The following is a 143,464-nucleotide window of genomic DNA, read 5'->3' as shown; positions in this document are numbered from 1 at the left end:
CTGTACATATATGTCCAACTTTCTTTTCCCGGAAGAGTAAGGGGAGAATTGTTCTGCTCCATAACATTTTTTTCTTGTTAGGCTTCAGAGTGTTTGAAAATTAGTGGTAAAAGTCAAATAGGAAACGCCATGTAAAACTGTAGAAGTGTCATCAGTAAATCACTTACTTGCTGCTAGGACAGAGGAAAATGGATGAGATAAAATATGGATAGATCTAAGAAAATAACATGGATAGGTGGAGGGAAGCACTTGCATGTGAAATGATCAGACTGAACATCTTTGGATCATCTCATTTTTAAGAAAAACATCTGTCACACAGTTTCACACTTATGACATTTTCTTCTATCTTTCAAACTGTTCTTAATTCCTCACTGCAAAAGGGAAGTTTCTTATTAGATGGAGTGAATTTAATTAATGCTTGTCTTTGATGAGAGCAGCCTGAGGTAGTGCAAAAACAGAGCAGACTCATTGGATTCAGCAGACCTACCGTGTGACCAGCTGCCAGAAGTTGGACTAGGGAGTCAAAGGGAAAGGCTTGTAATCAATTTAGAAAATCATATAGCTGGGCAGGGAGAGAGGTGTTTCATTTTTAATTTCTACATGGTGATTTGAAGGAGACAGAGATGATTCACGTGAAGGGAATTGATTTTTGTCCCCCCCCTTCTGAACGTAAGTGAGCTGAGTTTAAAACTGTTGAAGGATTTTCTGTGAGATGTTCACGCAGCTCTGGTGGTGACAGTATCTTGGCTTCAGTTCTGAATTTTGTTCTAAATTTAGGATTCCTCTTTGCCTCTCTCTTGGAAATGTAGTTGTTCCATTCCCTGCTTGGTATCAATAACAGTCTGCCTCCCTTTTAGCATAATTTCTGAACTCAATAGTTGCACAGCGTGTGAATCTCTTTATATCTTCTGTGACTATCACCATGTTGTGGACATACATTCTTTTTGCTTTCACAGAAGCAATTTACAATACATGAATCCTTGTTGACACTTCTGGGCAGGCAGAGAAAAGAATATCATAACAGTCTCAGCTCTGAATCAAAGAAATGTTGTCCTTACCACCTCCTACCACATTTTGGAAACTGTTTTGTTCGAGTTATCAATGTTTCTGATGTTTTCTTGGCCAAAAGTAAACAAAAATCAGGAAACCTGTCAGGAGGTCCTGTCTGAAGGACAGATAAAGAAATTAAAAAATAATAACAATTCATCAGGTCTCTTATTAACATGTTGCTACAGATTTATATGTAGCTGCATCAGCACCACCAGCATTCCTATTGTGTGAAATGGCTTGTCTGCCTTCAGAAATTATGAAGAGACAGCAGGCAGAAAGACAATAGATCAGCCAGAATGACTACAGATGTTTTTAATCTGACCCTGTTTTTTATACAGTGTCATAGGTATGCATGTTGTTTTATAGATATATAAAACCATGAGAGTTTCCTGTCCTGAGGGGCTTACAACATGCAAGATTGTAAATTAAATCCTGCAAGATTTCTGGTCATCCTGTTCACTGCCCAGTGTGTATAGCTTATAGCAAATGCAATATGGAACATCCCTACTTCTCTCTGGCTGCATGTGGAAGGGCAAGAAACACATGAGAGAACTGGTAATGGATCTTCAGGGCCTCTAACAGAGAATTCCAGTGTATGAACAGAGTTAGGATTTGCTTTTGTCCTGTTACTTGCTGTGGAGGAGCTCAAAAACATGCCCAATGTTTATTTCAGCTGTGTGTGTGTCTTCATGTGGAGCACTGCAGGGTGAATTTAAGAACTGTGGAGAGGAGAGACAGCTGAATAATTTCCTTACTAATGAAACGAGATGACCATTTCAGAAGCCTATTCATAAGTGGGTTTTAAGGTCACAAAGTTATAAACCAATTACATGCTTTTTACTAGCATTTTACAGCTACTGGTCTGGTAGAATCCATACTTTCAGAATATGTCTGATGGAGATTTGTGCACTTTGCACTTTAGTCTTCCTTCTTTGTGCCATGAAATGTTGACTGGAAAAATTGCCTGTGAAATTTATTCTTCCTTTAATGTAAGTTCTATGTTAGGAGTGCAATCTGAGAAGTGATTTTATGGTCTCTACTACTACATGGTTAGGAAAATCTTGACTCCTGATAGATAAGGATAATTTTTCTAGTCCTGAATTCTGACCCTAGGAAGGGTCAGTATTGACCTCATTACTTTGTTTCAGGCACAATTCCCATTTTTCCACACTACACTGGGTGTGATTTATGTTCTTCAGAATGTCTCCATAGGATAAAGACCTTGATTTTTATTTTCAGTTATTTTTTGATTTGTGGAGGTCATAAAAATAATTGCCTGATATCTTTGACTATATAAATACATCTCCTTCCTACCTTCAATTTTATTTTCCTTTTCCCATGATATTCCTCATTTTCAAGATTTGAAAACAACTGTAGGACAGAGGAAAATGGGAAAAAATCTGGAAGTTGGAAGCTCAGAAAAGAGTTAAGTGGGGGTTTTCCTTGCTATAAAATTATTGGGCAGAAGCCAGGTGCATGAGAGCTAGAGAAGAGGAATTGCACTGTTTTTCTGTGTGTTGTAGTCTGGAGGAGGAAAAATGAGTGGAGCTAAAACAGGGCATGACTCCAGGGAGGGAGTCTTTTATGACAGCTTTCTGGGAGAGTGGAAACTAGGAGAAAAGATGGCCAGAAGAATGTGCATGAAACATGTTTGTTTTACTTAGCTCAGACTGCTTCTTAAAAAATTTAAGCTAAGTTAATTAGCACTTGCAAAATGCTGCTTGAAGTTGCTGAACTGCTTCCTGTCTTTGGGCTAGTTCATTTAGAATTAGCCAGTTCCAGGCTGAGATTTCTAACCCTGACTGAAAAAAACCTCAACCTGAGTTAATGGGCTCGTACCCATCTAAAACACCTCTGTGCCTCCCCTCTGAAACTCAGAGCACTTCTGATATTCCCTTCCTCATTTCACACTGCAGCAGGCACAGGGGCAGGGATACTCAGAGATGGGGAATGGCTCCCACACAAATGCCAGCTGCTTAACATGGCCTCCTTAGGGCTGGGGAAAACAAGGCTGTGAAAAGAACAGGACAGAAGACTCTGAAATCCTGGGTGGCATGGAAAAGGTTGACCAAGGAGCAAATAACCACATTTTCTCATAGCCCAAGGACTGGAGGAGCATCAAGTGACAGCGAGGCACTAGCAGGCTGGAAACGTTCCAGGATGATGATCCTGGGATACTTGTTGCCATGTAGTAGTACAAATGCTTTTAGGTAGGCTTGGGCTCAGAAGTGATGAGGCAAATGGAATCTCATGAGGTTGTTTTGAAGGCAAAAATGTCCTTTCTGTTGCAGAAGGTGCCTGAAGAACTGAGAGATGTGTTGGCGTAGTATCACTTTGTGCTCGCCCTCTTCTTGTGCTCTTTATCCAGATATTTGCTGTTGGCTGTAGCCACAGAGAGTCTGGCTCAGTGTGGCCATTCACATAGAACAGCAGGTCATAGGCAGGAAATATAATATAAAATAATCACTTTGGGACAGTACAGATTTGCTTTTGGGTTCTCTTAACAGGGTGTAAATACTTGGGATGCTATTTGGATACAGTTGAATAGCAAAGTGGTTTTGCCTTTTAGAGCTTTCCTTCTTTTAAGCTGAAAGAGAGTAATTGCTAAAATCTAAGGCTATTCAGGCAAAATTTCATTGCTGAAAAGAAGGTTATGCATGCAAATCTGCATGGTACACATGTTTGGTTTGATGTCTAAGTAGGTTTCAAATGTGTATCCAAATGTTAAGATGCTGGCAGAGATTCAACCAGGCTAATATCAAACTTCAGCTGTTGCTTCAACACACTGGATATGTATTTTGCCTAATTTATGTTTAGTTCTAACAATGGCAAGCTGTGTTGCCCTAACTGTAGTTTCAGAGAAAGCTGTAGTGTTTTATTTTTTCTCTTTCTGTTTTGTTGTTCCAGAAAACAGTGAAGTTACTGTGAAGGTTCTGGTCTCTGTAGAAAGTTAAATTTATTTTAAAAATCTTTTTCTTTGGCTTTAGATTTATAACCTTTGAGCATAAAATAGGGCTATTGAGTATGTTCACCTCTGGATCTGATTTTTGTGTTGACATAGCCAGTCTACTATACATTGAAGTACTCGACAAGCAAAATATGTTCGTATTTTAAGATAGGGCCCAGACAAACATGACTTCTGCAAATGTAAATCATGATGGTCACACCACATACTTTAATCACTTCATTTCAGGGGTTGCCTTTTGCTTTAGGCTTATGGAGAGAAAGATTCCTGTAGGAATCCTGTGAACCATCTCTGAGAGAAGATCGAAATGGGTCTATCCTCTCAGATGTGTCTCCTCTTACTATGTGTATATAAGCACTTCTGTAGGAATATCACAAAACCTTCTTTCCTTTTAAAAATAAAATTCAAAGTCCCACTGAGTAGCAAACTAGGTAGTAATTGGAGGCTTTTAGTGAAAATCTTAGTACCATATAACTAAATTGTGCACCATTGTAGCAGATTGCAGTTCTGCACCATAGTTCAGCTAACATTTGCATGAAGTGCACAGAATTGGAAATATGTGTAAAGTAAGAGTTTCTTCTTTTTCTTAATGGGAAGCGAGGAGGAAGACATCCTAAAATTTTTCTTATCAAGTGCAGTAATCTTAAATTATCTGAATCTAAAATTAAAATCTGTCCTGGTTCTGTCCAGGGAGTACTAAATTGGAGAATACCACTCCTAAACCATGACAAAATCCTACAAGTCAGTGGGAAGGAAGAGAGATTATGAAATACACAGAACATAATCTGAAGCAGTAGGAAATCAGAATAGTGAAAATTGGATGTCTCTGTGGTGTATAAATCTTTGCAGATTTGTCTCAATTCCTGGAACTGCAGAGAATGCCTTGACTGAAGACAATGATTAAGAGAAATGTAGCTTCAGAAGGCATGTGGTTCACCACCTCCCTCAGGAAAGCTTGGTATCAGTAAAGAAAAAAAGCTATTTCAATTGTATTTTGGAATAGGACATTCTGTTCTGTGATACAGTGCTGTGAAATCATGGTATCATGATAATCTGGGCTGGTGTTTAGTCTGCACTCTGCTGAAGACTCCTTTCTGTGTGAGAGAGAATTCAAAACAAGTAGCTCTTATAATTTTGTGTGTTTAAAAAAAACAAGTGACACTTGTGTTGTGGTTCATGGCTGTAAAGTAAGGAAAAAGATAGAGAATGAATCCCTGGAAACCCAGGGTTATTAAAATGTCTTCCATGTTAAATATTCTTCTCTATGATCTTAATGCCCAGGCCATTAGCAGCCATGGGAATTTCAGGTAGATACTCCAGAGTAACATATGTTGTTTAGTTGTTGGTCTGCCTTTAAATGGCAAAATTGAAGAGCACGAAGGATTCCAAAGTCAGGAACACATAAATCTGTTACACAGGACAAGTTGTGGGTCAGATCCATGTGTGTTCTGAGGGTGACCACCAGTGATCTGAGGAATGGAGTTTAAAATCCAGTACATCTGTGAAAACTGGGTTTTCTGGGGGACAGGAGAGCGGGGAAAAAGTGAAGAAGCAATGAGAAGGAACCTCTGAGAAATGTGTGTCATTATATACATGTGTCACAGTATCAAGGTGCTGTGGGCACAGCTTCATTTTAATAGGATTTGATACAGGAATGGCAGCAGGGCTTGTGGCAGGTACACTTCCGTATGTTTTCCAGATGCTTTTTAGAGTCAGTAGAGATTGTAGGTGTTTCTTGCAATTCAATTAAATTTTTTTGTTTCTTCCTCATTGCATATAGTCAGGGTAATGCTGAGGTGCCTTCTACCTGCAGTTGCTTAGCCTGGCACAAAGGAAATGCAATAGTAGTATGCAGAAAAAAAAGAAGAAAAGATTTAATCAATTTACTGGGTAAATTCTGTCTTCCATTAGTTGAAACAAGTACTAGAGCAATTAAATGCCCACATCCATGGCCAGTGTAGAGTCTTGTCTGTCTTTCCAGTTCTTCCCTTTGGGATTCCCAAATTTGTGCTGGGTTTTGTCAATTAATATCTTTGTATTGAGCGTGACAATTGCTATTGTTATTTCAGGAGAGAATGTCTCATAGCTATGCATTGTTAATTCTCTTGTCCCACATGATCTCCCAAAGGGAACTTGAAGTTACAGGTGCACATCCATGACTGGAGAACAAACACTTTAGTATGTTAATAAAATGAAAGAAAGGCATGAGAAATCCAAATGACGTGGCATTCACATGACTTATTGAGGTAACTTTTTTTCCCTAAAGTCTTCACAAAACCTTTGATATTATTTAATATGTCTGCTAGCACAGACAGCCTTGCAAAATTAAGTGCTTGAAAGTTAAAAAGTGACCAGATGACCTTAACCTATCATCAGCATTTGTGTTCTTTTCACAGATTTTGATAAATTGTACTTCTGAACTTTGCCTACACGTGTTGTATGCTTCAGGTATACTATAGAGGAATGCTTCCTCCTTGTAAAATCTGCTAGGGTGGCTTTCATCCATGGCCTAATTCTAGGATAAACTTTCTCAAAGATCCACAGAAATAAATATAAGGAAAAAACACAAAGAGTGGACTTCTTCTATAGCTGTAATTAAGTAGTAAATCACAGGAAAATATTTGGTGTTTGATAAAAGAAGTTATATTTAGCAGACTGATTTTTACTGCTGTTTGCTAATAATACTATGTTCAATTTTTAGTTCAACAAAGCTGGATAAGAGACTGTGGTGCTAATTTGAGTTGAGTATTGAATCGTCAAAGCTGTTCTAAAACCAAATGAAGCTCAACAAATGGCTTAGTCTTGCTTGTATATGGAGCAGGGAGGAGTGAGAGAAAACTTACCCACCTAATTTTGAATTCCTTGTTGTCCTCTTGCACAACTGCACATCAGGATGGAAAGCTTTAATTCATTTGCTTAACTGTCCTCTCAGTTATGGGGGAAAGCAAGCTGCATGCAGTTCCCTAAAGCGGTATGTAGAATGAATTATTCACCCAAAGAATAACTCTGGTTCTGCATTCTGCACACTGACAAAACCAGTGCTGAGTATTGCTGCTTGTGGAATCATACTGCCTTTTGTGTGGCAACATGTGGGATTTTTCTCCAGCTCTACTCTTAAACTTAGTTATCAAACAAAACAATACCACAACCACATGAACAGACCAAGCAACTCTGTGCCCAGCAGGTCCATAGCTAATAAAACAAATATTTAGACCAAATTTGTTTCCAACCTGCTCTGGTTAGACCTGTTGCTATCTCAGCCCTTTGAGCCCTGCATTGGGCACCACATAAGGCTGTTGTGGTTTAGGAATGGTGTTCTCCAATTTAGTGCTCCCACTGAAACACTTCTAACCACATGCCCCTCACTCACTCCCTGTCTCTCTCCCCCTGAGGTGGAATGGAGAGGAGAATTGGAGGCAGGAAAAGCAAAGATCGCTGGTTGAGATAAGAAAAATGAACTGAAAACAGCAATTAAATAAGAAACAAACAATAACAGCAGCAATTTTAATAACAAAGTGTACAGTGGGTGAACAATTCACATGTGAGTCCTCACCACAGCTTCTCTGGTTGCCAAAACTAGAACACTTTGGTTCACAAGAAGATACTTTGGCTATTGCAGAATTTTATTTCCATTTTTAAAATATTTCACATTACTTTAGTTTTACCAACAATAGTATTGCAATAACAGACCAAGGGAGAAATGACTGTGATGTAATTGTAAGGGTTTTGCATACATCTTCCCACTCAGATCTCCTCAGATCTGAAATATCTGGTTGAAGATAACCTGAAGGTGACATAGATGTCACCTTATGCACTCTATCATAATTGTCATGTGCTTAAATTATGTGGTATTTTTTTTTTATAAACTTTTATGTTGTGGATGGTTTTGAGAATGTTTTCCATAGGAGGAGTTTGTTCATCTCAAGTTGTCTTGCAGATGTGATGAATGCTACCTGTGTCTTCAAAGAGGAATAAAAGGAAGTTAGGTTAACTATATAAGATCATTGGATCATCTACTCAGCTGTGTAAGTTAATTGCACTGCCTTTATAAAAACTGTAAAAGCAGTTCTCACTCCACTAGCAGCAGGACAAACAGACCCTTGTTTCTTACAGATATGCCTGAGAAGCCAGAGTTTTTGGTGTCTGGGAAGATGTGAGATCTAGCTGATGCTTTTTTGCAGATAAGATGACTTCAACCCTGCTGCTGTGTGGGCATTTTTGCCTGTCTAGTAAGGCAGGAACAAAAGTTACAGCCTTTCTCCCTGTTGAAGTGTTGAGACTCTCTCTTCTCAGTTTAACTATCTGATATCATAATGCTTGATGAAAATCACTGTCTTTGAGGAAATTAGTTTATTGATGCAGAAATTACTGGTGAGAGAGAGATAAGGATCATTTATTTGGGAAGACTTGATATAGTGATGATCTTGAAGACTTGATTTAGTGAAGATCAGAGATAACTATTTTTAGTGCAGGCTTACAAAATAATTCTGTTTTTCTTCATTCCTTTATAATATAGGGAAGTTCAAAATGTTTAAGCCTCTTTTGGGTATGTTTTTCATTTGGTGTTTTGATTTGGTTTCTTGTGTTTTTGGGTTTTTTTCTATGTTTTGGTTCTGGTCTCTTTTTAAATTGTAGATCACCTTTAAAATACATTGCTTTGCATACACTGGAAGCTATAACATCCATCAGGATATGCTTCTCATGTGAAAATTGTGTGCTTTCATTCTTTTCATAAGGTGAAGGAAAATGGCTTTTCTTTTTCTGAGTGCGACACAGGCATTTCTCCTTGCCTATTGCTTTGGAAAGCTTCTTCCTTACTTGTCTTGAGCATTTCCCACTTTTTTTAGTAAATACTCAAAGAATTTTAATTGAACTGTGCTACTGAGTCAGTCCCAAATCACAAAAAAACACCCCTCTTTAACTCTAAGCCCTTCTAAATGCTTCCCAAAGCATGTAGCTCTGAATTAAAATCAATGCAAGGAAATTGTACAATAGGGAGAGGGAGAGCCAGGGAAATAACACCTCTCAATTTGTGTAAAGTAAATTAATTAGTGTAATATGTAAGATAAGAGGGAAAGGCAAGTTCTTCCCTTTGACACTGGAACCTCAGGATAGAAACATCCTGAGGAGGAACTTGATCTCAATTCATGCTGATAATTAATGCTCACATTTTGCTCTTTCTTAGAAACTTATTTCCCCCTGTCTTGCATTAATCTTCCACTGAAATTTTGCTTCAATATGATTTTTAAGAATAAAGAGGGAATAGAAAACATTTCCTTTTCTTTTTTTTTAGTTACAGTGTATCTGAAATAGCAACAATTATGCTACAGAAAACCCAATCTCAGTAATATGAATAACTGAATGAAGGCATTCTTAACACTGCTGAACTTAATTGTCATGTAGGAGCATAATATTAGCCAATTCCAATTTCTTCATCCAGCAGAAAGGATATATGCAGCTTTGTGTGGGAAGAGAATATAGAAACAGCCTAATTTATCTTGCAGTAGGAAAACCTGACTAGAAGTTGATTATGTCAGTCAATGCTAATGATTCTGTTTCTGAAGATTAACTATGAGCAAAAAATGATAGTGCAGAACCTTATTTGAACTCCAGTTCCCCCTTCATTTGTAGAAAGAGATGCTGTGCTGTGGACCTGTGCTAAGTTTACTTCAACAGTTGGATGCAGTGAGTCACACTAGATGGAGAGTTAAGAGGCTCCAGGATATTTCATCCATTCATTATCCATAGGTTATATCCATTCTGGCTTCTTGATGGCATGTGACATAGGGAGCACTCCTGTGAAATCCTCTTTATAATTGTTGGAGAGTAGTATGAGCTGCTGCTTCCAGCCAATGCCATCTCTTGGCTGTCAGCTCTCCATTCCTTTCATCTCTAAACCCAAATGTTCCCAGCTTATCTTAAGTGGTGACTGCCTCCAAGAAACACTTTTTCTCAGTAAGAATTCCAGTGATAATTTTTAGTGACTTGTCTTGACTGAAGGAGTTGAGGGAAATAACAGTAGTACCATTTTCTTCACTATTTCAAATATTAGCAGGGGAATTTTAAGGATGGTGTGAACTGGACTAGTACTTTATGCAGACCTAAGCCACGTGCTGTTTGGTGCACATTAATATCATTACATAAGGTGTAACATGTTGCCATCACATAGATAATGGGACTATAAATGAGTAGGAGAATCAATAATCAATAAATGTGTAGGAGAATCAAAACCATAATTATATACACGAGGGTTTTCTTCAGGCCCAGTCAGAAACACAAGAGCCTGTACCAATTCAGCTCCTGCTGTGTGTCTATTCTGTGTCTGTGCTCTCCATTCCTTGGCCTCCAGATCTATCAGTTTATTTCTTTTGATAAAATAGACTCTGAATTTTTTGATAGACAGTTAGCAAATATGCAAGCCTGTGAAATTACACATTACGGATGAGTGCAGATGGCTTTTTAGGTTTCTTTTTATCCAAGATCCATATATTGAAACAAAGTTGATGTCCCTGCCATTGCTTATCATCATGAATAGTCTGCAAATGACGTTGTAAAATACTTTTACATCACAAAACCTTATGTGTCAGCTTTCATATTTTTTGCTTGGTATCAGAAAGTATTTCTTCTGTTGCCATGTTTTCTACATATTTTCCATCTTGGCATAATTCTATTAATCCCATGATACAGATGTGAGCATCTTGGATCAATATAAACTGTATTTTTTTTTCCCTTTTCTTCATATCAAGCTATGCAAAATGAAAATCAAGAGACTGAAAATAGAAGCAGTAGGAAGCTGTTGACAGACAAATAAAAGAAAGCATTTTTAGGTGATCCAGGTTATACCAAAAGAGGCCAAGACTTGGTGTGCAATTACAAGCAATCATCTGAATTTTTTCCCCACTAAAGAAAGAGCTTGCTTTAAAAGATTACAGACTCATGCCTCACAATTAAAAGAAAATAATTTACTTTCATCCTTAGATAATTTTGTCTCAGTTGCCAGTCATGTTTCTAATGTAATGGTAGACCCTTCAGTCTTGTCAGCTTTCAAAACCTTTTATTACTGTAGAAAAGCAGCTGACTGTTTCTGGAAGTAGGTAACTGAGTATTTGACCTATATTATCTTTACTGTACTCTTTGCATTAAAAAAAGCTGAACCTCATTTAGTTGCTGAGGAATTCCAGATGCAGAGCTTTGACATGGTGTATGTCTTTAAAGAAAGAATGTCTCTAAATTCAGAGTTTGGTTCTTTACTTCCACCTACCAAAAAGGACAAGTCTTTCTTGCATTGACTACTTCCAACAAGTAAGAAGAGCTGAGTAAATTCTTCATTGAAACTACTTTTTTGTAAAGGAATGAAAAATGGAGAATTTCTCTATAGGGAATTCAAAATATAGGTTTTCATTTTAAGCAAAACTCATAGTCTTGTGTATAATAATGGGAGGAAACGGGAAAATTTGTCGAACTCGCTTACCTGAAGCTGTGCATTGTGACAACTGTTTTTCCTCAGTCTGGGAATATGTGTAAAACAAACCAATGACATGGAATGTTGTTCAGCTTGTAGAGTTTGAAGCTGCCACAGGTGTATGCTTGAGTGTGACCTTAAGAACACAAAGAACAGCAGGGGATCTCCTTCTAGGCTTTTTATTTTTCCCACAACACCTGCTGCTAACACCAAGTTCATTCCAGAGCAAATTGTTGTGGAAGAAGCACTCTTTTGTCTGTTTTTAGCAGGATCCCAGGAGCTCAGGCTGTCTTGGCAACAAAAATAATCTGGATATGGGTGAGATGGCTCAAGAACAAGGTGGTTGGATATCTAGGAGCTATGCTGTGAGTTTGGAGGAGTTTGTAATACCAAATAGGAAGAAAATGAGGGTTGAAATCCTTATTTTAAAATGATGTGTGATTTTTAAACTTTCTTTCAAATATGTTTGAGTCTCATATTTCCCAACAGATATGGGGATCTTATGGCATATTTATATATAGACTTGCAGTTCTGGTTTTGTGTTACCACCAGAGACGAGGTTGCTGCAAACAGTGTTGGCAGAGAACCGGGATGTAAAACAGGGAAGGATCCTTTTCAGAAATTTAACCAAATTGAAGTAAAGCTGAGCAATTCTAATGAAGAGAACTTGTGAAAAGCCTTTTAAAAATTTTATATTTCTTGGAATGGTGCTAACAGGAAGGCTCTTAGATTGTTCTAGAGCTTTCTCTGGTGTCCTCTGTCTTCTGTGCGACTCATCGTTACTAAAGCTTTATTAAAGGTGCTGTTTGAAATTATTTCTGATTTAAGGAACAGACAAAGCTCATACCCTTTTAAAAATGTTTAATATTTGACAAGCCATGTTGAGTGTATACCTTATTTGTGGATTATGACTTGTAATTTATTTTTGAACATGGTATATACAAAGTTTTTATGAATTCATCACCAGTGAAGCTATGCATCATTGCACATTTAAGTCCAGTGGCTGGTGGTGCTGCTTTGTTTTAGAGATCCTGATGCTTACTCCACACTGGATATCAGCACTAGATATGTAAAAGTATCTTTGTTGGATTGTGGAAACTCAACATTTTTATAGCTTAGTTTATCTCTGTCTTTGGTTTGTAATGCTATGAAAGCCAGCATACCTAGTGGGGGGCACACATACATTTGTCTGTATGTATTCTTTTTTCAGGGGTTTATATTCAGGTATACAGTGCTGTTGTTGTTTCAATCACACCTTTGCTCCTTTTGGGCTTACTATGCAAATAATTGTAAGAATGGGGCTTACAGTTGATGTGAAGTGTATTCTTCCAGGTTATTGTTAAAAAGAATTCAGGATGAGCAGCACAAAATCCAGCATAATTCTGAATGAGAGTACCTATACGAGGATTTAGTGGTTTAAGTATTTTATTAGATTAATTTGGATTTCTGAGCGTACTTAGATAATTGAACTTTCTGGCATATGCTATGAAATAATTTCCTGCCAATTTCAGTACTGTGGAGCTTTGTAACTTGAAGATGTTTATATTTTTTATTTCTTTTGCCTCTTAACCACACTACCAAGTAAATTTTGATACTACTTGTTGCTTCTCAACTCACTCCCATGTGATAACTCTTAGCCACTGTATTTTAGGTGGCCGGAGATATTAATAAGCTCCAACAATTTTGGTCACCTCAAACTTGTCTTGATGCTGCAAATTTCTCTCAAGTTGTGTTACTTTATCAGAATGCCCTAAGTTTACCACTGCAACAACTCAGCTGGGGTGTAAATGCTTTGACTGCATCGAAAAGTTGCTTTTATAAAGTTTCTCTTCACATGCTGTTAGCTAATGGGTAGCAGCTAGGACTGTTGTTGAACTGATATGCTCACTGATCTGTGTGGTTGTTTTCAGTTGGTGTTGACACAGCACAAAGGCTGATGAGACATTAAAAATAAGGTCTTTCTTTGTGCTTTTGGATGACTGTGCCCAAGGTAATGATTGGTAGGTTTCTAGAGGTTCAGCCAATTGTTTGGCTGTGATTCAAGGACTTCAGTGATGTGTTTTGGAAACACATTTCTATAACAGGCACGTGCTAAAAACAATCTCTTTCCCAGTGCTGGTGCAGGGAAAGGAAACAAGCCACAATGATTCTACATGATCTCTTTACATGTAAGTTCTACTGTGCTGCTTCATATACAGTATTGTTCACAGAGGCAGCTTTTGGCTTCTTTTTTAAAAATCCCAAAGTTTTTGGTTTCCCAAAGAATAAGGCTGTTTTGTTTATTTGTGCTCTGTATAAGCTTATGAGGAAACCAATGTACACACTATTTCCTGACAGCCAGGGCAAGTTGTCCCCAAAGAGGCAAACAGCTGAGCTAAAGACTGTAGCTGACGTGGGAGAGTCTTTGATGTGACAGCACCGTGGCTGTTAATGACACGTTTGCTGCTATTCTTGCTGCCCTGAAGGATTTTTTGCTGAAGGTGGGAATACAGTGCAGGCAGTGAGAATTAGAGGGCTGCTGGTTCAGATTGCTGGCTCTGCTTGTAATACTGCTTGGCATAGCTTGTAAGGAGATCTTTTGTATAACCTGAAGTTTGTCTCTGTCAGCTCAGCTGCAACTCCCTTGTCTCTGGCTGCAGTTCTTTATTTGGTATATGAAGAGCAGAGATTTGAATTATGGGGAGAGGGGGGAGGGAGGGATGTGGGGTTTGTGGCAGGTGGAGAGAACTTCACTGTGCTGGCAACAAGGAATTATTATCCAGGGTTAATAATCTGAAACATTAGAGAAATGGTCACTGCATCAGGTTCCAGAGAAATGAAAAAAGGGTTGGCTTGAGACATTTTTGAGCCACCAGACTTATATTCAAAGTGCCTTTAAAACATTGACTCCAATGCTCATTTTCTCCAGGCTTTAAAATGGGGCTGTGGATGGGGGCGCTGGTTTGATTCGCAGAAGCAAAGGTTTATCTGTAAGCAGTGCTTTTTTTTGGTGAGCTATAATATTCAAAAACTAATCCTTTAGGGACTGCCAGTGGAGAATTTGTTCAAAAGCCTTGGAGCAAAAGCTTTAAATGAATTGCAAAAAGAAGGAAGCCTTTTGATGTTTAAAGAAGTTTGTCAACATGCTCTCAATGTGTCAGGATGTGTGTCTCTTCCCCTCACCCTGCCTCTTGTTGAATGTCCTGTTGCTTGATTTTGTGAAATAAAGCTGGGCTGTGCCTAGGACTGGGAATAAGGTTGGTTCTTCTGGAATAAAAGACATTTGTTTTTGTAAAAAGGTATATTCACATAAGAACAAAAAGTCCTATGATAGCAGCTTTTGTGAATGAAAAGTTAAAGGAATAACCAAGAACAAACTCTTTTTGTTGAGCCTGTTGAGAGGTGCCAAAAAAAAAAGCTAAAGATGAAAGGAGGAATATGAATAAAACTTATTTTATGTTACATTTCTGTCAAGTTAAACCTATGACACTGAATGCAACTTCTCATTTTGAACATTGTAACAGAGCAAACAGCAAAGCTGTGCTTGGAAAGACAATATTCTAAATGGCATTTGCAAGGACAGTCCCTTAAGCTCACAAGTTTTACACACATGCACACAGATATCCAAGCATGTCACTGTGGGCTGCTTGTTCATGAGCAACCAGGAAGTTGCTTTTCATGTTCTTTTTTTCCCTGTTCTGCTGGTGGGGCCACCTAAGAAAGCCTCTAGTCCTGAGTGGCCTCTTCTCTGGACAGCCTTTGGCCATGGCATGGTACAAGTGTTTCCATTAAACTGAACCAGACCCTTTGATCTCACACACAGGATCCAGGTCCTGCTGCTTTTGGTGGAGGCAGTCCCTACTCATATTAGTCCTTGGCCTCCTCTGAGCTGTGGCATCCAGGTTTGCCATACACTGGGGTTTATTCCCTAGTTCTTCTTCTTTTTCCCTATAAAACTGCAGGTTGTTTCATAACCTGAAGGAGACTGCAGGGACACTCACCTACACATTCTGCTTTGCACACAAGTCCTATTTTGTTGGTGCAGACTACTCCCTTAGCCCTCTTTATCATCACCTGCGACTTCTCAAAATGGCCATGAGCCATGTGTTCAAGGGTGTTATGGACTGAAAAACTGAAAAACTACAGTTACCAGAAAATTAATATTTTATAATAGAATTAAAGACAGTTGGATGCCCAAAACATTTGAATTTCAATTGGAAATATTCAGTCTTGTTAACTGAATGTAGTATTTTGCCAGATTTCTTTTAAATGACATAATGATAAAAAAACTCAACCTGTTTTCAAATGGCTGCATATTAATAGCTTCAAGCAGGTGCTCTGGAAATCATGGGAGTCTGTGAAATTTCAGAATGCCCCCTCTTCCCATTGAAAGCTTATTTCTAAAAAGTGCACATGTCTTTAGTCTGGTGTAGCAAATGTGTGAGACTATGATCTGTTTGTACTTCTGCTGTATTTGAGATTGGTATTTTTGTAAGGATTCATCTTGCATTTGTCTCAAGTGGAAATTCCACAAAAGCTTAGTCAAAGGACCTCTAAAACATAGCATTTTAGGGTCCCCAAAGAGCAAAAACAGCATAAAGCTTCCAGGAAGAAAAACACCAAATAACAAGAAAAAGCTCTAAACACTCTGAAATGTCTTTTGTCACCTGACCTGCAATTGCTCCAAAAAGCTGGCACAGAAAACTACAAAACTGCATTTCATCTGCAGTTACAAACTGATAGATATTCTTTGTGGCTGACAGTAGGCAGTGAGGCGTAATTTTTTTTTTTTTTTCCTATGGCTGTTTAGCACAGTAAGTAAATTTAGGTCAGACTCTCAGTCATTTGATCATATGCCTGGAGATGTAATACATTTTGTCTAATAGCCAGGGGAAACAGTCATTTAACCAAGTAACTGTTTCATTTCTTTAAGTGACTAATTTGATGGACAAGGCCCAGTTCACAGGAAAACAATAGATCCTACAATGGGATGTTCTTAGCCTGACCTTCCTGCCCAGCTGGATACCAGTGGGGTCTGTCAGCATGGAGATGTTTGCCAGCTTGAGAGAAGGGTTTCAGCATCATATCTGTGATAGTTACATCATGTAGTGCATTGCATCATGTGTCTACTACAAATAATTTGCCTCCCTCTTTTTCTGCCACAAGGTATCTGAAGTGGGGTACAAAGGAAGAACATTTAGTTAAAAGAAAAGCAAACAGTTTGCTTTATCTTTATTTTCAGAAGAGCAGGGGCTTGTGTATTTTTCACCCTTCTTGATGCTGAAGACTGAATTCAGCACTTTATTGCACAGCTAAAACAGCAGGTGGATTTAAAATGAAGGGACAGCTGTATGGATGAGCTGCTGTATAAGCAGATTATAAAATATTCAGTTTGTAGAGGTGGAACTTATCTACCCTCAGTAAGGAACTCTCTGCTGGTTGGTATTTGACAAGTTCAGCCATCATCTCTTGAAGATAAATGTTGGTATTGCTATTGTAGCTCTGATTAATTCCACATTGGCCTCTTTATCATCAGGGTTTTGTCTCTTTGGAAAGGTTTAGTTTATAATGGAAATATATTTTGCTGGTCTACTTTAATCATTATAAACCACCTATACTTGTAGTTTAGTGCTGTCAACTGAACATTTCTAATTATTCAGTACATCACTGTGGATTCATCATGTTCTTCTCCAGTGGCACAATTCCTTTCCATTTGATGATGACCCAGGAGAGAGAATCTTCATTTATATCGAAAGCAGAAACCACCAGAATTATTGCTAAATTGGATACTTTTATATTAAAATTTAACTGAAAAAAGACTTTTCACTGCAATTTTTAATTTAAATAAGGCTGCACAGCTAGCTTTGCAAACTGTCATAGATATTTTTTCAGGCAGAAAAAGTGTTCTTGCTGTTGTAGTACCACACCTTTTATACCAGGCTCTCGTTGATCTGCCACCTTGAGGGAAGGTCTTTACTGTACCTTGATCTGGGATGAAAGTTTCTGGCAATTATCTTTTATTCTCTTTTTTCTTTAGAGGATAGTATGTGCAGGATTTTGTCAAGTACATAGCAGCAAATAAGCATATTTAAAATGATTAGTCCCAAGGACTGGAAAAAAACGTATGTATACAATTCAGCTTCCAAAAATATTTGTTTTAAAACTCAAAATTTATTTCACTGTTAATCATATTCCTTTCTTTCACGGCACTTTCACTTCACACAGGTTCTTAATGCTGTTGCTTTAATTTTTTTTTTTTTTTTTTTCATGAAGGTGTCATGATCCTATGTATTAATTTGCCCATGGTTCCAAGTTGTGTTAGACTGCCTGTTTTATCTTCCCGCCTTTTTGGTCAAATCCAAAAAGCTGAGCAAATAGGATGTTCTGTACAAGTGACTGCTGGGCGAGTGTGATTTGTATGTGCTATGCACCTCTGAAAATAAGGGACTTTTTTTTTTTTTTTTAGGCACCAGAATGGATCTCTTTCTCTCTCGCTCTTTCTCTCTCTCTTTCTTTCTTGTCCAGCTCTGATAGAGTTTGGGAATAGTTTCTGATATACTTTGGGAATAATTTTGCACACAGGCTTCTCTGGAGAGTCTTCTCCCTCAGTTTGCCTATTAACATCCAAATCACTGCTCTTGGAAGTGAGAATGGAGCCAATTTTATGATCTCTCACCAGGGTCCTCTTAGTCTTCTCCCAGCTAGGGAGAACAAATGGGCCTTTTAGTGTGCCCTAAAAGTCAAAAAACTAGAACTAGTTTGTGGGGGGGGGGCAAGTCCCCAAACTTGGGGGAGGATGGGGTGTGACAGCAGAGAGGACACATCTGCCTCTTAGTGGCATTCCTGCCCTAGTGCTCAGCTGCTCACAGTTTGGTACAAATAAGTTGTTTGGTTTGGTTTTTGTAGATGCATGCTTTTCCCAAATATTTTTAAGGCAAATTTCTGAAATAGTTTACTAATTTAATTGGCAAAAATAAGTGCCTTAAATGCCATAGCCTGAAGAGGTTGAAAAAAAGATCAAAAATGTATTTGAAAATAAATGGGATGCTGATGGTACCTCACTTTGTAGGTGGTTTTTGAATTGGGCATATAGTTCACCTGCAAAGGAGAAATTGTAGCTGAGAGCTGCAGGATTGTAACCTCTGCCAACCTAATGGCAGAGAAAAACACTGATTAGGTTGTAGCTGTTACCATATTTCTGGTCTGGGGCAGAAATCCATTGGCTCCTTATTTTCTATCTTGTAGACACAAGTTTAAAATTCAATACAATGTCACAGTTTTTTTTCCCATTTTGTAATTTATTAGGTTTCTGTGTACAGAGTTGTGAGAGTTAAAGAGAAAAGGAAATGTGCAAAAATTTATTGCATGGATGTTACTGGAAGGAAAAAAGAAAAGGGAATTGTTCTGATTTTTGAGTGTGAAAGTAAAGCAATATTCCTCTATCCTTAAAGGAGGTGAAAGACAGAGAAAAGCAGTAAAGTAGCTTAACAATAAAGAACATGTCTAAAGCAAATGCGTTTACTCTTAGCAACTGAGATTGATTAGGCAAGAGTAAATTACTTTGTTCCTTTACAAGCGAATGATAAGAGCACACATCTGCTTCAGAATGGCATGATTACAGTTGTGGTGTGAGAGATTTCCTCTGAGCTCCAGGAGTTATCAGGTCAGGCCTTGAGGAGACTGCTGAGAGCACAAGAACACGGCAGTGCAGGACAGGACAGATGTCAGCTGGCTTTGTAAAACAAGGCTGCTCCATTTTGTGTCTGGCCAATGGTACCACAAGTATTCTGCCAAACTTCTGGGGTGAATAGTTTTGAGGTGAGGTGTGATTTGGGCTTTGTTTTTCTTTTGAAAGAAATTTCCTTCTATGCTTGGTTCCTAATAATGTCAGAAGTGATGAGTTTACAAGTTCTGGGGTTTAAGAACTCTTTAATTTCCTTTAAGTGTGAGTAACAGGGATGTTACACCTATTCCACATACGCAAAAGATATTTGCATCATATGTTAACATAAAGTTTTATATGTCTTTAAGAGTAAAGACAAAAAGCCTTGGTTGCATGACTCATTTTTATATCAAAGTACATCTACATTGAGATATCATTTTCCTTCTACATAGGGTCTATATTATATTTTCTCCAGAAAATTCTTTAGAAATTACAAGTTCTCAGGTACTGGGGTTTACATTTGCAGAACAAAAGGATTTCCATAGAGGAAAACCCATTTCTCCCAGCAGTAATAATGTGTTTTCAGGCACTGCCTACCTGTGATAGATGAACCACCTACTGTGAAATCCCAAGGGAGGCAGGCAGGCTGTTGCTGTGAGGCGTTTAAGGACAGGGTTCACTGTGCTAATTTGTTCATGACTGACTATCTGGTTTGTTTAGTGATAAGACTAAGACTCTCTGTAGACTACAAACTGTTTCTACTAGTGAATAAACAAAAGAAACCCATTTCTGGCAGTCAAGACAGAGCCATAATGTTCCAGATGGCTCACAGTATTTGAAATAACTCTAATATTAAATAGATACAGTGTTTCAAAAACTACAAGTGCCTTGTAGGGCTTTTTATTCCCTTATCTCTTCTTTTTATTAGTTTTAAAAAATTTTAGTTTCAGGATTATTTGACAGAGACCATTGCTAGGGAAAAAAATGGCAAAAATATGTGGCATTTGACACCCAAAGTTTAGGAGGCTGCAGAATAAACCAGACTTTGTGGTAGTTTTATCACTGGAAGAAATGACACAATTCTGATGTTTGTAAATGATACAGGCTTGTCTTTGTGTGAGTGTGCTTCTCTTACAGGCCTGTACCTTTTCCTGTGCGGTGTTCTAAATGTTTTTTCAGAAGGAGCTTAGTAGAAATGCAGCATCTTAAGACAAAAAACTGCATTTTGCCAGATAGAATCTTCCTAAGTATAAACTGCAAATCTGAATTTTCCCTTTTACAGTTATTCAGCAAGAAAGACAAACAATTAGGAACATGATGCAGATGACTGGGTGAGTTACAATAATAGCTGTAAAGTCCCAAGCAGTGCTGGAAGCAATGTATTTGCAAAGAAATGTACAGATTAAGAGTGGGTAAGCAAATGGGAGAGTGCAGGAGGGCCAAAAGGTTAATTTGACTGATTCTTTAATTTTCCTTCAGATTCCTGGGACTCACTTAGGTCAATGGAGAAGGTGTATTATTTAAAGGGGGCTGTTGGTCAATCTCTCCTTGGCTTGCAACAGAGCTTGGAAATACTGGTTTGAATGTAGAAGTAGATTCTATCAAAAATTAACTTACTGAATTTGAGTGAACATGAGTCTAAATTTTGGACAAAATAATTAGGCAAGCCTCCCTTAGCTTATATTTTGGCCTGTACTTTGCTGGTTATGTCAATTTCATTAGACCCCCATATGATGATGAGATGGGGATACAAGGCCACAGTGAGTTCTAGCTGATTGCATGAATCCCATGATTTATTGACATGAAAAGTAGGAATGACTACAGCTTAGTGAACAGCAGTTAAAAAATTCCCTGTGGGACCAACATCAGCTGGAACTGACCTCGGGCGCAGTTACAGTATCTCAAGGACACTGGAATTTATGTGAGCTTTTCAGCTTTATTAAGAGAATGATTTTTGTGTGTGTCTGTGTTCTTATTAGCTGCTGAATTGCAACTTGCTGTTTTCATTTTCCAGAGGCACCTAAATCCACAAAAAGATCAGCAGTGCTTTGCAATTAAAGGTTTTCTCAGGTGTGCTGTGCAGAAGAGCTATAGCAAATAATGTAGTTTTGGGAAGATTTATACTTGGCAGGTATGTTCTATGGGGATGGTCCTTCTTTGCTCTCTTTCCAGAACCCTGTGCCCTTGAAAATTTTGGAGCATTTCTCTATGCGTAAGTGGTGTGACTATGTAGGTCAAACATTGCACATGACTCTTCTTAGTTCAACCCCACCAAACTGAGAATATACCTTAGACTTTACAATCCAGAGGATTTACAGGGATTGATTTTAATTTTTTTATAAGGAAATGTCAAGATTTTTTCCCCCCCCACAGAAGGTGAAATAATCTTAATTTGTTTCTAAAATATGTATAGCACAGGCAATGATTTTACAGGTTTGCTTACAGTGCCTAATACATTCTCTTCAACCCTGACTCCAAGAACAAAGTGAAAACTAACTTGTTCCACCCCCCTCTCCCAAACAATTGCAGGCATTTTTTATTCTGAAAGTATGGGAACTCCAAGAAATAGGTATCCTATTTATCAAATGACCGGTTCAAAGGGAGTGGAATCCTTAATTTTAGGCTTTAGCTGTTTTCAACAGAAACCATGGTTTTAACATCAGATTCTGCATCTATTTAATCCTTAGACTGTGAGGTTAAATAAGCATTTAGACACCAGCGGTGATGGGGAGGAGGGAAGTTTCCTGGCTAGGCAATGGGTGTAGTTCATTTAGTGGTGGATAAAAACATTTGTAAATATCAAATACTGGGTTCTCCAGATCTAAGTACAAGAAAATAAACTGTTTGTAAGTAAAAACAGAAGAGAGAAAATACCTGGCCAAAGTTTAGAACAGTGATGGGAAAACTACAACTGTGTCTATATTAGCAGCTGGGTTTTAAATAAGAATGCTTTTTAAAGTGAAGCCCTTGATTGTTCCAATTTACTGCATATGTATTCAGTTCTCAAAGGAATCTAGAAACAACTAGATTCCTCTAGGAGGGATCTGACCAGGAGGTTCAGGTCCAAATATGCTCCAGTGCTGGAGTTTGTTAGACTCTATCCTTCAGTTTGGGGTTTGCCACCATGAGGTTATCTTGGAAGACTAAATATAGAAGGATCAAGATGAGGATTTCAAGTGCTGATGGCTCTCACATAATCCTGAAGAAACCTCCCTCATTCATCTGTATCTATTTGGAATTGAAATCCTTTCCTTCTGTGAAAGGATTCCATTTTTCTCTTTCTGTCTTCCCTTGCTGAATTCCTATTTCTCTTTTTTTCCACTTTGTATAATGCCTTCTCTACTTTGTTCACCACCTTCTGCCAAGTCTGTGGCTGCCTGTTTTACCTCATGAAATTCAGAAACCTGCAACTTTGGGGCCCCCAAAGATCTGACAGTCTTTGAACTGTGCAAGAATTGGGATTTTAGTGCCATCAAATGTATCTGCTGTCAACCTGGAAGTCCTTAATCTCATGATGGCTGTTAAAACAGGATATTGGCAAGTAATGAGGAATTCAACCAGCTAAAAAATGAAGGTAGAGACGTGAAAGGGCTCAAGAAGAACATCTGACAGAGGCATCATGTAGAAGTGTCCAGAGTGGTTATTCTGGAGTTTGCTCCAGGATCCCAGTTCCACATAGAAGGCTTCTGCAAGGACAGGTCAAGAAATACCTCCTTCCATGTTTCCAGGCAGTCCTGGAGTCAGTGACCCTTTGTGCCAGTGCCCTGGATCCCAGCCCCACAAAGTGAGCTGCTTTATGTTGCTCTAGGAACAGCAGGAAGTCGGTGCCTGACCTTTCTGGTAGGCTTACAGCTTTGGGCTCAGACCCACAAAGAAGCTGTGCACTGCTGGTCTGATACCTTTAAAACATCTCCTTCAGAGCTATCAGCTGTGGAAAAAATCCTACATGGAACAGCTATCTCAGAAATTCCTTCTCCAGTCCTTACTCTGAGTGAGGGGAGTGTTCCCGGTGTTGGGGAGTTGTGTTTAATGCATGCTGCATAAGCACAGCTCTCTGAGATTCCTGTACTGAGAGCTTCCAATGCAGCCCCTTTCTTGCACTCACTGCATGCTAACAGGGCAGTCACTTTGTGGAGCTTGTCCCTGACCCACAAACACGAGATTAAGTACCACTTTTCTGACATACAAAGCAGTTATTGGCTGAGGTGCTGGTGGATTGCCGTAACCCTTCCCTCCTCTGCATGTCTCAACATCAGTGTCACCCATCCTGTGTCAGCCCCTGAAGAGGAGCCACAAGGACGTGACCATCTGTAATTGTGACAGTCCTTCTGCAGAAATGCTGTGCAGGACAGAGTCATCCCCCTTGTTTCAGGAGGCTGGGAGCTGCATTGATTCCTGGTTTCAGCCAAGATCTCATAGACAGGATAAATTATAAGTCTCTTGGGGTGGGAAAGAGAGAAAGGGCTCTTGGCTGTTGTGTGCTATTAGGCCATTGCTCCAAACGAGGTTTTGGGTTCATGCAGTACCACAGCATTACCAGTTTGGGATGCAGATGTAGGCAGACTTGTGCATGAGAAGGAATGCCAGAGTGGGCAGCCCACATGGTTCTTTGGATCTCCTTAGTCTGCAGGGATTGAGCAGATTCCCACCAAGAGGCTGCTGCTGTGCTGAGATCACTTATCAATTATTCTTAGGAAATAGGGAAATGACTTATCAATTATTCTTGGGAAATAGGGAAATCACTTATCAATTATTCTTGGGAAACATTTTCTACCTCCTTCCTCTACAGCACAGGCTACACAAAGTCTGTGTGTGAGTATTTCTGTGTGTTAAACAGCACAGAAGTTCATGTCTCAATAAAAGTGGTAAAGAGAAGGGATTTTCTGCTGAGAGGTTATTATCCTTCCCACCCAAGATGGCTGCTGCTCCCTGTTACTGATTTTCCCTCTGCTGTGCTAAGGTTTCTGCTTAAACACCTCTTGTCAAGCTTTCCTTCACCTCTGCTTTCTTGTAGCTTGAGGATAAAAGGCTTTATGACTGTTGTGGGTTGACTTCAGCCAGAAGCTGAGCACTCACATAGCAGCTCACTTGGTTCCTCCCTCAGTAGGATGAGGGAGAGATTTGGAAGACCAAAAGAAAAAAAAAAAAATCATGGAACAAGCTACAGATAGTCTCATAAGTTAACTCCATCCCAGACAGACCCAGTATAAGAATCCATTGTCACAGGGGTCTGTAGCACATCCTGTGGTACCCATGGGCACCCAAATGCTGCAAATGATCCTCTCTTCCTTGTGTCTCACTGCATTTGTAAGTGAGGTTAATGTGGTGCTGAAGTATTTGTAAGAGGTGAGAAGACAGAGGATGCTTGGAGAGACCCTTAGTTTAGGTTGTGAAGGATAACTGCCCTACAGAAAATTTTGAGCAGTTTTGTGAAGATGCTTTGGCCTTAGGCCAGGCTGTGATCCCACATGACCCTCATAAACCAGGTGTGAAGGAAATATGATGTGTTTCAGCATCAACCTCACAGAGCTGCAGAACAGCTCACTTTAGGCTGAGAAATAACTTAAAAGCCAAGGTTCTGTTTTTTGAGCCATTTAATCTTCTTCCTCCAGCCTGTGTGGTTTTTTTTTTTTTCTTTTTTTTTTTTCTTTTTTTTTTTTTTTTTTCTGAAGAACATCACCCTGTTTCTGTATCTAAATACTCAGGAATGGATCTGTTATGACTTGTTAAAAATTACTCCAGTTCTAATTGAAAATCTCCATCCTGCATAATGACTGTTCTGTTAATGAAGCAGCTGCACAGATGTCGGGATCCCATTTATGCTGATAGACTTTACTGAGGGGTGGGGGCCACTCAGTTTCCATTCTCAGGTTTGGTGTGGCAAGTGTTACTGTAATGTGTTACATCCATCCTGAATTCCCTGATTCAGTACCAGCCATCAGCTGTGCTTCTCAAGGTTGTGATTCTGTCAATGTTTTTAAGGTAACAGGATTTGAGCAGAGTCACTATTTGCATGGAAAATACGCTTGGAAAAACCAAAAATGCTGAAGGGAGGTGGTCTGAATTGCTAGACAGTGGTTTCTCCTTGCCACTCTGTACTGCATCCATGGCGGAGTTGGGAGGAGATTTCCAGGCTCGTATCTTTTAAATGTCAGACTTTTTTAAACTAGATGTGGTAATGTAATACCATGGTGACATTTACTACCAGCAAGGAGTGTCAGTCTGGGCATCCTAGCCTTCTCCAGCAGGCAAGAGGTGAACTCTGAAAGCTTGCCTCTTCAGGAGGTGCCAGTGACAACACACATGCTGACACTCCCCTTGCAGCACTGATCTGTGCTAGGATAACATAAGCAAGCAGTAGCTTTTATAGCTTTTGTTTGTTCTGTAGTCACATAAGCAAATTTAAACCCCAAATCCAGAGCTGACAAAATATTGAAAGTTAGAAACAATGCCAGTAAATCCAACTGTCTTTCCATGTGGTACTGTAGCTTCTTAGACAGCTCTGTGGGAGTGTGTCTGTCTCGCCCTGCTGGGTTTCAAGGTGTGTGTGGGACAGAGGGAGGATGTTTGCAGCTGAAAGGAAATAAGGGATAGGGCTGGCTGTGTTCTCAGCCTTCAGAAATAAAACTGTGGGCATAGCAGAGGATCCAGAACTGTGCAGAGAAATCTAGATAGAACTAGTAACTCTCCAAAACCTGAAGGGAGGAAGTACATCTCCATGGGCTTAAACTGAACTATCTTGAGAGATGCTTAAGAGAAACTTAACTTGATGTAAAGGAACTGACTTCCAAGAAAACCAAATTAATTTGAGCCATCTGCAGGTACTCAGAATTCCTAGACATAATGAAATAGCAAGACTCTTCCATATTTCTCCTCTGTCAAGAATCTCCTCTATCAAGAATCAGTTATTAACAAATGACCCCTTCATCTCTGATTTTTGCACGCACTCGCTGAACCTTGAAATGCAAGATTTTGCACACCTAATATGCTTTTTCTTCAACATTTTGCTCCAGGAAGCACAGCAGAAGTGGACAAGCTCCATAACAAATAATACAACCTGTAACCTACATACCAGAGCTTCACATGGCTCTTTGGCCAGGATGTAAACATCCATAGGAACTGATGTCTCTTAATATACCCAGTTATTGATTGATATTGATGGGTATAAAAGTAAATTGGTGTCAGATTCATAGGTATTGATACTTATCAGTTGGTATTAATGCCATAACAAGAAGTATCTCTATCAAAAAGTATCATATTGATAGGTATTGATAGGTATCAATTCTTATCTAAATCACTGTATCAATACTTACCTATCAGTACGTATAAACAATTATAAATATTAACTACTCTTGCTTTTGAAAGGTATCAATATCAATAGGTATTGATGCCTACTGGTATCAAAATCATTAGGTATAGGTGACTATTGAAATGAGTAGCTCTTGAAATTGATAGATTTTCATGCCTAGCAATGTCTATTGATGCCTATTGATTTCAAAATCACCACAGAAAAGGATAGGTATTAATTCCTATCTTTTGATACCTATTGATATCAGTAAATATCGATGCCTAATGAAATAAAAATTAACATTGAAATTGATAGCTATGGGTGCCTACCAATATTGAGATTAGTTCTGACAGACATTGATATTAAGGGTATTAATTCCTTTAAATAGGCACCTTAATCTTTGAATGCCTATTGGTATCAAAATTCATATTGAAATAGTTTTTGATGCATTCTAATACTGAAATTTGGTTTCAAAATTAGGAGGTACTGATAACTTTACCTATCAATGCATCAAGATAGATATTGAAATTGGCATTAAAAACCAAAAATATTGGTGCCTGTTGATATCAAATGGTAATGGTGTGTACAAATATCAATGCCTGTCAATATCACAATTTTGAAATTAATAGGCATCAATGAGTAGTGATGCCAATGGATATTGACATCAAAAAGTAGCAATTCCTATTGGTATCAAAATAGTTATAAAAATTTATGCTATTAATATCTTTACTATGCCTAGGTCCATGGGCCTGGGTTCAGTTTAGAGAGACAACATGGCAGTGGCTCAGTATGTCAGAATTCCCGTTTTATTACACTGTTTCCTTATATCCCTTAAGTTTAGGGAAAAAAAATGTTGAATGGTCAGACTTACTGGGAGATGTAATGTAGTTAGTATTAATGATGAATGAATTACAACTTGGAGAACTCGATGCTTTAGTGATGGTGCTCTCCTGAAATGGAAAACAGAATCTGTTTCTCATTCTTCTTGAGACAACCTAGACCTGTACACAGATATGAAGTTCACTTAGTGCTCATCATCAGTATTTATTTCTGTATTTGAAAATATCTGTGTGCTACTGCTACAGACAACTTCTTTTCCTTCAAAGAAAAAAATGTCTGAGAAATGCAACATTTTATTCCAACTTTACTTTTTCTACCTCTGTCCCATTTAAATTTCCTTAAAGTGCTTTAATACTAAAAGCTTTTTTTAACTTTTAGCTTTTTTTAACTCTTCCTAAATGGTTACTCCACAGTTAGCAGGCTTTGTAATATTCCTGAAAAGCTACTAGGTTATTAAATCAAGGAGAGCTTTTAGGGATAGAATTCCCATGGAAAACATGCTGTTTCTCTATTCTTTTCTTCCCTAGTACTCTTCGATGGTTTTCTTAAATGGTTTTTCCCTCAAGTATTTCTGCTGATCATCACAGGGTGCATATGTGTTAATGTGCTAGTTCTGAGAGGGGATGCCCTGTGACAGGAATCTTTTTATCCACCTTCCCTGTCTTTTTTGGTTTGTGTTGTCAAACTGTCTTGGAGAGCACAAACTGAGCTCCTTTTAGATTAAATTAAAACAAAAGGCAGGTTACAGGACCATATATTTATAGTGCTTTAACTGCTAATGGTCATTCAGTGCAGGGCAGAGCCAATATAAAGCATTTCTCCTTCCCTCCAGTAACACCTGTAAGCATGGGATTTTAATTTACAGCTATACCTGTTTTGCTATTCAGACTTGCTCTGAGTGTGCTGCACAACTTGCTAATGAAACTATAGCCTCAATTATGCTGTATTCCCATCCACCTAAAAGAAAAATATTAAAAGTGTGGTGTGAGTCCTAAAAATAGGCTTAAATATCTGCATTTTGGTGCTGTTTTCAACAGAATAACACTTCCTACTGAAAAATGCAGGTCTTCAGTACAGCAGTTTGGTGTCTTAGTCTTTAAAGCATCTGTTTAATCCTGGTGTTTTCAGATGTATGTGACAGAACTTTAGTAGGAATTTCTGTTGATGGTTACCAGAGTGAAATAGAATTCAGTTCTTTCGCAGATATTCTTTGGCGAATTAAAAGAGCAGTAGATCTTATTTTCACCACTAAAATAACCTCAAGAGACTCTTATCTATATAGAAGGAATATATTTCTGAAGTGCAGGAGGACTGTCTCTTAATGCTGATGACTTTAATAGAACTGTATTTGCAGACCTGAATTTCACTCACTGGCATCATAGAACTCCAGAGAGTTTTTCCAGAGAAAATCCTTCTTGTTTATTTGAGCTGTTTGCTTATACATGGTGTTTTTTTTCTTCTAAACAGCAAGAATATGGATAGCATGACACTGACACAGCTCAAACCATGGCATGGATGCTTTAAAAAAATGTACCATTATAGTTTTCCTCTGAATGTTTGTTACTAACCAAAAAAACCCAAACTGATTCTTGCTGCTTTCTGTCTGTTTCAGCAGATGGCTTTTACAAGGATGTAGTCCCAAAGTATAAATAAACATCAGTATTTACCGATAAAATAACAAACTTGATTTACTTTGTGAATTCTCTTTAATTCTCACCAAGTGTGCAATAACTGAGAAAATGCACTCTGAGAAATGCCAGCTTTGGGATGCAAAGGATAAATTTGCTTCAGCATTACTTCTAAGAAGAGTTCCACAAGTCTAATGTGATTTATGGCAGAAGTAGTGGTCAAACCAAAACCCTAACCATTCTGCCAGGTAAACAGGTAATGGCTCAGCTGGCAGGTGAAGGAATTGAAAGGCTTTGATGAGTATTACCATAAAAAAAAAAAATCTGGACTTACAGGTCTTTTGTCAGTTGCATTTGGGATGGTGAAAAGGAGCACACTGAGAAGTGAGGAAAAGTTAATGCTTGTAGTGCCTCCTGTTTCACAAAGCAGCTTTCTGTAGGATAGGGATAATTGTGTACTCAGAGGACTTTAATCTTAGACTTTTAGACTCTTTAGAGAAACAGGTTGCGCACATGAATGTATTTTGGATTTAAGAGTCTTTTAAAAGCTAAATCTGCTAACTGCTTGTGGTTGCTAAAATGGACATTTACAAGTGATATGTTGCACACAGAGTTAAGGATCAGTTTGCTTCAGTAACCATGTGCTTCCTGAAAAAAATGAGCAGGAAATTGGAGTGTCCTGAGACACAGATGTAGAAAACAGCCCATTTTGGGGAAAGTTAGTGTTGGTTGATTTGGAACAGCAATTGGGCTACGGCAAATTGCATGAAAAAGTGACTGATAAGGGAGCTAGTGAGTGCTCTGGACATGTACCAAAGATGCCAAAGAGAGAGAGGATTCTTGAGCCTGTTCCATCCAAGCAAACCCAAGCTGCCTAGATCGTGATGCTTTTGAGTGGCCAACAGAATCCAAGTGCCAGGGCAGTTGCTGGGAGGAACAACTGCCAGAAATTGAAACAAGATAAAGGATATCCAAGAGGAACAGGAGAAGAGGAAATAAGTATCAGAATGGAAGAAAAGGCTCAAGACAGGTTCTCCTCAATTCATAGAAGAATTTTGAAGGGGAAACTTTGACTGCAGCAGAGTAAGCTTTAAGGGAATATAAAGGCTGTTCTGGCAGACAGAGCTAGCCTGTGATTTCTGGTGCAAAGATACTTTGAAAAGTGCCATCTACTTTGACCAGATTATAAATATTTTGGTGAAATTCTATTATGCTTTAATTATCTATTCCTAGGAAGGGATGGCTCATCAGATTTTGGGTTTAAGCTTGTACACTTTCCAGAAAATCTTTATGGTCGTCTTCTGCTTTGAAGTAAGAAAACAAATTGCAGATAGTTTTCTTAGATGGTTGGAGCTTGGTATATCTTACAAGCAATTTTCTCCTGAAAATGTTACTGCTATGGTCTGTATCAATGGAATTCTTTAGTTTACTGACTTTATCAGAGGACTTTCTGTTCAAGAAAGGCTTACTGTAATTATGGCATAGATTTGGACCTTGAAGTAAAACCACTATAAGGGTCTGGAGGATATGGAGTGAAACAGTTCTTTTAGTTGTGTAGGATTTGTTTTATTTATTTGACCTTTAATTCAAAGTACAAATGCTGGTATCAATAAGCGGAGAGGGGCTTTGACCTTGTGTCATGGAAATTTCACAGAGTGTTCCAAGAAGATTCTAAAAATTACGTCTCAAAATTGGCATTAAAAAAAAAAAAGATGGATAGAGGCATTTTGTCTGCTTTCTTTCAGAACTGCTACTGTATTGAACAGACGAGTTAGTAATTTCTAACTCTGGCACTTAAAACATCAAAGAATAAGTTTTCTTCTCCCTATCGAATGTGGCAGTCAGCAGTTCTTCTGCAGATTAAATAAAAATAATAAAAAAAAAAAGTCAGGAAATGAGGACATTCCAAACTCTGGATCACACATTCTGCACACTCACTAAGGGACATATTGTGGTTTATCATTTACCACCAAATAGCTGTGGAATTGCCCTTGTGTATGTTTTCTTCTGATTTGGGTATGTTTTGGGTTGGTTTGTTGAGGTTTTTTTCCTATATGTGAAGATAGAAGATATGTCCTGTGCTCTTGTAGTACAGGAAAAAAGAATGCCAACAACGTTTTTTTTTTTTTTAATCTGAGTAGAGCTCTACAAGTATTAGAAATTATTTTGATTTTGAATGATTTTGAATCACCATGAAAAATCAGTATCTTTTAAAATTAACAAAAATGTGTGTACATTTAAAATAAATGACTGTAGTGATATTTCACTCATTGCTTCTGTTGTCTGTGTGACACAAAATATGCATGTACACAATAGGCACAACATGGTTCAAGGAATGAACATGTGTTCATTCCTGCACATGTTTATAAAGTTCTTCTCTTTGAGTTATTTCACTAATTTCAATGCAATAGAAGCCTCTTGATTTCTGCTGTACTAGTGAGATTCCTGATTTCATCCTTTTATGATTGTCTTTGCCACTAAAAGAAAATTGTGTGTGAATGTAAAAGCAGCAAATTGCTGGTGACACAGTCATTGGTTGCCCTGGGAGTACTTGCTGCATCCTTCAGTTTAATTTGCTTAATATATGTAATTAATTAGGCAACTGCAAAATGATAGAAATGTATTTGTGGATTCAGCCTCTGTAAATTAGTGGTAAACAGTTTGATACTGCAGGACGTTAGGGCTTTCTCTGTGGGACTAATGATGTCTAATGCCTCAGCAATCATTTGTGGAGCTCATCATGTTTACCTATTAAAATGAAGTCATTACATTTTACTGTAGAAATCTTAGAATGCTTTTGGTACTACCTGCTGTGAATTTGGCTGAATCCAGGTAGGCAGGACCCTGTCCACTAAAATAAGTGTTTTCTACAAAGGCGAAAAGGGGTCTCCTGAAGGGTGGAGAGAATTTTAAATGCTTGGACTGAATAGCTGGAACGTGTCTACTTGTCTGCAGAAAGCTTTAGTGCAGCAGGTGCTGTGCCCACATTTTGCAGCTGGGCAGCTACACTTACAGCTCCTGAGCCTGCCTTCACAAATGATAAATCTTTCATACATGAAAAGCCATAGAAAAAAAAAAAATTGGAGGCTCAACTGAAAGAATTTTCAAAATTAAGCTCAAGTCTGAGCCTTCCTAATTTCCTGTACAGAACTCTTGTTGTTTTTCTTCCCTCAGACTATTTAGGGGAAAGAGATAATTTAGCTGGGGTCCAAGCACATGGTTATGAATGTCATCTGTACCCAAGAGATAAGTGACGTAACCTTAGTGCAAAGAAAAAAAAAAATAAAATTGCAACTTAACTTGTTTGCAAAAGTGTTTTTTTCTCTTGAGGAAATTCTTGTGGTTTTTTGGCACTGTCAAGCAGCATAAGAAACTTTAGGAACTTAATAATAGAATCAGTAGGGTTGGAAAAGACCTTTAAGATCATCGAGTCCAATCAGGATGGCAATTAGATGGGACTCTGCTGGGATGAGCCTTTTGGAGCTTAGTCTTGAGAGTCTCTGTCCCTTGTTTTAACTTGTTCCACCTACCAAATCTATTAGAAAATGGATTATTTGTTTATTTTTGCAAGCTGTGGCCTAAATATACAGGAGATTTTCCTGTATATGAAACAAATTGCTTTCTCAATAGAGAACTGTAAGATGAACATAGTGGAATTATTAATACAATACAAAAAAGTTAAGATATTTTAACTGGTGTCTTATGTATGCAATATGTGAACAAAAGTGTTATTTTTCACAGGTTTGAAAGTGCCTATTTTTCTGCTGTCAAGTGTGAAAAGGGTTAGGATCAGCAAACACCTTGTTAGGTAGGATTTCATTTGGTGCTTATGTTGGAAATGAGATACAGCTTTTAAACCCTTTGTCAACTAATTCCTCACTGGATTTTGAGGTTGAGATGGTGGTTTTCAGTCAGGGCACGATGTGTTGTGTGTAATACATCAGCTTGTTAAGAAGTATCATAGTGTTTGAATGGCAGTGGCTATATAGAATTCTCTGTAATTATAAAACATAGGCCTGGGAAAAAGCCTAACTCCACAAATGTTAGTGGCATAAACACCCATTCACAAAGAAAAGAGACTTTCAACTCATGCTTTTGGTTTCAATGGTTGCTTACAAACAAAGTATATGGAAATAATTTTTAAAGTAAAATAATATCAGTGTCTTCTTTCCTTAGCTGGGCTTGGAGACCTCCAGGCTTTGAGATAGTTGTAAAAACAAAACATGTGTGTACCGAGTAGCAAAGGATTTTGTGTGTATGTTGTAGCTTGATTTTCTGGACTGATAATTTTTTTCATGGAAAAAAATAGAGAATTTAGGATATTAGAGGATCTTTTGCAACTTTAAGAGGTTTAAGACATTTAAACAGGTGATGTTAATTGCATTCGGAAGGACATGCATCATGCATCATCTGAAGGACAACTAGCTTAGTTGGTCAATGAGGTTCTCTCACTGGGGCCAGTATTTTCTATACTTATCCATTTCCTTCACCTGAACTGCCAGGGCTCACACAAACAGTGATCTTGGGCTCTCTTTACTTTGTCCAAGGTGGGGGACTTTTTTGCTATCCCTGATTTCCTTCACTGAGGTCAAACTCCTGCCAACAAGTGATCTAGGATCTCTAAACCTTGTGTGAGGCACTGCTGACTGCACCATACTCACAACATTTTATTAAGGAAGGTGTGTAGGATGCTTAATTTCTTTAGAAAGAGAGACACCCCAAAGAACCCACAGGAGCAGTTCTTGCGGAAGATAAACATGTAAAGAAAAGACAAATTGAGGCTCTAGGCTCCACTGTCAACATGCTAAGAGAGCAAAAATCCCTTTGGGTTTTTGTGGGCCTGTCCACAGCCTGCCAGTCAATATGTGCTTTGTTACACACGTTAGCGATCCTAAGCACCACACAAGAGTGTCAGTACACTTCGTACTCTGGCATGGCATGGGACTGGCACTCTTTCAGGCTTTCCTGAACTTATCTTCTGTAAACTCTGTCTGCTGTGGCCTGAGACTCTACCTTAAGTAGCCCTTTCCCAGAAGAGATCTGAGGCACTGTGGCCTCACCTTTAGCAGAGATGCTGCTATGGCTGGATGAATACTTGAGGAGCTGAGTAGGCTGGGAGTGGGGTTTTGGCAGCTACATAAGGATTTGTGTGCCCACTATAGGATGTCCCTTTGGGGAACCAGATTAAAGGCAATTGGCACATTTACTTTGTCCCAGCTCTTACTCTTCCACGTGAAGAAAGTAACCTGCCTCAGATTGTCAGACACATGAATGTGCGATGGTTTAAAAGTGTGTCCTCGATGAAAGACAGAATCTTTTCTGACTTGTGCAATTTGAGGAGCAAACATGTGTGTTTACCCTGTGCCAAAATCTGCCCACATAAGCAGATCAGACTTTTTTTTTTTTTTTTTTTTTTAATGTTGTTCTGGAAGGTCAGAGACTATTTTTTGTGCTTTTTTTTTTTTTTTTTTTAGCTTAATAAAGCAAAGTTCACAGAAACTGGAGTGATGGTCTGATTTCCAATTTTTCTTCCCGGTATACTTAGTTAAAAATAACTGTGGCAGTCTCGCCTTTGAGCAAAGATACTGTAATTTCTAAATAAGCAATAAGCTCCTTTGTCCATTAAAAAATAAGTAACCTCAAAATTACTGGTATAAATGGTATGAAATCACTCGAGGCCTGTTTACATCCTGAGCCCTGAAAATTTACCATGCAACTGTTGGGGGTTCTTCCTCTGGGCATCCTCATGCTCAAAAACTGTGCCACTTCCTGTACCCTCACTACTCTCGTGGAGTCTGGAGCAGAAATTAGGGATTAGACACATTCAGTGTGCAAATGCAGCATTAAGGGTAGCTTCTCCCTCGTGCTGTGTGTGTTTCAAACAGCACTGAAGGATTAGTCTGCTGTAACATGTCAGGGCTGAATCATGAATTCAAGTCTCTTTGCTTTGCCAGAGGCAGTTTTTATTTGTATCTCTTTACAATTATGGCTCAGTATCCTATTTGCAAAAGAGATAATAATTCTCTCCCCGATAAGGGTACTGTGGCTTTTCTTATGTTGGGGGATTTTTTTATTGGGTGTGCATTTCTGATAAGCTCTTAGCAAAGTGGAAGTGTAGCAGTGAGAACCTGTGTTGGTTTGGGTATGTGTTAATTACGCGGTCCGCTCAGGCCAGTTTCTGAAAGGTTATGGGTTCTGCAGGGTTATTTCTGCCCATGGATATATGGCATAAACTGCCCTCTTTATCCCAATAGCTCTTCACCTCTTTCAGGAGGTGTGAGAGATGGAGAAGGGTTAGATAAGGCTCAGCTTTCCCCTATTCTGTAAACATTCTTTTGTGCTGAATATTCCAAACCTCTTGTTCCGAGTCTTGTCGGATACTGTCGAACCTCTGAACATAAACAGTAGTGAAATTTAAGTCCATGAGGTAGCTTTTATAACATTGATGATGATTAAAACATCCCAAACTGGTTTTTGTGCTTATTTACACAGTAGAGAAGCTCAGCAATCAGTATATTAGATATTTAGTTTCATTTCCTCAATATTTTTTTCCTACTTATTAAACAGTGAATAACTTAATTTCTAAAACATATAATTGGTAAAGTAAAATAGCTGAAATAAACAACACTTGTGTATTTGACTAGATTTCCTTTATCTAGTAGTGATCACTTCTTTACACCCTTTTATTTTGTCTACTACTGAGCTAAATTACTTAATAGTTAAAGTAGGTTTCAGGACAACTGCATCTGAAATAAGTGGACCTCTGACTATTTAAGGAGAAAATTTGCCATTTGTTGAAATCATTATTGCCACATCCCCTAAGAGGGATTTCAAGCATGGAAACTGAGGAGAGGGGCTTATTTAGACCTTTTGAGGACAAACAGAATACCTCCTATTTCATGGCTAATTGTCTTAGGTTTGCTTTTTGCCATGGAGGGTGTAGAATTTTTTGGCCCTTGTGGCAGACCTCAGTTTCATGGCCTGGAAACAGCTTTAAATTAAATGAACTGTGAGTCATTGCATTTGGAAGAAGTTGTCCCAGGAGATACCACAAATGGAAGTGGCTCTGTGGTGATTCCATCAAGTACCAAAGGGAACCCAAAAAGACCATGTGAGAACTTACTTCCAGGATTTCTGCTCTTTGTAGACATGTTATCTCAAACTGCTCATAGCAATTGGAACACCTGATCTTTCTTTTTTAATATTTATCTGATTCCTAAAGATCCAGAGTTGCAAATATTTTTCAAAGTAATTTTGGCACTAAATTGTTACTGAAAAAAAAATTGATTTTTTGTACTTGTGTGATAAATTGGTACTGCTGCTCCACTTCTAGCAACCAGTTATCAGGTTGCACTCTGCAATCAGAAAATCTGTAATCAGATTCTTTTGAACTCTTCCACAAGTCTTGTCGCAGCACCTTTCTTTCACTACGTGATTTCTGCCTGCACAAACACAATTTAATGTTGAAGTTCGTTTAGATTAGCTGTTGTAATGTTGCCTGATGAGCTGCCAGATAGGCACGTGTAGATACTTCAGCTGAGATTTCATCTGTTGCTGCTAAATTCTCACTTGCCTGAGGTTTTCATAATCCTTAGGGCATTACCTCGGCTGCTAATTACTTCTCTCATCATGTACAAAATTGTGTTATTTCCCTTAAAGGTGATGCATCATCTTCATCCAGCTTAAGTTGCAGACCTGCAAGTCTGTTTCCAGTGTCCCACTGTGCTTGTTCTACTGGTTTCCTGTCAGCTTCTACTTTTCAATTACAACGATTGGGAAACACGTGATTTCAGTACCTATACTTTTAGATTTTGGAATGTAGTTAATTTTACCTATTGGGCATACCTGTCCCTGCTTCCTTTTCAGATGAATGCACACTGTCAGCAGTTGCATATCCATGCAATGATTGTTTCTGACTTGCAGAAACTTTTTAAGATATCTATGTGCAAAATGTCATGGAGGTATACTTTGTACTGTGTTCTGTGCTGTGGACCAGGCCAAAGGGGAGGATGTGGTTTAATCATTAGAAACCTTGGACTGAGAGGCATTACTTCAGGTTTCTATTCTTGGTTTTAATGCTGACTTAACATGTGACTTGTGTGAGCGATATAACCTTTACAGGCCCCTGTCTGCCCACAGATAAAATTAGTGTTACAATCTCTCCTTCTCAAGTTTTTGTCATTAAAAAGAGTACACAGGTCTGTCTGTGCAAGCTCACTAAATAAAAAGTTCAGGTCTGAGGATTCATTTTCATCCCTTTCCATCCTAATCCTTCACTGGCACAGCTTCTCCTTCCTGAGGGTCTGGCCCATACACCGAGTTAGAGATCTCTCATGACTTTATCTCAATAAGCCAAAGGAACTATAAACCAGAAGAATGAGGGTTGTGAGCACAGGAGAAATCGCATCTTTGGTGTATGGCTTATGAATAAACTAATCACTCTCACAAGCAATCCTGGTAGCTGTAAGCCTCAGTTTCAGAGTCAAAGGCAATAATTTACTACCTGAGTTCAGCCTTTTTGACCTGCCTAATCCAGACACACCAAATTTTGGTAGTTGTAGATAATGAGAGGGACGAAAAAGCCAGACCACCAATTAGTGGCGGGTTCTGTGCATAATTTTATGAAGCAGTTAGGTGCCACCCTGGCATAAATAATGTATTTGGGTTGGACAAAACTGTGACAACTGTGTTCCTCTATGGCCCATACAGGAGCTGTGTTGAGTAAGTTTTATTTCTGCAGGAGTTAAAAATATTGCACTTATGCAATTTGTAAGTGGTATAGATTTACATATGCATGAGTCAAAATCTTTTTTTTTCCCCTTGCTTGTGTGATTAGATCAGCTAGAGACAAAATGGACCTTGAAATGAATTGGCCCAACTGTGCATCCATCTTATGGCTCTGCTCTATAAAATACCTGTCACAGGAGATATGAAAAATCTCTGGAAAATCCCACTCTTTAAGTACAATCTAGTGTTGACAGTGCTGATTTGGATGTGTACTGTCCTTCTCCTCAAGTTTCTAATTTTCAAAATAAAAAAGAGAAAATAGAAGTTCCTGAAAGCTGGAGCCAAAAGAGCAAAAGAACAGTTTTGAATTTTAAGTGATACTCTTGGACTAAATTTAACAGTGAGGAGAAACTCAGCTTTGTTAGCTGAGGACATTGTTAGTGTGAGGACTGTATTAATTAGCAGAAAAGATTTCAATTGTAAAATGAGAACTATCAAAATAAAAAAAATAAAAAAAAGGAGGAGGGAAGGAAGGAATGAAATCAATTTTATTAGCCACTGCTACAGCAACAGATTTCCACAAAAGGGTGCTGAAAAGCCACATAGTCTTTCCTTGGATTTGTGCATCTGCTAAAAAAGTACCAATCCAAGAGGGAAACATTAAGAAACTAATCAAACAATAAAAAATTAAAATAAAGTTTAATATATGAGTCAGTGTATCTAATGAAACAACTTGGAGAAGGGACCAGAAGTTCTGTGTGCTAGCACAAAGCCTAACTGTAAGCTGGATAAATATTCTTGGAGTGTTCCTGGAATAAATGATAATGCTGATAGAAAGATAACTGAGAGAGGCACGGAGCCTTATGACATTATTTATCATAACAAAGTCCCTGCTTTGCTGAGAGGGTAAATTCCTATTAGAGACAAAGGCTGATGTCAAAACTTCTACTGACTCTACTTACAGCAGAATTTTCCTCATCACCTTGACGTTTAGTCAGTGCAGGTAGCAGAAGACTACTCTCTCGTTTGACCATAGCTTTGCTGGTATACGACTTTATACCTGTAGTGCTGAAGCAGTAGCCTTTCGTCTTTGTTTTCCAATCACTTCCAAATTACTCTTCCAGCTCCTAGCCCTCTGACTTTTTTTAATATTTCCTTTTAAAACATAGAAGTGTATTATTCCAGAGGAGTCTCTGTGGATGCACTGTACTCAGAGACAAAATAGCATCTTTGTTCCAGTTGTGTTACCTTTTTGTAAAGACTGGGCTAGCTGCTTGTGGAGCACAGAGGACTCACATTTGGGGAGTTTTCTACAGTAATGGAGATAGTTGGTACTTTTTAAAAACACAGCCCATCATTCATGGTACCATGAAAACATTCATGTTATCTTAAATGTGAAAACAATCATGTTATCTTAAATGTTCAGCCTCACGTGGCTTGCAAGAGAAATGTTTCCTAAAATACAATGTGTAATATAAACTTGGCTACATATGCAAAGGAAAACTAATTACAGGGAAACAAAAATACTGCCTCAAATCCAAGGAGCTTGAGACAGGAAAGTTTCTGTCATTCCTCTTGAGAAATTAGAGCCCATTCACATTTAAGCTCTTCTCAGAAGCTTGTTCTGAACTTCTTGGAAAGAATTCAGGAAAGTGGAACAAATAGCATTTATTGTGATTCTTCAGTCTTTTACAATGGACACTATTATTTAAAAATATTTAGAAGAAACATCATCATAGTAATCCAGTAGAAGTGCATGCATCTATAATAATGCATGTATAATAATTGCCAATTGACAGTAGCTTTGCTAACCATGATTACTTTTTATGAACTTATGAAAGGCAGTCCCTGAGCTCCTGAGGGGCCTGCAGACCACTCAGGGGGAAAACTCTGCCCTATTCTGTTCTGGGATTTATACCATGGCACAGCAAGAGGTTTAGGAAATACAGAACAACTAAGTCTCCAGACAGTATCAAAAATTAACAGCCCTGGAAGTTCAGGGGTAAGGTGACAGGGGTGTGTCAGTAAGTTTATTATAATTATCAGGTACAATGATGGGGTGTGTTGCATGGATCATCATGGATGTTCCTAATTAAGTTGCTGATGTACAGAAAGCTATGCCAACAGGTATCTTTACAGGTCTGGATGCTAAGGCAAGTGCAGGAAAAAAGTAGGGAATGCATGCCTTTTTGTATTTTCATGTAGTAAAAACCAAGGGAATCAAAGTCTTAGACTCAAAAATCTGAAGGTGCTTCAGGGTGTTCTGTGAATAAAACCATGACTGTCTGATTTTCACAGCGAAAGAATATCTCCAGGGGGGAGGATGTTTTTGTAGTAAAGTACAACTTTTTAGGATGTGCAGATTCAATGTAAGTACTGTTTCATTATTGGGTGGGTGGGTGGCTGAGATGGCAGAAGAAATGACTCGGTTTGCATGGATGAGTAACGACCCAATTCTTCTGCTGAACTAAGGTGTGATTCTTTGGCAGACTGATGTTGCTGTGGAGGCTGCATTAATTTGTATTTTCATACTATGGGGATTACTTTACACAGATCGCCTTAATTCTGTGTCTGAGCTTATGTTGAATCTTCTCTGTGGTGTTTATTACCTCAGACTATATCTGCTCAGGAATTCTGCTCAAAAGGGGGAGTTCTTCACTCAGGGAGCACAGGTGTATGGCGTGAGGTAAAGCGATTTATGTGGAAAAATAAGGAAATCTGCATTCAAACATGCTTTTTAGGTAATGGGAAGTTTAGTATGTCATTTGGTGCCAATTTAAGATAATTTCCTCTCCTGCTAGAGAGATGTGAACTGAACCGCAGATTGTGTTGGCTCTTTCTAGTCTTTGAGAAGTATCAAAGTTAACGAGCCAGAGGGATAACGCTGGGGGCTGAGAATAGGGAGCGTGCAGTTTTATTCTTGCCCCGGCAATTATGCGCTACGCATGTGGCCACAGCGTTTAACTCTTGGTACCCTCAGTTTTTCTGCTTGACAAATAGTGACTCACGCGTTCTGCACGGGGAGCCAGTGCAGCGCTAGAATTTCTGCTTGCGAAATCGGCTTAAATCTTTTGGAGAGAAGCGTTAATGGTTGCAGGGTAAGGCCAGCAGTGCCGCGGGCGGGATGCGGGTGCAGACACGTATCATTTCCCAGCTGCCCAGCCGCACGGCGTTGCCTCCCATCTGCATTTTCCAGCCCGCTGGAACATGAGCGGGAGGCGGCGGGAGCCGGGCGGCCGCGCTCCCCCGGGGCTCCGGCGGCGAGGGGCGGCGGGAGCCCCGCGCGGTGTGGCCGGGCCCGCCAAGAGTTAACGGCGGCTCCCCCGGGGCCGCGCCGCCGCCTCCCCACCCCGGCGCTGCATTATTATTATTATTTCTCCCCCCTTCCCTCGCCTTCCAGTTTTGGCAGGGGATTAAAGCAGCTCCCCCCTGTGGCAGCAGTGACCCAGAAACGAGTTTGATTCACGGAGTCCTTCCTCCATAACAAGTACAAACGTCAGTCAGAGGGAATCTGTGTGTGTGAGAGAGAGTGTGCGTGTGTGTGTGTGTGTGTGGCGCAGCGAGCCGCTCTCCGTGCCCGCTGCCCGGCGTCGCGCCGAACTCATGCGGCGGCCCCGAGCCCTCCGCGCAGGGGGAGCCCGGCCGCGCCGCCCGCCCTCGCCGCCGCCGCGCCGCCGCCAGCAGGTAACCGTGCCCGCCGCAGCGCCAGCCGCGGAGCCGCCAGCACAGCCATATTTGATGGGGTTTTTTTGTCGCTCCGGAGGCGGCGGGAGAGCAGTTTCGTGCCGAAGGTCGCTGCCTAGTGGAAATAAGATAGTACGTCATTAACATGGCGCCAAGAGCCGCGCCGCTCGGTACGGGGCGAGGGGAGGCGGCCGAGTTGCGGCTCCGCTATCCCACAAGCAACTTGTGCGGGGCTGTGGCGGGCGGAGGCGGGAGGGGAGGCAGCGCTGCCGCCCGGAGCGACCGGCCGCTGCCGGCGCCCTTTTTGTTCCGCTGCGGGCGAGCGGGCAGCGCGCAGCTGCCCAGGTGCAGCGGCCAAGTGAGCCGCCGGTGTTCCGTGCCGTGCCGTGCCGTTCTGCGCCGTGCCGAGCCTCGCCGTGCCGCCGGCCCTGCGCCCCAGGCGTCGCTGCAGGCTGCGCCGCGGGGGCAGCGCCGGGTATCGCCCGCCGAGGAAAGTAGGAAGCGTTGAAGCAACTTGGTAGCCAGATGGCAATGGCAGAGCGCGAGTCTTGCTCGGATACTGATGTGTAGGAAGGGGGTGGGGGAGAGTCATGGCCACTGTGTGTCACCGTGTTACCCAGATGCCCACGAGACCCGTCGCCTCTCGCCGCGGGCGGGGAGCGATGTGCGTGGGAGAGGAGGTGTTCGGTGTGCAGGAGCAGCTTTGTTTCCCCCCACTTTACCCCCCAGTCGCACTTGGATTTGGCTTGTGGGGTGGAAAAAATGCTTGGAAAGCGTAAAAACTGCTCATCGGTGAAATTAAACAGAAGTTGCCTTTCGGAGCAGGAGAGCCGCAGCCGGTCTGGTCTGCCTCCCGCTTGATGGGCGCCGGTGGGCGCTCCGCTGGAGGCGCGGAGCGCTGGGCTGTCAGAGCTGGCCCTGTCCCCCTAGACGGGTGCGCGGTGTTTTCTGCTGGAGAACAACTTGCCCGAGCCCCGAAGTGCACGTGTTTGAGAGTGGGAAAAGGCGGGGAAATGCGTGCGGCGCTGCCCGGCCCCGCCGGGGCGCGGGGCGGCATCGGGGCAGCGGCCGGCAGGTGCACGGCGACCCCGCCGCGCCCGGCCCCCGCCCCGTCTGCGGGAGGTGGAGCGGCAGCGGGCCGGGGGGCGCGCAGCGAACTTGGGCAGGACGCGGGGGGGGCCCGGCCCCCTCCCGCCGCTGGTGCCCGGCGCAGGCCGAGGGGCGAATCCGCGTGGCCGGGCCCGAGTTTGTGGGCGAGAGAGCGGAAAGGCGGCCGGTGGTGTTGGGGCGCGAACGTAACATCACGGGGGGAGCGCCGGCGAACGCCTCAACTTGTTCGGGCGGCGGTCTGGGCAGCTCCGCGGTTTGGCTCTTGCCCCGGTGCCTGGCGAGCGGGACGGAGCGGGGCTGCGGCATTTCTGTGTAGCGGGCCGCTCTCCCTGAGGAGGTGAGTGCGGCTCCAGCCATCATTCCACTTGTTCCTCTTAGACAAAGCCACCCTGACCGGCCCTGGGCTCGCGTAGTCGCCTGCTCCCAGGAGAATTTTAGTGGTGTTTGGTGTTTTTTTTTTTTTTTTTCTTTTTTTGGGGGGGGATGTTTTGTTGTTTTGTTTTTATTTGTGGAAATTATTTTAATTTGCTTTTCCCTTCCCGTTCGCGCCCGCCTGTTCGTTCCCGATAGGATGATTTTGGGAAGGGTGGAGGCAAAGGGTGTTTGTTTGTTTGCACCGCCTGCTGGTTGGTTTCCTGTGACAAGAGGTGATAACACAGTTTCCAGAACTGTCTGGGAGTGGGAGGAGAGACGGACAGAGCAAATGAGCTCGTCTCCGAGCTGCCGCTCGATCCGCCGTCCCGTCCACCCCCTCCGTGGCAGCGTGGCCACGGGGGCGGGCGGGGAAGGTGCCGTGGCCGTTTTCGGCAGTGACAGCGCTTTGAGCGAGTGGCGGCGGAGCCGGGGGCACCAAGTTTGATTTGCAGCCGTGGCCGAGCGGATTGGTGCGGCCGGCGGCGGGGAGGAGCGGGAGCCAGGAGGGAGGAGAAGGAGGGGGCGAGCTGGGCTGCTTCTCATGGAAGCTGGCGGCCGTGCAGCTGGCCGGGAAGGTGCCACCCCCTCGCGGGAGGTGTAGCCCGGCGGCACCCGGCCAGGAGGCTGCTCCGTGACCTCAGCCGGCTGTGCCCTGGCGGCTCCGGGGTCGGCGCCGCTGCCGCGAACCCTGGGCGGGCGCGGTGCGGGGCCGGAGCCGAGATGGGATCGCTGCGGGAGGAGGAGGAGAGCCGCCCTGAGCGGCACCCGGCCGGGTTGGAGCCGACGGTCGGCATGAGTGCCGCTTTGGAAGTGACTCCCGAAGCCTCGGCTCCTCTCAGCCTGCGGGGAGGTAGCTCCGATCCCGCAGCCGTGGGCGCGGCGCGGCGGCCGGGGCTCAGCGCACCTGCGAGCAGCGCCTGCCGCCGGCCGACTTCTCCTGCCGGCTCTCTCCGGCTGGCTCCTCAGCTGATCGCCTTATTCTGAGAAAGTTTATTAGGTTCACCGGCAGGTGAGAGCAGGGGCATCCCGACATCTGTCAGCCCACATCCTCCCCGCCCCTTCCCAGTAAAACAGGCCGTGGAAGTATTAGAAATTCCAGTAGGATGTAGCAACACATCTTAGTTGACGTTTTAATGTCAAAGGCTGAAGATGCTTTTATACCAGCCCCATTTTTTAGAGAAAGATTTAGTTGTTATTCGGAATAATTTCCTTTTTAAGCAGGTGCTGTCTTTTAACTAAGTCAGAAGCTGCCCACACTTGCAAACCTAAAACCTTCATTAAAGTTATGCCAAAATATGGTTGTAATGATTCTATTTCTAGAGGTTTCTCACACTCAGTGGGATATTGTTGAAACAGCAAGGATTGTATGTTTTAGTGGCAGGATTTTCCCTCTGGCTTCAGATACCACTTGTTCCCTGCTTTTGAGCTATGTTTAATACATATGTTTAAAATAAAATAATAATAATAATAAACTCCCCTTTCCTCTCACAGCTGCAGTTTTCCCTTCCAGCTTCTCTGGTTTCATTCCCAATTCACAGAACCTAGTAAAAAAACCCCTCAAACTTCCAGTGTTTCCTCAAATGATTTCTCCATGTGTTTAGTACTGCTGCTTCATGCTCCCGTTTTCAGCTGGAGATGACCAAGCTGGTACCGTTTCCTAGGTGGAAGAGATGAACTGCAGTGGGTGCATGTTGGGTTGCATTAATTCTTGGAACCCAGTTTATGTATAGCTCGAGATTTTGGATGGTCAGTTTCACTCACTCCCACAGTTCGGGAATAATTTGCTGCCGCTGCTCAGGTAGTAAGTTAATATTATGAGCTGGCTTGCACAGGTGCATAAATGAGCACGTGGATTCCTGAGAAGTGTTGGGTTGATTGGCCAAATTGTGCTTTTCTCTTGTATTGATAAATTTTGAGTAGGTGTGCTGAATTTGGTAGAAATATTCCCTGTGGAGAACACTGTTGGCCTTGTTTGCCAAGTACTTCTTTGTTTCGTGAGACTTTGAGGATTTTTTCCCCGCAGATTTAAGGTCTGTGACTCTTTGCACTGTGGACGGTGCTCCATAATGGAATTTTAAAGTTTTAGGTGGATTTTAGTAATACAGCTTATTTCTGATGTGCTTCTTTTTTTTTTTTCTTTTTTTTTTTTTTTTTTTTTTTTTTTTTAATTTTTCTTTGTTTTTTTTTTTATTTTAGGTCTAGGGTAGAAGCAAAAAAGCTTCTCGTGATGTCAGGTGTCAGTGAAGAAGGGGTGCTGTTATAAATAAGCTATTTAAAAAAAAGGCCAAATGTCTCCATCTTCTATCCATTTTATTAAGCTGTGTCACACTTCACTTCCATTTGTACAATAGGTGTTCTGAAGCAATTTCTTGTGTACTAGAGATAATTAGGTCTTTGTTTCATTGCAGTTAGTGGGTTACTTTCAGGAAAAGCCAGTTTTTCAGTTTGTCTTCAGGGTGTACATCTGTCATAACTCTGCTTTCTTCCCATTCTGTCTCTGCAGCTGTTCAGTGCAGTTTGTTACAGTGACACCCGTTAACATGGTTACAGTTAATTGTCTGTCAGAGTTTGAATTATACACTCTTTTACCCAGGGGTTTATGCAGCCCTTGAAAATACTTCAGTAAGAATTGTGCTGTGGAAAACCTTTGACCTGAGGATGTAGATTTTCCCATGTATATTTTTTTTTTACAATCTGGTTCTGTTTAGCTATTTGCATAACAAGCACTGACACACTTTACATCTTTCTCTTTGATTGCCTCTCTACTTGAGGTCAAACTAAGTGAAGAACTATGTGGGGTTCTTAACTGTGTATGTGGTATGTGGCACATGGGTGTGTGTGTGTGCACGCTGTTGTCCCAGTTTCTTGGGATAGTGTCTGGATTTCTGCTCTTTGCATTTTTTACACTCTTATCAGTGCAACTCCTGGGACTCCAGTGTGGGAGAAAAAAGGAAAGGTCTTGACATTAATGTCTAGTGAGGTCTTTGGGTTTTATTGGTAATTTATCTTTTGGAGAGGTAAGGATGGAGTAGCATGGTAATGAACACTGCTAAAAATAGTGAATTTGCTGTGCTGTGTCAGGTTGCTGAGTCTAACCCATTGCACTGCATCTGTCATCCAATACTGGGAGGTGGACAACAAAGTCTGTATGCCTACCTGCATCTAGTCGTTTGTGTAGATTTAGATGTTTGTTGCTCAGTTCCACAAGGATATGTAAATTCAAATGCTGTTGTGTGGCCTGACATCGATTATATTGGATTATTGTCTAGTCATTTTATTTGCACAGCATTTACAAATGTTTTGGAAAAGGCTTCCCAAGCTCTGCAAAATACAGAAGTCAGTTTCAGGTGGTGTAATTTTGCCTTCAAAAACAATCTGAGCAAAGGCACCATCAAAGTCCAGAGTTGCATTATGTTTAAAGTTTCTATCTAATCATTGAGTAAAACCCAGAGCTTAACTTCCAGAGCAAACACGATTAAAAAGGATGGAAAAGTGACTGGTGACGTGTTTCTGTAAAACAGAGCAGCACCTTCAGCCTCTGGAGCAGCATAGTAGGGCATGTTTTAAGCTGTGCTTGGCCTCACCAGTGCTGCCCTGGTGTGGCCAGCTCATATGAGGGTGACTGAGGACTAAAAAGGCATGGTCTGTGTCCCACTGGTGCCATTTATCATGGTGGTGTGGCTCTTGGATACTTTGCTGCCCGTGGAATTGGAGTATCATTGCCAGCAGAATCGTGGCTGTTTCTTGAAAGCTGTGTTTGGCTGAAGGCTGGCATTAGCCTGAGCCCAGTTTGCTTCCTCCCAGATGAATTGGTAAATGTTATACTGGAATGTCAGGAGAAAACATGATCAGCATGGTGTGTGTTGGTCTGACTGATTTCTGAAAGGATGATTTTAACAAAAAGAAACAATTGTCTTTTGAGGAAATGAAACTGAAAGTTTATATATAAAAGTTGCTGAGTTACTAAGAATTCACAGGACTCACTGGAAACTGATAAAGAGTGTGGCTTGGTGATGCAGCCTTTGTCAGCTTAGGGTTGTTGGACTCTGCAGCAACTTTTTAAGTGCTGGACTTTCTCTTCAGGTGAAGTGTGTTGGGCAAACACCCTTTGGGGGCTGGTGTCAGAATTTGGGAAAAACAGGTGTAGAAATGTTTGATAGAAGATCCAGGGTTCACCCACAAGTGCTACTTGGTTGACTGTGTCCTTGCTTCACAGCACTGTTTGTTCTGCAAGGGGGTTCAGGAGCTCATTCTGTGGTGTGGGTGGGTGCAGTGGATTTTTGTGGGAACTTCTGGGCTGGACAGCAGTTACATGATTGCAGGCACTTAGGAATTGAGCTCAGTCATCTGGGTGACTCTTCCTGCCCTGCAAGTGTTGCAGGCTGGGGTGCATAGCTTTTACTCCTGGTATTAAAGCTGGTCTTGAATGTTTTACTGTTTTTGTGCTTACATGGGAATTCTCTTTTCTTACAGCCATAGTGATCATAGCGTATGCCTGCTGGAACAGGGCAAAAACTTGCAGTATCAGTCTGCATCTATACCTCACTATCCCTAACCCATGTTTGTTTTTAATGTGCACTTTTTAACATGTTTCTTGTGTGACTTTGAGTCACCCACCACCTGACAGAAACCAGTAGCATTTCAATCTGCATGATTCTAAGTCTCACTAGCTATTCCAGTGTTACCTCTAGAACATGTGTTCTGGTCTATGGATACAAACATCTGGTGGCAGCAGTTTAAAATTATTTTAGAGGCTGAAAAAAGCAGTTCTTCTAATGACTAAAGTTCCAGGAGGTTAATCTTATGAGGTTTGAGTCTTGCTCTAAGAAGCCATATGCTGTTTTTTCATCTGTGATTTAGCTCCCTGTAAACTCAGGTTAGGTTCAAAGATGGGAAAATGAGATCTCTGAGTTTTAATTTTTTTTTCCTCCACATGGATCTATAAAACAATCTCCCAGGAGCTTCATCACATGGGATATTTCTTTTAATGTTGCTATTGAGAACACAGGGTTTTCAGTGTGGCCAACTTCAGATGCCTGACTAGAGTGGACAAGGAAATTACTTAAAAACTATCTTATCTAATACTCTGTGCTCAGGAAAGTGGCTTCTGCTCTGGCTTATTTCCTGAAAAACTCTGGAGAGTGCTTAAACTGGGAGGTGTGATTACCACTCTTTCCTTTAAACAGCAACCAAAAAGGAGATGTTTGGTTTGTTTTTTAAAGACATGTGGTAGGAGCAAGAAGGTTCCATCTCTTTCCTTATTTTTTTGAATTTGCAGAAAGTATGTTAGGAGAAGATCAAGTCAAAATGCGCTTGTCCAGAAAGATGTGAAGGAGCAGAACTCCAAATTTTCTTGTTTGTTGCAAGTTCACAGGTGTATCTTAGTGTACATAAACTCTGTTGCTTTGCTTAACAGTGTATTGTGCTTTTCAGACTGTGTGGGAAAGAAAGCAAGAAGTGAACCAGAAATAAACAAATTACACTTCTGAGACAGGACAATTTTCCTGTATTTTCTTCCAAATTTTCTTTACTTTGTTTATGGGAGATTTTTGCTGAGTGAATATCTTCTTTTACATTGCTGTTATTAATAAGTGACCTAATAGAAAAAGTACCTTACAGATAGATAGTCATCCCCCTAGTTTTGGCCTTGTAAGAACTAATTGATTTTTCAGTTCTGTCTTAGCCTGTTTTGGATCTGAATATTGCCTTTCTGTCTTTCTAAGTGACTATATAGGAACTTGGCTCTGGATCTCTTAAATTTATACCAGGTCTGTATTCAGTGAGTTTTGATGGTCCTGGCTGGTATGGGTATTTATCCACTGGCAGCATTTCCATCTCCCATACACACAAAGTTCTGGCCTGCTTCAAAGCAATTTTTGGAGAGAATTCTTCTACCCCCGTAAGAGGCTCCCATTGATGATTCTTTATTCTCTGGCATCAGACACTGTATGTGAACTTTTACTCTATGAAATGGTGACAAAAGGTCTTGGTGAGGTGAATCATTCAGCTTCTCTTTAGTGAACAAAGTTTGCAGTTCAAAACTGTCACACGTTTCAATGGCAGGTGTATTAAATCCCACTCTGAAAAGTCACTCTGTGGGAGGGAGGCTTCCCCCAACTCTGTTTGCACGTGTAATATGAAAAAGGAGGCAGTCCTGCAATGCTCATGCTCTTAGAACGTTTTTTTAAGTTCTCTGCAAGTGTACAATAGAGTCTCAGGTTCAGGTGCCTGTTACTTGCTAGCGGTGACAAAATGAATTCCCTCAAAAATAAAATTCTTTTTATATGAACTGCTTCTGGAAGAGCAGATATTTTTGTGCTCTACTGTAAATAGTGTCAGGCTTTGTTAGGCTTTTTGGGTTTCCTTATTTTGGGAATCAGTCTTACAAAAGTTGAAGGCATTATTGAATTTCTTAAAATGAACTGTATTCTCAGTGAACAAAGTTGAAGCAGTTAATTCTTACACTGAAGGACCAATGGAAAGAGTTTTGTTGAGAGGGTTTGAGGAAGTCTGAACTCACATGGAAATAAGGTTAAATTTTCTGCACTTAGCTAGAAGCAAAGGAATAATTTGGTATCTGATATCCAAATCTGTGTGCAGAGGTAGGTATGAGGGATTTGCTGCCAGCAGAGTGCCCAGACCTTGTTGATACCACGACTGATCTGTGATAAGTGAAGACTCAGGGGTTTTGATGTGCATCTAGAGTCCTTGTCAGTTTAACTTATGGTGGATATGCCTTTCTGGACTTGTCTTGTCATGTTTTTGTCTGCTCTTCAACTTGCACTTTTAAATAGCTTTTTACATGTAAATACTGACTAGCTATTTACAGCTTCCTTGTTTTTAAAAAATTTGGCTTTTTTCCACAGGGAATACTCGTGAAAATGTCAGCGCCCTGAAAACAGCAGTTAAAAAGATTTGGAATTTTTGGCCTTTTTATCACAGAAAAAGGCCAAAATGATTCTTTTATCACATGGGCATGTGCCCATGAATTTGGTATTGGTAGAAATCCGGCAGTTTGGAGGAACCTCTTAATAATCATCTGAATAATCTTACTCCCAAAGAACAGTTAGTGTTAGGCATGGCTCTAGAAATGTGCCTGCAGGAGGAAGTAACTCTCTCATCTTAGAGGGTGGTGCTTTCCAGGGCATAGATGATGCATGTTTAGTTAATCTGGGAAAACTGGGCTTGCTACTGCTGATGTTTTGTTTTTTATGTGTAAGTGGATGACTTTAATCTCTGATTTCGTAAATCTGGCACTTAAAACAGGAATAAAATTGCTCCAAAAATATATTAGCCAAAGTAAATATTTACACAAGCAATAAAAACGTTATTGTATTGCGAATCTAGTGTCAGAATAGGCAGGGGAAGTTAAGCACATTGGCTGCGGATATTTAGTGATTTTAACACTGCTCAGGACAAAATACAGTTTTTTGGTGGGGGGAAAGCATTGGTGGGATTGTCATTGCCACTCTCCAGCGTTGTTCACCTGCTCATATGGTAACAGCCTAATTAAGCACCCTTGAGAGGTTCACTGCTCATCTTTGAGCTGCTGTTGGAGTTGTTTGTTTTCCTTTGTGTGCTGTAAATGCTTGCATGCCATCAGAAGCACGAGTTGATGAGTGTGTGTTATTACCTGGGGTTAAGTGCTGTCTCATTGCTTCCCAGGCTGCCTGCTGTTTCCCGGGGAGATCATGAAACGACATCGGCTTCCTAGCAGCAGTGAGGACTCTGACGACAATGGCAGTAAGTGCTCCTTTGGTGTAGAGTGCAGGAGGTTACAAGTGGGAAAACGTGTTCTAATGCAGTGCTGCATGTGCCAGAGGCATTCTGCACATTGGTTGAACTGGTAGCAATGCGTGTTGTAAGGATCTAGTTGTGAACTCAGGTATTCTGAGTACAGGTGGACAGTAGATCCAGGATCCCCCCTGTTGAACTGACATGTGGTTTTAGTGAATAAGATAAAACAAGAGCTTTTACCAAATAAAATATGAAATAGTTAATCTTGGAATTGAAATTCTGAAATAGATACAATTGACTGATGTGTTGCTGTTTACAGCGCTTGTTTGCAATGCCATTTGATATACAAATACATACTATATAAACCTTCTATCAAACTTAAAAAATTCTCTACAAATTCATGTCCCACAAAAAGTCAGTGGTCGTCTTTGAAATCTTGGCAAGCAGCATAATGTAATCATTATAAGGACAGAGTGAGCATGGAGACATCTGCTGATATTGCCCATAGAAGTTTGCATAAGGATTTAAAATTTGCTTCGGTCTTCTCACACCCTTTTACACAGTGGGAAAGTCTAGTGCTTCAAGCTTAAGCAGAAAAGACTAACAGAGCATAAAAGTTGTTCTTTACTGCATTTGAAGATTTCTTTGAGGAATTGCTTACAAGAGTTTGAATTCAGCAAACCACTAATTTGGATACAGAACGTATTTATGGTTTTTAACTGTTTCTGTACTGCTGTAACTAGCACACACTGTACTATCTCTCTCTGTCTTGTGTTTGGATTCCACTGACTGATAATCTTTCATTTAAGCAGAAAAAACAAGGGGTGGGGGGGAGTTATACAGTTTGGAGAATGTGCCAAGGTGTCTTATTTGCCCAAGTGAGCAAGTAGATTGCACTTGACAATACTCAGCTTAGCCAGTTGTCAGAGAGGTTTTTGTGGTTTTGATTTGATCTATCTGGATGCACATCTTCAAACCTGGGCTTTTTTGTAAAATTTCAGTCTGAGAATGATTGGGGTGGTTTCCTAGGTGCTTTTGAAAGCTTCACTCTGAGAACTTAGCCCTGTGGTACACTGTGGCCCCATGTAGGTGACTACTTCACCTGCCTGCATTTCTTAGGTGTGTTTGTGCTGTCTGGGATCTGCTCAGGTATGGCCAAAGCTGCCTCTTTAAACAGCCCTGGGCAAACTGTTGCTGAAATGAAGTAGTAAAGGTGAAAGGATTAGAGAAGGTAAGAACTAGCAGGCTTATTAGGAGTTAATCCAAATAAGGATTGAACAAAATCTGTTATAAGTGAGGAATTTGGCTTGGTTTTGGAGAGCTACCTGCAGTTGGGGGATTTTGGAAGAAGAAACCCCAAACAAATCAGACATGTTTTTATTGGTTAGAAGTTTAGTTGAGGTTATTATAACTGAGGTCAGTGTACTGACCTTTTTATTTGTAAGATAAACAAGTAGCAGCAAACATATCTTCCATTAGAATTTAGCTTCACCCTTTTTTCATTCTCTAGCAACTTTATAAAATAGTGTTTCATATTAATAATAGTCTTCATTTTCGCTCTCTTAGCTGTTTTTTAAAGCCTTTCATGTGCCTTGTGTAACAGTTTTTACCAAATAAAATATGAAGCAGTTAATCTTGGAATTGAAGTTCTGAAATAGATACAGTTGACTGACCTGTTGCTGATTACAGTGTTTGTTTGTAATGTCATTTGATGTATGACTATTTAGAATAGAGTTTTCAACTTAGTGAATTATATTTTCCACAATATCTGTTCCATAGGTCATGATAGAAGAAAATGAGTTTGGAAAAGAAAAGGAAACCTCTTGCCCTTTTATGATCTGTCTATTTTAAAGCCTGGTTATTGCAAATAACTTCACTGAATAAATTGCATGGCAAAGGTAGTGAGATTTTAAAAGCATTTTCAAGAATTATTTGAAATATATACCACTTCCTTTGCATTACACTTGTCCTTTCCTTGATTATGGTTTTTATTTGCCTGTTGTTACTGGTTGAATTCAGATACAGGTTCCTGCATATTCATTCTACTACTATATACATATTCAGAAGGATCAAGGGTTATTAATCAGAGTTTAATGTGGGATCAGCACTTCCAAGGCTTTTTGTCATTCAGACTTCCCTGAAAAGAATGACTGACTTAGCTTAGGTCCTTTCCTCTTTTCCTGTTACAGGAGATACCAGTGGTTCCTTGCAACTATGTTTGAATGTCAAGGGTGTCCCCTTACAGGTTTCACCTTCACAGGATCTCTCTTGCTTTTGGTAGAATTACTGATTACTCTTCACTGTGTTTGTTTCTGTATTCTAACTTTGCCAGTAGTATCTCTGATCCACTGTACTTACAGTAGTCTTAGAAGGGTAAGCAAGTTTCCCCTCCCCCAAGAAAAATATAAAAATTTCTATTGATTTTTATGGTCTGTATTGAAGGTTTCAAGTTTTTCACTAGCTGTTTTTCCTTCTCACAGTTTCCAGAGGCTGATAGCAATTACATTTGACTATTCTGGGCACTTCAAACAGATGTAATCTAATTGAAAATTTGAAATTTTAATCAACACTGAGTTGGAGTCCTGTTGGCAAACACCTGCTTCCCTTTCAGTCAGTGGTGCCTCTTGACCCTCCAGTGGACTTGTTGCATCATTATGAGCTCTATGGTCTTTAAGCTTAGGGCTCAGCCTTGTTCTCCCTCATCCTAATTGAGGATTGTGCCTCCAGCTGCTGCAGTTCTGCAGCTGATTTTGCATACCATGCTTTACTAGACTGTGATCAGGCATATCAGTTTCATCATGAGGGTCACTGAGTAAATGTAACCTGAATGATGGTGGTTTTGTGGGCTAGGCTCCAGCATGTAGGCTTGTGCAAAAAATTGGAAAATATTTTGGCATGAAAAAAATGTACATTTTATTCTCTTGAGCTCAGGATCCTGAATATTTGGAATATAATAGTAATAATACCACTAATAATAGAATTTATTAAAAAAAAAAGTTGTTTTTCATTGGATCACTGAGCTGAATCAGTTTCCTTGGTAGTCACAAGGAAACAAAGCTCATACCCAAGCACTAAAAATACATTATTCTGGAGATACAGTAGTTCTTCAGAGGGAGGAAAAGGTGCTCTCATTTGGTGAGATGAAAGAAGGGAGAATGGCTTTCATTTAGGGGTGAAATACAGCAGAGAAGAAAGCTTAACAACATGGCTGCAGTCCTAGAGTATGTACATGTATTTACTGACTCATGTAAGATATTTTTGTGTGGGTGTTTATGTATTTTTTGCAATATTTTAGAGCCTTGCAGCTTAAAGTCAGCACCCTTGCTTTCCTCATCAGTCTTTTGCCCTCAGACTTGATTCTTTTCCTATAGCTAAGCTCCCAAAACTATTTATTTCATGTACTTCAACCTAACTACTAAGCTGTGTCCCTTTAGAATCAAAATTCTAAATCCTCATTTCAACACAAAGCCAGAATAGCATATTTGAAGCACTGGGCAGGAGGTGTCAGTGCCAGTTTTGCTTGGCAGTTCTGAAGTTAGTCCCTAGATATCCGAGTGTGTTCTCAGGGATTTCATTTTCTGAAATTAGAGGTCACTTTTGAACATCTTACCCGTGAAATATAATTGAATGAAAAATGACTGCAGGCATTGCTCTGGATTTTGAACTTTTGTCTAAATACAGAGGAATGGTGTTGAGAGAGGAGGCTTGGGGAAATGCCTGACAGTTTTTGCTCCTGAAAGCTTTTCTTCTTTGGTCACCTGGCAGAGCTTGTTTGTTTCTGTGGCCTTCCAGATAGTGTACTAGAGCAACTATAATGAGCATTCGTATTAGCTAGGTCCATCATAAAAGCCTTGTGATGTACATGCTGCATTCTTCAAAGCCTGTAGAAAGGAAATCAGTAATGTTTACCTCAAATCCGTTACGCTTCTGTTTTCTGGTGGCTGGCTTTGACAGTTTTTAAGTAAATTTTGTTACACTGCATTTCAGCTTGCTCCTCTGTTGCTAAACCTTCTCTTTATGATTTGGGGGTCTCACTCTAATTAAGTGTTAGATAGTGAAGCTGTTTTAGCTTTTCTGCTCAGTGTTTGACACCAGGCTTGTTAGCCTCGTTGGTCTGTAAATCTGCAAAGGTGTTTTGTGCTGAATATTCCATATGCTGTTTCCTGGTGAGATCAAGTTGTGCAGTGGGGGAGTTCCCATTTATAGCTTCAAGGCATTCCTTTTTGCATAAATTGGTTTGACATGTGGACAGCTTGTTTTTGAGAAAGGTCTGAAACTCGTGGACATTTGTATAAGGGATATTGTGTGAAATCCAGGCACTTGGTGTCAAAGTGAGTTTGTGCACTGTTTTCCATGAGCAAGGAATTCAAAGCATGATTTTATTCAGACTTTACTTGCTCCCATGATGCCTTTTCATTTATTCTTGGAGGGGTTATCAATTTATCATACTCCTACATGCAGAGTATCTGAGAGAAGAACTGAAGACACTTGCAGATGAAAAATATCTCCAAGATTTACAGAGTTTCACGTGAGTTCTGAGAAATGAAGGATTTAATACCTATGGATTATGGAATAGAGTTCTGTAATTTAGGCAGACCCTTATTCTATCGTTGCTAAACAAATGTTATTTTAAAGTTAAACGAATTTTGCCAATATCCATTGCACTGACTGAATGACGAGGATCTTAGATTTAGAAAGGGCTTTGAATCCCAGTGGATTCCTGTAGTGTTTGAGATGGATCCCTGGGTGCCTTCACAAAGGTTACTGAGTACATAACCTTGGGGGTGTGTGTCATTTACTGTGGAATTGCAGCCGCTGCTGGTCTGAAAAGTGGTGATTGCATGTGCAGAGCTTTGTGAAAAGGAAGCAAGGAAGGGTTTTTTTGTTTTTCATTTGAACCTGCCAGGAGGTAGGGGATGGTGACTGAACAACAGAATGTAACGCAGTTACAGTGGTCAGAATTTGGGCAAAGCAGCAAGTGTAGTGGTCACTATGTGCCTTTGGAAAAGGGTTGGTGAGTGATGACAGATGGAAAGAACGAGCATCTTACCTGAAGGTTAATCTCAGAGTGGGGCAGAGTGGCTTGTGGTGAAGTTGCTGGAGCAATCTGGAAGTGTGATTTGAAAGGCTTATCTTGGCTGATAGGGCATCACATCTGAGGAAGGGACTTCCCATAATGATCACCATCATTTGACAGCAAAAAAGAATTGACAGGAGGAAAAGTGCCAGGAAAACCACAGCTCTGGACACAAGGAGAACAGGCCACAAAGCTGCTCAAGGAATTAGTAAGTAAAGTCCCCATGGAAAATATTTTTGCAGGTGCTGGGGTCCATCAGTGCATGTCAATTTTTAAACACTGCCTCCTAAGGGCACAGGAGCAGGCAATTCCTAAACATTGCAAGTCAAGCAGGCAAGGCAGAAGACTGGCTGGGCTGAACAGGGATATCCTCTTGGATGTAAGGTGAAAAAGGAAGGTGCGTTCTGAGGACAACGAGATCAAGTGACATGGGAAGAATACAGAGATGCTGCTTGCCACTATAGGGAGAAATTCATATGGCCAAAGCTCACTTGGAGTTGAAGGTGGCCAGAAATGTGAGGGACAATGAAGAGTTTTATTAAATACATTAATGGCAAAAGGCAGTATTGAAATAGCATCAGCCTGTTACAGGATGAGGATGGGCACCTCACAAACATGGACATGGACATGGACAAGGCAGAGGTGCTTAATGCATTCTTTGCCCCTGTCTTCAATGCTGATGATGGACCAAGGGGGTCTCAGTGCCCTGAGCTGGAGGATCACGACAGTGAGAATCATCAACTCCCAGTTGACTCTGAACTTGTGCAGGATCTGTTGCTGCAGCTGGATCCCTACAAATCCATAGGGCCTGATGGGATTCATCACAGAATCCTCAAGGATTCTAGCTGATGTCACTGAAAAACATTTCTTGATGATTTTTGAGCAGTTTCAGGAATCCTGAGACATCCCATCTGACTGGAAGCTGGCGAACGTTGTCACAATTTCAAGAAGTGCGAGAGGAGCATCCCGGAGACTACAGTTCTGTCAGTGTCACTTCAATGCCTAATCATGGAAAAGATTAATTTAATCATGGTAAAATCATGTAAAAGATTATTTGGGGTGGTATTGAAAAACAGCTGTAGGATAACACAACCAGTGTTGGTCACAGCCAGCACAGCTTCATGAGGGGAAACTCCTGCTTGTTGAATTCTTCTACAACAGGGTGACCTACATAGTTGATCTAGGAAAGCCAGTAAATGCAATCTTTTTGGACTTGAGCAAAGCTTTTGGATACTGTCTCTCATAAGATCCTTCTGGACAAGATGTCCAACACACAACTGGATAACTGTTACGTGATGGGTGAGCCACTGGCTCATGGGTCAGGCACAAAGGATTATAGGGAATGGGGTGACATCAACTGGTGTCCAGGCTCTGCAGGGCTCCATCCTCACCCTGTGCTCTTCAGTGTCTTCCTAAATGGCCTGGACATGGAACTGGAAGGAATACTAAATAAATGTGCCAAGGACACTTCATTGGGAGGCGCTGTCAACTCCCTTGAGGGCAAAGAGGCCCTGCAAGACCTCAGCAAATAAGAGAGATGAGCAATCACCAACCATATGAAGGACAGTAAGGACAAGTGCTGGATTCTGCACCTGGGATGGGGCAACCCTGGATGTACAGACAGACTGGGGAATGAGAGGCTGGAAAGCAGTGATGTGGAAAGGGCTCTGGGAGTGCTGGTAGAGGGAAAGTTGAATGAGAGTCAGCAGTGCCCTGGCAGCCAGAAGGGCAACCCTGTCCTGGGGGCATCAGGCCCAGCATGGCCAGCTGGGCAAGGGAGGGGATTGTCCTGCTCTGCTCTGCACTGGGGCGGCCTCACCTCCAGTGCTGGGGGCAGTTTGGGGTGCCACAGTATAAAAATGACATTAAGCCATGAGAAGCCATCCAAAGAAGGGCCACAAGGATGGTGGAGGGTTTGGAAGAGAAGCCATATGAGGAGTGGCTGAGGGCACTTGGTCTGTTCAGCCTAAAGAAGAGGAGACTGAGGGGAGGCCTCATTGCAGTTACAACATCCTTGTGAGGGGAAGCAGAGGGGCAGGTACAGATCTCTTCACTCTCATGACCAGGGACAGGACTCAAGGAAATGGCATGAAGTGAACCAGGGAGATTTAGGCTGGATATCAGGAAAAGGTTCTTCACCCAGACGGTGGGTGGGCACTGGAACAGGCTCCCCAGGGCAGTGTCACAGCACCAACCTGACAGAGTTCATGAAGCGTTTGGACAATGCTCTCAGGCTCATGGTGAGACTCCTGGGACTGGTCCTGTGCAGGGCCAGGAGCTGGACTCCATGATCCTGATGGTTCCCTTCCAGCTCAGCACATTCTGTGATACCATGATTCATTTTTGGAGAGGCACATTCATTTTTCTTTACAAGACTGCTAGATTGAGTACACCTAAGTCCACTGGACTTTAAAGCCTTGACAACATCATTTATCAGCCTGTGAATGGGAGGTGCTCAAATTGACTTTGATAACCTGTGGTAAACTTGAGTTAAAACTGCTATGATAAAACATGGCTACCATGGGAGTTGGTCTGGGGCTTGAGTAGCACTTGGGTCTTTTGCTGAAAAACAAGATGAGGTCTAGGAACTCCTGACTGTTATAAGAGTGCCATGTGCCTGTGCGTGGTTATGTGGTGTTCTGTGAGATGATAAAACTCAAATACGTGCTACTGAGGAAAGGGATGACAGGTGGCAACTTGTGTTAAAGTGCTGTGGCAGGGAGCTGCAGGGATGGTTCATTATGTGTGTCAGAGACTGAGCACTTGTGCTGTGGTGTTGTAAAGCACTGCAGAGATTGCATGGATCGACACATTGTTCAGCAGCTGCAACTGGGGAGTCGTCAACTGATAGTAAATTTCATGCAGCATTGCTGTTGACAACAGATAAAAGGTTATTGCTTCTTCTGTTTTGATCTTGAATGAGATTATTGTATTATAATATACTATAAAGATAAGGAAGATAGATGGGCAAGCCCTCCAGCAACAGGAAAGTGAGAAAGGAAATTTGGCTTTGTGAAATGGTGTCCTAGGTTGTGTTTGTTTACGTGCTGCTTTCTCTGTGATAAGGCTGAAGACTTCTGCCCAGCCAGCTCTTTCTGTACCTGACGTAGTGGAAACTGCCCACAGAATAGTTTGCTTCTGTTTGTTTTGTGCTGGAATTTGAGTCCAAGCGTGGAGATATTTCTAAGTGGCACGGAGATCCTCCTGTAAGGAGTTGTGGGCCAGGCACTAAATGGAGAGATTGAGCACCTCTGTTTTCTCCTCGGGCTGTAGATCTTTGTGACAGTGTTGGCAGCAGCACCTCGTTGGTCTCAGAGTGAGCTGCAGAGCAGCACAGGCATCTTGAAAGCCTGGTGCTAAGCAGAAGTGACAGGCAGACATGGATCTGTGTCAGAGCTGCTTTGCTCTGTTGTGCTGCCTGCTGTAGCAGGGTAGAGGCAGTGTATTTACCGTGGGAGAAGTGCTCACAGCGATCCGAGGCTTTGAAGTGTTCAGAGGCTTGTAGCAGCAGGTAGTTCTCCAGGGACACAGCTGGGTGCCTTAAACAGGTGGCTTTACAACAGCCTTGTGCATGATACCTAATAGCTGAGACTTCTCTGCTCATGCTGAGCAGTGTATTAGCTGTGGGGTAGAATTCCCTGAGGGTTTGAATTGTTTTATTTGTTCCAAGCAATTTTCTGTTTTGATTGGATTTTTTTTTTTTTTTTTTGGGGATGAAAACGTATTCTTGACAGATCATTTAATAAAATGATGCAGTTAAAATTGATTAAGTTTTTCCTTTTGGGAAGCGTGTGTTCTTCACAAGTGGGGAAAAAGAATGCACACTCCTTGATTGCTTTCTTTTATTATCAGGAGGTGTGTGTGCTACATACACCCTGTGGCGATATTATAAGAACACTGTATTTACAGTGTGAGTGTTCATAGCAGCCTTGGGGAACAGAAAAAAATCCTATTTGAGTTTGAGAAGTCCTTTGCAGCACCAGTGGTGTGTTAGAACTCTGTCTCCCTTGCTGAGGATTACACCTTTTTTGTGGTTTGGGATTCTTTTTTGGTTTTTGTCTTTAAGTAGATAAATGCAAAAGGAAAACTAAGAGCAGGTAATAGGAGTATGATCCCTCTCCCATTATTCTCAGTGATGAATCCTTTTAAAACACGCAAACACCTTGGTCATCTGAAAGAATCTGAACTGTAAAAGAATCCAAATGATCTTGGTCTCTCTCCCAGAGTGATGATGCTCAGCAGGCTACTGCATTCATCCTAGACTTGCCTTGATCCTGTAACACTTAATAAGATACCTTTTATCTCTGATGTCTTAACAATGATGGAAATGCATGTTTTGGATGTTATATTTGGCTTCATGCCTTGGAGTTGTGTATTTTTCATATTTACTGTTTCTTATATGGCTTATGGTAGCATGGGCTCTCTTAACATCTCACTGTTTTTCCATCTGTTGTGAAACTCATTCTTCCCATGAGGTATATAATGGTATCTTACAGAACTTTTATATCATCCAAATCCCAGTGATTCAGACTTGCCTTATGATGTTTAAAAAAAAAAAAAAATTATTTTACCATAACAGAGTTTAACTCTTGTCTTGGTCTCTAGTTGTTTTTCTAGTCTTGGTGATCCTAATCCAGTTTGGGACTAGGGATAGTACTCATAAAACTTGAGGAACACAGTGATTCTGTATGCTTAATGAAAGAGAATTATTTTGGCGAAGTGTCTGGAATCTTCCTGAAACAACTCAACTGTGCTTATTATAATACAGAAGAGCTGTTTTGAATCCTGTGTTTTGTTTTGACCAGAGTAGATTCTGCCTTCTGTATAATCCAGGGATGGTTCTTCATGCACTCAGATATACAAATCAGATCATTAACCACTGAAGTAGGTGTAATGGGCTGTGAATTTCTGCTTTCAGTGAGGTCTCTTTTCTGGATTGTGAAAATATGGAAAGGATGTTTAATAGACAAATAACAGCCTTAATTTTCCTCCTGCACTTTTATTGGTGTAGGCAGAGTGGGTGGATGGTTTATTAATGAGGGCTTTGGGAAATTCAGTGGCTTGGGCTGGCACTGGTGAAGACAGTGATGTTTTGCCATTAGCTTTGATGGAAGCAGAATTGAAACTCTTGTTTGGTATTTCAAAAGTAGCTAGATCCAATAGTGTTATGGGCTGGATATTTTGCTGTCATTTGGCTGGCTCTTTCAATTTCTTACTTTCTTGTCTAAGCAGTAGTGTTTGGTTTGAATCTGAATTCAAGGCTTATAGTCTGGCTTTGTTTATTCAGTGAGTAAATGTTTCCCCTATTGACGTGAAGCCCTTGCCAAAGGTCATCTGCTAGCTGCAGTGTGTAGTAAAACCTCAGTCCCATGAGGAATTCTTCCAGTTTTCTCCTAGTATTATGTAGTTTACGCTGCTCAGAAAAACCCAACAGCCTCTTCAGTAACAGTGTTTCCACTGTGAGTTCACCAGCCTCGTGTGCATGGAAGAGGCTGCTACAAAACTGAGAAACTTTCTTTCCTTATTCAGTGTAGCAAGGTGGTTGGCTTGGAAAAAAAAAAACCTGAGGAAGGCTGGCTGTATTTGACTTGTCTCTTAGGCATGGAATTTTTACAGTGTGCTTTCATATAGCACTTAAAAAATCATTTAAAGTGAAGCTCCTGTAGCTCCTTAGTTTTGATGATAAGAATTACCCTTCTGTGAAACATGGAACAGTTAATTAATCCAGCGAGCAAACCCTTGTGTACATGGACAAAGAAGTGTGCATTTAAGACACTTGTTCTGATGTGTAAGATGACACAGTGAGGTAATAGAGATGGGTGATATGGCAGGGATTGTCTTACTCCTCACCTTTGTAGCTTCATTGTGGCATAAGAGGGACCTGGAAAAAGCTGCCCATACCCTTTTTAAATTCAGTTTATAAGTTGTCATCAGAGCTGGGGTAAAGGACACTGGTAAAGACCCAGAAGTACATCACACTGTCACTACACTAATTTTGCCAGATGCCTGCCTTACTTGGGAACAGCTGTGTTAAAGCCTCCAGACTCACGAGCTCATCTCTCACAGAAACTTGAATCAAACACACCTTGCCAATACAGCTTTTCTTAATTCTTTCTCTTGTGAGCAGGCTTTCTCTCCCAGGTCCAACAGTGTAAAAAACCACTCAGATCCACAAAAGAATTGGAAATTTCCAGGTGCTGACTTGCTGGTGCAGTGGTTTAACTTGCTGAACACCTCAGTGGCAGCTAGTTGGTCAGATATTAATGTCTTGCCAATGAAAAATATCAGAACCCATGAGAACTGAATAGTAATCTGTGTGGGTTTGTATGTGGTCTGTGTCTTCTAGGGAGGCTGTTGATTAAAGAAATCACATGTGTCTGAGTGTTAAAATGTTAATATTTACATAACTGCATTACAGGAAATAAATCTGGATTTTTTTTGGTCATGCATTTTAGCTGTATATCTCACAGTTTTTGTGAGGGATTTTACTTATTCCCTTCTGACTTTAAGTAGAGTTTGGGGATGGTCTGATAGGATCCTCACAAGAAGTTTGTATTCCTGCTTGTGTTTCTTCTTCAGTTTTCAAGGGAAAGTTTAAATTGAATACTAGTTAAATGATCTCGGGAGTCTGGCTTTTCTCACAGACTAATAAATGGCAGTCAGTCACTATTTTTCTTCCTTCTTTCTATGAAAGGAAAAAAGGAAGAAAGAGTGCTGATAACTCCACCATGTTTTATATTAAAACACTAACATTTACTTAAAATTATCCTCTCTGTATTCTTACCTCAGGAGATAAGATTTTTAGCTATTTGCTGGGAACATTGCTTCAGTTTTGAGCATTATCCATATTCTGTGTAATTTCTGTTATTCATTGCTGTGTTCCAGAGGGGTTTTACTGGGGCAGATTTCTTAATGGATCACTAACTGAAAAGAGAAGACAAACAGATAACTAAAACCTAATGAATTCAGTCAAATCTTTCCAGTGAAAGCCTTGGACAGTTACTTCACATCTAAAATTATTTTTTATTTTTAATAGAGAACTTATCCCATCCTGTGCTTTTGAACAGGGCTTTTTTGAGAGGATCCTTGAGAGTTTTCTGTAGGCTGGTGTGAGGTGGTGCTTCTCTTACAGACTGTAGCCTTACCCTTTTTACTCCTACCATGTTTGTGCACAGACAGTGAAGGAATGAGCAGTGTGGGAAGGACTTTGCATCAGTTTGCTTCAAATAACATCCAGATCTGCAAATTTTGAGTTAATGACATAGGTCTTAGCTTCCCTGTCAGATAGACCTAGTACAAGTCCTTCATCTCTGCAACCCAGAAAGATTTATTGGCTTTTTTTTTCATTGCTGCCGTGTAGTTGACAGTGGAAAATACCTGCTGTACCTGTAAATCTTAACTGTGTTGAACTTAGTTGATTTGCACAGGTGTAATGTATTCTCGTGTCAAAGCTCTATCTTGTCAAAGGAGTGCAGATTCTTTCTCTTTTTCCTTTCCTCCTGTTACAATATTTCTGAAAGCTGACAGAGACTCTGTCAAACAGTTTCAAGGCAAAAAGGTATAATTTGTTTGGAATGTAGTGAATAATTATGCAGACAAAAATCATACAGCCACACTAGATTTGCTTGGGAGAAGAAACAACAGCTTTTTCTGTGGGCTCTGCTCTGTGTGTGTGGCAGCATGCTTCTTTTTGTAGAAGCTTGTGCCAGCAGAAATCAGGTAACCAGTGTAGGTATCTAGGACATTAGCTTCAAAGAGTACATGCCAAGCTATTGGCAGAGCTCCTGGTCAGTTATTAATCTGCAGGAAGTCATTTATTGATGCTCAGGGGGAAGGATGTTATGAAGTGGCTTTTTTGGAATGCTGGGTGGAAGGCAGGTAAGTGCAGGGCAGCCAGTACAGGCACACATCAGTTGGGAAATGAGAAACAAAACAGACCCTGGAGAGTGATCACAGAAATTTAGGATTTAGTGGCTTTTATTTTCTGGTTCATTTTGAAAGAGTTTCCTGGGGGTTTGTCACAGAAGCCTGCAAATTATCATTTCTGTATCCTAGGTCTGTCTACCTGGTCCCAGCATTCCAGATCTCAACGTCGCAGGACTTCATGTTCCAGAGATGAGGACCGGAAACCTTCTGAGGTATTTCTGGAATTTGACTTGCATTTTGTTACATCTCTCAAAGTACCTGTAAACACAATATATACATACATGTTCTCTGGTAATGGATTTTTTTTTCTGATTTACTTTTTTTTTTTAATTTTTTCCCCTACATTTTGGCTGGCACATACCTCCCCTCCCTCACCCCTTCTTCCCCTCTCCCCCCTCCCCTGATGATCAGAGAGTTCAGCTGTTGGCACAGCTACTGCCAGCACCAGCTTCTATCTGTGAATTTTGTTGTAGTCTGACACCCATTCAGCATAGCTGCAGAGTCTTTCTTGAGCTATTTTAGGCATCGGGGTTTATTTGCAGCTTGATTTGTGAACAGTGGAAATTTACATTAGGTGCATTTATTTCATAGTTTGTACTGCGACTCGGTGTGTGTGATCTTTGCTAAAGTGCTTGTCAAACTAGAAATCTACTTCCTGACAGTCCTGTCTCATCTAGTGCTTTGAAAAAATGCTATCAGGGGAGATAAAAATCTTTGAACTTTCCAGGTTGGATCAGCTGTTAGTATCACACAAAATGTGATCCATTTCTTTGGAAATGTTCCTGCTGAATCTTCCTGTCTTCAGGTAAAATACTACACTGCAGACTTTGTAGAAGCTGCAAAGAAAGGGTTAGCTCTGGGAGATGGAATTTCTCATTTATTGTACTTGCCCAGGACATGTATTCCTTACACATTAGTGAGTGGTGTTGAGGAAAAACTGCTTTATTAATCTCGCTAATGACAGTGTACCTAAGTCTCAGAGAAGAGTTTTCACAAGGAGAATGCCATTCATTGTTCAGTGTGAACTATGCCTAATACTGGTGGTTTCCAAACTCCTTTGATTGTTGGCTATTAAAGACCTTTTTTTTTTTTTCCCATGTGGAGATCCCTGGTGAATTTATTCTTGTTATCAATGAGCTTGTTTTCCTTAGTTACCTTTTGTGCATCCCTTAGAAGTAGCCCCTTATACCTGCTTTTGAGAACCACCTCGTGAAAGGCTATCAAGAAATCATCTGAGATAATTAGGAGTCTTGCTGTTGGTTTTTTTGTGTGCTTCTGTTTTCTTCTCTCCCTTACCTTGCTTTTGCTGTCAGAATCTTTGCAGTTTTGTGCTGTTCTCTCATGTTTTCTCAGTCTGGATGAACTTCTCTTGTGCTTCCCTTTAGCTCTGCTCCACAGCCTTTCCCCCCCTGTGTTGTCCCTGCTCACCGCAGCAGCAGAAGTGCACTGGCAGGAAAGCGACACTCGGAAACTTCCCGGGTGAAATCCTGGGCTCATTGAACTTGGTGGCAAAATTCCCACTGACTTCAGCGTGGCCAGGGTTTCACCCTTTAGCTTTGAAGTGTTCAGTGCTTCTGAGAGCCAGCACTTCTGTAAGCTCTGCTTTCCTCCAGGCACTCTGATTGCATCAGCACCTAGAGCAGAAAGAATGGTGTCATGGGGCCACTGGCCTGGGAAGGAGTTTCTTGGCTGTCAGGTGCTGCATTAGCTTTGCTTCTGAGGGAGTTTTGTGACAAATTTATCCAGACACTGAGTTATTTTGGCTCTGAGATTGAGCAAGGTTTGTGCCCCATTTTATATTTTTAGTATCCTTTTAATTTGACTTTTGATTGCTTTAAGTCAAATCACTTAAAAATGCAGATTCCCCTGGCCAGCTGTGCTTGTTTGTTTTGTGAGCCCATTTACTTTGTGGCTTACTTTTCATTTCTTGATTGAAGCCTCACAGGATTTGTAATTTAATTGTTTTAAACATTTCATTATATTTCATTACCAGCATTCACCCCGTTCTTCATATGGCAATAGTTTCTTTACTTTTTAATGTTGGCTTTTTTTCTGAACACTTGAAGACAAGTGTTAAGAAAAATGTCATGATTGTATGCTATTTTAATGACAAAACCAGAGTAGAAACAGAAACATACGTAGACAGAAGTGGGACAGTACATGTGTGTCAGGAGATAGGAGGGGTTTTGAGATGTGCAGTGTGGCAAGGAAAATCACACTTGAAAATATTCTCAGAAGTGTAATTGGCCATCAGATACACTAAAATACTTCCCAAAAATCCGGGCTTTTCAGGTGTGTGGGTAGTGGATGATGGAAGTGGCTGCCTGGGTAGCTCTCTGTGCACATCTGGTTCTGCCTCAGCCACACGCAGCAGCAGGCTGGGCCTGAGGTGACAGCATGGCCATTGGTTTGGGGCTGGGAGGATGGGTCACTTTGCCCCCTTAGCAGCCTCATATGGGAGTCTAGGAGCACTGCCCTGAAAATCTAGAGTTTTTTCTGATGTAGCTGCAGTGTGGGGCTCTGTGAATGTTGGTTCTGACCACCACTGACTGAGAAGTCTGCAGAAAGCTCTACCTGTTGTCTTCTTGTCCTGGTGGTGCTAATCTTCTGTCACCTGGTTGCTTTTTAACCCTTTCCTTTGAATGAGGCATGGAGTAGTTAGAAATTAGTGTTGTGGAGGTGAGGAAGGCCTTGCCTTTTGGAGAGAGGAGGGGGTGGGAAGGGCTGGAACTTGTGTCAATAAGTGCAGGCTTGTAGTTGGGATGCCTGTGATAGCAGCACTCGGCTTTCTGTAATGCCAACAGGCTGAAGCTGCCACAGCAGGCCTGCCATGGGAGTGAATCCCTTTTTTATTTCATTCTGTGGCTTGTTGAAGACAGCATGGCTACTTGTTCATGGCTGCTAGCCCACAGGTTGCCAAACATCCTGCTGGCTTTAGAGCTGGATGCCTTTGCAAAGGCAAAGGAAAATTACAACTGTGACACAGAGGTGTCTGTAGGTGACTGAATAAATACCTGTACTGAAGGGGGAGCTGCCAGCAGAATTCCAGTTTGGGCCTTATTTTTTTATCTTTTGGGTTATTTTTATAAGTACTTGCACAAAGAGTCATCTTCTTAGAATTTCCTCTTGCTGCTGGTCATGGTGGAGTCACGCCTTGATTTCTACCACAGGGAATTTCTAGAATGTCTTGGTATGAGTCAGAGCTCCAATAATTAAAAAAAAAAAAAATTAAAAAAGCCTGGGGAGCAAAAATGAATCTTCCTTGTGCTGCTGTTTTACAACTCAGAGCTCCTGCAGCTTTTATTGCGGCCAATATGGAGGTGAAAGTGGGTAACACCTTTTAGAGCAAGTCTCCAGTGCAGGAGAGCTCCAGGACCTGTAGTGCAGTTAGGTGGAAGGCATCCTATCAGTATTTGTGCCTTCAGCCTCCCCTTTCCCTGCCATGAAGCTAATCCCTGTTCTGCAGTGGGCTGGGCTAGTGCACTGGTGGTACAGTGACCTTGTTCCCCACTGTGCTCCATGGTTACCCTGAAGCTGTGAATGGTAGAGTGTCGATATCAAATGTCAGTGTCTCTATTTTTCTCTCTTGGTCACTCTCTTTGCAGGTGTTCAGAACGGACCTGATCACTGCCATGAAGTTACATGACTCCTTCCAGCTGAACCCTGATGAATACTATGTGCTGGCAGATCCATGGAGGCAGGAGTGGGAAAAGGGAGTTCAGGTGCCAGTTAGCCCAGGGACCATCCCAGAACCAGTAGCCAGGTATAATTTGGAGGAATGGGAACAAATACACACGTTTGTGCTAGCAGCTTTTGTCTACATTGCCTTGGCTTCCTGAACTTTATTGCACAGTGCCCAGCTAGGAAGGTCTTGGTTCTCAGAGATGAAGAGCAGCCTGCCTTGCCTTTTGGAATGGTCAGAGAGGTCAAGAGTCAGGCCTGTTCTGCCCATGTCAAACACAAATGTCAGAGAACTGTTTCTGGCAAGGGAGTGTGGTAACAGAACCTTTAAAATAAGCTGCTATTTTTAAAGCAGACTTGAGCTCACTTACCATTGCTGGAAGAGCCCTTCTCTGGTGTTCCCTGTGTTTATTTCCAAGCCATAGGCTCTTTCCAAGGAACAGTTGGACAAACCAGGCTTAAGGGCTAGAGAAAACACAGCATTTATTTTGTTTTCATAGGGATTTTTTTTGTGATTTCTTTTATTAACCTAAGAAATTGATTGTACAACATTTCAACTGTTTTAAGAACCCTCCAGATGTTCACGTAACTAAATAATGTGAGATTTTCTAGGTCTTATCCAAAAATCCCTTATTTTCCTTGCCATGTTTGTTACACATAGATACTATTTCCTGTTTCAAATTAAACACTGCAGTTGTAAGGGCAGCAGTGTGCTGCAGCCCATTTTATGCCTAGTAGGGGTTGGAGAAAATAAGAGCAAGGATTTTTGCCATTTAATCATTCTAGATCTCTTAGAGTCAGTCCAGGCTGGCCCATAAGGCATTACCAAAGGACCCACCAGTGCTGGTGGGACCACAGCAGCTCAATCCTTGCTACAGAGCAAAAATTTTGTGATGATAGAACACTGACTGCTTCTTGTAAGGTCTGTATCTGTCAGCTTTAGCCTTGGATTAAGGGGGCCTCAGGAAGGTTTGTTAGTGTTGTTTTTGTTCTGTGCAGCCACCTGCAGAGTGCCCCACTAGGAGGGGCTAACCTGCACATCAGGGAAATCCTGTCCCCCCTTCTTCTAAAGGATTGGACCTGGAGCTCCAAGGACAACCTGGCATTTTGCTCTCTGCTCTGCAGTGTAGGAGATGGGGACATACCTTCTCCCTGTTCCACACTGACTGCAACAGGGGTGTTCCACACTCCCAGTCCCTGCAGAGGCACACACACCCCCAGTACATGTGCACTCACATTGCCTGCTCCTCACTGATTCCTCTGTTCAGCATCTCCCAAGGCTGTGGGAGGGCCACATACCTGGGGACTTGGGCAGAGGAAAAACCTCCCAGGGGATCCCTGCTCTGTGTCTGTCACAGAGGTGCTTTGGTGGCTATAGCAGGTCCAGGTACTCACTTAGGAGAGAGCTCTTCTCTGCCAAAGGCCAACAGAGATGTTGCTCCAGATTTAAGATGGTAAGAGACAAGGAAAGAAGGCACCACAGCTGGAGGTATTGGCACAGCAGGCACCACTCCTTGTTTTCTGCTGAGCTGTCTTGTGTAGTCCTCCTGAGCACCTGCTGGTCAGAGGGCTCATTGGTGCCTGATTATTGTCCTCGCCCTCACAAAACCCTTGGAGAGCCCTGCCCTGGTGCTGCTGGAGTACAGGAACTGCTCTGAGCCTTACTTTGGGAGGGAAGGGGAATAAACAATAGACAGCTCATAGCTGGTGTAGGATAGGAGCCAAGGCTGTACAAGGAGCTGGTGCTAGTAAGGAACATAACAGTGAATAAAAGGTAGTGACTGCTGAGGGCAGAGGAGCACGAGAAAGGAGTGAGGCTGTGTGGAGATTCACTGTAAACATGTGGTCAGAATGACAGTTCAGCTCAATGGCTTTCAGTGTGTACTAAGGGTTGCCTTTTTTTAACTTCTTTCTAGCCCAGAAATAAAGCCAGGAAAGGGAGTTGTTTGAGGTCAGACTCACTGTGCTTGTTTCTTCTGTGCCACTACTGTGGCAGGGTGCTGCCCAGAGGTTACAATTTCTACAAAGAGGTACTCTGGAAGGAATTTATGATAAAGAAGATTTGGAGAGAAGTGCCCAGTTTAAAGTACATTCTCTGTGAAGACACAGTGGTCTTTGCAATATGACCAGAAACAGCTTGGGCAGTGCAGTTAGGCTGGCAAGGTCATTCACATTTGTATTTTTCACAGCACCTCAGAAGCTCCAAATTCAGCATTTGGCTCTTGCTCACCATTTCTCATTGTCTGAAATAAGCTAGAAGAAGGGAAGCTTGAGGGATGTGCAAGTCTGAGATAGGTAGAGGATTTACAGAGATCTGTTTGTGCAAATACAGCAGCAGCAGATCAGGGTTTCTGCTAGGAGTTAACACGTTGGACCTTGGATGGGGGCAGAATAGAGTGGGGTGTGGTTGCTGTCCTGCTTCTTGTGGGGCTTAGGCTGTTCCCAGCAGAGAGTTGTGGCAACACAGGGTGGTGCAATCTCCTCCCTTGTGGCACTAGCACCCCAAAAAAATCACCTCCAGTGGTAGTGCAGGAGGCAGGCATTTGGCAGTGTGGCCTGTTGCTCCTGGAGGGACCAGGGTTGTGTTGTGAAGCAGGTTTCATCCAAGCTCAATTTCAGAGTGTGCTATTGACTAAGAGAAAGGGTAATGTCCTCTACTGAGACAGACAGAAATACTTCTTTTTTCCTTGAATGTTCTTGTGGTTAGTATTTTAGTTAAATGGATTGATTTAAAAAAAAAGTCTTAAAACATAGTTTAACGCATGTATATATGGCAGCCACTATGTAAACAGAGCGTCCCTGCTTTGTCTTTAAACAAGTGTGAATTTCAGGTAAGAGAAAGCACAGCTCTGTCCTCTAATATTTAATTTTATTTAGAATTCTGGCAATGAATTGGATTTCTAGACAACTCCAGTTAAGTTCTTAACTCTAGTCAAGTTCTTACAATACCACCATTCAGTTCTTACAATACCACCAAACAGTGCTTCAGTTCTGAAGTGCATGGAGCTGTTTGCCCACCTTAGTGTGCCAGGTGGTTGCTGGGATGGTTAGGTGGCTGCTGCTGGTGGTTGTTAGTCACTTAGAGCAAAACATTTTGAATTCTCTAGAGCTGAGCCTCTCAGCACTCCTCATGCCTGCCTGTATGTTTCAGAGTGGTGTCCGAGACAAAAGCAGTCACCTTCACGCGGCCCAGGAAATTCATCGTGTCCTCGGGCGCGGAGCCGCCGGAGCTGGGCTACGTGGACATCCGAACCCTGGCAGACAGCATGTGCCGCTACGACCTCAACGATGTGGACGTGGCATGGCTGCAACTTGCCAATGAAGAATTCAAAGAAATGGGTGAGCAATGAGGGATTTGTTGCCTTTTCTTTTTCTTTTTAAAGCTGGCAATCTTAAGAATAATTTCAGGGAGAGCAGCAGTGGGAAGAAGTAGTAGAGGTATGAGGAGATAATAATCATATGAGCAGAGCTGATGTGATTAAGCCCTAAGATAGATGCCTTCATAACTCCTGTGTTGTATCTGCTTAGATCTGGTCAGAATCTGGCCACAGATTTTGTTGTTTTCTCTGCTGCTTTCCATCTCACAAAGTTCCCAGTTTTCCATCGTGGTTCTCAAAGGGAACGTCAGAGAGACCACTGAGGTAGTTTCTGCAGGTAGTCCTATTTATTTATTTTTGTCTTCAGCACAAATCTGTCTCATCATTTTAGCTCGTGGTGTTCAGTGCAGAGAAGGCAAGACAAGTTGTTTGGCAGGTTTAGAGAATCTGTGCCAGATGAGTGGTACAAGGGGTGGGACAGGAAGGAATTCCTGCACTGATTTATTGGAGGGAGCTCCCAAGCCTCACTGTGACTGTGTGCTGTAGTTCCAAATCAAGAGGAAGAGCTGTCACAAGGGGAGCTTTTCTGCAGAATGGGTTGTGCGAGGGAAAGGACAGGGGAGGGGGGCAAACTGGAACATTTTCTTGGTAAGGTGAGTGCTTCAGGAGAGGGTCTCAGTGGAAGTGAATAGGATGTAAATCAGCACAGAACTTCTGCCACATTGATTGGCTGCGGGAAAATGCTGTGCCAGATGGAAGGGGTTTTGGACATGTTGGTGAACACCTTTGGTTTTTGTTTTGGCACTGTGGCAGTTCCCTGCTTTGGGCTGCAGTTTAGTCAAACATGTTTTACCTGGCTGTAGCCCATAGCTGGCATGAATGAAGAACTGGTAAACCACAAAATGACCATTTATAACTCTGTTTCTCCTTTTTAAACCAACACATGAAAGAAACAAATGATGTCTTGGCCTGGTCTCTTATCCAGGCCTTTTTTCCAGATCTCACATCAGCCCTGCTCAGGTTTAGTGTTGGGCTTAGAGGATTTCACTTTATGATTCCAGAGTTTAGGTTACCTTTCCAGTTATCTTCAGGAGAACAGCAGCAGCAAGTTCCCTTGGCTTTCCTTAAGGGAAAAATGTACTTTTTGTTGTTCATTTGGTATCCTTCTATCCAGTCTATCTGTTTTTTGCCAAAACCACACAAGGGCTCCTATAGTGGGTTGTGAGCAGCACAAGAGGGGCAGATTTGTACCTCTGCAGGGAGTCCCATTCTGCTACACCAGCATAACCTTTAAAAGTACATGCTGCACATGGCACAGTGAACAGCTAGAATTTGTTGGATCTTATGTTTTGGTATAATTTCTTGTAGTTTGTTTGCTCTAAATCGTTACCCACTCAGTTTTGCTGCATGCAGAGGGAAGGAAATGCTTCTGTCAGTACCAGGCAGCATGCTGGCAGTCTTGAAACATGTACATAGGTGCTTGGTCAGACACTGCACACTACAGGTACTACAAATGGGCATTTGAAAAGTGAGCTACTTCCTGATCTGCACCTGGAGCACTTCTTATGGTGTCCCTGGGGCCATGAGTTCCCTGTTTTTTCTTTGATCTCTGTAGGAGTGCTTCAGGTACTGAGAACATGCAGTGGTTCTGTAAAAGAATGACTGTGAACATCTGAACAGGAGCTGCAGCCCCTGCTCCCCTTTCTGTGACCCTTGCAAACGCACAGGCAGTCAGTCACATCTCTAAGGGCCACTTACAAAGTGAGAGCAGATAGAATTCAGTTGCAAGCTGGTGTAAAACCTGCCATCATCTGCTTTGCTGGTGCAGCAGTTCTGGGTTGCAGGGCAAAATCCTTTCATCAGCTGTATTTTGGATGTTCCCTCTTGCTACTTTTCAGCTGTTCAGTTTGGGTTGCATGGAATGCATTGATCCCTGCTGCAAGGATTGACCTGTCAGTAAGGGAAGCTGGAAGTACTTTTGTGGAGTGTTTCTCTTCTGATCTGGAGGAGCTAGAGAGGTTTTTTTATTCTTTGTTTTGTGGAATTTTTGGCTCAGTTTTTCGCAGGAGAGCTGAGAGTTTTCTTGTTGAAACATCCATCCTGAGATGGCCATCTCCTCTTGGTCCTGGGTTTCAACTAGGATAGAGCTAATTTCTTCTCAGTAGCTATTACAAGTGCTGTGGTTTGGATTTGTAGTGAGAATGGTGTTGATAACACACTGATATTTTGAAGTCTGTGGTTATCCTAAGTCAGGGGCTTTTTTCCCCTTGTTCTTTCCTTTTTTGTTTCATGCTCTGTCAGGGAGGAAGCGAGCAAAAGAAACTGGGAGGGAGTATAGTCAGGACATGTGACCCAAACTCACCAAAGGGATATTCTAAATGATAAAAGGTCATGCCCAGGATATAAACTGGGGGAATTACCTGAGAAAGGAGGCCTTTCAATTTCAAAACAATTCTGAATTATAATATACCACAACATAATGGGTCTGTAGCTGTGTCAGGAATAATTTTCTGATGGATGCTGTTGGAAAAGAGCAAATTTGACATTAGATATTGCATTTAGTTATTGTCTCAGATTTGATGTTGCATTTATTACAGTTTTTCACTTTTTAAAACCAATTAATTTATTGTTGTAGGGTCTGATAAGACCTCAGTTGGGATTGCATCCTGTTGGGCTGGAACTTGTGATAAACCAACAACTGTTGTTAGAAACTGCAGATTCCCTCCAAGTATCATAGCAGATTTTGTCACTGATTTTCTCCCTCTGCTCCATCTCTTTTGGTTCAAAATACTTTCAAATCTTTCATCAAAGAGTCAGCATCTTTGAGTGGCAAAATTGGAGCACAAGCCATAGATGGTGCTGTCCCAGAAGGAAAAATGAGAACAAGACCAGGAAGCCAGAATCAGTCTTGGAAAGTTTTTTCTAGAATTTGAAAGATTTGGACACTCCACTTTTGTTAGTTTAGTACACTTACAAGACAACTTTGCCATTTTTTTTACAGTTTCCCTGCTTTATGCTGGAACAGGCACGATTGTCTAGGAATGAAATGTGTCTATGTTGGAATTGGCTGTGTCTACTCAGCTGTTAAGAAAGAAGAGGGAGCTGTTTGTGGTGATGGTTATCACTCTTTCCTTCAACTATGTGAACAACTCCTCTTTTGCAGGGATGCTGGAGCTGGATGAGTACACCATGGAAAGGGTGATGGAGGAGTTTGAGCAGCGCTGCTACGATAACATGAACCACGCCATCGAGACGGAGGAAGGGCTAGGGATTGAATACGATGAAGATGTTGTCTGTGACGTCTGTCAGTCTCCAGACGGAGAGGATGGCAATGAAATGGTGTTCTGTGACAAATGCAATATTTGTGTGCACCAGGTATGGCAGCAGCAGGGTGCTAGGTGGTAACAGAAACTTTTCCAAAAGGGCAATCAGTAGGAACACAGGTCGGGTTTATTCCAGAGAGCTGTGCTAAGGAAGCACTACTGTGTGACACCTTTCTGTGGTAGTTCAGAAGTTTTCTTAACACAAAAGAAGAGAGATACAGTTTTAGCCTATCTGTTTCCATGGATGCTTCCTTCGCTGGCAGGTGCCTTCCCATCAGCCTGTCCTTCCTTCCCAGCTTTAACAAGTTTCTATTGTCATTCAGTGTTTGGAAAAACTTGTCTGGTGAGCAGGAAACACATTTTCTGGCATGTGTTACTTAACTGCTTTTGTACTAATGATAAAGGACTAGGCCTGTGACAGCTCTAAGTACAAATGACTATCCCACAAGATACACAGAGCAAAGCTGGTATTTTCAGACCTGTAGGGTTTCTCTAACCACATCAAGCCTGCAACTTAAGTGCATTAGAGCTGATAGTAATTGGGATAGAGGGCTCCGTAAAGATGCAGTCTTCTGAAAAACGTGCTCTTAATTATTTGCTATCCTGCACTTTTCCCTCTGAGTAAAAATAACTTGGAGAGTTGGGCGAGGCTGTATGTAATCAAAGAAACACTGTGGTGTTTGCTCTGCTCTCTTTGCCCCCGCTGCCCGTGGGGACACAGGCGTGCTATGGGATCCTGAAGGTGCCCGAGGGCAGCTGGCTGTGCCGGACCTGCGCACTGGGCGTCCGGCCCAAGTGTCTGCTGTGCCCCAAGAAGGGCGGCGCCATGAAGCCCACCCGGAGCGGCACCAAGTGGGTGCACGTCAGCTGTGCTCTCTGGATTCCAGAGGTGGGTGCTGCTTGCTGCTTGGAACCCTGGCTGCTGAGAATTGTAGACTTTCTGTGCTGACAGGCACTGACCCCCAAGAGAACACTGCATTTGACCTGAGGCCGTGGAGAAGGCTTCCAAAATGGAATGATGGAACTGGGATTATGAGTGTGGAGTTTGAATAGAAGTGTGTAATATCACATGGTGGAAAACTTAGAGTTTAAGGTTTTAGAATATAGTAATATATATAAAGCAAGATGGACATTTAAGGGCAGAGGCCAATCCTTCTTCACCTTCTTCTTCATGGGTTTGGATGGTATTGTGTAATTGGACAGAAAAGCCCACATTGTGGACTTCAAGTGATTAGTTATTTGGTTAAAAGTAAAAATAATTTAGGTGTCATTTCTTAATTAATTTAGACTTAAAAGCCTTGTAGAGACAGAAATATGGCTCCATTTTTAGTCTGTTAGAGTGAAGTGCTGGAACTCACTGTTTGTGAGACTGTAATATAGATAAAAACTAATAAACATCTGAGTCAAACAAGAAATACCGTCTCTCACATTTAATCCCAACCCTGGCAAAAAAGAAGCAAAGACTCCACAGGTGCTGGTCCTGGGATTCTGGGAGAGAAAAAACCTCCTTAAAGCATTATTCAACTTCGAAATGAAGCATAAAAGTGTCTTGGTTAGGTAAAAAGTCTGGCAGGGAATGATGCTTCACCTGTAAAGAAACTAATTAAATTCCCTTTGTCAATCAGAATTAGGCCTTGGAAAATGAGGCCTCTGCTGCTGGCAAAGCTCATTTAACAAGGACACCAAATACCATTTCACTTTGTAAACAGAACATTAAAGGTGAATCAGGAAAATTTGAATCTGACAGAAGTCCTGTGGGTTCTCATAGTCAAAGTATTCATCCTGTATAATAATCTTAAATTGGTGGGCTTCAGCTTGAAACTGGTTGGTTTGTTCACAAAGTGAGAAACTGTTTCTTTTTTTAAAAAAAATTTAAATCCTGATAAACTGAGAAATTTGGGACACACTAAGTTACATAAACACACAAGGAATTTGATTTCTTTAATAAAATTGTTTCCTTTTTCAGTTAACAGTGTCATAGTCACTCCAGTTTTTTGCCCATTTTTCTCTTAGGTGAGCATTGGAAGCCCTGAAAAAATGGAGCCCATCACAAAAGTTTCCCACATTCCCAGCAGTAGGTGGGCACTGGTGTGCAGCCTTTGTAATGAAAAAGTTGGAGCTTCTATACAGGTAATTTAACTACACAAATAACCACAGGTGTTTTCTTTTGTCAGTTTTTAGTAGATAGCAAAATGTGTTGCTCATTGTTACTATGGACATAACTGACCTGATCTGCACTGAGCATTTTACACTGGGCAGTGTTGTTTCACATGCTTATTTATTTTGGGTTGTTAGCTGGAAGCACCTGTAGATTCTTTACAGTGGAAAACCATTCAGAAATGTTAAAAAATCCTTTTAAGAAAAAATTAAAAATCTATAAAGACTGAGAAAACATATTACCAAACCTCAGATTTTTGAAAGAGGAGACACTGGGACCGCAGAGAAGATGTTGATCTCCTTTACTTGAGAATAAATAATGATGGAGTGTAAGGATAGATGACCCATTTGGGGCAGTGTTGTGCTTGTGTAGAAAAAGACAGTAAGATGTAGCTTAGCATTGTGGTGATGCTCCTCATCCTCAGAGCACTTCCAGCAGCAAAATAATCCTCAGGAAGCTCAGGAGACAGAGAGGGATGATATGACAGTCTCATAAGGGGGCTGAGGTAGAGCTCTTTCTTCTGGGGCTAGCCTGGTGTTACAGGATCCATGGTGGTCAGACCAGCATTAAGACACAAAAATGGCTCAAGTCCTACACTACTTTGAAATGACTTTATATCCATTTCCATTTTCTCCTCTGCCCCAAGTTATTTGATTGAGGCTGCCAGGAAGAGCTGTAAATCAGCAACACAGCAGTAGTTCCAGTGAAACCTATCACAGTCCACTTCCACGTGAGGAATGTATGAAATAGTAAGTGTTAACTAGAGAAAATAAATCTGTCCACAGCATATAAATTTGCAACCATAATCCCTCCTTGCAGAGCCATCCGCTTCCTCTTGGCTGCTGTTACGTAGCTGAAGCTGTTTTTGTCTGTTCTCCAGGCCACATTCTGATATGTTCACAACAATTAGGGAAAGTGGCAGCTGGAAGTGTGTGTCAGGCTGGTCAGGGAACAGCTGCAATAAGCTGGGAAAAGCAAGGCTGCATATTCCCCCAGGTTCAGCAGATTTCCTCCCGGTGAGACAGGCTTTCCCCTCTTCTCCCAACAAAATATGAGCTGCAGTAAGAGCTAATTATGGCTAAAGTACTTCTCTGTACTTCCCAGTGTTCCAGTTGGGATGCTCTTGGCCTGTTTGTTAGTAGGAGAGGAAAGGGCAAAAGATGCTTTGGTATTTTTTAATTCCTTTTATATGCTGCTTTTATTAAAAACTGCTCATTTGAAACCTGCGCAGTTTAAACCCTGCCATACTTTTATAAGCCATCTGGCTGCTGAGTCAACCTGAGCAGGAAAACCCAGAGGGGAGAAAGATTTGACTTCTTTACAAAGCACTGTATAAACATCCCAGTGCACTGTGTTGCTCTTTCAGGGTCGGTGGCTTGGGTTAAACATAGTTTTGTTTCCTAGTTAGGAGCACTAATGCTCTTTTCCACTTCAAATCCTGTTCACCAGAGGTGTGAGTGGGTCCAAACACATATGTATGTGTATTTGTATATACATATTTATATGTATTTAAACCTTTCAGCTGGTGGCTGGTGCTATGTATGATAGCATTTTGCAAAAGGAAATTAGATATAATGGAAATGAAGTGCTAAATCAGCTGAACTAGCGCCCATCACTCTATGATGGCTGGGTTCACTAAGTAGGAAGAAAAATTACAGCATTTGAATTTCCTGTTCTCCTCCTCTCCAAGGTGAAGTGAAGGCTGTGAAATGAAGTAATTGTTGACAGTGATTTAATATTTGACATTATAAAATTGGGATAAAGGGGGAAAAAATTCCCTTTGGTTGAGGCTTTTTGGATAGCATGGGTCCAGGTGCTGGGAAAGACTTTTAATTAAGTCTCAGATTGGCCTGGAGCCACCACGATGTTTCTTATTTTCCCCCTTGTGCTGGCACATTCCAAAGGGGAACACTTTACTTTGGTAATGGTGCTGTACACAAGTGGCTCTGGTGTCAGTGGGAATGTTCCTCTTGTGGCTTTTTTTGCATGGAATAGTGTGGTGGCGCTACAGGAGGGGTTAAACACTCCTGTCCCTCTGGGCCACTTGATCCTTGCCTGGTCTGGAAGCACGAAGTCATAACCCTAATTAAAGAGAGCAAGGAAGTATGTGCAGCTTAGAAGCAGAGCACGATGACATGGTTCTTCTTCCAAAGAAGCCCTGACTTCTCCAACAGTCTTAGGCAGTGTGGATTCTTAACTTTTATATTTATTTGGTTAATTGTAATTTATTTTCTCTAGTGCTCAGTGAAAAACTGCAGAACAGCCTTTCATGTCACCTGTGCGTTTGACCGCGGCTTGGAGATGAAGACCATCTTGGCAGAGAACGACGAGGTGAAGTTCAAGTCCTACTGTCCCAAGCACAGCTCCACCAAGAAAGCGGATGCTGAGACTTTGAGTGAAAGCCCAGATCAGGAGAACAGGAACGGGATTCAGGACACCTCCCTTCCTGCCCACATGGACCCTTTCCACACCATGGATCAAAACCAGGATGAGGCCCACAGGGTCAGCCTCCGCAAGCAGAAGCTCCAGCAGCTGGAGGACGAGTTCTACACATTTGTTGAGTCTTTGGAAGTGGCCAAAGTGCTGCGGCTGCCTGAGGAATCGGTGGAATTCCTTTACCAGTACTGGAAACTGAAGAGGAAATCCAATTTCAATAAGCCTTTGATTACCCCAAAGAAGGATGAGGAGGACAATCTGGCTAAACGGGAGCAGGATGTTCTGTTCAGGAGGCTGCAGCTCTTCACACACCTCCGGCAGGACCTGGAGCGGGTAAGCCCTGGCACTGCCTGTGCTGGCCACAGTTTGCTGAGTTCCCAAACTGTGCTCACCCCGAGCTGCAGCTCAGCTCACAGCTGTGCTGTCAGGCAAGGCCATTAACACTAAATTTCTCCAGAGCACAGCAATTGCCCTTTGCACACAGAGGTCAGTCACGGGGCCAGCAGGTCTTGGCGTGTAGCATTCAATCACCTGCAACTGGACTGTCGTGTTTTTGCTTGTGCCTTTTTACTGATTAACTCTGATGGCTGTGGACTGTATTGCAGCCCCCAGCTGAAGCCTTTTCAGCCTTTAAGGACTTTCCATGCTCCTTTCACCCAGTGAAAAGGATGATGAAACTTAGCTTGTTTTGCAGCAGATCTGTTTTTCATTGGCATACCAGAGTAGGATGATGTTGTCCTGGACTATCTGTGTAGGTTTGGGAGGTAAATGATGTTTGAAGAACAGTTCTGTAGGATCAGTTTGGTCTTTCAATAAGTTCATCTGATCCTGAGTTCTTTTCTTTTTGGGTTAAGAGCTCTTAGAGCCAGAAAGAACACTGAAATTAGTTTTTCACGTCCCTACAGCACGTGGCTCATGTAGGCCATTGATGAAAGCTGGCTCAGGAGGTCCTACCTCAGTAAACTGTAGGTGAACCAGAGCCTTTCTTTGAAAATACGGTCTAATTTCTAAATCAGGACAGCAGGTTCTCATGGATGTACTGCATCCTTTGTAAAGGATCCTGATGCCTAATTACTCTTAAAATGAATTGCTGTAGTTTTTCTTTTGATTTTTCTCCTAGTTTCAACTCCAGCCCATGGCCCTTCTGTAGCTGTTCAGATGGCCCAGATCCTAGCTGTTACCTGGGATCTTTTATTCCTGCTCCATGTGCTCAAGCTTTCTTGTCATCTTCTCTTTGATGAGCTAAATAATTAGAGTTTGTAACTATGTTACCTGGATCTTAAATTATTCTGTGTGTATCTTTTCCATATCTAAATGTGATGTCAAACAGGATATGTGATTTTAGTAATATTTTTAACGTTTTACTACTCTGTTCCCACTCATTGCATTCAAGATAATTTGAATTTTAAAAAAGGAAAACAAAGCAAAAACACACACAGATCAGGCCACAAGACTGTAATTCACAGGGTACCACCCTGTACTGAGAGAGGAGCATTAGAATCATCCACCTGTACTTCTCAATCATTCCCTCATCTGGGAAGTATTTAATACTGAGTACTTTCAAGGATTTCCAACATTTCCCTAGATTTCGTGTGTCTGTGACTCAAGTGTTTGTAGAAGTTACTTCTGTGCTGTGGTTCTCCAAATCTGATGGAATAAACTGTCAATTAAATTGCCTGTCAATTCAGCAGGTAATTTGTCAGTTAAATAGACTGTTCTCTAAGAATTGTGTTGAAGGTGGTTAAATTTAAATAGTTTAAATTGGAATGGTTTAAATTTTAATTGTACACCATTTGTTTAAATGGGATATAGTACTCCAGCTGAATTAATTCAAAGCACGGATAGGGCAATATCCTGGGAATACAATTCCTGTAAAACCCATCCCCTTGCTATCTTCCAGGTGCGTAACCTCACTTACATGGTGACGCGGAGAGAAAAAATCAAGAGATCTGTTTGCAAAGTTCAGGAACAGATATTCAACAGCTACACAAAGCAGTTGGAACAAGAAAGAGTTTCAGGTATGCCTCAGTGTTCCCTTCCTCATGTTAGAGCACAGGGACAAGGTTTGCTTAGAGGCTGTGAAGGACAAACAGGGCCTCATTTGTTCTCATTTCATTCTTCAGAAAGATTAATACCTTCAAAATTACTGCAGTGGCCAGATTATCCTTGAACTATTGAGTAACTAATAAACCATATTTTAGATGGCATCAGTGAGATTGGCTTGCTGGTTGCTTTTTGCCTCTGTCTCTGAGGAGTGTCTTTGTCTTAGTGGACAGAGGAGTGCTAGGACTTGTGTTTACTACAAGTGTAATTAGGCACAAGTAGAGTAAGATAAAACCAAACTAGCAGGATGTTGTGAAACCATTACATAGCCACAGAGTTGTGACCTAAAAATGCAGGACAGGCAGCCAAATACCCATTTCTGATGTGAACACGTCAGGCACAAGGAGCGGAGTTAGAACAGGTACATTGATAAACTGGTATTTATCTACACAGCTATGGGATTGCTTGGCTTGAACTTTGTTTGCTTCCATGCAGGTGTGCCTTCTTCATTCTCTTCCATGGAAAACACGGTGCTGTTCAACAGCCCGTCTCTGGGCCCCAATGCCCCCAAGATTGAGGACCTGAAATGGCATTCTGCGTTCTTCAGGAAGCAGATGGGCACATCTCTGGCCCACTCCTTGAAAAAACCCCACAAGAGAGACAGGGTAAGAGACAGGTCTGGGAACGACAGCAAATCCCTGCTGAGGCAGCCCAGCCCAAGGGAAGGAGGCGCAGCTCCAGGCAGCTTTTTAAATTTTGACAAGCCCTTTGCTGAGACGCGGATTGTATCGGCGCAGCAGAAAAACGGCGCCGTTCTACCAGAGCACAGGAAGAGAAGAGACAATCGCCCGCAGTGCGAGGTGGTGAAAGCAGAGCTGAAGGAAAAGACTTCTAAACACAACCACAAACCGCTGAGACCCACGGAACTCTCTCAGAGGCAACTGGAAAACAAAAGGGCTGTGAACCACTCCGGTGGTAGGTCAGCGCCTGGCACTCGGAGGGATATAGTGCCTAAATGTAACGGGGGTCTGGGCAAAGTAAACTCTAATCAGACAGTAGTTAAAGTGCCTACCACGCCCACGAGCCCCGGGAAAAACTGGGGCGGATTCCGAATTCCAAAGAAGGGGGAGAGGCAGCAGCAGGGGGAGAGTGTGGAGGAGGCCTGCCGCCAGAACTCTGGCTACCCCTACCTGGGTGTGGGCAGAGTTCCAGCCAAGGACAGGACGAAAAGCAAGTTAAAGCCTGACAGTGAGAACGATGGCTACGTCCCCGACGCCGAAATGAGCGACTCGGAGACGGAAGTGGCTGAGAAGAAGTGCAGGCAGCAGAGGCTCAGTCCCAGCAGCAGCATTGGCAGGAGGACGGACATTATTCGGAGGAGCATCCTGGCGACCTGACCGGATACAGGGATGGGGGCACTAGAGTCACTGCCTACAAGCCAACGCCACCGTGGTGTGACAGAGGAGCATTCTTGGAGCTACAGGCTGACAAACTGAAAGCCCATTTTTTCTGAGTTGTACAAGTATGTTTACATGCACTTAAAGCTGTTTTAAGCTCTTTGGTTTTGTTTTTTTTTTTCCTCTGCCCCATCCACACCCCCTCACCCTCCCCATTTCTGTGAGAAGTTTGAATCTCCCTTATTTGCAACTTTTTTGAGTAAGCAGAAAAATGACATCACTACTAAAACAGGAGTTGGGATGCACACAACTCACAAAAATCTTTTAAAAGGGGCTGGGGAGGGTAGGAGGAATCAGGCTGTATTCATCCCTTCTAGCTAAAAGGCACTGAAGCTTTTACTCCCTTCCCCTGACTTCTGGAAAAGCACAAGCTCTTAATTTAACTCGTGTGTATTGAATGGAAGATGGTTGTTAGACCATACTGCACTGCACTGGTAAGTCCCATTAGAAATGCTCCCCATCCCTGGGCAGGGGAAGCTCTTTCTCCTCTCTTTGCAGAATGTGTTCTGTTGTGTTCAGTTTGAGCACAGGTGGCAGCTCAAACCCCTCCCTATGCTCCAGAGTTTACATGTAAATGATGACCAGGCACAGCCAGGATGTTGCACTGGAGGAGGAGGAAGGGACAAGGCAGGGCTTGAAAGATCGGGACTGACACAAAGGATGTTCCCAAATGGCTCAGTTCTGAGCAAAGGGCAGGTTTGGGGGTTTCAGCACTCCGTGGAATAACCTGTCACCCATAGTCAGGCACCTGCCTTCGGGAGTGTGATGACAATTCCAGACAGAAGTTTTCTATGGCACTAGGCAGGAGGGTTTACCGAAGGCCACCACAGATGCACTAATGATATGTACTGGGAGAGTCAGGCTTATGACACTAAAAGGTTGCTTTAAAAATGGACACGAATATATATTTTTAAATAGGGTAAAACACAAAGGCAATACATTGTGATTAGCTCTTTACAGTCAAGCAAAGAAAAAACTATTTCGTTCTATTATGGATTAGATTTGATGGAAAAGGGAACTTGTATTCTGACTGTGTACTTTTTTAATAAATGCAAGTGGCAATAATGAGTAAGCTGTGAGCAATAATATGAACAGGTTGTGAGGATACTGTTTTGTACTGAGTAGAGTGTACACATCGCAGTGGAGCATTAGGAGCCTGTACATTTTGGAATTTTTCATAGATGTAGGAGAGGTATGTACTGGAGAAGAAGTTGTAGCAGTGATGCGTTAACAGAGAGACAGGCATAAAGAACCTCCTTCTCCTCCCCTTTCCCACTCCCAGCCTGCTGTTATGGCATCCACTCACCTTGGAATGCCTGACCCTTGCCTCCCGAGGAGGGAACACTGACAACACAGAATTCCTCTGCCACAGGACTGAGGATTCAATCAGAAAATAAAAAAGGCTTAACACCCTATCTTGCTATGCAAGTTAACATTAGCAATTAAATATTTCACCAGAATGCATCCCTGTTTTAAAACTCAGAAGTCTTAACCTTTTGAGGAAGGGGAATTTTATGTAAGATGATACACTTTCAAAATCCTGTTGCTGGTCCCAAGAAGTCCCAAGAATAATATATGATGTACAGAGGTGATAGTCAGGTAGGGCATTGGTGACTGAGGTTACACAGTCACTCTTGGGATGTCTTCAGAGTATAATCAGAACACAGAGAAAAGGCCAATAAGTTCTACTCAACATCCAGCACCATTCTCCAGACAGACACTGGTATTTTCTGTAAGAAAGAAGCTCATGACCACACAGGAATTGTCAAGCCATAGATGGAATACCCTAAATTTGGATTATGAGTAAACCTTTAACCCCACACCCTTTGGACAGAGGTACCTTGTTAATTTGCACTATATCATGAACACTTATGTTGTGCAGAGTGAATGCCTTAGCTGCTTTGTCCCCTGGCACTGAGGGCAGAAAGCTTTGTGAGGTTTCCAGTGGAGCTGACCCCAAACCAAAAAAGGCTGTGGTACGACCAGCTCTGTAGGTTAGTTTTGTCCGTGTGCTTAGCCCTCAGCAGGAGGTGTTGCAGGTACTGCCGTGACAAACCCACCCCCCGTGTTTTACTGGGATTTGCTGGATTTCTGTTTCAAAGCGTGACCTTTCCTTGTGCTGACTGACCAAGAGATCTTTGATATGATCCGTGTGTTCTGTCCAACCGTAGGCTAGCTGAACGTCTGTAGAGTTTCCTGGAATGCCATTTGTTAGGTTATAAACTCACACAGATCTAAATGAAGGGTTCATGTCGTGTACAAATCTTGATTTCAGAAGTTTGAGACAATTGTGATGACATTTGTAAAACTTGTACAGATTTTTCACTATGTGCCTAGCTTTGGTGTCCATTCAGCTGAAATTAATTAAAAAAAAGGTGCATGAAGAGAAACAGAAATAAAAAAGGATATGTAGAGATGACTATTTTATATTACATGGCCCAATCCTGTATTTATTTTCTCCCTTTTTTGAAGTATTTCTAAAGACCTAGTTGAAACACCTGTATTTTTTGTTAAAATATTCCGTAGAATTGTGCCTTTTGTCTGTATGTGAATAAATGCTGTACATTTTTGCAGTATGCTTGCCAGCAGTGGCTTAGACCCCCCTGTATTTTGTATTTGGTTTCTTACAAAAACACTTCACTGCAATGGTCTGAACAGCTTTCATGGATTAGTACAGGTATCACCATTCACACTGCAGCTGCAAGATTCTGTAAATTTTTAAGGTGTTTTTTCAGGACTGCTTTGTTACTGACAGCTGTGCCCATCCCATCAACAGCACACTGTGTGGTTTTGCCCTTGGTATCCTCACAGAGATGTTGCTTGCCTCAAACCATTTACATTTGTAGATAGAGGATGTCCTTGCAAAAGATGTCTGTATGTGTCCCACTGGAAAAGGAACATGAGGTTTGAACCTGTGGATCTTTGGGATAATCAGGCTGAAAGTTCATTCACACTCTGAACTGGCTGGGATCATTAATTACTGAGAGAACACTTTCTTGTATAGTGGGATTTCCAGGAGATAAGGATTCCTCTAAACTCCAGATACAGAAATACAGAATGGACTTGGTGCTGAGCAAGAAAAAGCAAGGCAAGGCTGTGAAAGGACACCCTGAGCAATCCATCTTGGGGAAAAAAAAAAGACCTCCTAATTTGGGAGCAGCCTCCTCTAGCCACCTCAGGGAAATGAAAGGAGGTGGTGGGTGTATGATGAGCTCCTTGTCACCACATTCCTGTTCATGGTGCTACAAGGCAGACCAGGACAGAAACCTTTTCCTTTCCTGTGTCATCTGCTGGAGTTGCTCTCCTGCCCCTTCCCTTCACCATGAGGTGCTTGTGTCAATCCCTGCAGCTCCTGTTCTGGCAAACAGCCACCACATAGGAGTTGCACCCCAAGGTGAAATGAATATACTCATAATTAACAGGGAAGCATGCAGGTGCCCTGTGCTTCCAGGAACAAATACCCAAATCCTGAGAAGTGCCTGCCCCTTCCACAGCCAGGTTTCACTTCACAGCCAGAGCCTGCCTTTGAAGAGTGAAGGGGATTAATGGTTCACACAAAATCTTCCAGGTGGCCTGTCATAATCTCAGCTGTGCATTATGCAAATGGAAACAAGGTGCCTGGTACTTGCCTGCCTCTGTATCACTCTGCTGATTGATGAAAATCTCACCCAAACAGCTGCTTGGAGCTTCTGAAAAATGTATCCATGTTGTTTTGGAGAATCTTCAACATCTTTTAACCAAAACTGAGATTTAGAGATTGCAGTGGATACAGGCATCTATCAAAAAGAAAAAGCAACAACTGTAGGAACTAGTGGCTTTCACTGCAGGAAGCAGGAGTTGTTTCTAAGGGTGTATCCATCTTGCAGGCTCTACCTAAACAGCCAAGATTTCAGGAGGCAGCCCAAAGTCTTGCTTCCACAGGGGGATCAGCCCGGCTCCATCCTCTAAAATGCAAATATGGTGAAGATCCACTGCCATGGACACACAGGTTTATTAATCCAAATGAGACACTTCCATCAAGCACTGGGCAAGCACTACCCAGCAGCTGAATGAGAGGTTAGAAACCAGAACTGCACTCTTCACATTTAAGTGGAAGGACAAGCAATTATGTAAGTTAAGGCCAAGATGTGAACACTTCAAAAATCAGTTAAACACCTACTGAATGCCTGTAATATACGCAAAAAGAGAAAATGGAGTTTGGCTGTAATTGTATAATGATAGCCATGACATATCTCAACTACCAAAAAAACCCCATATACATGAGGATTCCCACATCTTGGCATCTTTACAACTGAAACCCACTATTTCAAAAGGTATAAAGGCTGGATGACTTCACTTTTGTGCAAATTGAAGTAAGAGAATAGAAGTCCCCAGATACATCCAAGCCAAGGGAGCAGACCAACAGAAAAGCAAGGAATTGTAAAATAACTAAGAAATTATTTTATTAAGAAGAAATATTAAGAAGAATATTAAGAATTAAAAGCACAGCTGCAGGAAGATTACAGAGCTTAGGAATAAACTGAGTAATCACAGCAGCATTTTCATTATTACCTGCACCTTAGGGGCATCAAACCAAACCAAACTGAATTCTTCACGCTGGAAGGCAACAGAGGCATTGTGCAGCTCAAACACTGACCATCAAAAGAGCAACTCTTTGGCACTCATGCTGTAATGAGTCTAATTGTAATTCACAAAGGATCTTCAAATTGTTCCCAAGTTACCTGCACCATAAGGAAAAATTAAAGATACTGGCTGCACATGAGCACAGCCAAGATGAATTTCAAGTGTTACCTGCTCCCTGTACACAATCTCATTACAGTTGGAGCTACCAGATTTTAGACCAAAAAAACACGAATGTGCCACAGTACTGTGTCAGATTTTTTCATCTGCTACATTAAAGGACTTGAATGACAACATTTTGCAGTCTTCTTCCAATCTTTATTGTGCATACAGAGACAGGATCTTCAGCCACTCCCTTTCTTACCAGAATTTAAGTTTTACAAGCCTTGCTGTGCTTTTGACTGTAGTGCTCCAATATGAAGCTTCTCCAGCAATCCTCTTAACTCCCAACATGGTGAATGATAAAAACACATGTTTAAATATTTTCCAGATCCCTCAGGGAAGCAGTTTTTTTATTCTGTGTAGTAATCAGACTGAGCTGTAATGAAACACAAGCAGATGATAGCTTTGTAATAATTCTTTGTAGGATCAAAGTAACAGTAGAACTTCCATACTGAAAGTGTCATGAAGGAGAGGGAACAAGCACAGGCAGTGTGACTTTGGGATGAACAGCAGGATTTACAATGTACTCTGTAGATGACTACTGCTTTTGTCTTAATTCAGATCCCAGAGAATACAAGATGATACGTAGCAGGAATACACTAAAAGACACCTACAGGATAGATGTTTTAAACTTGTGCAAACATTATCTTGTATTTTTTATGCTTCTTACTGATCACTATTATTTCAGAATAAGCTAAGATTTACAGTCATTCAACTGACCACAACAGAAGTGTAATTTATAGGCTCCCTACTAGTCCAGCTCTAGTCTATATTTGATACAATTTTACAGTGACGGCAGATAACACAGGCCAGAAAGCAGCCCTCAGCCTATAGGTTAGGAATAGAGAGAATCATCACTGAGTCTGATGGAATTCACATGGGAACATTCAGCCTTCTGCAGCCTAGCAGAGAATAAAGACCCAGACTCAGAAGAGAGGACATTCTTGCAGTACTACTGGAGACCTTTAGCAGGGACAGTGCCAGTATTTGTTTTTTTGGGGTGGAGAGAAAAAGGAAGGGGCTTGGCACAGCAGTTCCGAAGTCACTACGGAGAAGCCAGGCCTCTGCAGTAACCTCTGCCACAAGGGCAAGGCAGTTCTGAAGTCTGGCAACAGCACTTGGGCTGCACAATGTCAAATCTCTTTGTTATCTTCCAGAGAAAGCCTGGCGAGGAACAGCTAATTACCAATGTTTTCAGGAACAGCAAGACCTCTTCCTCTATGGGCACCAAGGCCATGAGTTTATTGCTTGAAATGTGACATAAGGATGTTTGGGTTTTTATGGGAAGACAGCATCTTAGAAGCATTAGAGCTAAACAGATCCACATAATAAACAGGAGGCTAAAAAAAATTAATTCGTCTTTCAAAGCAAATCTTCAGCAGCTGAATAGACCTTGTCATGACAGAGAGCATTTAGAGCCAGGAACCACAGCTTATGTTATGACAGCTTGGCAGCTATGCCCATTTATTCACTGCTGTTGGGAAAAAAAATGCCATTTGTCCTAACTGAGCAATTTAGGTCAGCCAAATATCATCTCTCTGCAGCTCACATGGGGTCACCTGCATTAACAAGCTGTAATTTGCAAATGGTTTTCCTAAATCACTGTAAAAAAAGCAGGAGGCAGAAAGACCATCTTTACTTAATAGGAGGCCAATTTGAGTAATGAACTTCCTTGGCAAAAAAAAAATGAACTCAGTGTATAAACCCCCATGGGATTTGCTTCAAGTTGTACAGCTTAAACACTATGGAAAAACTGAATACTGAGAGGGATACACTCTCTCTCCTTTATCTCTCCAACGGCCTGGAAAGAAACAAGCATTTCCTACTCTGTCTGCACAATTTTTACCACTGCAGGAGCTGCAGCTGTAACACACAGCCAATGGTAACTGCAGTGGGTGCACTCCAGACCAGCAAACAGGAGCTACAGTTATTTAAGGGTTTTTTTAATCTTTGCTAACTTGCCATTTCTAAAGCTGGAAAGGCCTGTACACCTTCATTCACACATCCTCAACCATGCAGGTTTAGTTCATATCAAACTGGTTTCTACACACAAACCTAAGATGTCAAATAAACATCCTGTCAGAGGGTGACATGTCCAAAATCCAAGCTTGTTAAAATCCTGTTGGTAATAGTGCTCATCAGTGATCACCTCTGCCTCAGGAATGACATAAAGTGAGTACTTCTGCATATTCCATGTGTTTGGATAACACTTTTTGTGAGCTGGGTACCTGTTGGGATGCTGTGGCTGCTCTTTGTTCTGCCTGGCTCAGCCGCCTCTGAAGCCTGTCGATGTATTCCCGATACTCCATCATCAACGTCTCATCCTGTGGAAACAGAATCTCTCATCACAATGCCAAGTTCTTTTTCACTGAATCCACTAATTCTGTAGCAAAAAGAAGCTTAACACAAGAGGAATGTCAGAAGTGGAACTGTTTTCCCCTTACAATAAAAGCCTGAGGACAAAACTGCTGACACATCATAGAGAATTTCCAGCTCAAATGTGACATCATCTGACTTTTCCAATCAATCAGTCTGCAGGGGAAGTTTTACTCATTTCACCACCTTGAAGCAAGATGGATTAAGGCTGACATTTTAATTCAAGTTATTTAATCCACGCAACCTTACAACATAAATGTTTTAGCTATTTAGCTCAGAAGAAAGAGGAATACAGTAGATAATACAAATGGGATGATAAATCTGCTACAGATTTCCTCTGTTCCCTTCAAAGGGTCTGTAAAAAGCCTTTCTTAACCAGCCTTTACTCACTTCTCATATAATTTTTGTCCTCTAAATAACACAGCACTACAAAAAAAAACAAGACAGAAGGACTTATCCTGGATAGAACTGGATGTTATCACAGATTTTATAAGGCTGACAGGAAAGCCCTTTCCTAAAGTGGCCATTAATTATTGAACAATGCACATTCCAAAACAACCCTGCCCTTAATCTTTAATGGATATTGCTTTTAGCTATATTTATATAAAGACACAGAATGTAAATTCTGCATACACACAGCACGTGGAGAACTTGGTGTCTGTATGTGCCACATGATCCATAATCCCAGTGTGCCTGCTCCTGTTTTGGGGCTTGCAGGGATTCACAGGCAGAAGTAAGTTCAGAAACATTTCCTGAAATTTGTCCAGAATTGCTAGATTAGTCACTTAGAAAGATAGAAAGATGATTTCCCCTTTCACTTTGGTAATTTGAGAGTAAAGTTCATTTGTCTTCCTGCCATTGGAACATGTCAGTCAGCAAGAAACAGTGAGGCTTCCCAGTTGTTACTATCTCTGTCAAAAATCCTTAGTTTTCTCTAAACCAGCAACATAACTCACCTAAATAGGTTTCTGCTAAGACTTTAAGTGTATGCACATCAGGTTGTAACTGAAAGTAGCTGTCACATCAGGCATTATCTTACCTCAGTTACCTTCTCATTTGCTATTTCCAGCTGGGAAATGAGCTCCTGGCTACGGAGTTTTTGTTGACGCAGCTCACTTCTGGGAATCAGAAGAAAAGATGCTGATTGGCAAACAGTAGTACTTCAGTTATTGGAATGTAATTTCATAGATAGTTCCATGAATTGTGGAGGCTTATGGTGGGTTTTAATTACAGGGTTATTCTTAAAACACCCATTTCAAAAGCACCACACAGCACTTCTTCATGCTGTGCATTCAAAACTGTAATGGCAGAGGAACAAGATGTATTTGTTAGAATCAGCAAGACTTTGTCAAGAGCACTTGACATTTTACAGGGTTTTTTTTTCCTGTTTATTGAATCTTATTTTGGAGGCATGCTATCTAGTATGCAATAAATATAAGTTGTGTTTTGCACAGTAAGTTCAATATTGAGATTAACATTCTAATTAGTGTTCCATAACCAGACCTCAATGTAGGCGTTTTTAAAGGTGCTTTGAAGTACCTAAAAATAAATCATTCTATACTTGTGAGACAGACAACAATGTGAAACATTGTGAGGAAAAGGAAAATACCAACTACTTCAACAGCAGTCTTTTCACTTTTATACTGAATGAGTTTTAGTGATCCCCAATTTACACAGTATTGAAGACAAAAAAACATCTGGATTATGACAATCTCTGAGCTAGTGCCTAAAGGAAACAGTTATTGCCTTCTATCAGCACAAGAAGAAGGATGACTGAAGACACAACTCCAGTAATTTTGGCCAGGGAAAGATGCAACCTAAGTGAGCTGCTGTAACCTCTGACCCGTCTCTACCACCTCACCTTAAATGCTCTACTTGTTGCTGAGACTGCATGCACTGCAAGGGAAGCTAAAGCCTTTATTTTTGAGGGAATGGAGGTAAGGTAGCAGATACTTTAACCTCAGATCTTCACCTTAAACTCTGCTATTTTAATGATGACACTTGGTTCTCAACAATAATTTGCTTTTATAAACTTTTAAACTTAGTACTTCATAAAAGTTTCAAAACTGATACATGGTACTTGAAATACAAGGTTGCAATGCATGTGTAACATCAGGTCACCACTACATCTGGTGAGGAGTTTCCACTCACCTGTTCTCAACCCATCTTTTTAACCTCTTTCACCAGCCCCAGGCAGGTATCACAAAAACAGTTCAACAACTTTGAACTTTCACAGAAATGAGAGCACTTAGGCAGATATTTCAATGCTGTTAAACAGTTAAAATCACACCTAGGTTATACCTGTTATCACATGTGAACACTCTTATATAAAGTAAGAATTAAGATTGCAGGATCAAGACAGTATGTTAGTATGCAACACTATTTTTGTAATTTGCCCTCTGTATTTTAGTACTAAGCATCAAATGAGGCATTTTCAATATAGGAGACCAATTTTAGGTGCCGTAAAAATTCCCAGTTACTGAAAGGACCCGGTCTCCTGTGCTTGTGCTGAGGTATGGAATTAGCATGCTTAGCAGCACAGACACCATAAACAGAGTTTACAGGCTCATACACAGCTGTGATCAAGAAATTATTTTTATAATGAGATCACACTGAACACATATTTAAAAGGAAACAGTTTAACCTTGTAAGCATAAGGAAATGTGATGGCTATTGAGCTAGACAATTGATTCAATCTGAGTGTTAACCCTCCCCCAAATACAACTTATGAGTTCTCAATATTAGAACTGAGCAATAATCCCAACTGCTGGATAATTACATCAGCCCCCACTGCACACTGTCTTTGCTAAGTGAGTAGGAAACAAAAGGTGAGCTTCCAGCATTTCAGCAGACGGGTGATAAATCCGCCAGCTGCAGCAAGTACTTTCTGCAAAGCTCTCATGACAAATATAGCACGTGCCAGCTGTTTTTTTGGTTGAATTATACTATAATATGCTTCAGTTACTCTTAGTAATTGCGAATTTTCTATACTGCCAGTACCTGCAGCTGTCTCTCATCCTGGAAATTTTTTTTTTTTTTCTTTAATGAACATCTTAAAATAAGCAGCTATGGCTGCCAAACATTGCACAAGTGCAGCCAAGAATAATGTTTCAGAAAACGAGGCAACTTCTTCATCTCAAGATGCCATGCAACTCACTCCATGTACTCTTCAGGATGCAGGGAAAAGGAGAAAGCATTCATGGCCAACACTTCATATATTGCCACCAAAAAAGGTCATTCCTCAGAGGCAGACTATTTTAAATCACAGAAAAGATAAAAACAGAGAACTCCAAACCCTACACATGCTTACCGATGAGTCAGGGACTCTAACTATGACAAAGAAATGTGTCAGAGGCAAAAACTGGAACAAAGACACCCAAAATAGCTGCAGTCAGATGCCTTTAGCTAAGCAAAGTCTTTAAATATAAAAACAATATGGCAAGGATTCCCTTTTGTTAGGTACTGACAATTATAATACAAGTAACTATTAAGGAAATAAAGCTATTCTGTATAGTTACTCAAATAAATGGGTTTATGCTGCAAGTAGTTTTTTTTTTATTTTTCCCCTCCCAAAAGTTTTATCTTGCTGCTAGACAATAATGGCAGCTGAATAGGATTATTAACTTATTAGTTTGTTCACACTGTGTATTGTTACTGCATTTTATTACTTCTGTAATTAGAGTTCAGATTTTAAAGCTCCTCAAATGCAATGTTTCATGGAAGCAAACTTGTCCCCCTTTATAGTTTAAGCCAATGTTTATAAATTATTTCATGCACTGTTTTGTAGAAGAACAGACCTGTGTACACCTATTTCTACCCCTATTCAAGCTAAACAGTACCTAAACTGAGCAATCATCCATGTGTCTGACATGCCAAAGCAATATCCATGGCAAAGCTGAGAGAACTGTCAATTTCCTGTCAGGTTTTCAAGTTAGAGGATTGACCTTTTTCCCTGCTTGCAGTTGTCCAGATCTAGTCCACTGAAGGGCATTCTGTGATGATTCAGTCTTTTGATTCAATAGAAAACTCTGTTTATCCAAGTAAATCTTATTCTGTTCCCTGTTCCAACCAGAATCACATTCAATAAAAATAAGCCCTTGGTGTTGGCCACTGGTGCAAAGACTGGCAAGGGTTTATTTGCTTACCTGCAAAATTCTCTATTTACCCCAACTTTTCATTCTCAGGGTAAGGACATGAAAGTCTACAAAAAATACTGATATGCCAATGAGATGGTATTAACCATCTTTTGTATTTGTGCATTAATCAGACTTGTAAAGGTGGGCTTTGCAGAACAAAGCAATCATCTGCCCTTTATTTTTAAAACTTGCATACAGTCTGCCACTTCATTTTATTTGAGCAGATGCTGGCAGACTGAGTTACCCTGGTTTTGCCTAAATTCTGCTGTCAGAACTGTCTCTTTCAATCCTTCCCATTCTACCCTCTGTTCTGTTGTTACTGAAGTTTATTTCCTTCCAATTTACAAATTTCCTAAACATTCCTTTGGTATTGCTGTTTCCACTTCCTATGCACTGTCATTTATTCTTCTCAGCTGAAGTCTGAAGAACTACAGAGCTTTACAGTGATGCTGTAAGGTAACAAGAGCAGTCTCAGCCAGTCTCTTCCCCCATATGTGGCCAGAGGAACCGTTCTTCTGGATTACAGTGCTTCAATGAAAGCAAGAGCCTTTAAAAACTTGTGCATGCTTTCCTCACCCTCTTTCAAACGTAAATTATTTCAAATGAAGACAAGAAAAGTAAAAAGCACTTGACACCGATTTTTTCACCAGAGCTGTCAAAGGCACCTTAAATTTTTGGGAAATTCAAACTGAGAGCCTAAAGCTTTACAATTGAAAGCTCTACACCCTGCAGATCAGCAATAACTGCAACATCGATTGCTTCTAGTTCTTACCAAATTCAACACTCATTTGTGGAGAAGAGACACTGGAGATCAAAACAGCTTTTTCAACATTAAATCTGATTTGGTTATTTAGATTACTTGGCCAACATTCCACATAAACAGGAGGAGGGGGAAAGAATCAATTAGTAACTCAAGAATCAGAGTAATTAACATGAAATACGTAAATTATTCACCAAGACTTAAAAGCTCTTTTTGAGTTATGAAAGAAGTTTGACAGTTTTATAAAATTTCTATACTTCTGTTTTCAAATTAACCCCCTATAAAGAATATGAAAGATCACCTTTTTTACAACTTTTTACAGTGAACACTCACTTTATACTATTTTACTACTATTTTATAATTGTAAACATTTGCTGTCTAAGTTCACTTCAGTACATACTATTAGAACTCAAAGTACATTTAACATGGATGCAATCAGGGGACAGAGCAGTTTGGTTTCTGACTCTGCCAGAGCAGACACTGTGGGAACAAAGGGCATAAACTTGGCAGTGAGTTGTTGGCCATCCTGCCAAGAGCAAAGTTTGTATTTGGAATGATGACCCGTGTCACAAGGAGCACTGATCTCCTTAGTTACCTTCAGGGTTGATTGGCACAAGGAGTGTGAAGCAAAACTGGCTCCTTGCCCTTCTGCAAGGTGAAGATGAGATCTATTACCAATAAGTTCTCCTTAAGATGCATGCAGCATCTCAAGATGCTCAGAGGGAAGAAAGCTTTTCTCATAAATGAAGACTGTAATACATTTGTATAAAGAAAATGTAAATGTAACTTAATCTGCAAGTATTCAGTGCATTGCCTCCTGTTTCAGCACTGGTTCTGAATTCCAAGTTCAGTTTTATCAGCAACAGTTACATGTTTAACTTGAATGAAATCCACAGGTCCAGAAAAGCACAGAATAATTTTCAATGAAGCTTGGAATTATCAATTTACTTATCAACACTTCTACCTAAAGGTTTTTCCACTGATCTACTAGATTCTTATGTTTTTTACATTATATGCTCTACCATTACAGTTTGCAAAATGTACTTAATTTTTTTTCAGATCAAAAACCCCCTAACATTCACTGATGTTGCTTCATTCCTTAGAATTATTTAATGCTTCCTTTGTGCATATAGATTACACCTCACCAACAAAACCCTGCAGACTTAGAACATGACAGATGAGCAGCATGGAATGTGGAAAAGTTAGCAGCTGCTGCTGGTAAGTTTAATAAAGAAGCCAAAATGCTTCAGACACCTTCACATGGAAAATGAAAGCAATGAGGACAGAACTGGAAAACCAACATGACTTTCAGGCAAAGGAATGGGAAACACCTACACTAACAAATGGGACACTGAGTCAGTGTTTATGGGAGCTGCACTAACAGCAACCTCCTGGCGGAATGCAATCTAAAATGCTTCCCCCATGCACATGGATAGGACTTGGTTAGGAAGTTTGTAACTTCCTAAAAAAACACTCAGCTATAAAACACATTAGCATGCTGCAAGAGTAATGATTCTTGTTAAAAACTGTATTTTTGTTAAAAAATTAAATTCTGCTACATGGCACCAACACATCCTCTGCATTTGCTCACGTATTTACATGGATCCTCTGTTCTCTTGGACCCCACCACGAGGCTTGGTGAGAACATTTCCTGCATTAGCCTCAAGAGACCTTCCAAACACAGCATTTAATTAACAACAGATTAATTAATCCATTACCAGTATCAGTCTTATTTTGTGTTCTTAATGAAATTTCCCCGATAAATGCATTTGCTGCAAAATTATTCTGCTTTTTAAATGATCAGCAACTTGATTTTAGTTCCCAACACAGTAAGAAGCTATTTGCTGCTCTGTACTTGCACTCAAAATGTTATTGTGACAGATGAAAAGAAATATGATAATTATACATTTATAGTAAAAGCAAGGACTTTTGTGCTGAATGACTACTACAATGTAAATCCCGGAGCTAATTTTCATACCAACTGCATTCTGCACTACATTGCTGAGTGTCTGGCAATGCACAGAAGGTGAAAAATAAGCTGGCTTTAAAATTTCCAGATAATACTGATAAGGTTCAGTTAGACTACTTGTCACCATGATATCAGAGCATCACTGCACAAATTTAACACCAAATTCTTGATGTCAGTCTAAATGACAACCTTCCTGTTTCTATTGCCAGCTTCCTTGCCAGGTAGAGCAAATGCCTGATAAAGACTTCTATTTCTAGCTTACACCGAATGAAAAGGCATAACACACAAAACCATATCATAAAGTAACTGATTAGTTTTTGGGCTTGCACCAAAATGTCTACTGAAGTCACATAAATAGGGACATTTTCAAGATTTATTACCCACTTTTCACCCAGTTCACAAAGCAGACTTCCTTGTATTTTCTATGTCAGCATTTTGCTGCAGATAAATAAGGTCTGAATCTCTTGGTTTGCTGTAACAACTTTTTAACACTGAACAGTAAAGCTTTTAGAGGGAAAACAGCTGTATCACAGATAACTTTAGTTATTTTGGAAGTCTGCAATTTTCCCCTTTTAACTGGAATCTGCTGAACCACATCCAGGATCTAGTGATGAACTTAGATGCTCAGCTGTGAAGTTTTGTATTTTGATTTACAGAAAATAAACTACAAGTTTAAGAGTTAAAATTTACCTTAGCATGAAAGATTGCAAAATAATTTTCTTCTCCAGTTACTGCATTTACAAAAGATGCTAAAAAAGTATCAGTAAGAGCTAACTAATTACATACAGTGAAGCTACACCACTAAAACTGTCAGTGAATCAGCACAGCTCGCAGTGTCTCACAAACAGGCTCAATACTCTTGTCTTCTGAAAGAGACTTTTCCCTTTCCTAAAGAACTGTTTAATGATAACCTTTGTAAAATGCTGGATGTTTTAAAGGAAAATAAAGCCAGCCTGTATCTGAACAGATAGGGTAAAAAGCCTCCTGTAACTGTTTGCTTAGGGAAGGCAAAGATAAGCGTATCCTTCACTGCAAAGATGGATATCCAGGTTAACAGTAGTGGCAAGGTAGATTTTCCTGGCTTGTGTTTAGAGAGCTAGCTTCTAATTCCACTCACACCACTGGCATTCTGATAGCCAAGCTATGCTTCAGAAACTGGAACTACAGAAACTGCATGGGATACTGGAAATATGATTGAAGCTGAGAATATGTAAAGCATTACATTAATAATAAAATATGAAAAAACCCCAAGACTACCCCAAAGGAAATGAAAGGTAGAATTCACTGGTTCCCAATTTTAATAGGGAAAAGCTTTGCTTCCACGTTAACATGATAGTAAAGCAATTTCTAAAAACAGTCTGAGCAAAGAACCACATGAGTGCATCACTTAAAGTGACTAAAGGGCTGCTTCAAATGTATCAAGTTAACAGAGCTGCATAACCTGATTTTTTGTTCTCAAACCCACTGAAAGGTAATGCAATGTTATATTCCTTTCTAACTACTTTAATTTTAAAGAAATTAGACTTATGAAATAAGGCTTCCTATTTCAGCAATTATTGTGGACCAGTGTGTCAACCTCCTCCAATTTTTAACCAGTTTTGAAGAAGAGGAGATCTTGAGGACATAAACTACTCTACAGTTCTATAAAAATACCAGGCTAATTTAATCTCAAATTAATAGCCTACTTGAGCTAACTGAACAGCATTTCCTGAGCCTAGAAATGAAATAAAGCATAGGGGAAACTTGCAAAACTAAAAAATATTCTTATATTCTACACTGCAAAATACAAGCATGAGCTTAGAAATATGGATGAATTAAGAGAAAAGTAAAGTTTATACCATTTTTTTCTTAGGAGAAACACACAACCCATTTTTATCTTCATTTATAACAGCAACTGTTCAGAAGAGCACGTTAGATATACATTTCAAGAGGTTTTTGTCCAGTTTATTTTAGAAGTCTGGAGATTCACTTCACAACTGATGTTATGGCTTTTCTGATGAGGTACAGAAGTTCTCATAATCCAAAGTTAAAATTGTCTAAATTGAGTGTGCTGTATCTTGACAGAGAAAAATCAAAAGTAATATATTCTATTTACTTTCTGTCATTATAAAACCTCCCACATTATCTACAAGAAAATGAAACAGTGAAAGCTTTACTTCAGTGCTGACTTCACAGAGAGCATCACAGGTTCTGTTTATATCACTGTTTGTTTTGCTGCAAGCACATCTTTGAGTCTGGATGGTTTGCTCTTCATGGTTTTTCACCACAGATCTACTGCCACACCCCAAATAGTATCTGAACCACACTTTGCAGAAGGAGAACAAAACGGCACTTACTTCAGCTTACTGATCCTGGCTTCTGTAGTTTCAGTGAGGTTTTTTGTTTCTTCTTTCCACCTGTTTGTTGCTTTTTGCTGAGCTACCAAGAGACGTCTGAGCTCAGTAGTAGACTTGTGACTGGTGTCCTCCATCTCCCTGAGTCGAGCTTCATACCCATGTTCTTTCACTGCAAGCTCATGCTCCATTGTGCTTATCTAAAAAAACCCCACAAATCCTGCACAATCAAATCTCTCGCTCTTTACCTTTTTTTTCCATTTGTTTTACAATGCCTGAGTTAAATTTATAAACATTTGTTGGAAGTGTGTAACATACAGTAATTAAACTTCTAATTATATACTCAGAGATACGTGTTCCCAAAGCCAATTTAAGCAAATAGGACAACTGACAATAAAGGATAATGAGATGTGTATGCTTATTTTTGTAAGTAATCTTTATTCTTTTCCCCTTGTGTTTCCTCCACAGAAAAAAGGTGATTCTTTTTCATCTAGCTAAATGTTTTAGGACTTTCATAACTGTATCTGCAATCCTTTGTACATCAGAGGGAAATTAAATCAAGCAGCGAATCTGATCTGTGACTATAATGGAAGCCTGCCCGATTAAAAATGAGACAGACAAAGATTTAGTGTATGCTTTCTGTGCTTCATATCCACCACCTCTCTGTTACAAGATTCTCATCCTTTGTTTAAGCAAAGGGTTCTGGACTTGTACAAGAGTCCCTGTTCAATTTCACAGCTTTCTTTATCTTGTAGTGCAACGTGGAAGCCAGATTTGAGCTGGTCCCCACTCACACCTTGTAAAACTGCTTACTGGGGTTGTCTTCATTGCTCCAGATCCTCAGATCCCTTTATTTGGTATCTTTACACTGCAGAGGGGAAAGTACCAGCTTTGCATGTTCAGAAAGCACATCAAGGATGAAAGCTGTTCCTCCCTCCAGAAGCCACAGGTACCCTGAATCTGTTGACGTTACTACTGATTCCTTATCCCATCTGCAGCCTACTCAGGGGCATTTAATGGAACATGTTCAAAAAGAACAAACCAGCTTGCAGCTAATACTCTTGTTTGCAGCTAAGCAGAGAGAACAATTTCCTCTGTCCAGAAAATAAGAGCCACTGATAAATTATTTATTAGTTACACACTGCCCTGACAACATGGTGGACACACAAGTAGAGGAACACTCTGGGCAGAAAGTCAGACAGACAAAGATTTCTGACACATTAGATACAATAAATAAACAAAGACTGGGAATTGCATTATTTAATCTATTCATCTTATTTAAAGCAAAGAACATTTGGGGTCTTCTGATCAAGGAGAATTTAATACACATTAAAATACAATTTAATTAGCAGAGATTGAGTTTCCCCATGGATTCTGAGAACACACAATGCAATAATAAAACTACCTTTCAGCAGCAACCAGGAAGCATCACTGAAACTCTCAATCTTAGTTTAAACATTTTATGCTTTTTTCTTAGAACTGCTGCCTTACTAAGCAAATATTAGCCTTACATTACAAAAAAAAAAAAACAAAAAAACCCAAAGAACAAAAAAACCCCAAACCATACCTTTATTTTAGCTCTTTGTTGGGCCTCTACTGCCACTTTTCTCAAACCCTCCATTTCATTTTGCAATTGTTCATTCTCCTGCTGAAGTTTTAGTCTTTGTTCACTGACAAAGGAACTCTTTTCTCTTTCTGAATCCAGAGTGCTTTGCAATTTACAGATAACTTCCTGCCAACGAGATTTCTCTTCCTCAGAGCTAAAAGAGAAGGAAAGTTTGGCTGCAACTGAAGAACTCCTGAACCAGAGAATGAAAGATATAGACTGGGAGCTATCCACAAATCAGCAAAGAACTTTATTATGAAGATGGAATTGATAAAATCAATCTTAGTTTCACAGTTATGGTATCTTGATACTATGTTTGTTACTGAATAAAAGGATTTGACAAAGCCCTAACAACACACATTGAACAGTTTAAATAGTCTGAAGTGGTTACCATTGCTTTCTCTTCCTCCTTCTGTAAACATCTGTAACATCACTTACTTCATTTCCAGTTGTTTCAGTTTCTTTTCTGTCACCTGTAGACTCCGCTGAAGGTCATCCTTGGCAGCTTCTGCAAGCAAATACTTCTGATGCAGCTGCTCGAGTTTTCTACTGTCAGATTCATGTTCTCTGTGCTCCCTGTAAATCTGAAGAGTAAACTTACATATGAGTTTACTCCTCATTGCATCCTATTTTCCCATGATTTAAAATTAAACTGTATTTCTAACATTGTTGCTGCCACTTGAAAAAGAGAAAAGTTTCCAAATATCTGATCAGACATTTATTTTGTTTTCTGTCTATTGATCTGAACTGGAATATGTATCAGCATTCTTTTGGTTATGCTAAATATCTCTCTTTTACTTTTTACACTTTTCAAAGAACTTTCTTTTTCAGTTTGGTGCTGCAGCTTTAAAAGACCTTCTGGATTAAAAAAAAAAAAGCAAACAACCTTAAAGTAAATATATGAAAATCGGCAATTAAGAAAATCTACTCAAAAATAAAATAAGAAATTAAGGGCAAAATACATGAAAAATGGGAAAAAAAATCTATGTATTTTTCCTTCTGTAAAGACATCTTAAATGTGATGTAAAAATACATACAGTTGCCTTACCTTTTCAAGTTCTTCTTCCACTGCTCTCTTTTCTCTAATGGCTCGTTCAATTTGACTTTGTTTTTCTCCACATTCCTTTTCACAAAAGTAATTTTAAAATATGATTTAATAAATCAAAACAGAAATTCAGGAAGTGCTGAAGTCAATCCCCCCCCCCTCCAGTGTAAATGCAGTTCTTGCTACTGCCATAGATGCATTTGATTATATTTACCTGCTCATTATTTTCTCTACAGGATCATTCAATATACAGACCAAGACACATCAAATGAAAGCTTTTTAAAATAAATTTAATGCATAAATAGGTGCATAAGCACAGAATTCTTCTGGTCACCTGCATAATTTATTACAAGTTCCTGGTTCATTCAGAAATTGATGTCTGTGACCCACAGACTTTCTCTTAGGACACTTTCTCAGCTTTCATATCAGCTTTCCTTTGTACACACACAACTAGAGATAAGCATGGAAGGCTGAGTTTAGTGTGTCTCTGAAAGAAACAGGGATACTTAAGAAGTGCCATCACATGGGAAGTATTTTCTAGAACCCAGATCTCACTTTCAAAATGCCTGTGAACTCATCTCTGGGGACATGCAGGATGTAATGTGCTATACAGTAACAGAGGACTGTCCTACACAATTACTCATTAATCACATGCTGATTGACCTAAAATACTAAATTCTAATGGAAGTATTTGATCAGCAAAAGTCTTGAATGTTTTGCTACTGAAAATATTTTTATCAATCAACCCCATACCATCTGAAGAGCTGAAACTTCTTCTGTCAGCCGAGAAACCTGCATGTTACATTGCTTCTTTGCAGTGTCTACCTGTGACCAAAACAAACTACAAAATTAGGCCCACAAACTTTTTTCCCCTCTTGCTTTTTGACATATATATGTAGTATACAGGTGGTGCATGTATTTAAGGCATGAAAATACCTGGGATTGCAATAACTGACAGCTCTTACGAGATAAAGGTTAGAAGAAAGATTATTATCAATCCATACTACTTTAACTGAGGGGTTTTTTTAGGAGAAAAAAAACCACAAATGAAGACACCACAAGTGCCATTCACATCTTCACAGTGCAGCCTTCTCCATATCAGTGTCTGCAGAGACACCAACAATTTTGCTTCTTGTTTATAACATGTGTCTGGAGAATAAATGCTGAAGAGGATGGTGCTATCAGCATGCTGCCTTGCCACTTATATTATCCAAACTCTTGTGACAAAACTGCTTGTGATGACCATACACCAGCAGTAGCTTTTCACTCTCAGGAAAACCAAAAACATCTTCCCATTCTTTCTAAACATCTTCCACCATAACTTACTTCCTTTCTAATTCTTGCAGCTGTATTTTCTGCAAGTTGAGACATTTCATCCTGCAGTTTTTTGATCTCTTCTTCCTTTTGTTTCTCCCCAAAGAGTGCCTAGAAGAAAAATAACAAAATGAAATATGACTGATATGTCAGTGTGATACTAAGAGCACCAAGAGAAAAACACACACTGCTCAAAAGACACCTTTTTTTCCTTTTTACTTTGGAGTAGCTGGCACTGAGACTCGGTAACACTGACACTGAAAACATGTGACACTAAATGCACATTCTTGTAAATCGGAACCACACAAAGAGTTAGTGTCAGTAAATGCCTTTTTCTATTGGGACTTGGGAGATTCTGGCTGAACATGGAATTATACAGAAAAAAGCACAAGAACCCAGAGCAAAATTTCCACCTCAATCTCCTACAGAGCAAGGAGAAAACAATTTGAAACACAAAGATATGTATATTAATGTGCATGTTTTTTATTCTGTTCATTAACCGAACGCTATATTTTTTTCTTATGTTCATTGAATTTTCTTCCCAGTTTGAAAAATTCAGGATGTTTAAGCTAGAGCAGTAAATTAAGAATTGTCTGCTTTTTTTGGCTCCTTGAGCCATGTTTTCATATCAATATTTTTGGCATAAAAGTTATTCTATGATAGTTCAATCACACATTGTATATAAAAGTTTCTTTTAAGGCCCTCCACATGCCTAGGTTTCTTTGTTGATGACGCTGCACTTTCCTTGTTCTCTATGCCTTGTCTTTAACAGTTATAAATTTGTAACAGAACCTTCCTCTTTTTTCCTGACACCAGTATTTGGTAAGCAACTCTGAACTCTTGTCAAAAACTTTGGAAGATTTGTGTTTAGGTATAGTGTTATCACTTAGATGACCTTTATCCAGGCACTCAACATATGCTTTGAAGTTCATACTGTATGACAAATCTGAGTGATGAGCGGTCACATTCCAGCTTGCTCCCTGTGCATGACTAGTTTTAGCACAACAGACACAAAAGCTAGCTTGTGTATCCTAAATATCCTCATTTCTAGGAAACACCTTCATCCAATGACTTACCTGACTTTTTTGCAGGTTAGCTTCTTCCAAGAGCTGTATGCAATCTTGGACTTTTGCAACAGCATCATATGTCTCACTTTCTAGACTGGCAGACTTGGCCTGAAGCTCTCTGATCTGTTCCTCCAGGGCTACTTTTTCTGTTCTCAGCCGTTCAGCATCTTGAACAGTCACACACAATCTATGAGACAGTAGAAATTTGACAATGTGATGGCCAATTAAGACACTGATGCATTCAAACTGAGCTATTAGTAAGTCTATTCATAAATTGCCCAAATTGCATTGTTTTCTGCTTGTTTTTGGATAGAGTGTTTTGAGTTTGACGATCAATCAAGCCCTAGAAAGAAACAGAATTATAGGAGTTAACTCAGATATCTAATCTCAGAAGATCATTAGAAGAATCCCAGTGATATCCTGGGATACATCACTGAAAATGTTCTATATTAAACCAGAACAGAACAGCCCCAGAAGAAATAAAGTTTTCCTCTGTGGAGGAAACTGAATAATTGGATGTGGGCAATGAAGTTGCAGCTATAGTTTTAGAGAAAGAAAACCACTGGTAATTTCACAACAGCTCAGGAATTCTTATTGTTTAATTATGATTGTCAGTATTGGCAGACACAAAAATGGACAAGAGAGCCTCAGAGGGATCGTCAAAAACATCTCTTTGTTACTTTCTAACGTGTTTGCCACAAAACATGCAAAGACAGACAACCCCTCTATTTTAGCAGAGCCAGAGTATACATTTTGCATGCATCCTGTTACTAACACACAGTGAGATCTCTTTACCTTATTTCTAACTGTTTTATATTAGACTCCATTTGCTGCAAGCGTTTGTCAGATGCTGTTTCTCTCTCCTGGGCAGACATCCTATCTTCTTCCTGGAAAGAATGAAAGTATTATCCAGATCTGAACAAAATAAAGATATAGTCACATAAAACAAGCTAGATAACAACTTGCAGTCCATTTAATGTCAGCATTCAGAAAAAGACTGCCCCCTCAGTTGCAACAGAAATGATTCATTTCTCTAGGATACCTTTCTCTCCAATTGGCTCTGAAGTTTCTCTTTCAATGCCATCATTTCTTCAAGCTTAGCATTTGCTGCCTGCCCATCTATTTTGGCTTGCCTGTATATAAATAAACCCAGTTATTACAGGGGGGGAAAACAACAGCTCAACTAAAACTTTGTCACAATAGCTGTGAAGAGCAGAAAAATTCCACAATACTGCTCTCACAGGGCAGAAGAGGATTCCTCCTTCTCCTTATGTGGCACAGAGAGAGAGGAATACCAAATACCAAAAGTCCTGTGGAAATTACTTTATAGATTATAAGGAAGGTGTATGCATTGATTAAAGAAGGACTAGGAAATCAAAAACTTCAATGATTCAATAACTTAGTCACAGATACATAACAGAGAAGTCTTTTGCAGAATTAGATTTCACTTTTTAAAGCAATCTGACTAGGAATTAAAAGAATCATTATACACTTCTAAAGAACTTAGCTGATGTGCTTTGTAATCTGAATAGTTTTTGTGGGCTGAAGGAGAAGAGGAAAAAAAAAAAAAGAAGTTAGTGAATCATGTTAACGACTAGTGGCTCTTCATCCTCAGTAGAAAAGTCTGTTGAAAAAAGCAACCCTCTGACTCCTCTGACTTGGGAACAGAAAGATACAGAGAGCCTTCACCTGGGGTGTAACCCAATTATTCAGGCTGCATATGAGGCTAAATTTAAAAACCAATGACTGACTATCATAAAGGTAAAAGAGAGCAAACACGTATTAGATTAGCTCTTGCAAACTGCAACACCAGTAGTCATGAGAGAAGCTGGAAAATATTTCATGCTTATAACAATTAACTTCAAGAAAATATTTCTTCTAGAAATACTGATTTTGAATTAAGGGCGTACAAGTCAAGCATATTGTACCTACATGAAAATCTTAAGCAAAATATACATAACCCAAGCAATTTTACAGCAAATACTTTATTTCAGCCCAGTTAATTGGAAAAGTTGATTTGATTACAATTTCTTTAAGATGCAAAAAACTACAACAAAAACATTATTCCTAAACACAGTCTTCAGCATGGGCCCAAAACTTTTACCTTAGGCCATCTGAAACATTGCATCTTTCTCCTACAAGAAGTACTATAAATTCAGAAGGACATTACATTGACTCCTGCAAAATATTTTAGAAGTGTTGTAACACAGAATAAGAACTCAAAAGGCAGCATAAGAAGGGAAAAAGAAGAAAAACGGTCATAAAAATCAGAACACCTTAAGTATTAACAATGCATTTTAACAACCAGGTTCAGATTCACATCAAATTCAGAGATCTGCATTTTACAGATCTCTGTAAAATTATTGTTGATTTGTTTAGAATCAACAAATTGACTCTAAAGATACAGCTTTTATTCTTTACTGTAAAATATATCTTCAACCTAATCTTGGCAAGTTATCTCTGTTTAAGAGCTTTAAGATTCTGAAATGCAGATTCATGCCCTAGCTATGCCAAGTTTCTTCATTTGTGTGTTTTATCCAGGCTATACAAACATAATTTAAACCTCAATTCTCTAACACACAAGTTTTTTTTTTTTAAATCTACTTTTGCATTCCTGACTTAGTACTCTATTACCATAAATCAAGTAAAACTATGGAAAACATCCCAAAGGATTAGAATTGTCTGCACCATATGCTACATAATCCATACAGACTACGTCTTCATGTTACAGAAGCAACTCGTGAAAATATTCCAGACTTTTTGGAGAAACACTGCAGCACCTTTTAGGGCTAGACAGAGCTGCTGCCATTAACACCGGGAGTAAACCACTGTTTTTATGGGTGCAAGGACTCTATGTTCAACTTCCTCTCAGATCACCCTAATCAGTGTCTGTAACTAGAGATGAATAATGACTGAATTTCTTATTTTACTCTCAGTTCATAAATCCACTGTTGAATGAAATTAAGTTTTAATTTTAGATCAACCATCACTAGTTAAAAGAGAGAAGAGACATAGCAAACTGGCATTGAATAGACTTCAGCTGTGAACACAAATAATCATGAAATTGTGTCACAGGTATTATTTCTCCTTTCCTTTGATATACGTCAGGAATGTAATTAACACTTTTTTTACCTTCAACTTCCACAGAACCTATGGTTTAGAGCTCTTTATTGATAAGGGGTAAAAGGAAATTTTATTAAAAAAATTAAGACTTGGAAGCTTGTTTGAACATTCACATTTCAGAACTGTAATCAGTAACCCTGTAACTGGCTTTTCAGCAAACTGTATTCTAATGAAAGCCTATCTTCAGAATCAATTGTGATGTGATACTGACAATTTTTCTTCTTTTAAAGCAAAGGTCAAATGTTGCCTATTTCAGGGAAAAGCTGAACCAAACAACACTAACTGGAAATATGTTACCATAACACTAATGATGTCTAACAAACTTCAGAGACAGTTACTGAAACCATTGTAACTATGAAGATGAAATTAGCTTGCAGTACAAACAAGGCCCATGACACAGCGGCAGGTGAGGAAAAGCTATAGAAAAGATGTTAATTATTTTTTAATCTGCCTGGTTTATACCTCAGTTGTTTTCGTAGCTGCTCTAGTTCCACATCTTGTTCTGTCACAGTTTTCAGAAACTGCTGATTGGTCTGTGAAATAAAGAGGTATTTGTAACGTGTTCATTATAATATTGAAAAGGTTAAACATGTTACACATGCCTTACACTGAGATAGTAAAGATAACCACAATGGCAGGCAGCATTCAAAATGCAGAATATTCTCCTTTTCTCCCCTCTCTCCTATTAATTGCTAATGTTTTCTTGCTTTTTTAACTAAGAATTGTTTTCAGGCACTTCCTGCTTCTAAAATACCTGAGTGCTAACAGTTCATTTCAAGACCACCACAGAGTACTCAAAGTAAAAACCCCATCTTGCCCAGATCTATTATTTTGGTTTCATTAATAACAACAAAGTATCAGATGAAATGAACTCAGATAATCAATGAGATCTTTCTGAAAATTTCTGCAGTTTATCTCAGTTTTTACTACCCTAAATATTTTAACATCAGCAGTGAACACTCTTGCCTCAATACTGAATCTCATTTCCAGAGCATGCATAAATATGCTGAACAATTCCAACCTGGGCACATCTAGGAAACACAGCTGTTTTAACACAATAAAAAACATGGCTAATTAACCTGTCTCCTCACTTCGTATTTTTCAGTTTGTTAGTTCAAAAAAGGCTTGATGCTTTATCCCATGACATCCTTATGCCTTTGGTAACAGATGGTACCAAATGTCTTTTGGATAATGCAAACAAATTGATTATCTTTATCTTAAATATTGTCTTAACTCTTTTCTCTGATGTGAGGAAAGAATATTTCCGTGATAAAAACAAGAGTAGACTGTTAGGCACTGCCAGTAAACAAACACTCAAAAAAATCATACAGGAATCAAAAACAAGCTGCCCAGTCAAAAACCTCACCCCCTCCTTCACCTCAATTTTTCAACAAAAAACTATTTGACACTTTCTGTGACATTCACATTCTCTGGACAGAGAGACATAATTCTGTCTCTCAGGAGAAGCACAGAGAGAAGAGAAAACAATCTTTATCTCTGCTCCTTTGTTGTCCCCATGTGGAATTTGGTATGGAGATTGTTTACCTGAAGTGATTGCTTGATTGGATTCTGGTGAAGGTTGTTTGGGTTCAATGACCAATCGGATCCAGCTCTGTCTCAGACTCTCAGCAGAGAGTCACAGGTTTTGGTAATTAGTTAGGTAAATAAGAAGTAAGTAGGTAGAATAGTATATATCTCTTTAAATAGTATATTAATGTAATATAGTGTAGGTTTAATAAAGCAGATCATTCAGCCTTCTGATCTGGAGCCAGACATCATCATTTCTTCCTGAGTCAGGGTCTGCAGTGTTTTTTTTCCAATACACTTTCTACTAAAACTGCTTGTCAATTTTGGAAGGCCTAGGCTAAATCTTATTAACTAAGAAGTCTCAGAGTCTAAGGATGTGGATAAAGCACTGGAAGGTTATAAGAGCTCAGCAAAATGTACATAAAGGTGACAAAGACACTGAAGACAGCAGTATCAAAACAGGAATGGATAAAAATATGCCAGAGCTAACATATGCAAGAGAGCATAATATAAACAGGTTTCCTTTGTGAAGACATGTGTGAAGTACACTAGCCACATACTGCAATTCTGAGTGTAAGCTTACCTCCGAAGTGTAAAAGTAAAACCTCACATAAAATTAAAAGCTGACCTCTCAACCACATTGACCTGGTGTTTGGCGTTCAGAAATAAAGCCATCTCTGCTTCCTGGTTGCTGGAGAAGGTTGCAAATTTGAGTGACACCAGGTATGCGTGAAGGCCTTTTTGCTTTGGTTTTGTACTTTGAGGATCTATTAGGAAAAGAAATAAATTACTAGTTCACCGTTCAGAAGGTTTCACTCACCATGTGCAGTTGGCGAGTCAGCTGCTGAATGCTAGTCAGTTGATCCTAAAAAGAGAATTCAGAGCATCTTATAATAATTATAGTCAGAAAGAGCAAATAATTAGAAAGCTTCATAGTCAACTGAAAACATTTTAAAACTATACATGCAGCAGGAAATTCAGTGTGTCTTCATAGATTTCAGCTAGATTGTTTTCAGCTGTTGACCTCGTACCCCATAAAATTAGATTTACTACTGAACAATTTATCTAATTTTCCCTGGGCCACAAACTGCCTCCTTCCAAAACTCACATGCAGTTACTATGAAAACATGAAAGTACACATCTGCTTTTAAAGCATGTACTTTTTAAAGTACACTGTGCTTTTAAAGAGTCAAAAAGACTGTGATGCTACTATAAGCATTTTTGCTAAGCAAAGTAACAGACATGCACCCGTTAATTAAAAAATGCCTGTTATGGACATTTTAATTTGTTATTTGCCATACAGGATATCTCATGTCCCTAAAAAAATGCTCAGTTAAGTTCTTGAGTCTCTAAATGTGAACTCTTCTCATTCTAGGAGAACTAGCATAACTCAGAAAAGCCATCTGCAGCATGCCAGGTGCCTTCAGAGCAGAGAGAGGACTGAAGTCCCTGAGCTGAAGTATCTTCTAAATGTACTATCTAACAGTCTCAAGGCCAAGGATATGCTAGAAACCTATTCCTGCCTCTCCCTTACCTTCTACATCCAGTGCTTAATGATGTCCCCTCTCCTCCTTGCCTTCTGCCAGTTCTAATTCTACTTGATCTGACTTTTTCTATTTACTTCTGACAGCTGTTTGCTGCTCCTTGATTGAAAGCTAAACCTGAAATAAAAGTTTATTTAACTGGAGAGCTGTTTTCTCTGGGAGACAAGTAGCATTTAAGAATAAAAGGCTCTTCAGCCTTGTTCTTGTCATGGTGGCATTAAAATTTAGTTACTAATAAGAAATGGAATCTGGAAGCCCTACAACAGCTACCAATGGCTCTCTATACTCTTCTGCATGAGTATGTTATTAGTAACTGACAACACAAAAAATAATCTAATATTAGAAACAGGAGCAGAAAGCTGGAACCACACAAAGACCAGAGTCCTCTTAACTATTCCTTGAAATAATTATGAAATTTGACAGAGTACAACAGCTGCACAGACACTTATCCTCTTTCTCAGAAAAGATCACATCGCCAAGGTGAACTAAGTATCACAAAAAACCAAAAATCAGTAAAAAAATATTTCTGAGGTTAGCTGTAGCTGTGCCCACAAGTCAAGTGTGTTTGAAAATAGAGGAAATAGTAAAAGAATTTGTAGGTTCTCTCCTAGAAATACACATAGCAAAGTACATAAATGCATCAAGTTTCTATTAGTTCTTCACACACTGAGCATCTTTACATAGCTCATCAGAGCAGAACAACTTTTCTAAGCATTTCCTGAAAGACCTTCCACAGATTCAGCAGAAGAAAAATACGCTGCTAAATGCAAGCTAGCATTAGACAAAGACTAGTAAATTTTTTCACCTGTTTACTTCTTTCCTGAATAACAGCAGGAAATGGTGACTACTTTTCCAGCTATTTGAACACAGAAGAACAGATAACAAAAAACTTTCACCTCAGAATTCAGAAATCTTAAGCAACTTTTTCAGATGTTTTACTGTCCTGAAGATTTCCGACCATGAAATTCAAACACAGAATTATTTATATGCACATGCATATTTTGTGTATGTGTATATATATATATATATATATATATATAGGTATATGAAAACAAAAAAAGAACAACAATAAATGAAAATTACATTCTGCTTTTTCCTTTCAGCTATGAGAATGTGTGTTTTAGTCAGGCGCTCCTGGTACTGCTGCTGAAGTCGGTCGTGCTCTTGTGACAACGTCTGCCAGCGCTCAACTGCTTGATCTTTTTCCTAATTTACAGAACAATATTCTGTTACAGCACATTTGTCTTCATCTGTCATTGTCTAAAAGGACAGGTCTTAACGTCTATTTTGAAGAAATGCCATTACCTATACTTTTCTCTGCATATATATTTTTTAAATTTAAATTCAAGTGCAGAAAAACAGGTGCTTGAAAGTTCAAATTCCACTTCCAGTTTTTTGCTTTTTTTTTTTTGAAGAACTCAAACTTTCACAGGTCTTTAAGGCAGGCCTGTAGTATAGATACTATTCAAGTACCAAAATTCAATTGATATGCTGTAATAAACTGAACAAAATTCGCTTGTGTTTTTACATTTAGATACTATTTTCTACATCCCACACTTCCCTCCTCATATCACATTACAATAGTTTGGATTAAAATGACAAGCTACTACAAAAAGCTTGAATTGAACAAAATATTTCATGGAGTTGCTGATCATGAATTTGACATAGAGATCAAGTCAACTTGGTAAAATTACTGACAAAAATTAATATTGAAAAATTATTTTATTAATCTAGGAAAGACGTTCTTCAATCTTTGAGTTCAAGAGGGGCTCAAAACAGCCTCAAGGAACTCTGAGCAAATGATTTCTGAATGAAGAAATAAAACAACCTCCCCCAATCTGCCAAAGCACAACAAGAGAAATAAAACAATAGAAATGTTGTATCTCACACACTTGCTTTGCCAGCCGTAGTTCTTCTTGAAGGGTTCTCACTGTGCCTTCATCTGCAGGAATATCAGTTTCCAGATGCACAAAAGGAAGAGCCTCCAGTTGCTTCTCAAGAGCCTCTTTCAACTCTGCATGCAGCCTGAAATTCAAAGAACTAAGTTCAGCAAGGTATTTTTTTAAAAGGGATTATTTTAACAATTGAAATATACTGTGCCTTCCACCTGTACATACTCCTTCCTTCCAAGTCAAATTTATATCTATTAAATTATGATCTATAAACAAAATGGACAGTTTGAAATAGTTTCACATCTAGTTCTTAGTGACATGGTAAAATCTCCTATACCTGGTGTTGTTATCTATACCAAGTACTTCAAGACTCTAACATTAGGATCCTGAATTTACTTAGTAGAAGATTTCAAGGTCCTAGGAAAAAAAAGCTTTTTAATGTTTAGAAATCATTTGAAACAGTAGTAGCAACATGGCAGTGCAATTATTTACCTTTCATTTTCCTTGGTGACTTCTTCCAGTTTTAGCTTCATCTCACCCATTTGTGCCTGACACAAAGACATTCACAAGTAAGCACTCATTTAAATTACACAAATTCTGTTAATACTGTCACCCTGTATTTCTGTCTGACACTGTAAAAGATAGTCAATTTAATCCAGCATAATACAGTAAATGAAAGTCAATTGCTTTTTCAGGGCAAGTCACAGGATGCCACTCGAATTTAATGGCTGCCAAGTCCTGTTACACCTCAGCATTTGGAAGTTATTATGGCCATTAAACTTAACCTTTTGAAATTCTTATGGCTCTTACAGATTGATTTTTAATTAACACATTTTTTAGGGGTAGAGTGAATAACTTATCTTTTATGCTGCAAGCATTTGATGAAAGCTTAGGAATTAAATGAGGAGAAGCTCAAGTTATATGAACCAAACTGGCTATTTTGTTTCCTAGTGCAAGGAAGCCATAGTGCTTCTGTTGCCTCCTGAAACTGATCAGGCTGCAAGACTATTTGCAAAATCCTTATGATGGACAGATCAAATAAATTAAGTGCATTAAACCAAAAGCAGTGTGTAACTTCTGCATGATGATCACAAGCAAAAAGTGCTTTCTGTATGCCATGTTTTAATATCACTTATGTTTTCAGTCATATGAAAAGAAGATGGATCCCTTCCACCTCAACCCCAGGATTACACTGCTGCAATTTGGACAATCTCCCAACCTTTTCACAGAAGCTCTCCGTTCATCCCCTTGAGGCAGCCTGCAGTCCAGCAGCTTTGTGAAGCGTGAAAAAAACTAGTGCCCAATATATTCGCACCCCTAAAAGAAGATCCAGTCTGAAATGTAGGGAATGCCCATACCTGATAAAGCTGCAGCTGTTCTCTCATTTCCTCCACCTGCTTTCCATACCCTGTGATTAGAGCTGACAAGCTAAGAAGTTGAAAAACACGATCAGAATGAGCTTTGGAAATGCTGAAATGCTCTGATAATTAACTAGCTTTAAAGAATTCTTAATCTAGAGGCCAGAATAGAGCAGTCACTTTTCTTGAGTTCCAAGCTTGACATTCCCCAGAATCAAATGAACAAATTTAATCACTAGTTTTAAAAATTATCAGTAACAGCAAGGGTCCTACATAACAGAAATAGAACATCTAATGGGACATAATAAATTACTATTAATACAATATAAATATTTTTAATCGATTCACACAGAATCCCAAATATTACAAGACTAAACTTCATTGCTGCTTTCACATACAATAGTAAAGTGGCGTATAAGACAATGCGTAACACTGTACTTCTACACTTTCTCCCTCCTAATATTTTCATAACTGATAGCAATTCTCTGAAGATTCTATATTAAAAGCTAATAAGAAAAGCTAGATTATTTTTGTAAAAGGAAATTACAGTGATCATGAAACCATTTACTGATAGACAACTCTTAATGAAGAGTGTAAAAAAAAATTTTAAAACATCCTCCAATCTCAACAGACAGCAGTTACCTGTGTTACCTAGATCAGTGCAATCTTACCAGAACTTTTGTTTATTCTCTTGAAACTTTGACTAGAAATTCCTTCATTCATCTCTCATCCTTTATTTTACAGCTTGTGGAAGTAAAGTCAGTAATTTAATTTACTGAATAAACACAATACCACCTAAAAACAACTATTACAGTAATACTTCTACAGACACATGTATACAAGACCAAGTTCACCTGGATATTTACACTCCTGTGAGCACAGGACAATTTCCTTCAAAAACACTGCAGTCTTCCCACTTATCACTTGGAATCAGTTACCTTTGGTCCATCATCCTGGATCCTGATTTGCCATCACCACCAAGGGCATGTTCCTGCAACGCAATAGTGATTTACTCATTAGTAATTGCACATAAATGTATGTGGTTTAAAACTTTTATATGAAACCCAAAACTGTACTCTGTACACAACATGCCACAGAATCACTTTCACGTTTATGTTCAGAAACCCTCAAATGTTAGCCCAATATGAAAAAATAATGATTTTTTTTTTTTCCTGGACACGCTCTGATCTAAAGCATAATTACATCTGAGGGAAAATCAACACAATTTTAAAAGAACAATCATGGGTTTGTCTAAGTGCTTGGCTCATTTCCATGCATCTCAGCATCAGGAAAGCACTGAAGCCCTAGCTTCTGCACAAGCTTTCAGACAGGCTTATGGTACCCAGCACAAAAAGCTACCTCAACAGGAGACCAATCTCTTAGGAAAGGGAAGGCTATAAAAGTGAAAAAGTGCAATGAATTAGAAATCAAGTGCTCTTTCAGGGATAAAACTTTCAGAAATTCACTATAAATACCCTAATTCAGTGTTAGGGCAGGTTTTTTCCGCTGTTGCTGCTTTGTACGATGGACCGACCCAAAACAGGGCCAGACAACACTCAAGTGAGCTGTACTCCATATTTGGAAAGTTGTTTATCACAAAACATAATCAAAAAAAAATCTTGCTACTTCCATCCCTGAGTTCACATACCTGCTCAGCAGTAATTCTCAGAACCTCACTGGTTTCACAGTGTCCAAGTGCCATTTTTAGCCTCTGATCTGAAAAACACCATGTTTGAGAATCATGGCTATAACAGGCCTCTATCTACATAAACGGGACTGGCAGTCAGAAATATATTTAAGAATATAAGGCTTTGAGGGCAAAAAAAAAAGCTTCTAAAATTCTTCTATTTAGCACAACTGTTTAAAAATATCCAGGACTTGAAAAAACCTAACCGTAATAGTAATAATGAGTTCCATTCCTGTCACATTCAGTTTTCTTTAAGAATTATTTTTGTTCTGTTTTGTAACAATCTGAGTAACACTTTTGTAACTGCAATGGGTAACAAAGAGGAAAAAAAAAGTGGGGAATGCAATGGCTATATTTTGATTTAAACAACTTCTTGCCTGTTTTTCTTGATACACATCCCATTGTCTTTTACTAGTTCTCAACTTCTACAGGAAGATATGGGAAAAAGACAGTGGGGATAGGAAGGAGGTAACAGCAAAGGAATGCCAGGAAACAGGAAAGCTGCTGCCCTTACAAGCCAAAGGATGTAAATGTGAGATGCCAAAGTTGCAAAAAGGGAGAGATTTTATACATTACTGATTGAAGGTCACTTTCAACAGTAAAGCATTAAATACATTCTGAAAAAAGTTCAACGTGTATCACAAAAGTACGTAATGAACAGAGGATTATTATTTGTAGGTCTGGCTACTAATATTTCAAAAAGAATTCAGGTAAAACTCAACCTTCTTTAAAGTTACATATTTAACACAACAAACACACTACAACATTCTCTACTGCTTAGAAAATCTCTTTTCAGATGTACTATACATATTCAGTGTTTTAGAACTTTAATTTCACATTCATGAAGCAAGAGAAACATTAATTCATGTACCAGGCTCAGAGTAGGCCAAAAACAACTTAGGGCTCAGCTGGCATAGAAGCCAACTTCAAATCTTGTCCTGTGAAAATATATAAATATTTTTTTTTTAAAAAGGATTAAACTCTTTGATAGGAAAGGGAATTCACCATTTCACAGTGAATTTAATCCGAGTTCTACTTAGATTCTAAAGATTTACAAAATAAGCTACAGGCAAAAGAAATACATATGAAAAGGCAACATTCCAGTATTTGAAAAAAACATAATTTTTTCACATCACAGAATAATAAATACTCTTGCAAAGCACAAGAAACATACAGATTTTCTGTGCTATCTCAGACAGAAACTTTTCTGCTACTGAAATCCTTGGAATCAAAAGCTGGTCTTTCACTTTTGGCACCACACGGAACTTGGTACCCAATGAAAGTCTGAGGTTTGAGTGATGGAGCTGCAAACGCTGCATGCACCGTGTCCTGCTGCTGCGCTGCCAAGTTCTCCTGCAGCACTAATTAGGGACAGTGACATTCCCAGGGACAAAGCGCCTACCCCATCTCCAACTTAGAGGAAAAGAAACTCAGCAGAAGCAAATTTGTTTGGCCAGTTATTTTGTTGGTGAGTAATTGAGATGTACTCTGATTAAGTCATGTTAAGTCCTATTAAACCCAGCAAGTAACACATAATTAAAAATACCGATTTTACTCCGTAAAGCAAATTTCATTAATAACTGGAAAGAGAGCTTTCAAGTGAAACTAAAGCGTAAGGAACGCCGTGGTTTCATAACTAAAGAGCCATTCATACAAAAACGCACGTGTTTTTTGCCATCAGCCTCATTAGCAGCTTTTAATTGCTCGTGTTTAGCTAACGAAAAGCATGCTGTTCCTCACTGGGAAAGCTACGGAACACAAACCTTCACTGCTACCGAATATAAACCCTCACTACCAACACTCACCGGGCCGTGCCTCGTTCCCGCCTTTCCCAAAGCAAACGCCACGAAGCCCCGGGGGGGAAAGCCTCTTGTGCGGCTGGAGGGGAGGGGAGGGAAGGAAAGGAAAGCCAGACCCGTGCCGGAGGAGCGGAGGCGGCAGGAGCGCGGCGGCTCCGGGACGGGACGCGCTCCCCTCACCCGCCGGTGCCCCGGGGCGGGGGCAGCGGGGAGAGCCGCCCCTCCGCTCCCTCCCCAGAGCCCGATGCCAGCACCGCGGCTTGGCCAGGACGCAGCCCCGGTGCCTGCGCAGCCACGGCCGGCCCAGAGCCCCGCGGAGGCGCCTCACAACCGCCGAGGGCCGGGGCGGGCCCGGCCGCTCCCCCCGGCCCGCCCGCAGCACCGCCCCCGTCACGTGGGGAGCGGACGTGGCGCGGCGCTGGGGCGGGAGCAGCGCCTTGTTGCACTTTCCTTGGGGGCAGCGGGTTAAGGAGAGGCGCTTAAACTTCCCTTCGGGAAAACAGACAGGTTGTGGCCGCAGGAGCAGAGCGGGGAAGCGGGAGCGGCGCGGAGCCCTGTGGGAGGTGCTGCCCGTCGGAGGCTGTAGGCGGCGGGGATCGGCCACTTCTCCCGGGGAACCAGCGGCGGGAGGAGAGGACACAGCCCGGGGCCGCATCTGGGGACGGCCAGGCTGGACTTTAGGAGTAATTTCTTTGTAGAAGGGGTGATTCGACTTTGGAACGAGCTGCCCACCGTCCCTGGAGGTGTTTAAGGAAAGGCCGATTTGCAGTGACTGTAAATGAAAGCTCTAGCTAGTTGCTGCATTTCCTTGTGTCTCAAACATTAAACTTTTCCTCTCAGTCTGTTTTTCTGATGTTACCAAATCCTCTAAATTCATGTAGTAGAGACTGTTTTGTTTATCTGTCCGCTTGATAAATGTTTCTGGTGGTTTTGGAAGGTATTTATGTAGATGTATGTTTGAAAAGCCTTAAGCTTTTGTAAGACTTCAGAGTCATTTGTAACCCTGCGGGTATAAACACTATGAGAAACATCATTTACATAACTGTTTATTTAGTTTTTTACAAAGCTAGTTTGTTTCAGTTCTGACGTCTGTAAACATGATTTGGTAATTGACTTTGTACCAACGTGTGTTTTTTTTGTTTTTTGTCTTTTTTTCCTGGGCAACCAAACGGCAGTTCATGCGCAGATGGAATCTGAGATCTTCTTGGACAGACCTTTCCTTTTTCAGTTGTGCAGTATCTGAAGATGGAATTTCGAATTAAACACACGTGGGATGGTTTGCCTGTGAGCCATGAGCCGGTTACGATTGGGCTGAGGCCGAATAATGCAGGACTGCTGATGGAAGTTCGTGCTCCTTTCTTTAATGACCCTCCAGCACCACCCGGAGAGCCAGGGAAACCTTTTGATGGACTGTGGGACTATGAGGGTAAGTGTAACTCTTCTCCTACAAATATATCTGATTTCTGTAGACACTGATGTTCCTCTGTATTTGATATGCCTGGTCTTTTTTTTTTAAGAGACTTTTTAATCTGTGATAGTTGTTTTTTTAAGGAAACCCCCAAAACTGGAGTTCAGTGATCTGGGTTGTTTTCAATAATTTTGAAGTTGACGTCCTGATCCTGTCAATAGTATATGCACTCAAACTTAGTTTTTGGGTTACTGATACAACTTGTGAAGTATCAGAGGCATGTGAACATCAAAATAATTTTGTGGCATATATATTTAAATGCCCTTGTGGAGGGAGAAGTGAAACCCTAAAGACAGGTTCTACTTGTACTTTAAGAAGTTAAGTGTTTTAATCATTTTTCCAAAGTTCCTTTGAGGAAGAGGAAGGTGTGAAACACAGAAATTACACCTCATGAAGTTCAATTCAAAATTGTAGCCAAATGAAATGGGGAAAACTCTCATACTAGTGCTGGGTATTTTCTCCTTTCCTGTCACTTTTACTCATTGCTTTGAGTAATGCAAGAATTGAATATTTCTAGCAGTTCCTTACTTCCTGATTATTGAGCTATTCTCATTCAAGGTCTACTAAAATGCTATTAACACCTCTTTGGTGTTATTATAATAAATATGCTTAAGTAAAAGTAAATAAAAGTATCAGTCGTATCATAATTCTAACTAAAGTTTTCTACTAATGTTGCTGTGAGAAGCACCATTGTAATTTTATATGAGAAACACCATTGTAGTTCTACTTTGTGTTCCTGAAATGTGATTCACGTGTCATATGCAGCTTTCAAGTACACCTGGGAGTACAAGTACATCCCCTGTCCAAAATATCCCTCTACAGCGAAGAACCATTGAAGAGCTAAATGCTTTCTTATGATTTCTGAGATTTAACAGTTATAGTTATGGGGTGTGTGCCCTGCTCTGAATGTATGATCCTCTTATTTTCCTGCTGCATCAAAGTCAGTGTTTTCAAAACTGAAATTGGTAAAGCTAATAAAGTCAGTACAGTACTTTATAAAGCTCTTTGTCATCATAGCAATTAAAATAAGAGCTCCTGAAGTTGGAATTGTGGCACAATATTTTGAATATTTGGGTAATAGTTACTGTGTATGTGTCAGTAGCAAGTCAGGCTCTGGCATGGCACAGGTCAAAACCCATGAAAATTAAGTTGTATTAATGGGATATGAAGATCTCAGGATATTACAGAATAGTTAATATAAAATACTGACAGCTTGGGGGTTTTTTGTTTGGTTTTTTTGTTTGTTTTTTTTCAGTGGTAGAAGCATTCTTTCTGAGTGACAGAACTGAGCAGTATTTAGAAGTTGAGCTTTGTCCGTAAGTACAGCACTGAAAAGGACCCAAAAGTTAACTTACACTTGCAATTGTAATGCTTGTGAGACACATGTATGAGGGGGACTAGACACAGAAATTGTGTCAGTATGGGGAATGCACATATTTGTGGTTGTATAATGCACTAACAGCTTGACATAATTGTAGGAAAACTCTGATTCTTTGACAGCCATGGGCAGTACTTACTGCTGCTGCTAGCTGGCAGAAGAAAAGCATGGAAAGTAAGTGGTCAAGTACATTCATAATGACTTCTATTTACCTACTTTCTGATCAGAAGATGGCCAATACCTCTTTTTTTTTTTTTTTTTTTTTTTTTTTTCCCCTCTCCTTTAGCAGGAAGAACTTCCTTTGGAGTTTGAGGTGACCAGAATGAAAACCAAATGGGAGGGTAAAGCTCTTCTTCCTTGGAGTTACTTTCCACCATGCACTGACAAGTTCAATGCATTTGCAATTCATGGCTCGGGAGAAGAGAGAAAATATGAAGCACTTTATCCTGTGCCTCCACACCAACTGCAGGAAGGACAGGAACCAGATTTGTAAGCATAAAATGAGCTCTTCTGTAAAATGGTTGCACTATTGTTGGAATGCTGAAAAAAGCTGATCTGGTTTTTGGATTGAGTGCTCCTAGTATTTTTATTCTAGTGCTTAGCTCACGGTCCATGGTGCTGTACTTTGTATAAAGCATTGTAATTAGTGCTTGGTTTGCATGCTAGGTGCATAGAAAATTGTACATTTTGTACCACTGATATCTGCTTTTATCACCTTCCTCATCTAAATCATGGGTAGGTTGTTCTACTTTTCCTTCTTGACTTCACCTCCTCTTGAAGTGCCATTTAGTGGTAATTTCACCAGGTACGTTTTCTGTAAATCTCTTCTGCTCCTCCCCTACTGTCCTAAAAGCTTTCTCCTCTACAGATGGTTCCATGCTATGGAAAAAATTGAAAAGGCAGACTAAATGAAAAAAAAAATCATTAAAGGATACCCAGTATCAATAGAAAAAACAGACAATTTGGATCTTTAAATTGTGCTTTGGGCCTGTTTATTTTCTTTGCCTGTGAGGCTGAGATGATCTGGTAAAACCTGTTACTCCTGGGCATTTTGTATAAATGAACCAGCTCTAGAAGACACACTATAGCTCTTAAAAAACTTGTCACACAACATACAGTCATGGTGAGGTAGGGTAAATTTTAGATAAATTACCCTTTATTCACTTTATTTAAGAAAAAATTACTTTCTGCAACTGTATATTTTAAAAAATTCTGAGCTATTGCTAATAAAACACATCAGTGTTCTGTGGCAAATGGATGTTTTTATTTCTCTGTATTGAATTGGAGAATGGCTGTAATACCTTTTAAGAAGGAATTCTTTCTATAGTAAGAAATAATTACTGTCAAAATAAACACCTTGTCTTTTTCAGCTGTTGGTAGCAGATAAAATGATGTGGAGAAACTGTTCCTTGCTGATTTCATTACTCTCAGTTTGTCTTTGCTCTTACAGGTAACTACAAAAGTTAGGACTTTGTTTATTTCTCTTTTGTTTGCAGTCACCGTTTGGAATTTTTCAAAGACTTGAACCTGAAAGAACTAACAGGAGAAGACTGGAAGCAGCCTGAATCAGATATATGGAAATCTCTCACTAAGTGAATGGATTGAGGCATAAATTTTTATAATGTTGAAGCTGGCTGGAGTTGTGTGGAAACAACTTCCTCATTCTGAGCAGAGGATATAGATTCCAGATTAGCAAGGTTTTCCTTGTCACCGAAATAATGAATTAGTCTGAAAATCAACTGCAAAATGCGAACTGCATATGGATCTGTTGATTCTAAATGTATGAATGGCTTGGAGTTTTTCATCTGTGCAAGAGATGAATCTGCTGCTACCAGTGAAGGAAGAAAAATGTGCTGAAATTGCAGCTGTGCTTTTGAGAGAGCTCTGAAGTCTGACAAGGCCAATACCTGGATTGAATCTTTTGACTTTCTATAGTTGCTGCATTTCTGCTGTATTTTTGCTGCTGCTCGTTTGTTTGTTGACTGCTGAATGAGATCCTTATGTGCCTAGATTTTTTGCTTACAATCAGGAGGAAGAATGTAGCTATCATTGATTTTGGAAGCTCAGTACTTGCCCTGCAAGAGGCATCACTGCCCTTTCCTGTATGTTCCTGTGCCTGAAGTTTTCCCTTACTTAATGCCAAAGGGGGAACTACTTCTGTCTCACAGACCTCTCTGTGGAGTTCCTAATGGTGTTTGGGTGCAGAGGATAGATTTACAAAAGGTTTTATGTATTTCAGGTGAAGTTTCTGGGACAAATCATGCTTAGTAAAATCTTTTGGTATAGTTGTATTCCAATGGGTTTTTTCTAAGATTTGTCACATCACTTTAAGAATTAATCTGAGATGTCTGAGGATTTTTTTTCCATGCCAATGAGGGCTGGAGGTACTCTAGGTGTATGTTTTCTGTGTTTGAGCATGAGTAATTTTAACAATAGTGACTATTCTTAGGTGGCAACATCCAATCTGTAAACCCTCACAAGATGTACAAATCATATGTTTCTTTTTTTTGTCTAGCTTAGAAGTTGCTGCTTGATTCTGGCTGCTGATTTACTCTTATATAAATTAGCTTAAAATAGTATGCAGTAATAAACACATTCTGATGGTCCTATTTGCTTTGCTGTCTTTCAGCTTAACTCGAGCTGCAAGTTCTGCCTGAGAAGCAAAGAAGGTGGGAATATCCCACCTTTGTGAAGAACATCTTGGCGTGGTTCATATCTGAGATAGCATACTCATAGTGTTTGTTTAGCTCTTTGTGCTTCCAGTTTTATAGAACTGTGCTTTCAAATTTGAAGATATTAGGCTTTTTCTGTGGCAGACTTTGGCATGTCAGTGCACTCAGCCATCCAATTGCTTTTGCTCTGTTTCAATAAGACAATATAGGTTCCTTGCTGTAAAGTGCCATCTGTTGAAAACTGTAAGTATTGTACATTCAGTTGTTTGGCTTCTTTTCTACCTTCTATCCATGTACAGTTTTCTAAAGAATGACATCGGTCTGAAATATTGAGTAATTCAATAGATGTTGAATAAAGTATCCTCTAGACACTGACGTCTCAAAGCTGCTTTGCAAATTTGTCAAAACCAAAATGCTATTTTGCAAAACTTCTAGGCTTTTTTAAAAATAGTTTGTCAAAAAACTGTGTGCAAAGATTCAAAACAGGTGTACTGCTTTTTTCACAAAGGTTGTTTTCATATGAGGAATGATACTTTTTATGTAAAGGAACAATAAATAAAATCTTTTATTCATATCTTGTTCTTATATTCATCTCTTTCTACTTCAAACTGATTGCTTCAGATTTGACTCTGGATGCAAATGATGAACTTGGAGGGAAATAGATTATTTTCCCTAAATAAGTAATTTAAAGTAAAACCATTGTCTTTGCAGTACGAAATGCAAATGCTAGGTGCTCCAGAAAATGGAAATTACGTTTGCACTCCCAAAGACCTTGTTCTTTATGCTTCTTGCCGCTAGGTGGGAGGAGAAGGTTGTCTAAACTGTGCCTTGGTGCTGCCAGCCTAGTTATCCTTAACCAGATCCATTCCTTCTGGCTGTATCCTTGATTTTAGAAAAAGGATATTTCAGTAAAGCTGATGGTGGCTTATATTGGTTTATTTGAGACATCTTTGTTTTAAGAAACACTTGTCATGCTGTGCAGTTACAGTTCTAATGCTTGCTTTCCTGCAGGGCTATTTTCAAAAATTTTGAGACAAAACCAACAGAAGATAAATTCCACAAGGTGTCAGTCAATCTGTAGTATAAAAATAGTTTTGCGATGTCCAAATGATTTAAATGCTATTCTGGATTAAATTTTTTTGCAAATGTCTTGGATAGTCTCTGGCAAACTTTCCAAAAAGGTTGTTTTGAATTCTGAAAGAATTTATTTCTCTTACTACAGCCTGATTTGTGAGAGGTGGTACACCCCTTCAAGGGTGAGGCTTCAGTGGTTTGAACAATCTGCAGTGAAACAATGTGAAAACTGTGGCTTAAGAAGGACAGGAAGTTCTTTTTCTTCAAACAAAAATAAAAAAAATAAAAAAAAAAAAAAGAAAAAGTTTATGTAAAGAAAACTTGAATGGTAATGTTTGTTAATGGTAGGTGTGATTTGTACCTTAAATACAAAACTGGAGCAACTTAGGCTATCAGGTAACATCTAATATTTCTTGTAATGATCCTGCACATTTTTGGGGCTTTTTTGGATGCAAAGCTCTTAACAGGAGTAAAATTTTCCTCATGTGTTTGTGTACTTTTAAATTTTTTTTTTTTCTGGTATGCCAGGTCAGATATTAGAACTAGGAAGCTCTACTCTGATTCAGGACTACATACATCTTGATTGCTATGGCTGATACAGCTACTGCATTATCTGCTCTAGTTATTAGGTACATGAGTGAGTTACTATTTGTACTGCCCAGCACCATGATGATAAGTTACTGCTGAATGTGATGTTGAGTACTATGTTGCTTGCAGTTCCTTTTTTCAAGGCTGTTTTGTGCCTCTGAAAGGCACAGCACAGAATGTTTCGTGTTTTAAATTCTGACCATGTAAAAATCCTTTTGGAATGTTAATGGCACAGTGCATAATTTGCTGTGCATAAAATTTAAAAGTATTCTTCCCTGGTACCAGGGCAATCTCTAAAGTGGAATTCATTGCATTTAATTATGGTACATTTAGAATAATGGTGCTGAAATTTGATAGTTAACCTGCATTTATTTAGTTGGTGATTCCCTTCTTTTTTCTTTTGTTGAGTGCTTTAGTTTGCTGCAGTGTCTCTGAGCAGTGCTTCAGCAAAAGTACAGGGAAGTACGTTAAGCCTGATTTATTTGCGCAGGTTGTATAAACAGCTGTGTATAAACATGTAAATGGCCTCCGTGAGATCAATACAACACTTATCATAAACTATATCGCAGTTAGGCCTTTTTCTATCTACTTGTCTGTCTGTTGAAATTAGTATTGTCAGGAGAATTCTGTTCTATCCAAGCTTGTTTTCATTATTCTGTTTCTAAACAAGTAAAAGCCTTGGCTGCAGGGGGTCTGTGGGAGGCTTTCCAGTGATGGATCAGGAGGCACTGTTTGTATCTGCACTGGCTATGAACATACCAAAATATGCTCGTTTCGTTTTCAGGAATTAGGGACTATCATGAAGTATGTGTGTAAATACTCTCTGCCAGTTATGTAGTGTATTTGCAAATACAAATGTATTTTTAAATGTGGTAGACCAGAACTGACTAAATAGTGTTAAAATAGCTGAAGTAAACATTACTGAAGTAAAATTAAATTACCATGTCCTTGCTGCTGTTTTAAAACCCAGCCAGACTAGTCCAGTGGCTTTCTTGGAATATGGAACAGATTCTTGTGGGGGAAAAAGGAGTTTTCATATGTCACCTTTTTATAATATGGAAATTCCCTCTGTAGCGTGCATTTGTTGCCAATTTAATCTTGCTTTTCATTTCATGAGTTATTTCTCTTGAACTCAGTCTCTGCAGGCAATGAAATTTATATCTTGGTGCCACTAGTAGCTGTCATAAAATTATTCATCTCTAATTCTAGGCAATGTAATTGGTTCACTTCTTACTGCTGAGTTTGCTTCCTTCAGCAAATGAAACTGTTTGGAAGCTGGTACTTTCTCAGTGCTTTATAGCTTATACAAGCCATGGCATTTATATTTAATCATGTCTGGCACTTTAAAGAACTGGTTCTTGTTTTAAAATTGTATATTAGTTTCCTAAATGTTAACAGGGTGGGCTGTAACCTCTTATGCCAAGTATCTGCTTTAAACCTTTTTAATTTCAGCAAAATATTTAATGGTTTCAGAGGAAGGGTAGTTCATGATGTCAGAAGAGTGAACTGTGGTCTTGTACCTCCTTAAATTCCTATGACTTCTAGAATGAAATGTTGAGACTTGGTGAGAGGTCCATATTGTCAGGAGTCTTTTTGTAATTCCTGTGAAACAGCTTTTCAGAAGCTTCAGAAGAGCGCAGCTGGAGAGGTGAATTCTCTGCAGAAATCTGCTTGGAGCAGGAATCCACCCCTGGCAGGTAGAATTGCCAGGGTTTGACTTTTTCAGTGGGAAGTGTTCTTTCTGCCTGGCAGGGGCAGGTTATGTGATGGGAATGCCCTTTGATTGTGAGCGCCTGCTGTTCAGGTTGGGCATGTCTGCAGCCATGCTGGGAGCAGAGGAAGGTGATATTTCCCTTAACACTGTGTGCTTGAGAAGGTTCTGTGGACTCAGCGGGAGACTGACTGGAAAAGGTACATGGCAGAAAGATGAAGTGATGGGTTTAAAGTATATAGAATTAGATTAAAGAAATCCTCTCAGCATAAAATAATTTGAGTTTGATAGGGAGTGTGATAGGATAAGCATGTTCTCTCTTTCTTACTTTTTTTAGGCATCTACCTATGTAAAAAGGTCACTGTGCTGGATGGATTGTTGGCTGGAAACACTGCAGCTATTCTTGTAGCTGGAAAACGAAGGAATTATTTTGTGATTCCCTGCAGTGGTTCCTCATTACTTACAGGCTATACTAGAACTGTGTGCTAATAGCTGGGGGCAAAGCAGAGCTCCTTGCTGATGTTCTCAAAAATCTCTTGCTGAGCAAAGGTAGTGAGAAGTGGAAGAAGAAAGCTGACAGAATTCAGGGAATTGGGAAGCTCAGACTTTGCTGTTGTGGGCTAAGTGCAAGCCATAAATGAAGAGGGAATGGGAAATCTCCACATGTCTTGCTGGTAACAGATTCATTCTCTTCATGCTCTCTATAGGGTGAAATGAGAGCATAGCATAAATCATAGAATTGTTAAGGTTGGAAAAGACCTCTGAGACTGAGTCCAGCTGTTAACCTAACACTGCCGTGCTCACCACTAACCCATGTCCCCAGGTGCCACAATTAGACATTTTTTGAACACTTCAGGGACTTGGGTGATTCCACCACTTCCTTTCCAGTTTCTTGAACTGGGCAGACAGTTCTGGTTCCTGTCTGATCACCCTCTCAGTGAAGTTGACATGATAAGTGTTGTTCTGTGGAGTGTAGGATCATATAGGCCAGAAATTAAATATAAAATGTGTAAGGCTGCAGAGCACTTGATCACCTCTGAACTCTTGAGTAGTTGATGCAGCAATGACTTTCTGTGCTCCTTTATATTCTTGGATATATTCTCCTTCAGTCACCTCTGCAGGCTCTTTTGTGCTGAAGACAATAGGTGAAGCCTTTATATCACAAATCACTGTTCAGAGTAACACCCATCATACTTCCTTATATTCTTAGATAGCTTTGACTATCTTTTTGTATTTTTAAATTGCTGATAAAATCTGTGTACAAAGCAAGAGTCAAGTCTTCCTTGAAGGGATCTCATACATCAAGCTCTGTCAGACTATTGTTAATATTGTTCTTTGAGTAGGAAGTGGGGACTATATTTTATCTGTTCAGATATTGTTGAAGAGATGGTCATTAGCAAAGTCTTTGGCATGACAAATGGTTTTGGATTTTAAGTGCAGGCTGCTGCCTAAAAGGAGACATCTTTATCTTGCTTTTGGCTTGACGTGTCTTTTTGTGCTCACAGTAGAATTTTTCAAGTCACAAAGTGAGTTGTTACAGACAAGGGGAATTTTCTTTATATACTGGAATATGCTTCAGACTTGAGTCCATTTTCACATGCTGCACCTCTGAAGTGTCAAGACTTATTGAGATTTAACATTTAGGATTGGAAAAGAATGTCTGAGCTAATGAGAAGTGGATTATTTTTTTCTTGTTATTTCTGCACCTGTTTAGGTATAATAGAGAAGTAAATGGACTGCTTTCCATATCAGTTAGTCTGTCTATTTGATGCTTGTGTGAGGCCCTCCAGATTAATTAGCAGGTTTAGTAAATGATACAGGAAAGACTAATCACATTCTCCATGTGTTAGCTTCGGAGTGCCAAGTCTTTGCTTTCATCCTCCTGAGTCTACAATGCCTGAAGTGCTTCAAATCCTGATGGCCTTCTTGTAAGATGTGCAATTTATCTGGTAAAATGAGGGCTATTGCATGGATTCTGTATCACCTGCACTGACGGACTGCTTTGTGTTCACTGTAATGCGATATGATTTGTAAATAACCACTTTGGTTATTAACACCTCCCTCTGTGACTCATAGATGTATTCTGAAAGTCCTCTGTAGCTTTCAACAATGTCCAGGGTTTTTTTTCTGATGAAATCTATTTTTTTTTCTGATTAGCAAGACTACAAAAACCTGAGTGGAGAAGACCTTTGTCTGAAGACCTGTGCAACTTTTCTCCTTTCTGTCTTTAGCTTGTGTATCAACATTTCCATCTCAAAATGTTGGTTTAGCCAAAACAGCCCTTAAAAATTACATTTTAGTCAGAAGAATTCTCTACTCCATATAAACTTAATGAAACATCTGTTTTTTTGGTTTTTTTTTTTTTTTCTCCTCTTGTGGAAAGATCATTTAATTAAAAATTGATAGTGCTAATTGACAAATGTGATGATTCCTTTAAACTGTTAAATATACTGCAATTAAAATCAGTCATTTCTAAGCACAAGTTAATGGCTAGTTTATTAGAACTACTAATTGCCTAGTTTTTCAGCAGATGTAATGAATCTAATTATGGTCATAAGGACTGGATTGTTTAAAAATAAATTGCAGGTATTATGCAAAACTAGTTTTTTGGTTTTCAATAGGCCACACAGTGGGAGAAATTTTATTGAATGAGGAAAAAGTAAGGTATGTTTTCCCATTGCCTCTTTGAAGATTCAGGTTTGAAAGTTAAAGTGTTAAACCGTCTGTGTCTTTTCTGACTTAGCTGTTTCCTTAGATGTTCCCTAAGCCATATCAAGAGTAGAATTAATTGTGGGTGATTGTGTCTCTTCAGCATCTAATTAGAACATCCTAATTAAAAGCTGTTTTGTGAAGCCTGCTTTCCATTGGATTTGTGTTCCATGTTCCCTGAGCCCTTCTACTGCATTAGAAATCACCTAAGAATCTTAGGTCTGGTTAGAAGAGTTTGTAATTTCTGTCAGACTCTGATTTTGCTGAGTATCCATCACCAGCTTCACACAAGTGGAGACAACAGGAGTACGTTGAGGTTTTTTTTTTTTAAGGATAACTTTCTTTGCTTGTGTGCCTATTGTCACCTTTTAGTATCCTCTACATGCTTGCATTTGATATCTTAGCAAGTTTTCTGAAGCAGTCTGAAGCTTTTCACATTTGCTTAAGCTCCATTAGCACTGGTATCAAAGGCTGTCTCCATATCTCCTGGTGAAAGGTTGGCAGAGTCTCAAGTGATGTGTGGATCTGAAAGGCTGGGTGTTAAAAGCCATTGCACACAGGAAGAGCTCTAATTTTGAGGAAACAAATGATGCCACCTGTTACCCAATCTGGAATGCTGATATTTGTGATTGGCTATGTCAGGCCCTAAGTTGCAGCGAGCCCCTCTGTACAGCACAGCACTTTGAATCAAGTTGAATTGGAAAACTGAAACTAGGGAAGTCACACCAAATTTTGCAAGGGGCATGGGAGGGAATCTGTGGTAGATGATAAGATTGTAATTTCAAATGTCCATTCTGGCTATTTAAATCAGTTCTGCTGTTCCCAGAAAACTCTGTTAGAATTGCCTTGCTCTAATGATTTGCATATTGATTGGATTTCAAGTCTACAAGCATTTAGACTGAATCAAGTTTGGGCCAAATTCTGAGACTTGCTGGGCATCACCTGGATCATCTTTGTTGCATCCCGGAGTTTGGGTTTAGATTAGGGTTTTTAATTTATGTTAAAATAAGTCAAGTTCTGTAATCCCGCGTTTCCCCCGTGTTGTTCCCCCCCTGCGGTTTCTGGCCCCATGCTGCCGGATCTTCCCCCTCTGCCGCTCCTGTAACCACCCTGCCGTCCGGCCCCGGGAAACCCCGTGCTGGCCACCCCGAGCCACACTCAGCCCGCGGCTCGGTGCCCGCCCCTGCGGGGTTCTCTGGTTGGTCACTGTTGCTGGCGTCACTGCCACGGCAGCCGCCCCTATTGGCCGGCAGGCCGTGGATCCTCTCGCCCCGCCCCTCCATAAAACCCTATCCCGCCGGCACCCAGGCGCCATTTTCTCCCATGCGAGTGCCGGGAGCGGTCGCGTCTTTCCATCGAACCGCGCCACGTGACCAATAAACCGTTCCTGCCAAGCACGGAGTAAATGGACAAATTCCTTACCTCTTTGCCGGATCCCTAGCGCACGGTAACAGAGGCTGGCCAGCCCACGCGCCCGAGACACGGAGCCGTGTCCGGGAACCCGCGGCAGCAAACCCCGGCAGCACGTGGAAGCTACGCCACAGCCGGGCTCCCAAGAGCCGCGTGCAGCCGGGGAGAGCAAAAACCCACGCCGCACATCTTGTGATCAATAAAAAGTGCAATCTGGTACTCTAATAATTGTGGATTTTTTAATTATGTAAAAATAGGTGAGAACCATAATGGTAAAATTAATTTCTCTAGTATCTCTTCTTTCAATGTTTTTCCTAGTTTTTCCATGTACAGAGAGGTTTTCCAGTTGACCATTGTTGTTCTTTTCACCATCTTCTCTGTGATCTTTATTTCCTTCTGGTTTCTAAAACTTGTAAATTTCATTTAATTTGTTTTACTATGCTAAAAGTAAGCACTGTACCCTTTGTAAATTGGCTCAGGCTATCCAGTAAACCAGAAAACTGTTCTGTGAGTATCTCTTCATATTCAAGTTTACACTTAAGCTTTATGAAATACAGAGCTGATTTTCCCCTATTAATTGTCAGAAAGTCCAACCTCACTGTGGCACATTGTGCAGAATGCAAACATGTTTTTTCAGTAGCTCAGACTTTCAGCTAACTGCACACTTAAGTGCATAATAGAATGTCTTTTCCAACAAAGTACTTGATCTCATCTAAAGGATTTTTTTTTTGGTATCCTTTAACCCTAGATTTATGTGGAGGTACTTTTATGCATGTCTGCAGCATCTTGTGTTTGTGCAAGGACATGAAGTGAATTAAAGTGAAGCTCAATGCTCTTATAAGCACATAAATATTCTTTGTCATCCACCACTTTCTGTCCTAATGGGTAGCACTAAGGTTGTTGCAGGTATTGTAACACCTAACCATGCAGTAATCAAGGCTAAAGAAGAGAGTAATTTTAATGTTTTATCTTAATGTTTTATATTTGTCTGTTGTTAGAGAACATGGTTGGACAACTTCATGATTGTTCTTTGTTTTTAATGAGACTTTGAGAGAGCTGTAGAAGAAAAAAGGTATTACTTTTATGAGCACTGTCCCCAGTAAGAGTGAATGAAACATTTAAAAGCAGTTATCTTTCAGGGTGGTAGTGGTTTAGACATGGCTGTCTTGACCCAAAAGGTCCACACACACTGTTTTGTAAGTTTAAAACATAGAAACTAATTTGTACCCTTGCATCAGTGTTTGATTGAAAAATCAGTGGTTTTCACTTTGAAAAGTTCAAATGGAAATTAAAAGTGGAAAAACTGATGGTACCACTTAGTGCTTTGATAGAAGGCCTGCATTTCTTAGTATATCTACACACAGGGCATATTTAGATTAAATGGAAGGAAGAAATTCTTCACTGAGAAGTGGTGAGGCACTGGAATAAGTTGCTCAGAGAAGTTCTGGGTGCCACAACCCTGGGAGTGTTCAAGGCTGTGCGGGATTGGGCTTTGAGCAATCTGTCTGTGACAAAGGTGTTGGAATGAGATGGTCTTTAAGATCCCTCACAACCCAAATTATTCTGTGATTCTCTTTTCATTTATTCATTGAAAGATTTTCCACCTAAGGAGAATGAATTCTACACTATTGAATGGGAGTGGAAGAATATATAACCATTTTATCCAATACCTAAAGAAGATTCATGGACCTGATTTGTGAGTAGGAACAGTTTCTTTTTGTGAAAAAAGCAAGATTGGGCTTTAAGGCCAATATAAGGTTTTTTTTTTTTCTTTTTGACTTGAATGTGTTTGGGGTTCAATTCAGAATAGAATGTCATCTGCAATAGGACCTTTAATCTAATGAGAATACAGAGCATCCTTTGTAAGTTGATTATTTGCATACAATTCCAAGGAATGAATGTTTTAGAGGAAATACAGAAGGTATATACAAACTGGAGGAGAACATATATATATATATATATATATATTTAGCTGTTTATATATTTACATGGGGGAACCCATTGACTTCAAAGGTCCAGAGCTGATTTATAGTGTGCAGTGGCCCTGATTTCAGAACTTGAGCAGAATGCTGTTAGAGACGAAACTACTGTGGGAGCTCTTCCTTAATTTTAGGCTTGGTGATTCCACAGAACCTCAGAATTTTCTGGCTCCCTCCAGGACCCTAGGTGGTCTCTGGTTAACTCTATTAGAACACCATTTCCTGCTCAGTCCCAGTCAAAAAACCATATTTATGCTGCTTAAAAAAAAAAAATAGTATTTTGATGTGTAGCTACCTGATTGGTGGGAATATAATAGCATTTATGTTTGTAATGTTACACAATATTACTATACAATTGTCATTATACAATTCTGGTTTGTTAATGCCAACAAACTCCTTATAATTACTTGCTACACTAACTTAAAACCTCATTGTATTTAAAGCAAAATTGAATTTTGCTGCCCTGAAATGTGTGTCCAATACACAGCAGTATTTGGCAAGATACATATGAGGCCTGGAGTTCTGTGGTAGACTTCCAAGTGACTTCATATGAAAGCCAGAGACTAAATTCTGGTTTCATCACACCTAAGAGAATTTAATTTTTAAGTGGAAATTGCTTGTGGGAACTCATAGAATTTACATGCAGAGTGTTTTCCTGTTCTTTTCATCTCAAGTTACCATTTGGTGTATTTGAAAATGTTAAGTCAAAAATGGAATCTGGGAGAGATCTGGGAGCCAACTGCCTTATTGTTGTGGATGTGGATAAATCTGTTCCTACCGTCAAGTAATGACTAAAACTACATGAAAAAGCATCTGATCCAGCTTGTTAAACTGTGTTGTCTCATGCTGAAAATCACAGTCAGGCAAATGTTCAAGTTCTAAGGGGCTACACTTGAATACTTCTTTTGTTTTGTGTTGATTATTATAAATTCTGACTGCAGAGGGATAAGCAGGGCTTTAAGCTTCTCTTCTTGGGCACAAGAAACTTTCCTGAAACAATCCCTTAATGGAAAATACTTGAAATTATTTTTCCCAAGCTTCTAAGTAGTGATGGTATTTATATTAAAAAGCTATAGCTTAATATCTCAGAGACGTGGTTGTTCATGTTCTGTTACTACCGTCTCTAAAACCATGATTTTTGTGTCTATTTTGAACATTTCTAATTGCTACCGACTTGCCCTTTCTTTAACTATGAAGTAAAGTAATTTTCCAGAACATCAGATCATTTTGCCAAACACGATTTTTGTTTTTCACTAGTCAAAAAAATAAAAGCTGCTACAACTTCTCCCCTTGTAGGAAAGGACTCAGACCTTTGTAAGAGCTACAGTTTAATTATAGCCACAATGTACCTGTTCCTTTTTGATACAGATTTTGACTTTGCAGATTTTCATGCAGTGTGTTTCAGGGTGGCTCTTGGGAGTGATCTTGTGACTCTGCTAAAATTGGATTATTTCCGGTGGCCACAATGGTATTCCCTCTAATGAGATTTTCAGAATCATGGAGAGACTGCACAGATTCCTCACTGTTTGTAACATGCAGGTAGGAATAAAATGGAAAATAGGATGACAGTGTTTATTCTGGACAGTCCATACTTATGGTTCATGGTAATAAGTTACCTTTTCTTAGATCCATATGGACTTTACAGGATTATAAATATTCTGGAGTGTTTCAACTTTGCTCTAAATAGAACCTTTAGGATGAAAATCAGTAAAGGATAAACTGAGTCATAAACCATAACATGCTACTCCCTGTTGTGGTTTAGGAGTACTACTCCAATGTAATGCTCCCTCTGAGACTCTCCAGATCACAAGCCACTCGCTCCTCACTCCTATCATATTTTTAGTAACTTGGTTTTAAGGAATGATTTTTGTAGGTGGCTGAAAAGAGTGGTTAACAGTTGGGCTTCTTTCAATTAGAACCAAAAAACCTGTTTAATACCGAGCTTATTTTTGCTGGATGTTACTCTATCAAAAAATCGGACATTGGTATCATTACAGGTAATGACCTAACTGATGGTCATCTATTTTGCTGTAGTTAGTTTAGTAGCACCTTTTCACTGTGTTTTTCATCTTTCTCTGCACTTGAGAACTCTGTCCTGGTAATGGAGCTCTTACAATGTTGTAGATCACTTCTAAGATAACCCCAAAATGATAACATTTACACATGTTACTGCATTGTCTTGTACACTGTGGTTTGGGCCAAACCTTGGTGTGGGTTCAGCGCACCTGTTTTCAAGTCAGCTGTGTGACTGAGGGCATCTTGAAGTCTTTGAAAACATTTTCTGAAATTCTGTATAGTGCCACTTTAAATGTAAGTTGAGGAACTTTAAATGAAAGTGTGTTAAGTTTTCTTTGCAGAGTGTTATTTAACTAGAGGGATTCTGGATTAATTTAGCAGCCAGGTCTGTTCTTTCAGCCATAAGCCATGCTGTCAGGGAAACTTAATTACACTTTAAGTGGGATGCAAATGAGTTGTGACACTACATCATTTCACATGAAAGGTTCATTACTTACATTAACTGCACAATACTCTCTCCTAAGCATAGGGCTCATTGCAATTTCTCTATTTTTTAGCATGGCTACATCTGAATATGGTTTTTACTTTTAATGTGTCTTTTCCTACTATGTGTCCTTACTTAAATCCTTTAAGCTTTAAGCTGTTGAATTTATTAAATGACTTGAACCTGAGTAGCATAGAAGATACTGCAATAAGACCTTTAAAGTCTTCCAAAACTTTCACTTTGAAATTATTTGTCTTTTTCTGCATTTTCATCTGTAGCATATACCTTGATATGACACATGCCTTTTAGTAGGGATGCACATATCTTCCTTCTTTCCCAGAAAAATGAGAAGAAAATAGATGTCATTATTTTTAGCAGTTCACCATATTTGTCAAGTCACAGTAAATAATGATGATGGAATGAAATGTCTTCCTAATGACTCAAAATTATGGAACTTTGATTCATGGCTGGTCATTCTCAAGCGAGAAAATAAGATATGGTGATATGGTGATATGTCTTAAACTCCTAGACCAGCTCCATAGGTCCTTGGCAGGTTTCTACCATCTACCAATTGTTCCTATACTGGTGAAAAAGGTCAACAGGACAGCAGGAGGAAGGAGTCTTGAGTGGTCTTGGGGCCTATTCTATTATCAATAAATTTATTTTGTTTGCAAGTTCACACTAAGCTAGATTCTCTTTAAACCCTTTATTGCTGCTTAGAGAGGGTCTTGAAGGCAAGACTCTCAGGTACTATCAACACTCCACTGCTAATTTCATAATTGCCAATTCTTTTAGTAAACCCCATTCCATTTCACTGAATTTAGTGCTTGCAAAAAATGCTCGACATAATACTCTTGGAAATACCTGGCAAGCATGTTTATTGCTAACTCCTGTGGACTCCTGAGGAGCATTCTGTATCTCTGGCTGGCAGGGTGAACCAATTATTGTGTGTCAGGTTCAGCCTGTATTAAACAGACTGTTGTCAAAAGCAGAGTTTTATCTAAGTCTTTGGTAGCATTTCTCAAGCAGTAGGGTCACTATGGAATGGAGTGTGACTCTTCCTTGGAATCAATGGGCCTTCCCTCAGTTGTAGTTTCATTATGACATTGGGAAAAGTGATACCTGAACAAGTTCTAATGAAAGATTTATTAGGTCTGCAGTCTACCTCAGTCCTAATTTTATGCACCTCTGAAGTATGGCTCATTAAGTGCACTGCTGCAATTTTAAGAAGGGTATCCAAGTTCAAAAATGCTGTTTGGCATGCTGCTGTGGCCCCAGCAACAAAATAACTTGCTTTTCCTTAGGGAGACTTTGGGAATCATCATGCATCTCTTAATTTCATCTCTTTCCCTTCTGTTAAATTAGAACATAAGAGAGCTCTTATTACCTTCCCACTGAGTTTGAAACTATGTGGTTTTGTGAAACTTGTGAGAATGATTACCCAAAACTCATTGTTTTAAAGTATAAATGCAACCATGACTAATTTCTGGCCTAAAATCCGTTTCATATATAACTATGACCATACCATCAACAAATTTTGATCTTGCTGCTTTTTGAAAATTTGTCATTCTGTGAATATCCCTTTAGTTTTAAAAGGTAGAATACATTTTAAAATGAAAACAGAACTTTTCTGAGGTATTTACTCTCACTGGTTAGGTTATATGTTTGTGGATGTACATATTCCCACACCCAGCAAAAGGACAGGCTTAGCAGTTTCCTTTAGTAACAGCCCTTAAGAGCTCAAATAGTCTGAAATACCAAAATTTGCATTTAGAAGCTTTCCAGAGATTACCTGTTTTTTTTTTTTTTTTTTTTTTTTTTTTTTTTTTTTTTTTTTTTCAGTGAAAAGGAAATTGTGCTTGATGGTTATTTAACTTTTTGGTGTTATCTAGCATCTTCTTATCTTTAAATAATGATCAACAAATTTGAAACCAGAATCCTGTTTACTGTGCATTCCCATTCTGGGAGCAACCTGGCTTGAATGGCTGGACTGAAAAAAATGGGTTGTCCAAAGTCTGTTATTTTCCCATGAAGTAGGAAGGAAAAGAACAGAAAAGAATTAGAAGGTAGAGGCATAAGGAGTAACTATGAAACCCGGGACTTTTTGGGGAACATTTTTACTTCCCCATCCTCTCCCTTCCCATTATAGCAGTTCAGGTCTTGCATTCTATTTTGTAATAAATTTAGATTTCTTTTTAAAAATTACACATCATATTATTATTTAATTTGGTTAAAGTAGTGAAAATGCCTTTCCAATATCTGTGAGAACAGAGCTATTCCAGACTGTGCAACTTGCCCAGTGCTTTAACACGGTGCAAAACATTTGCCCAGTATCAATTGTTTCTATGCAAATCATTAGAATTTCTGGACTACCATGGGATGATAATTGCTAAGAACTTCTGAAAAAATGCTGATAGTTTAAAAAGTGACTAGGAATGAATGGGAAATATGTTGCAATAATCTGAAATAATCTCGAATAATCCTGAATCTCTAAATTTGTTTACTTATATTCAGCTAGATAGTGTCCTAGAGGCCATCGGAAATGTTTTTGCCTGTTTTATATGCTAAACTGCAAAATATTGATAGAGAAGTATTCCAGTCTACTAGATTGTGTGTAATCTTGAAGGGAGAACAAGACACAAGTAGAACATCCACTATGAAAAATAAAATTCAAGACTTGAAGAGCAGCTGTAAAAATATTCCTAAGGAAGCACATACTGGGGAGAAAATGGACTGTTCTAATACAAACAAAATACAAACACTAACAAAAAATGATACCTATCCCTACTGTTCAAACATAGAATTGCACAGAATTAGAAACTCAGTGCAGTTGTGGAGAAGTGAACACCTAAACAAGTTCGGGGGAATAAAAAGCATACCAATAAATCATTCGTCCTTGTAAGTAATGGAATACTGCATAATTTTCTCTCAGCTAAAGTACAGGTTCTACAAAAACTGCTTTCTCAAAGAGTGGGATCTTACTGGAATATTTGGCATTGACTTCCATGGGTGCTGAGAGCCAGAATTCCAGGGAGTAAGGGATCTTCAGGGCACTCTTCTGTGTGATTCTTTTTCTCAGCTGCCTGTTTCTGCTGTCTCATGTCCATTGCTTTTTGCTGGGTGAGGTGAGTTGGGAGAAGTGGGAAATAACACTTAAAATTTAGCTTTTGCTGTGCTGGCCTTTCTAACTCGTACTGGGTAGGGTGCCTATGAGTAAGGGGTGGCAAATGGGAAGAACCTGTTATTGATAGAGATCTTGAGGCAAAAATATAGGAAGGAAATTATTACAATTATTTCAGGCACAGCAGTTATGAATTGGCCAATTTACTGTTTACAATGTGCTTTTGAGGTTGAAATATTTTCCCTTTTCCTGCAGTTATAATTTCTGAAAAAGATGCCATAGTATTTAGTAGCAATAATGATAAGAACATTTGAAAGACAATAAATTTGGAACTAATGGAAAAAAAATTACTTTCCTTGAAAAAAATAAAATGTTGACTGTAAATATTATTCAAAGTGTTCTACTGCAAATATTATTCAAAGTGTTCTGAATAAAGGAAGTGTGGTAAATGAGTAGCTTGTCTTGCTTTGAATAGTAAGCTGTTAAAATCACAAATATTTACATTTCAATAGAAGCACTAGGGTACCTCAGCGTCATTACAACTAATTGTCTGTAACTGGAAATGCTATTTTAAAGTAGCCTTTATAACTATTATTTTTTCTGCCGTGAAATTACACAGAAGGTGGGGAATGTTACAGATTAAAAGTAAATTGCAGGAGACAGTTGAGACTAGATATTGCCACCATTGTATTGAGTGGTGTTTTATGCTAAATTAGTTTAAATAGGACTGTCTTGGGACTCTCATCTCAATGAGATTTAGCCTGAAATAGGAGCTGCACTATGCCCACAGTGGTCACTAATTTAATTTTTTCCTTTGTGGCTTATCTTGATGTGGATTTTTTCCCTGTATTCTTTGATATCATGAATTTTATGCCTGTGTTCAGGCAATTTAGAGACTCTGACCACCTTTTGCTGCAGTGGTGTGAAATGATAAATTATACCCCCTTGGGTTTTTTAGAGTTGCTGTACTCTTATGAACAAAGAGTTCATAGAGCAAAGCTAAGGAAGGATTAACTCCTCCTTTCAGCACAAAGCAATACTGTTTCTACTCAACCTCATGTGATGAGGACAAGGTTTAAATGTGTCAGAAACTGGGATTAATACTCCACACAGGAGACTGGAACTCTTTCTCTTCTCTACATTAGCAGTGTAATTAGCAGTCCTGTCACAACAGCAGTGTAAACAATAAAAAAAAAGTTGCATTTTTGTATTTTTAAAATGAGACAAGGCTTACCTGAAAAAGAGGACATTGATGATACTACATGGTAATGGAGTGTATAAACTCTGTTAGGGCCATAAATTCCAGAAAATTAATGAATTAATTAATCAGGATGGCAAAAGCATCTTGATATGCTTAGATAATGTAACTGCCTTTTCCTCTTCCAGCCATGGACACTCATCTCATGGTTCTGAGCAGTTCATTGCATCTGTGTTAGGAGGTCTCTGACAATATAATCTCTCTCCTAGAAGAAGGAGGGGAAGCACAAGGATTATCAATGAAGCTGACAAATAAACAGCATGTGGCTGATGCCTGACCTTTCAGTCAGAGTGGGCAGGTCACATCCATGGCTTCTGGTGAAGAGTATTGACAGCAGGAGCGAGTCTGTCTCTGATGAACATCTAATTAGGATTATGTTTATGGGAAACTATAGCAGGTTTACAGTAGTGAGGGAAAAAGTGATCCAGCTTGCTGCTGTGAAAAAAAAATGGATAAAGCATCCTAACAGAAATGGATTTAATAATGTATTGTAGAAACATGTTTTAAAGGGGATATGAGCCTTTTATTTCTGTTCTATATAGGAAAAAGAAGATGTGAATAACAGAAAATTGGGAAGTCTCAGTTTATTTACTATTTTTATTTTATTTTCTACCTTTTCTCTATTTACAGGTTTTTTTTGGGCTGTAAATTCTAACATTTACAGAGCATGTAAAAGGCAAACAAAAAAAAGCCAACCAAAAGGAAAACAATCCCAAAAATCCTTTTTACTTCATGGTTTGTATTTCTTTTAGCAGACACACCCTTTTCCCATTGTGCCATGTTGATGAGGTGCTGATATGCTGTGAATTAGCACAGGTTTTCCTTTTGAATTTAATAAATAAATGTTAAATTTTAGTATCTTCAAAGTATGAATCTTTTTAAAGGGATTTTCAGGAAATGATCCCATTAGTCCAAGGTCCCAGAGCAGTATTTCAATATGGATTGATCTTTCAGGCAACTGAGTCTTTACCCTGAGTGCAGTTCTTTTCCTGTGTTATAATTTGTGTAGTAGTTCTGAAATATTCTGAAATATTGGCATATTTCTGTTTTCTGGATTGAGGGTCAAATTTCATCAGGTTATATTCAAATATTCTACTGAATTTTTTATCTTTTCTTTCTCTCACACTGCTCTCCTGAGCTATAAAGGAATATTACATTTACTGTGTACCAATTAATAGCTACTTCAAATTCTGGTCACATTGGAAAGCAAGTGAATTCTATCTAAAATAGATGAAAAGTAACTGAGCCTTTTGACTTCCAAAAGGTAAGTTCAGCATTGTTGTAAAGCCAGCAAGAGTCTATTCTATGCATTTTTATGCCTCCGATAAATTTGTAATCATTGGTACAGGAAATCGATGGAAATCATATTAAATACTTTTTTTCTGGCTGGATTATTGCAAAGCAATTTTAGGAGAACCCAGTGAACACACACCTCATTTTAAGCAACAGAAGTCTTTAGTTAATAAATGTAAGAATAAAGTAAAAATGGAGACAGCTTACCCTAAATACATAATTTTTAATGATGCTTGGCAAAGTGCTTGAGCTGCACCGTGGAAAGATGTTTATTTTTTGTGTGGCAGCTTCCGTCTCCACAGGCTTTGGCAAAAGCCAGGCAAAACGTGGTTTGTGCTAGTAAGGTAAATCCTGCAAAAGTCTAATGAATTACAGACCCTGCTTTAATGTCACTAAACTTGTAAATTTCCTTTTGTAAATTCTGTGGTGTACAGTACCTGTGCTGATCTTCTCTGCAGAGAAAGAATGTGGCAATGCCTAATCCAGTGAGTGGCACAGCCTATTTCTGCCAAGGTGTGTGATATGTTCATTTTTCCATTGTTGTCTTTAATCAGGCACAGAAAAACCTGGAATATAGGTGTTAGAGAGTGAAATTCATCCTATACTTTTGAGATAGAAAGGTTCTTAATAATAATGAAAGCCCTAGTAGGGTATGACCTAGCTTTCACTGAATCTTATTTTTATATAGAAACTAATTAATCATTTTAGTGAGCTTTCCTTCAGGATTGTAAATGATTACTTCAAAATCTTATGTTTTTGAAGATACCAAAAGATCAAGTAATAAAATAATAAAGATATTATTTCAGGAACCAGTCCATACCATTAGACTTAGCAACTTCTGAATATTTTTGCATTGTTTATATTAAGCAGATATTACTAATTCTATAGCATCTTAAAAGGATTTCCTCTAGTCTAATGTTAGTCTTAATTTTAGGACAAATTTTCTATAGTCCACTGTGTACAGTTCTGCACTGTGACACCTCATTATGGCTTTTGGAAGAAAGAATTTCTTAATGATGCCTGATACTCCATCCACTTGAACCTGATCCTCTCATTAATAGAAAAGGAGAAAGATAGGGCCACTACCTTCTTATTGTAGAGGATTTGGAACCTTTTTAAAATTGCAATTATTGCCTACTTCTGAGGGTTAGGAGTGTGCCTTGAATGACCGCTTTAAAAGAGAAAAACAAAATCCTAACTTTATAAAATACTTCCAGCTAAGAACTCTCTGTTTCCTTTTTCTTGTCCTGGAATTAGGGACAATAATAATCACAAAAGACTCTGCAATGAATGTATGCCATAATTTTTTGTTAAATAGGGTTTCCTCTGTAATTTAGCATGATGCTAAACAGGCTATTATTTTAAAGCATCATTTTATTTTTCTAAGGAAGAAACATCTGTAAGCTATCCTGACACCCATGCTTGTGTATGGTGTCTGCAAACAGAGTTTTGGGGGTTTCCTTTTTCAAGGAAACCAAAACCATGCTTACAGTTTCAAATACTGCAGCTCAGAGCAAAATAACTTGTGGTTGGTGAAAAGGTTTTTTAAACTTCGAGGCTAAAATCCGGTGTATCCTGGAGGTGGCAGCAAAGTACACGCAAGGGAAGTAAGGAGGCCACTAATGCATAAACAAGTGAGAGATTAATGTTGCTCCACAGTGCTGCTGATGACTTTGACTAACTGCATCAGCCTCTGTAGCTTCAAATGACAGTGCAGGTAAATAGAGGGTTGATGTATTTATCTATTATTTTTTGAAATTATCTTGGGTTTACTCCAAGTGCACTGAATTCCCACTTCAGCATATCCATTTTTAGCAGAAGATGGAAGTTTGCATATTTTTCCCTTTCTTTTCCAGTATCATTTCAAGCAACTAAGACAAAAAGCCCTTTTGATTAAAATTTTTCACTTTTGCGTGCCAATCTGGCACTGTTCAAAAACCTATATTCACTAGTCTGCCTGCAATTTTTTTTAAAGAGCTTTCCTTAATCTGGAAATATAGGTATTTCAATCCCTCTTGGTTTTTTTATGCCTTCAGCATTCATAATAGTGTGATTAACTGGCAAGGTGATTCACACTCTAATAATGGATTGCAAAGGACATCATATTAGACGTCCTGCGAGGCCTCTTTACTCCAAAGCATACACACAAAACCGCCCCAGAGACATGAGTTATGGCTGCTGCAGCTGGAATAACAAAAGCTGTGAGTGCTGGGCAGAAACATTATTAAAATGAAAGGCAGAAAACCCGTGGCTGCCAAATTGCAGCTGTTGGTTTCAATGTTCAACTTGTTTGTCAAAATACTCTTTTGAAGAATTGATAAAAGCAATGGCCAGAATGTTCTACAGGGTAGCCGCCCAAAGCAGGAAAGTTCATTTGTTTAGTGTTTTTTTTTGTGGTTTTTTTTTTTTTGGTAAAGAAAATAGTGTAACTTTTTGCAAATATGCAGACGCTTGCTTTTTTTTTTTTTTTTTTTTTTTTTTTTTTTGGGTTTAAAAAAAAGGCCTGGCAGCATGAAGTCATTTATTAATTTTATTCATAGACACAATATAGGCAGAGATGGAGCAACTTCTCAGTTCCCACTTCACCTGTGTGTCTAAATCCCTTGTGTGAAAGGCTTCTGGGGATCAGATGATGTCATGTTCAGTAGAAACCTGATGTTTGGTCTCTGTGAAACAATAAGCATACTAAAACTTTGTATTAAGTGCTTACTGGGAGAGGGAAAGAGGGATCTGCCTAACATGAAAAAACAAGCTTTGAGGCCTTGCTTCCCTCCTTTCATTTCAGTGATGAGAATGCTGGAATAACAACTCCACGGGAGCAGTGAGAGTGGAGCTAGCACAGGTGTGTGTGACAGGGAAAGGGGGTGTGCCTACAACTGTGACCTCTCTGCTGTAGCTTCCATGACAACTGGTAAGGAAGCCTGAAAGCAGAGCCTGTTCCCTGCAATGTAGGGGTTCAGTGGCATTTCCCAGTGTCCATTTTAACACATTCAAAGTGTTAATAATTCAAAGGTATTCCTAACACTTGTTTGAAGTGGAAGGAAGCTGGAAGCCTGGCAGCTTTGTATGCTTAGTAGGAATGTGTAATGGAAAGGCTGAGCACTTTTTGCCAGGCAGTGTTTCTTTCCTGCTGAGTTAAAGAAAGTGCAGCAAAGTTGAATTTTATCTCTACTCTGTCTTCTTGTCCAGTGTGTGTGGCAGCAGCAATGACAGTGTGATTCTAAACTGTCCCTTTTGTGGCAGATGTGACTGAAATAGCATCTCTCTGCTACTCTTTCCTCATAAACAGCTTCTTGCACTATTTCCTATTTTATCCACCCACTGTTTCGTCCAAAAATGGCTTTTTGTGAAATAGAGGAATCACAAACATTATTAATACTGTTTTTACATACAATGGAATAATAATAGAATAACTACCATAATAGAACATGTAAAAACATTGTAGCTAGTGTTCATGAACAGAAAGAAATCCCTGTATTTTAAAATACCAAAGTAAAGCCTTTGTAAAAGTATTTTAGGTCTCCTTAGAAGTTTAAATTTTTATTGTTTAGGTGATGTCATGGGTGGAGTGGTAGCTTCAGACAAGGTTTATTAAAGAAGCCCTTCCCGCTGCTGAGTCATGAGGTGCTGAGAAGTCCCCCTTGCTTAAGGGGTTTAGGGTTGCCTAGGTTTAAGTTTTCAGCTTTGTCCCTCAAGTTTTAGTGGTGGCAAGTCAGACATATTTATAAAAGATGAATTACTTATTATGGCAAGTGAACAGACAGAAGATCTTAATCAGAATTACTTACTACACAGCATAAAAGCTAAAGCCACTATAACATAAAATGGCAGAGGGCACTTTATTAAAGCAATAACCTTAAAGCAAGAATATATTAAAGCTAGCAAAAGAAACACTGAGGAGAAGTTTTAATGTATCTCACCACACTCTATTTCATGGAATACATCTTGATGATGCTCTTTTTTTCATAATAAACTGTTAATCTGTGTTTAAAAAACCCAAACCAACACTACAATTTTTCC

At 39.9% G+C, this 143,464-nt stretch overlaps 3 protein-coding genes and 1 long non-coding RNA gene across 21 annotated transcripts; 3 read left to right on the top strand and 1 right to left on the bottom strand.

The window, feature by feature from the left end:
• The first annotated feature begins 40,462 nt into the window (after nt 1–40,462).
• On the top strand, nt 40,463–86,879 carry JADE1 (jade family PHD finger 1). 8 transcript variants are annotated; one of them, XM_053976776.1, is made up of 11 exons: nt 40,463–40,700; nt 50,476–50,553; nt 63,680–63,762; nt 67,156–67,313; nt 70,383–70,570; nt 73,712–73,923; nt 74,593–74,760; nt 75,885–76,001; nt 78,268–78,798; nt 80,366–80,483; nt 81,004–86,879. In XM_053976776.1, the coding sequence occupies exons 2-11, from the start codon at nt 50,502–50,504 to the stop codon at nt 81,903–81,905; spliced, it is 2,529 nt and encodes an 842-aa protein (XP_053832751.1). In that variant the 5' UTR covers nt 40,463–40,700; nt 50,476–50,501; the 3' UTR covers nt 81,906–86,879. The 8 variants fall into 8 exon arrangements, with proteins under 8 accessions (XP_053832751.1, XP_053832750.1, XP_053832754.1 ...); XM_053976775.1 differs by lacking the exon at nt 40,463–40,700 and adding an exon at nt 41,023–41,097; XM_053976779.1 differs by lacking the exon at nt 40,463–40,700 and adding an exon at nt 41,212–41,286.
• A 2-nt stretch (nt 86,880–86,881) lies between these two features.
• SCLT1 (sodium channel and clathrin linker 1) lies at nt 86,882–116,625 on the bottom strand. Of its 4 annotated transcripts, XM_053976782.1 has the most exons (21): nt 116,290–116,623; nt 114,446–114,513; nt 113,736–113,788; nt 112,798–112,867; nt 111,932–111,987; nt 111,440–111,572; nt 110,631–110,753; nt 108,824–108,868; nt 106,939–107,009; nt 104,396–104,486; nt 104,149–104,240; nt 103,363–103,540; nt 102,299–102,397; nt 101,726–101,797; nt 100,976–101,050; nt 100,366–100,511; nt 99,889–100,081; nt 98,325–98,521; nt 90,163–90,241; nt 88,976–89,071; nt 86,882–87,123 (listed from the first exon to the last, which is right to left on the bottom strand). In XM_053976782.1, exons 2-21 carry the CDS (start codon nt 114,497–114,499, stop codon nt 87,061–87,063), a joined length of 1,986 nt encoding a protein of 661 aa, XP_053832757.1. In that variant the 5' UTR covers nt 114,500–114,513; nt 116,290–116,623; the 3' UTR covers nt 86,882–87,060. The 4 variants fall into 4 exon arrangements, with proteins under 4 accessions (XP_053832757.1, XP_053832759.1, XP_053832756.1 ...); XM_053976784.1 differs by lacking the exon at nt 110,631–110,753; XM_053976781.1 differs by lacking the exon at nt 86,882–87,123 and having other exon boundaries at nt 87,551–89,071; nt 116,290–116,625.
• LOC128806906 (uncharacterized) lies at nt 94,598–99,270 on the top strand. Its single transcript, XR_008436971.1, has 3 exons — nt 94,598–94,674; nt 95,153–95,237; nt 99,196–99,270. It is a non-coding gene; the product is annotated as an uncharacterized LOC128806906 (long non-coding RNA).
• Nucleotides 116,626–116,692: 67 nt separating the features above from the next.
• Nucleotides 116,693–122,375, top strand: C4H4orf33 (chromosome 4 C4orf33 homolog). 8 transcript variants are annotated; one of them, XR_008436913.1, is made up of 6 exons: nt 116,693–117,709; nt 119,007–119,067; nt 119,252–119,303; nt 119,416–119,618; nt 120,626–121,231; nt 121,759–122,375. XR_008436913.1 is itself a non-coding variant. In XM_053976484.1 (6 exons), the coding sequence occupies exons 2-6, from the start codon at nt 117,529–117,531 to the stop codon at nt 120,035–120,037; spliced, it is 666 nt and encodes a 221-aa protein (XP_053832459.1). In that variant the 5' UTR covers nt 116,693–117,026; nt 117,459–117,528; the 3' UTR covers nt 120,038–120,481. The 8 variants fall into 8 exon arrangements, 6 of the variants coding, with proteins under 6 accessions (XP_053832459.1, XP_053832458.1, XP_053832462.1 ...); XR_008436914.1 differs by lacking the exon at nt 120,626–121,231 and adding an exon at nt 120,500–120,579; XM_053976484.1 differs by lacking the exons at nt 120,626–121,231; nt 121,759–122,375 and adding an exon at nt 119,869–120,481 and having other exon boundaries at nt 116,693–117,026; nt 117,459–117,709.
• Nucleotides 122,376–143,464: the final 21,089 nt, after the last annotated feature.

This window comes from Vidua macroura, chromosome 4 (assembly GCF_024509145.1).
Source record: "Vidua macroura isolate BioBank_ID:100142 chromosome 4, ASM2450914v1, whole genome shotgun sequence".
NCBI lineage: Eukaryota > Metazoa > Chordata > Aves > Passeriformes > Viduidae > Vidua > Vidua macroura.
The sequence above is the reverse complement of the archived record's forward strand: the minus strand, read 5'-3'. Positions and strand labels throughout refer to the sequence as shown.

What these genes read in the sequence shown, in the direction of transcription:
- JADE1 (XM_053976776.1), top strand. Translation starts at nt 50,502, where the DNA reads ATGAAACGACATCGGCTTCCTAGCAGCAGTGAGGACTCTGACGACAAT. An exon ending in ATCCCAGAACCAGTAGCCAG is followed by an intron (nt 67,314 to 70,382) that starts GTATAATTTGGA and finishes TGTATGTTTCAG; the next exon opens with AGTGGTGTCCGAGACAAAAG. An exon ending in GGAACAAGAAAGAGTTTCAG is followed by an intron (nt 80,484 to 81,003) that starts GTATGCCTCAGT and finishes GCTTCCATGCAG; the next exon opens with GTGTGCCTTCTTCATTCTCT.
- SCLT1 (XM_053976781.1), bottom strand. Translation starts at nt 114,499, where the DNA reads ATGGCACTTGGACACTGTGAAACCAGTGAGGTTCTGAGAATTACTGCT. An exon ending in CAGCTACGAAAACAACTGAG is followed by an intron (nt 104,487 to 106,938) that starts GTATAAACCAGG and finishes ATTTATATACAG; the next exon opens with GCAAGCCAAAATAGATGGGC. An exon ending in CTAACCTGCAAAAAAGTCAG is followed by an intron (nt 102,398 to 103,362) that starts GTAAGTCATTGG and finishes TTTTTCTTCTAG; the next exon opens with GCACTCTTTGGGGAGAAACA.
- C4H4orf33 (XM_053976484.1), top strand. Translation starts at nt 117,529, where the DNA reads ATGGAATTTCGAATTAAACACACGTGGGATGGTTTGCCTGTGAGCCAT. An exon ending in TTAGAAGTTGAGCTTTGTCC is followed by an intron (nt 119,068 to 119,251) that starts GTAAGTACAGCA and finishes ATTCTTTGACAG; the next exon opens with CCATGGGCAGTACTTACTGC. An exon ending in GAAGGACAGGAACCAGATTT is followed by an intron (nt 119,619 to 119,868) that starts GTAAGCATAAAA and finishes AATCATGGGTAG; the next exon opens with GTTGTTCTACTTTTCCTTCT.